A 144,179-nucleotide genomic window follows, 5' to 3' on the forward strand; every position below is an offset into this window, starting at 1 on the left:
TCAATAATGGATGCAGTGGTTGCACAGAAACCCATTCTCAATGAAGGGAGAGTCCTGCACATCATTGCAAAAAATAAGGCTAAAGTGGGTACAGCAAGGAGTGCTGAGTGGATGATCCAACTTGGACTCTTTTGGTGGTCCCCAGCATCATGGATGTCAGTATCCAACTGATTCAATTCACTCCATGTGATATCAAGAAGTGCTAGGGGCACTGGATTCTGCAAAGGCTATTGGCCCTGACAGCATTCCAGTAATAGTCTGAAGACTCATGTTCCTGAATTTGCCTCCACCCTGGCCAAGCCCTACCAGCACAGTTAACAACACTAGTATCTGCCTGACAATGTGAAAAATTGTCCAGGTACATTCTTCACATGAAATACAGGACAAGCTCAACCCAATCAATTACTGCTCCATCAATCTACACTTGATCATCAGTAAGGTGTTGGAAGATGTTATCTACAGTGCTACCAAGCAGCATTAATCTGTTCAGTGACACTTAGTTTAGGTTCTGCCAGGGCCACTCGGCTCCTGACCTCAATGCAGACTTGGTTCAAACATAGACAAAAGAGTTGATTTCCAGAGCTGAGGTGAGAGTGACAGTCATTGATATCAAGGCCATATCCAGGTGCCTGAGCAAAACTGGAATGAATGAAAATCATGTGAAAATTCTCTGCGAGTCAAAGTTATAACTGGCAGAAAGGAAATTATTGTGAATTTTCGAGGTCCAGTTTTGAAGGAGAGCCATTCTGGAGTTGAAATGTTAACTTTGTTTCTCTCTTCTGTGATGTTGAGTTTCTCCAGCATTCTCTGTTTGTTTCAGATTTCTAACATCTGCAATGGTTTGCTTTTATCCAAGGCATCACTGCAGAATTTCTTGGGGTGGCATCCTCAGCCCAAAAACCTTCAACAGCTTCATCAATGACCTTCCTTCCTTCAATTAGTCAGAAATAGAATGTTTGCTAATGACTGCGCAATGTTTGTACACCATTTGTGACTCACCAGATATGAAGGCATTTAATGTCTACATGGAGGAAGACCTGGATGATATCTATATTTCAGTGCCAAATAACATTTGAGCCATTGAGTTGCCATGTGATAACCCTATCCAATGAGAGAGGGGTCAATCATTGCCCTTTGACATCCAATGGCATTACCATTATTGCATTCTTCCACACACAACTTCCTGGTGTTTTCATTGACCAGAAACTGAAATGGGCTAACTATGTTTTGTAGCTACAGAGTGGGTCAGAAGATAAGAACCCCGCAGCATGTATCTCACCTCCGGACTCACCAAAGCTTGTTTACTATTTACAAGGTACAAGTCAGGGGTACAAAGGTATTCTCTCTAGATGTGTGCAACTCCAACAACACTGAAGAAGCTTGGCACTATCCAGGTCAAAACAGCCTAGTTGATTGGCACCTTATCAACAATCATGCACTCCCTCCAACACTGACAGTCAGTAGCAGCTGTGTGTACCATCTAAAAGAGGCACTTCTGAAATTCACCTTCTGAGCCACACTATTCCATGCCTTTGTATTAAGTTTTAATCTGAGCTTTGGCGCCTGTTGTGTAATTTGTGTTGACATTTCAATTTATGGTTGTGACCACTTTAAATCAATGTTTTTGGTTCATATTTAATACCACTTCAATCCATGAAAATTCGAGGTGTTGAATTGAATGATGGAATTCAAAAAGCAATAGTCTGTATCTTACACTATTGTGACAATATTTAAGTGGGTATTAAGATTTGGAATCTTGTGAGTTGTGAAAAGCATTATGTAACACCCTAGTATTTGCTTTTTTGATTTCAATATGTTTCCACTCTCCTTTTGCTTTCCAGAAAATACTGTTACCGAGCTGCATGTTCAGTTCAACAACATACGCAATTTCCCACCACCGTATCCAAAGGCTATTTATTTTTCTAATAGTCTTATCAGAAATCAAAACTAACAACCAGCAGTTTATATAGAACCTTGAATGAAGATATCTCAAGGCCTTTTACAAGCGCTATTATTAAAGAAACTTAGATGTTGAAACAAGAAACCAAAATTAGGAATCATTAAAGAAAGATCAAAGAGATTTTAAGAAATGCCTAAAAGGAAGAAATTGAAGGAGAAAAATGGAGATGATGAGAACTTCAGTGCTTATGGTTGAATCATTGGTAGCACATAGATGCCAACATAAAGTGAAAAAACAAAGTGATGCACAAGTCAATTACCCTTTAAGCAATTTCAAACGGCTACAGACAATAACATGTTTACTAATTCACTTCATTTGCTATTGAGATATTAATCTTAAACTCACTGAGCGTTATTTATTTGTTGCTGGATGTCCTCATGCTACTTGACATTGTGCAGAATGCTTCCCTATGAATCAAGAATTTGGTTGTGTGCATCCATCGGACCTTTTCCATAACTTGGCTCATCAGTCTTCCCTGCAGCAGAGCTAACTACTCATCTATCCTTTGCCCCTGCTTTGGCTCTTTGTTCCTGATGTCTATCTAATTCTAATGGAGGTTGAATGTTGGTAGTCTAGTTGAGGCTGAGAGTGTAAACTAGAGTGATGATATGTCTTCACTTCTTCCCTTTTCCTCATCTTCCCTCTTTAATTGAGCAGCTTCCAACTCTCAGATATCTGAGGTAGGAAATGTAAGCTTGTGAGGAGAAGGGGAGAAAGTAAGTACTGCCTGTATTATCATCTGCAGCTGTGAGATGAAGGAGAAGAAAGAGAGAGGAGCACTGATTTTGCAGAAACTCACATCAGAATTCTATCCAGCACCACAAATGACCATGACCTGAGCAATACCTCTTCCCATTATGGCCAGCATTGTTTACCTGATGAGAGATAAAACACGCACATGTACAAGCTTGGTTGTAGTGGTTTGTTTTCTTTTTTCCCTGTAATATGGCAACAGCTCCTGCAAGACAAAGAAAACTGTCTCAGTGAGTGAGACTAGAAAAGAAAATAAATGTGTAGAAAAGGTATTAATAGACAGATGCCAGTAAAATTAGAAATTTCACTTTAAGCATGGGAACCAGTTTGGAGAAAAAAGCAGAAGTGACAAAGAAGGTGTTCAATTTTACGAACGTCAATGTGAATCTGACTAATAGATTTGTTGAGCCATAGATAGGCACAATCTGTTACATGGAATTATGACATAGGTGCGTTAATGGAAACATGCCTGATATAATAACCTGGAGTGAATTTTTAAAACTACTGTATAGCATGTATTCGACAAGAATGAAGATGAAAAAAAACAGGATTCTGATGGCATTGCTTAAATTTTATGAGATATAGGTTTCAATGTTTACTGCCCATTCTTAATTAAGAGCAAACCACATTGCTTTGGGTCTGCAACCAGCATTCTTGCTTTAGATGCCTTACAGATTTCCAGGGCTGTGTAAACCACACTGGGGTGAACAGAGCGAGGAATTGGATTGGGATATACAGAAATGTGAAATTTACAGCTGTTAAATCCTAAAAAAAGGCAACGGTTTCCTTTCTCAAATGTAAAATCTTTGCTCAAAAGTATAGTTCTGAGAAATAATTTGGAGATATTTCCAATACTTTCAAGATATTTTGCTGCATTCTTTACTCCTTTCACAGGACATAGAAACGTCAATAGGCCTGAAACGTCAAGATTTCCTGCTCCTATGATGCTGCTTGGCCTGCTGTGTTCATCCAGCTCTACACCTTGTTATCGCAGTAACTCAGTGTTGTTGTGGTATGCAACCTCCTGGAAACAGATCTTTTCCCAAGTAGACCAGATATGCATGCATTGCCAGTAGCTATTAATGCCTTCAAAGTATAGAATTTCTTCACTTTTGGCTCTTTCTAAGTAATTGCTGTTGACATTTTTAGGACATCACAGTCTGCCATGTATATGTATGTCTCCCTGGTGTCCATGCATTGCCATGTTTTTCAATATTGCCATTATGTTTATTTTTTCATCCGATGACTCCAGTCAGAACATGTAGTTGTCATGACTTGCTGCTGGAAATCAAGCCTTGCGAAGGCTATTCCCAGAGCAGTGATAAAAGTTCCAGGTTAATAGTTATAAACAATCAGCATGCATCACTCAAATTAAAAGGCAATTCCAGATTACAAACTTCACACACACACACACACACACACACACACACACACACACACACACACACACACACACACACACACACACACACATAATCACACAATCATGGCAAATAGTGGGCAAAAGAAAACTGGGAAGGCAGTTATGTGGTTCCTAACAATGCGTTTGCTGAGATGATCCTTATGCTGGTCAGAATGTTGCTTTTCTGTCACTTTTCTCTGGGAGATTCCACTGGTTTGCAAGATATACACGGGGCCTGGTTCATTTATAAAACGTTTATGATTTATCAGTCACAGCTTACAACAGCTGCTGAAAGAAAGGTGAACTGATTTTCTTCAGGTTTAAAGTGGGTTTTTGCTGCAGATAGTTCCTGTGCTGGTGGAGATCAAAACACTTCTCTCTAACTTGTTCCTAGCTCCAGGCTCTTTGTTAGCAGAAAACCAATCTTAAGCTGTTGACAGTGAAAAGGCTTTTATCATTGATAACTGGTCACTAGTTCATAGACCAATTAACTTCTTGTTGCCTCCCAGCTGCATCTGTACACAGAACACCTCAGCTTCAGTTTGTGTACAACCCAAATTTCATTATGACTTGTTAAAATAGTTGTTTACATGATGCTTGCTGTAAGTTATGTGTTACTAACCTGTCAAAACAGTGGTATTAAAACAGTTCTTCCTTATGTCAGTCCACAATTTTAAAAAAGTGGAAAAACAAAAAAGAAACAAAGTCTTTTCAAAGTAAAGAGCATTAACTGGTTATCCAGAGGAATCCCTCTAAGTAGAACATAGATGATTGGGCAAGGAATTAAGTGCTTGTAATATGTAACTCTGTAAATAAATATCAAAATATGCATTCAGTAGAATAGGGTGGCATGGTGGATCATTGTTAACCCTGCTGCCTCACAGTGCCAGGGACCTGGGTTCGATTCCACCCTCGGCTGACTGTCTGTGTGGAGTTTGCACATTCTCCCTGTGTCTGTGTGGGTTTCCTCCAGGCGCTCCAGTTTCATCCCATATTCTAAACTTGTGCAGATTGGGTGGATTGGTCACGCTAAATTTCTAATAGTGTCCAGGTATGTGCAGGCCAGGTGAATTAGCCATGGGAAATGCAGGGTTACAGGGAAAGGATAGTTGGGTGGATTTGGTTGAGATGCTCTTCAGAGGATTGGTGTGGACTTGATGAGTCGAACAGCCTGCTTCCATACTGTGGGGATGCTATTTGCTCCAGTTTTATCTGCCACTTACTGACTTTCTGAAAATGACACCGACTAGATTGCCACAAGTTCAGGGAGACAAAGATTACAGTCACATGGAAACATATCACTCTCGTTTCATTGAAGAGAGTTTATCAATTGCAAGGCATTCCACTCCATTCATGCTCAGCTGGTACGAAATCACCAAATGACATTTGTGCATATTTCTTTAAGAAACACTGAAAATTGCATCAATGCTTTCATTCTGCACCAGTCAAGTATATCTCATATCTTTTACACCGGCATAACTGTCAGAGGTATGTATGTTGGCCTCATACAGGCTTGACTATGTTTGCCTGGAGCTGTGCAGCGCTATACCTTACTATTGCTGAACACATCACACTTTTCCAACACAATGCACTCCGATAATAAGTAATTTTTCCATTTTGCTAACACCCACTGCTCACCTTCCACTTTAGAAGTACCTTTCTTATTAAAGCTCATGTCTACTTGGCAGGTGGGAGGCAACAATAGGGATGGCTGGTCTCTGGGGACTTGAAATAAAACTAACGGTCGCGAACAGGTACAATAGAACAGACAGTGGTCAGTGTAACAATGCTTGATTGTCTGCAACTTTCTGGTGTTTGAGTTCTCTTCTCTCATAAGAATAAAAAGAACGAGTGAAAAATGGGTTGTGTGGAGAGGATTGAAGGATATTTGCAGAAGGTTGATATGAGGAGTGATTTGGGATGATAATAAGGTAAAGGTCAGTGTTACCTGTTTGGATGGGAATGTGAGAAGAAGACTTGAGAGAGCTGCAAGATGTATAGTTCTGAGGAGCACTGTGCTGGAAATGGGGATGCCAGCAAGGAGTTTTGTATTTAAATGTGGAATGCCACTCACCTTTCTTGTCCCTGACAAGATAAGTAGACTTCTTCTGCTACTTTCTCCAGGTTGTGAGTCCACAGTTCTGTTGCTTTTCCCTGGATGCCTGCTTGCTCACAGATACTGGCCTATTCCTCCAATCAACTGGGAATGTCACTTCTCTGTGAGCTCTTATTACCACAATGGAATTCATGGTCCGGTCCCCTTTGATAGAAATCCTTTGATAGCCAGGAGCTAGTTGTCTTCCTGCCAACCCCTTATGGCCAGTTGGCAAAACTGGAAATGGGATACTAACATTTGGGCTAATTCAAAAATTCAGGAGTAAATCAGTGCAGCGATCGTTCAGGCTTCCAAACCCATGATTGCAAACTGGTCTCCACATTAAAAGTCAGCCTGTTTCATGTTGATTAAAGCAGCCCTGATGAACTGTCATTGACCTGAAACATTAACTTTGTTTCTCACTTCACAGATGTTGCCTGATCTGCTGAGTATTTCTAGCCTTTTCTGAAGAAGGGTCCCGAACCGAAATGTCAGCTTTCCTGCTGCTCTGATGCCGCTTGGCCTGCTGTGTTCATCCAGCCTCACACCGTGTTATCGCAGATTCTCCAACATCGGCAGTTCCTACTATCTTTGTGAATTTAATTTATTTTATTTGCAGACTATTCTGTTGTACTGTTAAAACTAGATCCAGGAAAAGCTGCTGTGCTAAGTAAATAAATTAAGCAAGAATAATGATTTTTACTTAAACTAATTTAAACAAATTTAGGTAAATATATATTTCTATGTACACATTTTACATAGAAGGTAGTGAATGACTCCTTGGGCGAGATGTTGGGAGGCAAGCAGATTTTAAGATTTCTATCATAAGGTTTTTGCAGAGATGTTCTAGGAAGTAGTCAGTCAGATCTGATGGCTTTGCTAAAGGTGTTAAGAGACAGGGGGCAACAGTGAGTTGTGGATGAAGCCCATCATGGTGGAAGGTTTTAAATGGCCTAGTTTTCTTCCTATTTCCTGATTGCTGGAGAATTTTTCAATGCTGGAACTCCTTCTACAGAACCACAGAATTGTTATTGTGCAGAAGTAGTTCTATAATGTCTATACCTGCTTTCCAAATGAGCAATTCATTTCGTGCATCCTTTTGCCTTGTCCCATAACCCTGCATGTTGTTCCTTTTCAGGTAAAAGTCTAATTCCATTTGAACATTTCAATGACCCTGCCTCTACACATTAGCAGTCAGTGCTTTCTAGTCAGTAATCCTCATGTTGATTTTGCTTCTTTAGCCATTTCCCTTAAATCTGTGCGCTTACATGAGTGGGAACAGCTTCTCCATATCTACTCTGTCTAAACCTCTTATGATTCTGAATTCCTCAATCAAATTTGCTCTGAGCCTTCCTTTCTACAAGAGAAACAGTTCTAACCTCTCCATTCTACCTCCAAAACAATAATTCTAGGGATGAGGGGCATTTTCAGCTCTATCTTCAATGCCTTCCTAAACTGTGATACACAAAATTGGATTTAATACTCCAGCTGAGGTTCAACTAATGTTCCATTCAAGTTCAACATAATCTTCTTGCTATTAAACTCCATGTCTCATTTGTTAAAGGCTACGACACTTTATGTTTTATTAACTGTTCTCTCAACCTGTCCTGCTAACTTATGGCCAGTCAACAAACCTGGAAATGGGATACTAACATTAGATTCATTGAACCCGACAGTACACTACACTAATCCTTTGAAGGGCATCCTACACCCTATCCCTATCCATAACCCCTCATTTACCAGAGCTAACACATCTAGCCTGCATATCCCTGGAAGCTACAGGGCAATTTAGCATGCTAATTCACCTAACCTGCCCATCTTTAGACTGTGTGAGGAATCCCAGTAGGTGCAGGGAGATTGTGCAAACTCCTCAAAGACAGTCATCCAATGCTGGAATTGAATCTGGGTCTCTGGCATTGTGAGGCAGCAGCACTAACTACTGAGGTGCCATGTTACCCTCCTTGTGCACATATTCATTCAGCTCCCTTTGGCCCTGCAGCCCATTTAATATTATGACCTTTATTTTATACCATGACTTTTTTTCTACTTTCTTCCTCCCAAAGTGAATCATTTCACATTTCTCTACATTGAACGTCATCTAGTGTCTGTTCACCCATTCCACCACCCTTTTGAAATTCTACACTGTCTTCCTCACAGTTTATGTTTTGCATTATCCATAATTGCCCCCTGCTTACCAAGGCCTAGTCATTAATGTATATCAGGAATAGCAAGGTTTCCAACACTGACCCCTCGTGATATCCACAAGAAAGCTTCCTCCCACCTAAAAAAAACCCAATAAATCACTACTTTCTGTTATCTAGCACCCAATTCCATGTGCATGTTCTGATTGTCCTTTTTACACAATGAGCTATAACTTGACTCACATGTCTTTTGTATGGAACTAAATCAAAGGCCTTTTAGACACTCAATACAACCCATCAACTGCACTGCTCTCATCAACTTACTCTGTTACCTCTCCAAAGTTGAAATAAATTAATTAAATCTGTTTTCTGCTTAAGAAACCCATGCTGGCTTTTTCCAATTAACTTGTATTTGTCTATGACAATGCAAGCATTGACTTCAATATTTTTTCTAGAATTATCCCAAGTTTTAAGGACATTTAAACAGTCATTGGATAAACATATGGATGAAAATGGAATAGTATAGATTAGATGGGCTTCAGGTTGGTTTCACAGTTCGGCGCAACATCGAGGGCTGAAGGGAATGTACTGTGTTGTAATGTTCTATGTTCTTTGAGCTTAAATTGAATACATCCTTTTGTTGAACAAGCATGTAATATTTGCTATTCTCCAGTTCTCTGGCACTATCTTGAGTCTAAGGAAGACTGAAACTTTATGGCCAATACCTTCGCAATTTCTACGCTCAATTTCCTCATTATCCTTGAATGCATTTCATCTGGTCCTGGTATCTTATTGCCTTTAATGGCCAACAGCCTTTTCAATACTTCTACATTATTAAGCTTAAACATTTCTAGTGGCTGTACTATCTCCGTGCTCTCCATGATCTGAGTAGAATCTTTCTTCATGAGAAAGTGTGAATGTTCATTTAATACCTCAGCTATGATCTTTGTCTGTATGTACAATTTGCTCTTTTCATCCCTAATTGGTTCTACTCCTTCTTATACAACCAACTTACCATTTATACATTCATATTTTAGGACTTTTAAGTTAGCTGTTTATCTCTTTTGCATGCTCCCTCTCTTTTTCTCTTACTTACTTTGAACATTCTATATTCAGCTCAATTTTCAATTGTATTCTTGAGCTGACATCTGCCATAGGCCACGAGCACATTTTTGTTCTTTATCCTAATTCATAAGGCTTTTGTCATCTAGGGAGCTTAGGATTTGTTTGCCCTACCTTTCTTTTTGAGGGAAGTGCCTTGGCTGTGCCTGAAATACCTCTTTTTTTTAAGGCAGCATTGTTCAGCTACCATTTTTTTCGTCCACCTTTGACTCCAATGTATTCAATTCAAATCTGTTTGTACTCCATTGAAGTTTACTTTCTCCTAGTGAAATGTTCTTATTCTTTATTCTTCTTTGTCATTTTATATTGTCAGTCGAAATGTTATGATAGAACAATGACTTTCCCTTAAATGACAGTTAAGCTAAGATTCCCAAGAACCAGATGTACCTTTTTTCTAGTTGGTTTGCAATCATACAGATACACACTATTTGTGTAAATATACTCAATGGCTGAAGAAATCCTAACCTTTCCTCCTTTCTACTACTGCTACCTTGGTCTATATTTGGCTAACTAATGCCTCCTGTGCAGCTATCCTTTAATTATTAATTCCTTTCTGTATGATTTTTGTAAATTTGTTTGTCTACATTCACGTCCTTTAGGAAAAAGTCAACAGATTTGGTCTTTGGTTGCAGCAGAAGAATTTGATTGTGACTAAAGAAGATACAAGATGGAGAAGGGAGACTTGGGAGAGCCTTAGCCTTAACAATTGCTCAATAGTTTTGAGGTTGTTGCAGCTCAGATGGATAAATGCAGGAGCTTCAGGATGAGTAAACCATGAAGAGGTCAGGGCTGAATGGGCCCTGGCATGACCTAAACTTTTTGTCAATGTGCAGGTGGCAGGTTATTGCTGAGTCAATGCTGTTTGATAGCACATGTTGTTGATGGCACTTTACTGGTGAGCAGGAGTCAATTTGCATGGTGGTAATTGACTGAGTTCGATTCATACTTTTTTTTGTGTACAGATTGTACCTGGGCATTTTTTTTACATGGTCAGGTAGACTCTTGTTGTCCTGAAAAAGCTTACCTAGGGGTGTGGCAAGCTCTGAAGCACATTTCTTCATACCACTGCCAGAATGTTGTCTGGTGTCATAGCCAAAGTAGCATCCACCTGTTTCTTAATATCATGTAGATTAGATTGAATCGAATGAAGATTGGCATCTGTGTTGATCGGACCCTCTAGAAGAGGCCGAGATGAATGATCCACTTGGCATTTATAGAGTCATACAGCACGGAAACAGGCCCTTTGGTCCGTGCTGACCAATCTGAACTAGTCACATTTGCCAGCATTTGGCCCATATCCCTCTAAATTTTTCTTATTCTTATACCCATGCAGACACCTTTTAAATATTATAATTATACTCACCTCCACCAGTACCTGTGGAAGCTTGTTCCATACAAGCACCACCCTGTGTGAAAAAATATATACCTTCAGGTCCTTTTTAAATCTTTCCCCTCTCACCTTAAACCTATACCCTAGGAAAAAGACCTTGTCCATTCACGCTATCCATTCTGGTGGAAGATTGCTGCAAATGCTTCAGCCCTACTTTTAGCACTGATTTTCTGACATCCATCTACGAGGAGGATAGAAATATTTGTGGAAGATCCTCATCCATTGTTTAATTGTCCACCACCACTCATGACTGGATACAGCAGGACTGAAGAACTTAGACAGAGCTAAGCAATACTACAATCAACGGTTTAGACCCACAATCAATGGTTGAGACCTATTTGCCTCAAATGCTGTTTGGTACTCAAGTAGCACAGTTTCTAGCTTTATCACGTTGACACCTCATTTTTCAGTATGCCTGGTATGACATGCCCTTTTGCATTCTTCATGGAATCTGATTTGATCTCCTAACTTGAGTGATAGTGGGAACTGCAGATGCTGGAGAATCCAAAATAATAAAGTGTGAAGCTGGATGAACATAGCAGGCCCAGCAGCATCTCAGGAGCACAAAAGCTGAAGTTTCGGGCCTAGACCCTTCATCAGAGAGGGGAATGGGGTGAGGGTTCTGGAATAAATGGGGTCCGCCTCCCCCTCTCTCCCTATTTATTCCAGCTCCCTCTCCCCATCCCCCTCTCTGATGAAGGGTCTAGGCCCGAAACGTCAGCTTTTGTGCTCCTGAGATGCTGCTGGGCCTGCTGTGTTCATCCAGATTCACACTTTATGATCCCCTAGCTTGATGGCATTGTTGGAGTGGGAGAGGTGGGGTTGGACAGTATGTGGTAATCATTGGTGGTTTCCTTGTTTTGGTCTGTTTCACACATTGATGAGAATATTTGCATTTTGGGGATGAAAAGATCTCTTGCAACTGTTAAGCTTTAAGGCAATTCACTCAATGAAAAGACATAAACCAACCTGTATTTAATCCAAGATAACAAAGTGTGGAGCTGGATGAACACAGCAGGCCAAGCAGCATCTCAGGAGCACAAAAGCTGACGTTTCGGGCCTAGACCCTTCATCAGAGAGGGGGATGGGGAGAGGGAACTGGAATAAATAGGGAGAGAGGGGGAGGCGGACCGAAGATGGAGAGAAAAGAAGATAGGTGGAGAGGAGAGTATAGGTGAGGAGGTAGGGAGGGGATAGGTCAGTCCAGGGAAGATGGACAGGTCAAGGACGCGGGATGAGGTTAGTAGGTAGGAAATGGAGGTGCGGCTTGAGGTGGGAGGAAGGGATAGGTGAGAGGAAGAACAGGTTAGGGAGGCGGAGACAGGTTGGGCTGGTTTTGGGATGCAGTGGGGGGAGGGGAAGAACTGGGCTGGTTTTGGGATGCAGTGGGGGAAGGGGAGATTTTGAAGCTTGTGAAGTCCACATTGATACCATTGGGCTGCAGGGTTCCCAAGCGGAATATGAGTTGCTGTTCCTGCAACCTTCGGGTGGCATCATTGTGGCACTGCAGGAGGCCCATGATGGACATGTCGTCTGAGGAATGGGAGGGGGAGTTAAAATGGTTCGCAACTGGGATGTGCGGGTGAACATCTGCTTAATATGGAAAGCCATCTTGGGGCCTGGGCTGGGGGTGAGGGAGGAGGTGTTGGGGCAAGTGTAGCATTTCCTGCGGTTGCAGGGGAAGGTGCCGGGTGTTGTGGGGTTGGAGGGGAGTGTGGAGCGGACAAAGGAGTCACGGAGAGAGTGGTCTCTCCAGAAGGCAGACAAGGGTGGGGATGGAAAAATGTCTTGGGTGTGGGGTCGGATTGTAGATGGTGGAAGTATCGGAGGATGATGCGTTGTATCCGGAGGTTGGTGGGGTGGTATGTGAGAACGAGGGGGATCCTCTTGGGGCGGTTGTGGTGGGGGAGGGGTGTGAGGGATGTGTTGCAGGAAATGCGGGAGACACGGTCAAGGGCATTCTCGACCACTGTGGGGGGAAAGTTGAGGTCCTTGAAGAACAAGGGCATCTGGGATGTGCGTAAGTGGAATGCCTCATCCTGGGAGCAGATGAGGTGGAGGAATTGGGAATAGGGGATGGAATTTTTGCAGGAGGGTGGGTGGGAGAAGGTGTATTCTAGGTAGCTGTGGGAGTCGGTGGGCTTGAAGTGGATATCAGTTTCTAGCTGGTTACCTGAAATGGAGACTGAGAGGTCCAGGAAGGTGAGGGATGTGCTGGAGATGGCCCAGGTGAACTTGAGGTTGGGTGGAAGGTATTTAAACCAATTGGTTTTGACAGAACAGGAGAGACAGATTCTTCTCATGACTACAGAGCTGAATCTTCAGACTGCGCTTTCTTCCTGTGTCTCAAGAAGGAAAAGCCAGCAATAACAAGGTGAATTGAAAAGAACATCGGAACACCAAATACACGAAGGACAACAAAATATCTGTTACTACAGATGATTCAAGATGGCACTAATTACGCACATTAAAACTTTACTCCTTAAGTACAACATAACATTTTTAAAGAGATAACAAGGTGTAGAGCTGGATGAACACAGCAGGCCAAGCAACATCACAGGAGCAGGAAGGCTGATTTTTTGGGTTTTTCTGAAGAAGGGTCTAGGCCCGAAATGTCAGCTTTCCTGCTCCTCTGATGCTGCTTGGCCTGCTGTGTTTATCCAGCTCTACATCTTGTTATCTCAGATTCTCCAGCATCTGCAGTCTCTACGATCTCTGAAACATTTTTAAAGTCTGTATTCCTTTCATCTTTTTGTACTGGACAATTTCCCTTTGTTTCTTTTATCCCCGTCTGTATGCTTGATGTTACTTTTTTGTTATTTTACTTGGCTTTAGCAGATAATGAAATTGTTCTTCCTTTTACCCATGAAGACCATCCAATTGGCTGCTTATTGTTACAATCGAAATTTGTAAATGACATTTTAATTAGCTTGCTGTGTAGCCTCACACTACAAAAAAAGTGGAGAATCTTTCAAGGTTGGCATCATGTGGGAAAATCAGCTTGGATCACAAGAAAACAAATCTGTGGAATTTCTGTTAAATTTGTTTTTGAGTGGCTTGTGGTAGAGCCCACTGAAGCAGATTTGATGAGAGAGCTGAAGGTGATGGAACCCCTTGGGTCAGTGACCACAATATGACAGAATTGACTCTGCAGTTTGAGAGACAGAAGCTGGAATCAGGTGGAACAGTACTAGAATTGAGTAAAGCCAACCACAAAGACAGATGGAGGAGCTGGCCAGAGTTTATTGGAAGGGGACCCTAACAGGGAAGAGGGTGGAGCAGCAATAGCTGGAGTTTCCGGGGTGATTCAGGAGGCACAGCAGAATTCATCCCAAGGAAGAAGAAACATGCTAAGGTGAGGGCCAGGCAACTGTGACTGACATGAAAAGTTAGGGACAGCACTAAAACAGAAGTAAAAATATGTAATATTGTGAAGATTAATGGGAAGCCAGAAGTTTGGGAAGCCTTTAAAAACCGACAGAGGATAACTAAAGGAACAATAAGGGGAGAAAGATGAAGTATAGGAATAAGCTAGTTCATAATATAAAAGAAGGTTGAAAGTCTTTTTTAAGATATCTAAAATGTAAGAGACAGGCAATAATGGTCATTGGACCAGTGGAAAATGATGCTGGAGAAGTTGCAATGGAGAACAAAGAAATTTTAGAGGAACTGAATAGGTACTTTGCATCAGTTTTCACAGGCTAGAACTCAAGGGCATAGCTTAGAGTAAAAGGATGACTCCCTAGAACTGAGATGAGGAGGAATTTCTTCAACAAGAGAATGGTTAATCTGTGGAATTCATTGTTGCAGAGGTTGTGGAGGCCAAGTCATTGAGTGCATTTAAGACAGAGATAGATAAGTTATTGAATAGTAAGGGGATCAAGGGACAGTGGGAGATGACAGGATATTAGGGTTGAGAAACATATCCGTCACGATTGAATAGCAGAGCACACTCAATGGACCGAAATACCTACTTCTGCTGCTAGGTCTTATGATCTCTTCTTTCACATCTCTTCTTTCAGCAACATTCAAGCCTTATACTACCAAGTGACTGTTCATATAAGGTTGCATCATACTTGCATAGTGTGTCTAAATGGTGTAGAGGAACAATGGGATCTTTTTCACATATGTATGCATAATGGCACAGCTTACCAAGACTATAAAAAGCACTGGTCTCACTTCTAAAGATAAAGATTGAAAAGAGAAGTTATAATAGCCCGGCATCTAACTTTGGTGAGAACGTTCTTGGAGGATTGAAGATAATTCCGAACATAATGCTTTAGATAGAAAGAGAAGTCAAAGGAGTGAATGGATAGAGGTTTTTAAGATATAGGAAAAACTTGAACATGTCAACATAGAAAAGCTATTTCCACTTGTTGGAAATACTACAATGTGTGTCTATAAAAAATGTATCGTTGTTATTAATAAATTCATGGAGAGTGAGCAGAAAGTTCAAGTAGTAATGAAGTGGAACTTTGTATAACATGTAATTGTTGAGTACAAAAACATGAGTGTATTTTGGGGGAATCTAGATAAGCACATGATATTTTTAGGAATAGAAGGATACATAAAGATGGTTGGATGAAGGGGAATGGGAAGGCTCATGTGGAACATAATTATTAAATAGACTATTGGTCCATTTGGCCTGTTTATCTATTGTTGATCCCACAAATATGTTCTAAAATTTCCAGATAAAACACACCCAGAAAAAAAGACATTAATTTGTGCATCACAATTAGTTGTTTATCAGCTGATATTATGCATAAATACTGGCGAAAGCATAAAGAACACATGGACATAAAAACAAGAGTAAGCCACTTTATTTCTTGAGTTTTTTCTTCATCCAGTTAATTCATAACTGATCCGGATGTCAAGTCAAGTTACTGACTTGAGTTCCTTACTACACTTAATCATCAAATATCAATCATCATAATAAAGTAAAACAAAGAACTGTGGAAGCTGGAGATCTGAAACAAAATCAGAGATTGCTGGGGAAGCTCAGCAGATCTGGTCGTGTCTATGGGGAGAAAGCAGAACTAATGCTTCAAAAGCTGTAACCCTTTATTGGAACTGACAGCTGCTGGGAAAAGATGCCATTAGCCTGGATGAGAGAGGTGAGCAGATAGATGGAGACAGAGCCCAAAGAGAGAGAGCAGGAGAAACAGAGAGAATGAGAGCTTTGAAAGGCATACAAGGGGATTATTGATAGCAAACCAGGATAGAAGAGAATGTGAAAAAGTGAATAATGAAAGCTGAGACTGGGAAAGAATAAATAGACTGTGCTTGGTTAACCAGATTGGGACAGGGTAAAGAACATTGAAGGACGGAATCAGGCTCTAAAATTATTAAACTCAGTGTTGAGTTTTAGAGGCTGCAGGGTCCCCAAGTAAAAAATGAGATGTTATTCTTCAAGCTTACTCTGAGGCTCTTTGGAAAACAGCAACAAGCCTGAGGCAGAAATGTTGACTAGAGAATATGTTGGTAGATTGAAGTAACAGACAACAGGAAGCTCAGGGTCATTTTTGTGGATAGAACACAGATGTTACAGACAGTTACCCAGTCTGCATTTTGTACCCCCCCCCACCATTGTAGATGAGACCACACTGTGAACAGAGAATGCCCTTGACTAGGTTGAGTGAAGTGCAGATAAATTGCTGCTTTAGTTGGAAGGTATTTCTGGGACCTGAGATGGTGAAAAGGGAGGAAGTAAATGGGCAGGTGTTACACCTTCTGTAATTGCACGAGAAGGTGCTGTGGGGCTGAGGTAATGTGTTGGGAGTGGAGGAGGAGTGGGCCAAGGTGTCCTAATGGGAATGGCCTTGGGGGAAGGCTGATGAGATGGGGAAAGAGTATGTGTCTGATGGTGGCAACCTGCTGGAGATGACAGAAATGGCAGCCTGTGGTCTTTCGACTGTTGATGCTGGTGGAATGGTAGGTGAGGACTATGGGACCCTATCTTTGTCATGGGAGGGAAGGGAAGGGGTAAGAGCTGAAACTGTTGGAGTTGGGCCGGACCTGGCTGAGGGCCTTGCCAAATACGATGCTAGGGAATCCTTGGTTGAGGAAAGAGGTGGACATTTCCAAGGCTCACCCTGCAGAGGGGACATCATTAGAACAGATGCATCAAAGATGGAGAAACTGAGAGAATGGAATAGGATTTTCACAGGAAGTAGCATGTGATGATATCAGTGGCCACACTATACCCAGAAATGGAAACAAAAATGTCAAGCAAGGAAAAAGAGGAGTCAGAGATGGACCACGCGAAGGTGAGAGCAGGGTGGAAATTAGAAGAGAAATTGATAAATATTTCCAATTCCAAACAAGGGAAGGAGGCAGAACCGTTGATGAAATCGATGTACTAGAGAAAGAGTTGTGGTTCAGAGTAGGACTGGAACAAGGAATATTCCATGTACCCCACAAAGAGACAGGCATAACTGGGGCCTCTGAGGTACCCAGAGCCATACATATGACCTGAAGAAAACAAGAGGAGTTAAAGGAGAAGTTGTTCAGCGTGAGTACAAGCTCGGCCAAGCAGAGTAGGGTGGTGGCCAGGGACAGTTCAGGCCTATTTTCCAGGAAGAAGATTTGGTAAGGCAAACCAGGGCAGTTCTTATGCAGTTAATGGTAGGGCACTGGGGAGTGTGGTTGAATGAAGTGACCTAGGTATTCAGGTTCCTTGAAAGTGGAGTCACTTGTTGACGGGGTAGTGGAGAAGGCGTTCGGAATGCATGCCTTCCTTAAATTTACAGGACATTGGTGGGGCCACTTTTAGAATATTGTGTTCAAATCTGGACTCCCTGCTTTAGAAAGGATGTTGCTAAACTTGACAGGGTTCAGTAAAGATTTACAAGGATGTTGACTGGATTGGAGAGGTTGAGCTAAAGGGAGAAGCTGAATTGGAGGGGCTATTTGTTCTGGAGGGTCGGAGGCTGAGAGGCGACCTTATAGAGGTTTATAAAATCATGATGGGCATGGATAGGCATTAGTAGTCAAGGTCTTTTCCCTGGGGTAAGTGAGTGCAAAACTAGAGGGCATACATTTAAGCTCAGAAGGGGAAGACTTAAAAGGGACATGAGCGGCAATGTTTTCATGCAGAGGGTGATGCTTGTATGGAAAGAGCGGCCAGAAGAAATGATGGAAGATAGTACAATTACACCATTTAAAAAGGTGTCTGGTTGGGTATATGAATAGAAAGTGTTTAGAGGGGCATGGGCGAAATGCTGGCCAATGGCATTTGATCAGCTTAGGATACTTGGTTGGCGCAGATGAGTTGGACCAAATGGCCTGCTTCCATGCTGTACAAGTCTATGACTATATGAGTGTACACACTACAAGTGAGAGTCCCGAGACATCCTCATGAGAGATTGATGTGTAAAAGGATTGCACATTCATGGTGGAAGAAGAGGTTCTGGAGCCCACAAACTGAAATCTTTGAAGCTGTTGTAAAGTGTCAGAAGAATTGCAGATGCAGGTGGGAAGAAACTGGACAAGGGACAGAAAATCAAGCTGAGATGGGAAGAAATAAGTTCCATGGGGATGGAACAGGCAGTGGCAATGGGACTGTCTGGGCATCTGTTTACGGATTTGAGAAACAGTATTTGAATAATACTTGATGTGAAATGCGATTGATCTGTTTCATTCGTTGTTATCAGAAAACATGATCGTTCAAATAAGAAGCATAAAAGGACGAAGGAAGTTTGGGAGCAAAGGGATCAGTGGAAATTCACAAACTGGATTTTTTCAGATAAGTGGGTGCAAACTTGTTGAACCAAAGCCTGCTTTGGAGCTGAATTATTCTATGATTCTATGAGATACAACTTCATTGTGTGCACTTCGGCACCCATGTAAACATGTTGCTCATTTACACATATCTTTGGTGAGAAACTCAGTGGTGTGAAGTAATGTTTCACATCATGAGCTAAATATACATAATGCTTACTTACACAATCCTCGAGGCACAGATTTATTTGCAGAATGGAAACAGATTCATCAGTCCAACTTGTACAATTCCAAAATATTTTCACATTTACTTACTAAAATTACATTTTCTCACCAGGGAATATATTATTTCATTAAGCGTTTAGGATTGAACAAGCATAGAAGTGGGACATGATGTTACAAAGGATTTAAACACTAACTTATACATCTAGGATCTGAATTCAAAACTGCACTTTTTCCTGAGGTTTGGGCTGTCCATGAGGAGGATCCAGAGGCAGTCACCATCACCTGAAGAAATGGAAAAGCAAAGGCCCTGTCCTTCTGAAACAACATAAGAGAGAGAGGGGGTGGGAATAGCAGCTTCGTAAGAAGTAAGAGAGAGAAAACGTGGGGCAGCACCTTCATAAAAGAAAGGGAGGACCTATGTGAGAAGAGTAGTGGTGGTGGGAGATGAGAGTTGATGACAGACTGCCCCATCAACCTGTTCCTGCCTGTCAGAATGAAAGTGCAACATACCAGCAAACAGGAAGGTGATTGGTTGGTACTTCTCCTGTGTTTCTTTTGGTTGGTTTGGCAATGCTATGGCTTTAAGAGGTGTATTTTGCCCTTTTTTTGAAGAGAGGTTTTTAAGACAGAGGCGCAGAGCTGTCTATTTGAATCCAATAAAGTAAACAGCTTGTGAGATCTTGAGAATTTTTTTGAGTTGCAGCCTGAATGGGTGGGGTCAAGCTCCCACAGAACCAGGATTTTTAGTTTTACATTTTTAGTAGCAGTTGCTGGGGTCTTGACACTGGGTTTGGAAGCTACACTACATCTCTCCCTGTTACTCTCTCTCACGGACTTCTCTTGATGCCTTTTCCTGCTGCACTGGAGAATTGCCTGTGAGACAATCTATTTTAGTGAATTTGCGTTTGCCAAGGGAATGGTTATGGGCTGTTACTATATTGGAACAGTTACAGTTTAGTGGTTAAATAATCTATTCTTCTATTAAGTTTTCCAACACAGTTAAGTTATTCCAAGTTCTTCTGTCTTTTGTTAATTTTAACCACAGCATATGAATAAAGCTTGTTGTTCTTAACGTCAAGTAGTTTGACCAATTGAATTTGGAATGCAACACCGTACGCTTGCCTATAAAATAAAAAAAAGTTAAGGACTCAGCTATTTTCTTTATATATTTTGGGGGGGCTTGGTTGGGTCTATAACACTTGGTTAGTGGTTTGAATCAGCAGACATTATTGCAACTGAAGAGTACAGCTTAGAAATTCACTTTTCATGTATTTAACATCCGTATTAATTCATTCATTAGAAAACAGAAGGCTGGGCACGCAATGTATTGCAGCTATACTATGTGGGTGCTGGTGGATGCCACTGTGATCCACCATGACCACGTCTTCAGCAAATGTTCACTGTTCAAGAAAGTTTGGCTTAGAGCTTGTGGACTTGTATATTGTCAGTGGTTAGGGACAGAAGAGTGTGACTACATGAGAGGCAAGTATGGAGATCCAGAATTTAGCTATGGGTGAGTCTCAGCCAGGGTCCCTCTCCAATATATATGACATTTTTGCTGCAGTTTGGATGCGGGAGAATGAGTGATCTGACCACAGCACCATGGTCTAGAGTATCATAGATAGGAAAGATGAGGAAAGAGAAATGTAGTAGTAAGTGGGGAATGCATAGTTAGGGTATAGATATTTTTCTCTGCATCCAAAACAGAGAGTCCCAAAGGCTGTGTAGCATATCCAATTGCTGAAGTTATAGGTCATGTCTTCTGGGCTGGTGAGGAACTAGTGGTAGGAGGGGAAGGATTCCACTGGATGTTGTTCGTGTCAGTACCAATGATATAGTAGGACTGGGATTTATGAGGAATATTAGCAGCTCAAGCAATATCAAAACGCAGAACCACAAAGTCACAATCTCCAGATTAACACCTAAGACATGTACAAATTGTTGAAGGAGATGTATGATTAGAAAGGTAAATAAGCGACTCAAAGTTTGGTGTAAGATTCTGATTCAAGCGACACTTGCAGCAGTATTAAGAAAAGAGAGAGCTTTTCCATTGGGATGGGATTCATTTGAAGCTGCTGGCAGCATCTGCTATGAGAGAAATTGAGTTCATATTTTGAGCCAAGTACGACCCTTCTTCAGAACTGACATTTGCTTTAAAAACAGGTAAGCCTTCTTCCAGCTGTACAGGGTATTGGTGAGGCTGCAGCTGGAGTATTGCACGCTGATTTGGTCCACATGATCAGAAAAAATATATCGGCATTGGGAGCATTTTAAAAGAGATTCACCAGACTGATTCATGGGATGATGGGGTTGACTTATCAAGAATGGCTAAACAGGCTTAGACCTTAATTCATTAAAGCTTAGAAGAATGAGGAGTGATCTTATTGAAACATATAAGATTCTGAGAGGCCTTGACAGTAATGATGTTGAGAAGGTGTGGGAAGTCACAAACTAGGGAATATAGTTACAGAATAAGAGGACATTTATTTAAAACTGAGATGTGAAAGAATTCGTTCTCCCAGAGGGTAGTCAAAGTTTGGAACAAAAACAAAAGTTGCTGGAGAAGCTCAGCAGGTCTGGCAGCATCAGTGAAGGAGAAAACAGAGTTAACGTTTCAAGTCCAGTGACCCTTCCTCAGAACTGTCAAAGTTTGATGTTTTCTTTCCTAGAGAGTTGTAGAGACTAGATCAGGGAAAGTATTCAAAGGAGACCGATTTAGATGTTTGAAAGATTGGGGAGCTGAGGCCTATGAGGAGTTGGCACAAAAGAAGAGTTGTGGCCTGGGATTGGCCAGCCATGGTCTTGGTGAATGGTGAAGTGGGGTAGCTTGGGGGTCCAAATGGCTAACTACTCCTCCCATTTCTTATGTCAGTACGGTCACACTGACTGACATTTGTCAGTTCAGATTGAAAAGGAAACATATTCATAATTTGACAATAATTAGACTGAATAAAATAATTAGAAGCCTATACAATTCCAGATAAAGCGAATCTTATGAAACATCATGCTGTTTCAAAAATTGAGACAGTGTACAAATGGCCACATCCAGTTAAATTAGCCAAATAACAACTAATGACCAACAAGCTAGTATCAATAGGATTGAATTGAGATGAGGTTATGCCAATGTTGCACATGGAAGGTTGGAGAAGCATTTTTAATGAGTGTGCACTGCAGTCATAAGATGGCATTTGCTGCGGCTGATATGGAGTGCTCCTGGGAAAAGGACATTAGAGAATCACAGTCAGTGTGGGGGCCTGTGCTTGGTTTACACTCCTGCCGGAGTGGTCATCTTTTCTTTCTCTTGCCAGTTTTTTAAATCAACTTATTATTTGTTGTATTATTGTCCTGTTTATATTTTTCCTGATGGTTGAGTCTCTTTTGATCTAAATGATTTAAAGGGTTAATTTGCAACTGAGTGATTAGGCCATGCACAAGCAGATTAAACTCAAACCAAATTTACATTATTACTCACCAGACCAGAAGACATAGCCGTGGAAGTAAGGTCATTCCGCCCATCGAGTCCACTCTGCCATTTAAATCATGGCTGATGGGCAGTTCAACTCCACTTCCCTGCACTCTCCCCGTAGCCCTTGATTCCTTATGAGATCAAGAATTTATCAATCTCTGCCTTGAAGGCATTCAATATCCCGGCCTCCATTGCACTCTGTGGCAATGAATTCCACAGGCCCACCACTCTCCGGCTGAAGAAATGTCTCCTCATTTCAGTTTTAAATTTACCCCCTCTAATTCTAAGGCTGTGCCCACAGGTCCTAGTCTCCCCGCCTAATGAAAACAACTTCCCAGCATCCACCCTTTCTAAGCCATTCATTATCTTGTAAGTTTCTATTAGATCTCCCCTCAACCTTCTAAACTCTAACAAATACAATCCCAGGATCCTTAGCCATTCATCATACGTTAAACCTACCATTCCAGGGATCATCCGTGTGAATCTCCGCTGGACACGCTCCAGCGCCAGTATGTCCTTCCTGAGGTGTGGGGCCTAACATTGGACACAGTATTCTAAATGGGGCCTAACTAGAGCTTTATAAAGTCTCAGAAGCACATCACTGCTTTTATCTTCCAACCCTCTTGAGATAAACGACAACACTACATTCCCTTTCTTAATCACGGACTCTACCTGCAAGTTAACTTTTAAAGAATCCTAGACCAACACTCCCAGATCCCTTTGTACTTCTGCTTTATGAATTTTCTCACCGTTTAGAAAATAGTCCATGCCTGTATTCTTTTTTCCAAAGTGCAAAGCCTCGCATTTGCTCACTTTGAAGTACCCCTTTAGAACTGGCTGGTAAGAACTTTAATATTGAGACTTGTTGGACCTTTACTCAATATGACTCGGGGTACACAAACATGCGCTTCAGTGGTCATTGTTGGGATGAATATTTTTCCATTTGAAATTTCTACTGGCATCACCAATCATCGTTTGAATTGAGCACTGCATATGTTGCTCTTTAAAGTCAGATTCACTGAAAACATACATAAATTCTCTACTGAATAAACTTCATTTCCTTCAACACTTATTCGTAGTTGAGATTTTCAGTTAGAGCCAATTTAGAGGTAATTTTGTGCCATGTTTTCACACTCACTTCACAAAGGATTCTCAGGGCTAACAGCACAGGTAGACAATCATTATATTGACTTCCAAGCTGCTCCAGATATTTCACCTTCTATTGATCTGACAACAAAATTTTAAAAGTTTCTAATTTGTTCATAACGACAAAGTAAGAACTTGTTGGAATCATAATGGCCTGATATCATGTAGAAAAGTAGAAATAGGCCTGTACTGTACTGTGCTATAATGTTCTATGTTCTATAAGTTCAACTGCAAACATCCCATTATCCTCTCACTTCTAAGTATAACATCAGTTGTCTGGTCACTAAAGCAGTCATATATTGATTACTGACTGATAATGAATATAATATTAATAGAAAACAGTTCATTGGAACAAAAGGAGCATTGTCAGGATGGGAAACAATAACAAATGAAGAGCTGGGACTATAATTATTTTCAAGGAATATATATAGCTGGGTGAAGAAAGTGAATATACTGTCACCAAGTTTGTGGATGACATAAAAATAGGTTAGAAGGCAAGTGGTGAGGATAAAACAATGAGTCTGCAAAAGGATATAGACAAATTAAGTGAGTGGGCAAAAGCTTAGCAGATGGAATATAATGTGAAAAAATGTGAGGTTATGCACGGGATGGGCCAAATGGCCTACTTCTTCTCTTATATCTTATGGCCTTATTTCAACTTCATTATTGAAAGGCACAGAGTAAAGATAGAATTTTCAACAGCTTGGAACTGTAAGCAGCAAAGGAAGAATTCTCTGAATGGGATCAGGATGGCCTTCGTAAACCACTTTATTTCTTCCTCCCTTATCAAGCCAACTCCAACATAGAACTGTTTGCACATCCCTACCATGTTAATACATCCATTGTTCTCATTCTACCCACTTCCTTACATCCCTATCAATCCTTCCATGGTGGGAATTCACTCTCATTCTTGTTCAATTTCATCCCTCTCCCAGATAGCCATGTCATCAACTAACTGATTCCAATGGGTGAATATATACCATCATTCTGTTGCAAGAGGAGAGAACACAGCACATCAGGCAGGCTCTGTCCACAGATCGCACAGAAGACAATTACAGATGCAGGTACACAGCATGTCTGTGTCACTGAGATATCCTTTGTGTGAGTTTGGAGTTTATGGGATGCCTAAATTAGATGCTAATACAATTAAATATCAGTGATCCACATGTGATACAGTATTCAGTCACACCGACTTGATGTCAAAAGTGAGAGAAACAAGTTCTTCATCATAAAGTTGAGCTGTAGTTCGCTTACCCTGTTGGTAGTCACAAATGTTTTTTTCTCTCTTTTATGACCTTCATATGCTGCAAGCTACTATGAACCTTTAAATATTGATGCCAGCAGGAGCTGAAGCATTTTGAATGTGCATTAACACTCTCCCAGCTTGGAAATATATTGCTCCTCCTTCACTGTTGCTGGGTCAAAATCCTGTAGCTCCCTTCCAAATGGCATTGTGGGTCAACCTACAGCACTTGGACTGCAGCAGCTCCAGAAGACAGCTCATCATCTCCTTCTCAATGGTCACTAGGCTTGGGCAATAAATGTTGGGCCAGCCAGAAATGCCCGAGAATGCCAGAGAATGTAAACAACATAGGATTCATACAGAAAACATACCACCTCAGATAGTATCAGAGATAATGGGAACTGCAGATGCTGGAGATTCCAAGATAATAAAATGTGAGGCTGGATGAACACAGCAGGCCAAGCAGCATCTCAGGAGCACAAAAGCTGACGTTTCGGGCCTAGACCCTTCATCAGATAGTCCAACTTTAGTGGGGCCAGTAAGTCAGACAGCATAAGTTTTCACTCGAATCATTGTTAAATAATGAGCAAGGTGACAGACACATTGGCAACATTGGTGGGTTAGTATCATTTTGAAGTTCCTCTTAGCTGCGCATACAGAGAAACTCGAAACATAGACAATAAAAACAGGATTTAACATTCAGCCGATAGACCCTGCTCCGCATGTTGGCCCTGGAATAGAACCCATGGTGGTGGCGGTGTTGGTGGGTCTACTGAGTGCCTGATGGAGTGGCGATGTTGCCAGATGTACAACGGAGTCGCTAGGCTGGCTGACTACTTTGTGCTGGTGGCTTTAGCATGGTTGTAGAAGTTCATGGTTGAGTCTGGCTTGGGCATGGCAGTCTCAGTGTCAGAGTGGAGGAGCCTGGAGCCAGGCCCATGGTTCAGTTAGGATACGGTGGTCGTAGGAATCCTAGCAGAGGTAATTATTGTACAAGACTCAAAGCCCATTCCAAAAACCCAGAGCCTGAAATAAGAAGGAAAAGTAAAGATGAATTCTGTTGCTGTATTTTATGGCTTTATATTCTGTGTTTTGCTTTATTTTCTGTTTCAAGATGGTGTTGAAGAGTGGTGATAGTAAACAACAATTTTCACTGTATTTGTAATACACATGACAATATATAAATAAATCTAAATGTTTCTGTTCCCATACCCTTTGATCTTTTGAACCTGAAGAACTATATCTAACTCCTCCCAAGGGTGCCGTGTGGTTCAGTTGTTAGCACTACTGCCTCATAGCACCGGGGACCTGTGTTTGATTCCACCCTTGAGCAATTGTCTGTCAGGAGCTTGCACATTTTCCCTGTGTCTGCGTGAGTTTTCTTTCGGTGCTCCTGTTTCCTCCCACAGTCCAGAGACGTGCAGAATAGGTGGACTGGCCCTGTTAAATTGCCTCAATTTTTCAGGGATGTTCAGATTAGGTGGGTTAGACATGGGAAATGTTAGGTGTAGGGCTTTGATCTGGGTGGGATGCTCTTTGGAGAGGTGGTGTGGACTTGTTGGGCTGAGTGGTCTGTTTCCACATTGTAGGGATTCTGTGATCCTTCCTAAAATCATTCAATGTTTTGGGCTCAACTGTTTTCTGTTGGGAGATGCAGGACATTGCTGAACTGTGGTAGAAAAGTGCATGAGACAGATTTTCATTGCTCAAAGGCAATTTATTTGGAATGTGCATTAATTTATTTACACATTTATTTGGAAAATTGGTGCAGACACAATGGGATAAAAAAAAACTTTCTTCCATGTTGTAACATAGGGGAGGTGATGGTCTAGCGGTATTATTGCTAGACTGTTAATCCAGAGACCCAGATAATATTCTGGGGACCTGGATTTGATTCCCACCACAACAGACGGTGAGATTCAAATTCAATAAAACATCTGGAATTAAGAATCTAATGATGACCGTGAGTCCATTGCCGATTGTTGGAAAAACCCATCTGGTTCACTAATGCCTTTTCGGGAAGGAAACTGCCATCCTTACCCAGTCTGACCTACAAGGTGACTCCAGACCCACAGCAATATGGTTGGCTCTGAACTGCCCTCTGGATAGTTAGGGATGGGCAATAAATGCTGCCCTCATCCATTAATGAATAAATAAAGAACAGTTCTGGAATTCTATGCTGTAGAGCTGGATGAACACTGCAGGCCAAGCAGCATCAGAGGAGCAGGAAAGCTAACGTTTCAGGTCTGGACCCTTCTTCAGAAATGCTGGGGGTGAATGGGATTCTGAACTAAATAGTGAGAGAGGGGGAGGCAGGTGGAAGGTGGATAATGGAGCAGATAGGTGGTGAGGAGATGGACATGTCAAGGAGATGGGGACAGAGCCAGTAAAGGTGAGTGTAGGTGGGGTATTAGGGTGGTAGTGAAGTGGACGAACTGTTTGGGCTCCTCGTGGGAGCACGAGGTGGCGCTTTTACAGTCATCGATACAATGGAGGAATTAGTGAATACTGAAATGTCCAGTTTCTTTTTATTTCTGCATGATATACCAGCACTGGGTTCCGAACGTGATTGGTTGGGAAACTATAATCTGACGTGACTAATGTAATTTGCTGTCTGGAAAATTGTCGGGACCTCACCATTCCAAATCCTAACCTGGTGTTCTGAGCAGGTCGCAAACATACCTAAAAGAATCTCAGAGGATTCTTTTTACATATCCAAATCCAACAATATTATTGGGGCCTATATGTAATTGGACGACCTCGCTGAAAAGCTGTGATGGCTTTCTTCTGTGTTGATAAATATAGATCAGACTTTGGTGAAGACATCCCCGACTGCCAGATTTTCTAACACTTTCCCCTAACATCTTGGCCAGGCAGATGAGTGCTAATGGAACCTATGCTGAATTTAGCAATTGTGGAACAGTTCAGGACACATTTTTGGAGCAGGGATTGTTTCTCAATCTTACTTTGTTGACCCAGCTACCTAAAGTGCACTTGTAATCAAAATCAGGATAGTTTGAGAAATTATCAGTAAATTGCTGTGTATACAGGAACATTCAAAGAAATTTAGAACAGGACTTGTTCAATGGAATGCCAATTCAAAAGTTTCAAAGCCTGTTCATAGTGTTGCTCCCCTAATGGAAGTTGACAGTGAGGGAGTGCTTTATTGAAGTTAACTATTAGCTCTTGCAGCAAGGCAATTTACCTTACTGCCATAGTGACACAATATATTAAAGTCTCCGAATGAAACAACATCGCACAGAGCTTTGGCTGCAGAAAGAAGCGTACCTGTATGAATTCTATCCATTAATTTTAATGGATAGAGCGTTTTATACGGCATGCTGAACATCACACCTGAGTTCTTAGTGTTGACCATAATTTGTGTGGCATTGTATCAGTGGTAAACTTAGGGGTGTTGCTGATTGAAATTGTGTGGCACTCAGTTAATGGACAATCGAGGGCCATTGTGCCAACGCAATCATGCACCGGGATTGGTGATCTGGCATCTGACAGAATGGCACATTTCACTGATAGCAGGAGTTGCAGATGCTGGAGAGTCTGATATAACAAGGTGTACATCTGGATGAACACATCAGGCTGAGGGAATCCCCCTCATCCTCACATACCACCCCACCAACCTCCACATACAACACATCATCCTCTGACTCTTCCGCCATTTGCAATCCGACGCTACCACCAAAGACATTTTCCCCTCCCCACCCTTATCTGCTTTCTGGAGGGACCACTATCTCCGTGACTCCCTTGTCTGCTCCACACTCCTCTCCAGCCCCACCTCACCTGGCACTTTTTCCTGCAACCGTAAGAAGTGCTACACCTGCCCCCACACATCCCCACTCACCCCCATCCCAGGCCCCAAGAAGACTTTCCACATCAAGCAGATGTTCACCTGCACATCTGCTAATGTGGTATACTGCATCTGCTGTTCCCGTTGTGGCCTCTTCTCCATCAGAGAAATCAAGCGGAGGCTTGGGGACTGCTTTGCAGAACACCTACGCTCAGATTGCACTACACAACTGCACCACCCAGTCGCAAACCATTTCAACTCCTCCTCCCATTCCGCAGAAGACATGTCCATCCTGGGCCTCCTGCGGTGCCACAATGATGCTACCCAAAGGTTGCAGGAACAGCAACTCATATTACACTTGGGAACCCTGCAGCCCAATGGTATCAATATGGACTTCACACGCCTCAAAATCTCCCCTCCCCCAACTGCATCCCAAAACCAGCCCAGCTCATGCCCGCCTCCCTAACCTGTCCTTCCTTCCACCTATCCCCTCCTCCCAACTCAAGGCCCAACCCCATCTTCTATCTACTAGCCTCATCCCGCCCCCTTGACCTGTTCGTCCTCCCTTGACCGACCTATCTCCTCCCTATCTTCCCACCTATGCTCACCTTTACTGGCTCCATCCCCGCCTCTTTGACCTGTCTGCCTTATCTCCACCTATCTTCTCCTCTATCCATCTTCTATCCGCTTTCTCCTCTTTCCCTATTTATTTCAGAACCCACTTCCCCTCCCCCATTTCTGAAGAAGGGTCTAGGCCCGAAACGTCAGGCTTCCTGCTCTCCGATGCTGTTTGGCCTGCTGTGTTCATCCAGCTCTACACCTTGTTATGGTACATTTCACTGCCAGCTTTATAGGATTACAAAACTGTATTGATATTCAGTAACCAGAATCATGTAGCTCTTTCCTTCTATTTACATCATCTTGTGCCTAAATGATGTTGATTAGAAGGCATATTTCGGGTATTCCTTGGCCAAGATAATCCATCAAAATCTTTAACTTCTTTGCTGAGTTAGCAGAAAATGTCATTAGAATATCGAAGATTCAAAAATCATCACTCACCAATCAATATTCCAGCTGGGTTATGCTCTGGGAAAATTACACAGATGCAGATGTAGCTGCTTGTAACAATTGTTCAGACTGAAAGTCTAATTCACATATCCACTCAAAAGAAAAACAATCAACCCACACTGAATGGGTCCTTCGCAGATACCAGACATTCAACTTCGATCAATATTCATGCACAGAGCTCCAACATTCCACTTAATCAAAATACTTTTATCACTTCCTCTTAATTGTCAGGAAACCAACTGTCTCAAAAGGAAACAACAGTAACACAATGGCAAGTACAGGTTTTGGCACCAAGATAAGAGACCCATAATTAGTATATTTGCAGGCCCTGACCTCACCTGGGAGAGCTATCTCCCCAAGGGCTATCTGCACAGTTAACCTCCAGAAGAGTGATCCCAGAGAGCAATTTGCCTCGAGAGCTATCACCTCAGCTACCACTAGGAGAAGGATCCGAAAGAGCTGCCAGCCTCAGAACTTTCTGCACAGCTATCTCTGGAAGATCTCGACAGCAGTCCCAAAATCTACCGACACAGGCCTGTTCCATACCAGGGGAACCAACGGCAACTGGCTACAACCAGCAGACCTGACAACTGATGACCTCTGAAAACAACCGACTTGACTGACAAGGCCTCAGGCACACTGTGAGGCGAGAACCAGCTTGCAAAACCACTACAAAGTAAGGAAAGCCAAATACTCACCCGTTAAATCCAAAATGCGATCTACGGCATGAGTGGTCCCAACCTAGACTGAAAGCCTACACTGTCCGAACTCTTCATCAAAGCACCGGCTGTGGCAGGCAGGAACGGCCATCTGTATTTCAAAATTGCATTTACTCCCGCTGGTGAGCTTATGTTCTTGAGACCCCAAAGTATCCTAGTTCACAGGGAGGGGAAGGTGGGTGCTGACAGCAGGGAACCCCAAGTGTAGGAAGCCTGATTAAAGTTTCTGTGATTAAAACTACTGTTTAGCTTCTATCATTGTTTAACCTGTGTTTAATTTAATAGTGTTTTTAAGTGTTGCCCTGCATGTAATTGACAGTGTCAATTTCACTGTTTTGTATTTGCCTTATTTCTTGTAATATACTCACATTTTATATTTAATAAATGCAGAGATTCTTTTGCCCTGAAACGCCTTCTTCATTTCACATTTTCTAAATAAGACTAGTGTCAGAATCAGGGATCTGGGGGTAATTCAAACCACCTAAAAATCAGCAAATTACTGATCGCAAACCAGAACCCCTACAATGTGAAGGGTGCTTTGTGATTGTAGATTTCTGAGGAAGGGTCCCATTCTGAAGCAGGGTTCTGACCCGAAACGTCAACTTTACTGCTCCTTTGATGCTGCCTGGCCTGCTGTGTTCCTCCAGCTCCTCACTCTGTTATTTCTGACTCCAACGTTGATAGTTCTTACTATCTCTACTATCTCTATGTGATTGTCAGTTGATTTTGAGTTTGCTGACACTCAAGAGCTAGATTTTCCATTGCAATGCCAACTGAACTCAACCAAGTTGCTGGATCAGAAGGACGCAATGTTGAAGGGAACAAAGAATCAGGGACTACTTGCAAGCCAGCGCCCATCAGGAGAACTGAATTGTTGAGAGAAGGACCAAGCCAGTAAAGCTTTCTTTTCCTGCATCACTTAGTATAAGGACTGACTTTTATTGGCCGACAACTTTAAGCATCAAAAGCACAGGCTGGAACCTATTTACTGAGCACATGAGTCTTGACATTTACAAATATATGAATGCAAATGTTTGCTTGCTGTTTTTAATTTTCTTTTATGAGCCTATTTTTCTAGGCAACATGTTTAGAGGTATTACACATCTCTGAAGCAGGTGAGACATGTGCCTAGGGGTAGAGGCAATACTACAGCACAACAAGAGGAGCTTAATGCTCATACATGTTTCACTCAAGCTCAATGGGAAACAGCCCATGCCAATAAATAGATCCCCAGCTCTGACTGAGCACAGGAGAATGTCTCTGAAGCTGACCACCATTGACCCTATTTAACATGAATTAAACAGCTGCCACATAATTTCCACCCCACAACTATCTTTTAGATATGAAGAATAGTTCTGCAAAATCCTTTATTGCTTTAACACTTCACAGGATAATTATATTGGCAGTATTGATTCTATACTATGAATATTAGAATGGTCCATTTTCAATCCCTTGTTAATTTATGTTTTTTTTTGATCTTAACAATGCAAAGAATTGTTATTTTAATTAATTTGTTCAGAAATGTTACAGCTCAGTCTCCAGGATAGGTATGACTTGAGCCCACATCTTCTGACCTAAATGTAAGGATACAATCACCACATGAGCCTTCCTTTTAATGACACCTTTCACCAGTACAGCACTGCATTGGAGTGTTTGGCTTGGTAAAGTGGGACTCGAATTTACAACTTGCTAGTTCAGAGGCCAAAGTGCTATCAGATGAGTCGCGGCACATGCTTAAAAATAATAGCGCCCAACATGGCAACCAAGCCCAAGGCCCTGAGATTAAGTCGCATGATCTCCAATCTAGGCTCATCAGGCAACATGCCCATAGCAAGATAACTGTCACAATTCCCCAATATTTTTAATCAACCTGTTCAGTAATGTAAAAACATGCTTCTGGAGGAGGTGAGACTTGAACTCAGGTCTTTAATTGATTAACTTATTTATTGTCACATGTACTGAATACAGTGAAAAGCTTTGTTTATGAGTGGTACAGGCAGATCATAGAAAGCAAAGTACATACAGATCAAAAAGATGTGGAGGCATACAGGTTGCATTATTTGAGTCTAGAGCCCATTCAAACAGTCTGACAACAGCTGGAAAGATGCTGTTCCTGAACCTGCTCATGTGTGTGTTCAGGCTTCTGTATCTTCTTCTTGATGGAAGAGGCTGTATGAGATCATGACCAGGGTACGATGGGTCTTTGATGATGTTGGTCACCTATCTGTGATAGCAAGCCGCGTAAATAGAGCTCATGGATGGAAGGATATCTTCTGTGATGCCCTGGGCTGTGTACACTGCCACCTGTAGTTTGTTATGGTCCTGGATAGAGCAGTTGCCGTGTGAGGCTATTATACACCCGGACAGTATGCTTTCAATAGTCATCTATAGAAGTTGGTGAGGGACCTTATGGACCAATTTTCCTGAGCACCTGAAGAAGAAGAGGCGTGTTATGCCTTATTGACTGTCGCATTTATGTAGGAAATCCATGACGGGTCATCGCTTATGGTCACTCTGAGGAAACTGATGCTCTTCACCCTCTTAACCTCAATTCTGTTGTTGTAGATGGGGGCATGTTCTTCTCCCTTCTTTCTGAAGTTGATGATCAGTCTTTAGTTTTGCTGATGTTGAGAGTCAGATTGTGTTCATTGCACCATGTCACCAAGCTCTCTATCTCCCTTTTGTAGTTTGACATGTTTTTAGATATCTGTCCCACTATGGTGATGTCGTCAGTGAACTTATAGGTAGTGTTCATTAGGAATTTGGCAACAGTGTCATAGGTGTACAGGGTATACAGTAGGGGGTTCGAGGATGCATCTCTGGTGTTCCAGTGTTGAGTGTTATTATAGAGGAGGCAGTTACCTATCCTCACTGATTACAGGCTGTGGATCAGAAAGCTGAGGATCCAGTGCAGAAAGTGAAACTGAGACGAAGGACACACAGTTTTGTGATCAGCCTGGAGGAGTTAATGGTATCGAAGGGAGAGTTGTAGTCAATTTGTGATGTTTGCTGATATCTAATAAGCGGTGTGCTACAATTAACCTCTATGCCCTTCAGCAAATGGAGGAACGTGCTTGTGATAACAGTGAAAGATATAGGTTCAGTCCAACTCGTTGATTAGTTGATGACACTCACAGCCTTGGTTCAATTGTGAAAAATATCTAATTAGGATGGATAATAAAAAGCTTCTGGCATGCATAATCATGACCCACAGCATCTGTTCCCTCATTTGAGAAAGAAAGTAGGTATATTAGAGGGTCTCAAAGTCTTTTTGCAAGAATACCTAGCCAGGCTCCAAGGAAATTATTTCTATTGTTGAAGACATACAAGTCCATCCCGTCGATAAAACACGAGAAAATACTCTATAAGCAACCTGTACAAGAAAAAAAACTGCTGTGTGGTCTAAATTCCATTGTGTTCTTGTGAAATAGACAATCCATTTGGTACTGAACCAGCCTGTTTTTTTGATCTTCAATAGCAATTCCTGTGAGCTCACAGTTTGTAAGGGTACAGTCTTTGTGGCTCTCTGTCTTAACCAACAAGCATTTTAATTTGTGTCCTGCAGTGACTTCTCTTCATGCCAAGTCAATAACCTTCACAATAGCACTCTGCTTCTGCAATTATTTATAACTTCTCCACTGGTTCTTTGAGAGTGAATTTAATTCACAGCAGCTTGAGTGCACATTCATTTTTCTTTCGCAGTGACTCAATTTTCAAGTAACTAACAAGCTGTTGCTATTCGAGACACACTTAATTCAAACGGTGGTCCTTGTGAATAATGAATAACATCAGCATTATCCCTCTGAATAGTTATGAAAATCAAACTGTGTAAAAGCTAACCCCTGAAACAAGTTACCATTATTAAAAAAGCCATTTCCTTTATTCCTGATGCTATTATGTAATTTTTATGGCGTTAACATTTATTTGAGATGCCCTAATGCTAAATTTGATATGTTAATAGCATATTGTATTCTCATCTCACCAGTATCTGGTTTATTTCAGGAGCTGCATTCCCTCTTCATTGGATTCAAAGTTAGAAATCGTTAGACATGTTTTGAAGGCAACTCTTTTGAATAGTATTAAGTTGAAAAGGACCCGCTCATGAATGTTGGCAGTCAAGGCCCATCAAACATTACGTCGAATTTAACTACAGCCTGTCAGATCAGTACCTACTTATAGATCAAACACAATTGTGCTTGAACCATTGTATGCATCAACGGAAGTTGGCAGCTTCCTGGTATCTTCTGTACTTTATTATTTCATGTGGTAGCCTCGATAATGTGTGTTGACAGGTTATTTGTCCTCAAAGGTAACAAAGCTGAGCTTAATTCTGTCTTCTCCCAGAATCCTCACATCTATTATAATTGGCTTATATGCAGCAAAACTCCACTGCATCTTTCAATGAGCTTTAACATGCTTAACACATAGCTCTCGACATGTTGAATCTCAGCAATTAATACAATCAATTCTATGTCAAATTAATTATACATCACTGTCATGAAATTAAAAATGTTTCATTAATAATTATGAAGTAATAGCTTAAATGCAGCAAGGCTGAAAATCTTTAGCTCTTCCAACACATTCTAGCAGTAAGTCTGAGTGTAATGTAATAGATGTGTTGGAAATTAACCTAGGCAAATTCTTCCATATTTTTATAGAGCTTTGTTTGGGTCGAATCTTTCTACCTTTAGCTAAGTCCACCTAGTCAGAGAGCTTGTGGCCTGAGAGCGGATTCACAGGCTAGAATTTCCTTTTTCCTTATGTGGGATCTTCACTAGTGAGCCAGTGCATCTGGACTGGTTGGAGGATGTAGTATCTGTATGAGTAATGATGTAAGCTCCATAGGATTTTACAAAACTTCAAGACTTTTCCTACTCCCCTGACAACCTGTCCGGATTATTCAATGAAGAGACACTTTCCTGATTTTGTCTCGTCCAACAGACAAAGAAGCAGAGAGTCCCAAAGAATAAGTTTAAAATGAGATCAAAAGATTACAAATTTTCAGGGTCAGTGAAAATTTGGCCCAGTTTATGAGCTTGTAATATGACTTTGGCACCCGTATTATTTCTTTATGCTGTGACTATGTTTTTGTGTTTTCGGACTTTGAGGTATTCTAAATGTTTCCTGCAGAATCCAATTCGAAATAAATCATGAATGAATCTGTGACATTGCACCAAAGGATGATTCTGTACACTGCTTTTTACCTAACTTTATTGATGTTAAGAAATAAATCACAGAAAGGAAGAGAGATAACAAGGTGTGGAGCTGGATGAACTCAGCAGGCCAAGCCTCATCTTAGGGGCAGGAAAGCTGACATTTTGGGCCTAGACCCTTCGTCAGATTGTTCGCCGGCTTTCCTGCTCCTAAGATGCTGCTTGGCCTGCTGTGTTCCTCCAGCTCCACACCTTGTTATCTCAGATTCTCCAGCATCTGCAGTTCCTATTATCTCTCTCAATCATAGGAAGGAACATCTCTCCATCACAGTCGTGTGCTTGTTTTTAAATTAGGAAAATTGTGTGGTCTATTTTGTAACTATACAAAGTATTGACAATGATATGAAGAGGTCTAGGCCCGAAATGTCAGCTTTCATGCTCCTCTGATGCTGTTTGGCCTGCTGACTTCATCCAACTCTACACCTTGTTATCTTGACAATGATATGAAACCGGGTTTATAGGTAGACTCTAGGCATTCTGAGTCCTTGGAATGATTTGATACTAGAGTTTTTGAACCGTCTCTGCAGCCAACAGATTGTGTCTCCTTTAATTCCATTTGAGATGTTTTAAGTGCTCCTTCATTTATCGAATGAAGGCTATCAGTGTCCATGATGAAGTTGGATGTTGTTAATGTTTGGTTGTGGTGATGTTGGACTCTGACATTGCATTTTCTGAAGAGTGAGGAGAATAAGTTTCACTTTAAAATAAGACATGCCTTGTACCAAAACAGTCTTGTCAAGATATAGCAATGTGTGATGCTAAAGTGTCAGCAGTGAATGAATGAGAATATGACAAGAAAAAGAACTTAGGAGAGGCCTATCACCTCAATCTCAAATCAAGTCTCCTCGTATAATTGTAAGCAGATCCTGCTTTTCTATAACAGGGTCTGGAAGCTATCAGGTTCAGGCTTACAACATAAAAACCATTTAAAGACAGTTAGTGACCAATTCCAACAGGCTCAATCAATAACACTTGGTCTATTGTGTGTGGAGTGGGGAGGGGTTCCTTCAAACTTGAAATACTTCACTGTGAATGAGGCTAGCTGCCTTTCCACTCTAACTAGAAAAGTCTTGTCGATTAAACAACATGAAATTTATTTCTATTTATAGATTACAAGAATAGGACCTAGATTATTATAGGAATTCTTAGGAACCCATTAGCCCCAGGGCTTCTTCTTTATTCTGGCCAAGTCCCATGATTGAATCATGGTGACTAATCCTTACTCACTGGATCAAGTACTAACACTTCCAAACACTTTTGTTATATGGTTCCAATAGGTCCTTCATATACAACACTTCCCTCATAATAACAAGGTGTGGAGCTGGAGGAACACAGCAGGCCAACAGTATTAGAGGAGCAGGAAAGCTGACGTTTTGCGCCTGGACCCTTCTTCAGAAATGGGGGGGACTCTGAAATAAATAGAGAGAGGTGGGGAGGCAGATGGAAGGTGGATAAAGGAGCAGATAGGCTTAGAGGAGATGGACAGGTCAAGGAGACGGGGATGGAGCCAGTAAAGGAGCGTGTAGGTGGGGAGTCAGGATGGGGGTTGGTCAGTCAAGGGAAGACGGACAGGTCAAGGAGGCGGGGATGAGGCTAGTAGGTAGGAGGTGGGGATGGGGGTTGGTCAGTGAGGTGGAAGGAGTGGATAGGTGGGAGAAAAGATGGACAGGTCAAGGAGGGGGGGATGAGCTGGGCTGGTTTTGGGATGAAGTTGGGGGTGGGGAGATTTTAAAGCTTGTGAAGTCCACATTGAGACCATTGGGCTGCAGGGTTCCCAAGCAAAATATAAGATGCTGTTCCTGCAAACTTCAGGTGACATCATTATGGCACTGCAGGAGGCCCAGGATGGACATTTCGTCCAAGGAATGGGAGGGGGAGTTGAAATGGTTAGCGACTGGGAGGTGTAGATGTTTGTCACAAACCGAGTGTCGGTGTTCCACAAAGCGGTCTTCAAGGCCCCGCTTGGTTTCCCCGATGTAGAGGAGGCCACATCGGGAACAGCGGATACTGTATACCACATTAACAGTTGTACAGGTGAACATCAGTTTGATGTGGAAGGTTTTTTTGGAGCCTGGGATGGTGGCGAGGGGGGAGGTGTAGGGGCAGCTGTAGCACTTCCTGTGTTGCAGGGAAAAATGCCGGGTGTGGTAGGGCTAGTGGGAGTGTGGAGCGGACAAGGAAGTCATGGAGAGTGTGGTCCCTTTGGAAGGGAGTTAAGGGTGGGGAGGGAAAAATGTCCTTGGCAGCAGGGTCACATTACAGGTGGTGGAAGTGCTGGAGGATGATGTGTTGAAGCTGGCGAGGTGGTGGTGTTGTATGTGAGGATGAGGGGGATTCTGTCTTTGTTGTTATTGCGGGGAGTGGGCGTGAGGGGTGAGTTGTGGGAAACACGAGAGATGCGGTCAAGGGAGTTTTCAACCACTGTGGAGGGGAAATTGTGGTCTTCGAGAAATGAAGACATTTGGGATGTCCAGGAGTGGAATGCCTCATCCTGGGAGCTGGTGCTGCAGAGGCGAAGGAATTCGGAATAGAGAATGGCATTCTTGCAGGAAGGTGAGTGCTTTCCTGCTCCTCTGATGCTTCTTGGCCTGCTGAGTTCATCCAGCTCTACACCTTGTTATCTCAGATTCTCCAGCACCTGCAGTTCTTATTACCTTTGAGTGAGACCTCCCTCATAATGTTATTTTTATATGCCTGTTAATATATTTAGGCTAATCAATACCCCATCTCCCCGAAATCTTAAATTTTATAAATTCGGACTATTCAGGGGTTTCAATATTCTCCCCAGTTGTGTTCTCTTCAAACTTGGAAGAATGGCAGTTTGTTTTGTAGAATGTAGTTGATTTGGATTCTTTCCTGACAGCAAAGGTCTGAGGTTCTCCCAATGTCTCGATCCCAATAAATAATCTGTGGATCTCAGTTGAAATGGGATAAGGTTCTTGTGGCTCCTTCTAATTGATCCATCTCCTTGAATGATTGTACCATTCTATTTGATTCCTTGATCCACACTTGATGCCCCATTCGTTTGGCAATTTCCTCACACAATGGAGTTTAGTACAATGTGTGGCATTATGGACATCTCTGCATTATGAACTGCTTGGCGATCATAAAGGTGTAAATGTGAATCCAATTTGTTCAGAAGGTTAGGAAGATGAATCTTTAGCTTCATGCCCTTTGTAGTTATACAGCATTGGAGTGGGTGGACCTATATTTTAACAGTGCCATGTAGAAGGCAGAATTCTTCCTCAACAGTGACTTTTTATGGGCCAAACCAAACCCCCTTCAAGGAAATAACTAAGGCCCTTACTTTTATCTTTTTTAAAGACAAGTTTAAGGTGTTGTAATTCAATTGGTTCCGCAACTTGTCTTTAAGCAAAATACACCCTATTCTTACCCTATAGTTAAAATACAATCAAAAGAAAGAAGAATTGGTATAAATTTGACTCTTGAAAACTTAACAGAATAATAAATTATTTAATTACTAAACAGCAACTGTTCCACTGCAACAACATCTCATAAACATAACCTTGGCAAAGGCAAAGCCATTAAAACAGATTGTCTCACATTCCATTCTAGCAGCAGGGTGGGATCCTTAAGCTTTTAGCTTTGGCTGAGAGACACGTATAGCTGCTTACACAGCCAACTTCAAAACCCCAATAACTACTGAAAACTAAACAAAAACTCTGGTTCTGTGGGAGCTTGATGCTGCCCACTCATGCTGATTCTATTGTTCTCACATTAAAGTAAAGCCAAGGCCTCACAAACTGTTTATTTTTTTGGTTGGACTAGACAACTTGACACTAATAGCTCAAAACCTCTCTCCAAAACAACACTGGGCAAACTATACCTTTTAAAGCCATTGAATAATCACAGATACAATCATTGTGACACCATATTCAGCTTTCCGATGAGATTGTGGGTTTCACTGAGGTATGTGACACATTCAGATCCCAAGAAATGTCTGCAAAGCAGTTGAAACATTTATTTATGAATTGTGGCCCATTGGTCAAAATGACCACATCAGGGGCGCCTTGTGTTACAAAAATCTAATGTAAGACTTGTACATCTATTTCGGTGATCACAGCAATCACTTCCTGGCTCCCCAAAGCCTGTCAACCATGTAAAAGGCACAAGTCAGGTATGTGACAGAATATTGTCCACTTGTCTGAATGAGGGCAGCTTCAACAACACTCAAGAAGCTTGACACCATCCAGTATAAGCAGCTCACTGGCACTACATCCACAAGCATTCACTCCCTCTACCACCAAAGATCAGTAACAGCAGTAAGTGACATCTACAAAATACACCATTGAAATTTGTCAAATGTCATTCGACAGTGCCTTCCAAGTCCGTAATCACTTCCATCTGGAAGGACAATGGCAGCAGATACATTAGAATACCATGAACAGCAAATGCCCCTCCAAGAAACTCAGCACCCTGAAATTTATTGCTGTTTCTTCTGTGTCACTAGGCTAAAATCCTGGAATATCTTCCCAAAAAAGCATTGTGGATCAACCTACAGCACATGGCCTGCAGCAGTTTAAGTAGGCAGCTCACCACCACCTTTTCAAGGGTAACTAAGGACAGATAATAAATTCTGACCAGCCAGTGATGCCCACAATCCATGAGTGAATAAATGAAATATAGTTTTGAGGAAGGGTCACTGGACCTGAAATGTTAACTCTGTTTTTCCTTTACAGATGCTGACTGCTGAGATTTTCCAGCAACTTTGTTTATTTTGGAAAAGAAATATACAATTTCCTAACCTCAATCTATTGGGGGAAACATGGGGATGAGTAAAATGTCCTGTTGAAAATAAGTAAATCCATCCACACACTTTCACAAGATCTAAAGGGTAATTTGGTATTAAAGCTGGGATCTCCAGCCATTTATCAAAAACTAGTCTGAAATCAACAATAGTCAAATGATTTCTGTGTTTGAAATACATTGTCATGGCCACATTGCTGGCTATTAAATACAGCCATCCCTCAGCGCACAATCAACAGATGGTGAGAGAATCTTGATCTTTTGTTTGTTCTTTACTAGTTTGGCTAAGCTGAATGTGACTTGATAGCCACTGTGTCACCATGGACCAGGTGTGTGACTTGAGTTCCTGAATGAAATCGACATTGCAATTGGTTAGGCTTTCCACCTCCCTCTTGAGTGTGCATCATCATTCTGTCTGCATATGAACTGTTTTGTTCAGCAAATCCCTTGTGAAGCAAAGTTGAAGCCTTTGTATTTTTGGAGGCACTCTTCTAAGTTGCATCTCACGCAATAGATTATGTAAAGAAGGGTCTGAAGAAGGGTCTAGGCTCGAAGCGTCAGCTTTGCTGCTCCTCTGATGCTGCTTAACCTGCTCTGTTCATCCAGCTCTGTGCCTTGTTGTCTCAGATTATGCAAAGGCTTGTGATCTGTTTTAATGACAACTCTCAGAACGAGGTCGTAGTCTGATAATCTTTATAACTGAGACAGGTTCCTTCTCAATCACAGCACATCCTGTTTCTACTGCAGGCCATGCTCTTGACGCATAATAGATAGTCTTGAAACACCCACCTGGCTGCTCACAGAACAGGACAATTCATAAATCTGCAGCTGAAGTGCAACATCAGACTGTGATTAGACCATAGTAGACATCCCTTTAGTCTTCTGAAGGTTCCAACACCATAACTGTGATTTCTTGAGCAGTTAACTCAAGAGTTTTGTAATGGTTGGTCAGGTAGGCAAAAGATTTTACCAACTGATTAACCACACTCAACAATATTGAATATCCTAGACTGACTTTGGAGTTGGGAATTCTGTGCTGATTTTAGTTTACTCCGCCATTATACCTTCATATACCTTCACTTGACAATGCATCATAAGAAACACAAGAATTCTTTAGAAAATTTACAATTGTGCTGTACCATTGTCTGATCATATGCATCAACAGGAACCTTTTGAACAGTATATCACTCAGGTGTCAGATGGCTCTGTGAATAACTTTAAGATATTTGACTTTGTTCATTTGAAAATCTCTGATGCCAGTGCTATTCTTGATGATGATAATCTGTCCTGCAAGACAGGGTAGGGGAGGGGAGGGCCATCCTTTGATCTGCTGACCAGCAAAGAAGTCCTAGCTACCAGACCTAGTTCAGTTACATTAATACATAGGACATTGTTTTCTGCAGCAAAAGGAATTTGTAGGTACGTCGTATCCTTTTCAATGGAGAAAGGAGTCATGGATATGGCTAAACTCTGCTTTACTGCTATAGCCACACACTGCCAAATCAGAATTGACATATCTGGTCTGAGAACAAAACTGACCGTAAAAATGTTTTGCTAAATTATCTTCATTCCAAGCTAGCTCATTTGATCATTAAGTTTTTCTCAAATTGTATGACGTTGTATTCCTTCCTTCAAGTCTGTTTCTTGCATGTGAGCCCTGATGGGTGCAAGATGCAAAGCTTTGGCCTCTTGTTTCCTTTAAACAATGCTTAATTCAGAAAGATCAATTCAAGATAAAGGATCATATTAAAAAAAACATAAACCACATAAATGGAAAGATACTAAATTTAATGTGAGTTCAAACTTTAATACATGATGCCATTGTTAGAAATGTAGAAACCAATAGGCACACTTTCAACAAAGTGACTTTTCCATTTAACAATGTACAATTACACAAAAGCAATCTACTTCATGGATCAAAATAGTGAGACAGTGATTCAGTCTTGAACTGTCATTTAAACTGAAACAGACTGTTCTTGGCATCAGTGCACCTGCTGGCAATGATCTATTTCATTTTACAAGCTTGGCTACTGGATTGATAAGGAAGCTTAATACATGTGAAGCTGAATCCTTTTACAATGGAAGAACTTAGTGTTCTGCCAGTATTTCTGCTAAGTCTGTTGAAACACAAAACATAAAGCTTTGAATGACAGCATGCTTTCATTACAATTATTTATGTTGAAATATACCATTCACATCTGTTGATACAAACTGTTGGGAAAAGCATCTTACAAACAGTAAGAATCCATCAAAGAAATTGCTTTAGACTGACTGGGTGCGTAATTATGTTGCTTTGGACCTAATTTAGGGCACTACAAGAAATGTGAGACTGCTTCATCAGTCCACGTGCTCAGTTTGCGATGAAGTATTAGTTTGGTGGGGTCATTAGTGAAATAGCAGTGAATGGCAAATAATCACGCCATTCAACATGCATTTTAGAGTTTTCCATGTGTTGTGTGGCTTTAAGTTTGATGGAAGAAGCAAAGTGGTGAAACAAGTCAACCTAATTGCTGCTAAGTAAAGTTTTGCCAGGCTGGACGTATATGGGCAGCTGGAGTTTTGCTGAGGGATGGAATACCTTGCAGAGTGTTTCGGTTATTGTACCAAAATGGTGAACATTGTTGGTTCGGCTTGGGAGCCAACTCCTAAAGTTGAAGAAAATGCTGTTTTTGTTAAGATGGTGGTGTAGTAGATGATGCAGTGGCAATTCACGAAGATTGGAATGTATTGCTTCTGAGAATCCATGCAGGTAATTGCATTTGAAGAGAATTACTAACAAGAAAGAAATCCGCAAATCACTAAAATGGGACTTACCAAGAACAACTAAAACATGTATAAAAGCAAAATCAATATAAAATACAGCAGCTGCTGGAGTTCTGAAATAAAAACAGAGACTGCTGGGGAAACTCAGCAGGTCTGGCAGCATGTGTGGAGAAACTTTAGCATTCCCATTCTAAAATTATTCTTTTTCAAAGTCCTGGAATATCATTAACAATTTCTGTTTCTATATTTCAAAATATAATTCCGAAGTACTTTACACATAACAAATGCTTCCTTAGCATTTGTACGTGTTTCACAAAAGAAGTATTGATTTTAAAACATTTTTTAGCTTCCTTTCTACATGTTTTAAATAGCCAATTTGGCCTCTTGCCCTTTCTGCCTGTTTATCTTCCACTTCCACCAAATGGGCAACAGTGCATCATGGAAACAGCTCTCCACCAGCTTCTCAAGGGCAATTTGGGATGGGCAAAAATGCTGGCGCAGCCAGCGACTCTCGCATCCCATGAATGAATGCAATAAAATCACTAAGTAAGTTTTAGAATACAGTGTACAACTCTGATCACCCTACTATAGGGCAGATGTTGTTAAACTTGAGTCAGTGCAGCAAAGATTTACAAGGATGTTGCCTGGACGCGAGCGTTTGAGTTATGGAGACAGGCAGAATAGGCTGGGCTCTTTCCCTGGAGTGTAGGAGGCTGAGGGGTGACCTTATAGAGATTTATAAAATCATGAGGAACATGAATAGGGTGAATAGCCAAAGTTTTTATTTCTCAGGGTAAGGGAGTCGAAAACTAGAGGGCATTCATCTTGAGGGAAAGGATTTAAAAAGCACTTGAGACGCAACATTTTCACTCAGAAGGCTTTGTATGTATAGAATGATCTGCCGGAGAAAGTGGTGGAGGTGGGTAAAATTACAAAGTTTAAAAGGCATCTGATTATGTATATGAATAGTAAGGGTTTAGAGCGATGTAGGCCAAATGCTGGCAAATGGGCCTAGGTCAAATTGAACTGGGCAAGTTGTACTGAAGGGTCTTTGTGCTGTGCGGCATGACTGTATGAGTTTAAGAAACAAACACATGCTCAACAGCTATCAGACATTATCACTTGCTCAACATTAGGCCATACGATCATAGAAATAGGAACAGGAATAGGCCATTCGGCCTCTTGAGACCAATCTGCTATTCAATAAGATCGTGTCTGGTCCATTGTTCCTTACGTCAATTTTCCTGCCCTTTCCCCATAATGCTTGGTTCCCCTATTGATTGAAAATCTATCAATACTTTGACAGGCTTCAATACACAAGGATTCTGTCCAATGCCTTTCTGAGTCAGCAAGTTCCAAAGACTTACCACCCTTAGAGAGAAGGTATTCCTTCATATCTCAATATTAAATTGCTGCCCCTTTTTCTGAGACAATATCCTGTGGTCCTAAACTCTCCCATGAGGGGAAATTCCCTGTCAAGTTCCTTAAGAATCCTATAAGTTTCATTGAGATCATTTCTCATTCTTCTTATCTCCAGTGAATAGAATGCCAACCTGTTTAGCCTTTGCCCATGAGACAATCCCTCCATATCAGGGACCATACTAGTGAACCTACTCTGAATTGTCTCAGGGGACCAACAGTGCTTTCAGTACTCCAGATGTGGTCTCAGCAGTGCCTTGTACAATTGTAGTAAGACATCCCTATTTTTATCTTCCAAACCCCTTGAAATAAGACCGAACATTCCATTAGTTTTCCTGATTACCTGCTGCAGCTGTATGCCAGCTTTCTGTGCTCCATGCTCATGTACTTCCAAGTCCATTTGTGTTGCAGCTTTCTTCAAATGTTCACCATATAAATAACATTCTGTACTTTCGTTCTCCCTTCCTAAATAAACAGCTTCTCATTTTCTCACATTATACTTCATTTGTTAATTTTTTGCCTACTTACTTCACTTATCAATGTCTCTTTGAAAACTGTTGGTATCTCTCTCACAACTCACCTTTTCAACATTTCTTTTTGTCACCTGCAAATGTGGCTACAGTACATTCACTTCCTTCCTCCAAGAGATTAATGTACATTGACAACAGTGAGGTCTCAACACTGACCCTGATGGAACCACACTAGTCATAGGTCACCAACCAGAAAAAGAACTCACTGTTTCCTGCCCATGAGCCAATTCTCTGCCCATGCCAACATACCACCTCAAACAGATACCAATGCTTAGCTATTATAATAGGTTTCAAGCAAATAGCAGCTGCATAAAGAATAGGAGCAGCAACGATCTTTTCCTCATGTATTTGTTATTGTAAAAGAGAATCATAGAATCCCTACAGTGCAGATAGAAGCCATTTAACACATCAAAAGTGCACTGACCCTCTGAAGAGCATCCCAGCCAGACCCATATCCAGCTAGTCTATGCATGCATGCACACTTTGGGATAATTTAGCATGGCTAGTCCAACTAACCTCAACATCTTTGGACTGTGGGAGGAAATTGGAGCACCTGACAGATACCCACATAGGCACGGGGTAAACATGCAAACTCCATGCAGTCGCTGAAGGCTGGAATCAAACTTGGGTCCCTGGCACTGTGAGGCAGCAGGACTAACCACTGTGCCACTCTAAAGAGAGAAAGGATAGGCCTGAGTTCCAGCTGGAAGGAGGTAATAAAAGGAAAGGATTTTCTTTCAGGATATTATATTACTCTGCAGTAATGCCTCAAGAGATTTAGGATTTTGCACCTGGAGGTCACAGTCACTTGTGGAAGAAACTCCCTGCAACTTGGAGCAAGTGGGTCAGCATTGGGCACTGGATGTTAAAGACACGCTTCTCAATTTCTTCAGATACCTGTTGGAAGTATTTGCAGAATTGTGCCCAAACGTGCCTTTCACAACTGGTAAATGTCATATTTTCCAAGACTGGCACTTATATGAACTTCTTGACTGACAATGTTAGTCAAAATAAGTTTGACTTTGTGAGTTGGATCTTCTTTCTGAAAATCAAGAGTGTCATTAATTACACGTATGGAGAACCCATATTCCCAGATCACCCTGGAGTCTCATCACCTGAAAGAGTTACAACACCAACAATGTTTAGCTCATCTGTAATATGAAATGATCAACATGAATGCTTTTGCTCCTACAGATTTGCAGTAACGTTTTTACATGTCATTAGTTAAGTTTCTTTAAGATCTTCACCCCTCAAAGTTGATTTAAAGGACGTCTCCTCTCCGACAGGTATCAGCTCTGACCCAGTTATAACATCCTCCCTTCTGTGGCAATAGTTTGTATATTAAAGTCTCAAGCCAAGGCTTGAGTGGAGAAATCAAGGTTAACGCTCCAATGGGTTGCTGTGCCATCTCCCAGGGACATAATCAGAAGTCCTCACAACTGGATGGAAAATTTCTTGGTGTGTTATATTTTAGTACAGAAGCTAAACACCCCCAATCATCTGCTAGTATTTATGCCTCAATCAACATCACTAAAGCAGATTATGCTTATCCTCTTTGTTTAACTGGGAGCTAGCTGTGCACAGTTTAAGTGCTATGTGTTTTATATTGCAATGATGCATACATTTCTGGATGCCCTTCACAGCTTGTCAAGGAATTTGGAAAATACTGTGCTCCTGAAAAGTGTTATAAAGCTGCAAATCTTTACTTTTCCTAAATGCTTGGCCACTGAGATCTGTGAGGAGCTCAAGCCATGATGTGAAAGACACACAGTATTGACTCAGTAAGCAATTAGAATGCTGAAAATGAGTTATTAAGTGCATTTATGGATTCAGCCATAGTTCACAGAAACAGGCACTGCACCAACAGATAATCGAATTTCCGACCCACTTATCCACCCCAAACCAAAAAGCAGTCACAAAATCAATAATTCATCTCTTTCACAGACATCTCCTGCCCACCTTTCACTCTTGTCTTGCTACTCCTCAAAAAACAGAAGGCATCTTGCCAGATAGCAAGTAACGTGGGTAATACAGGAAAGTGGGACAAACAAATACTTCTTAATGTGTAGTCAAACTGAGAAATTATTAATGTAATATTGTGGGAAACATCATTGTGCATACTTTTGTGCAGTTACTTGCACTTGGTGCTACCACTTTGGTTTGAGCTGAGGTGGAGGCAGGCAGCTCAGATCCTATTCTATTGTTCAGCTGTACTTGCTTGACAACCTTCCTGTTTTTGAGTCTGCCAAGACCTGCACATTTTTCCCTGTGTGGAGGAAGGTTTTGCCACCAGGACAGAATGAAGTATGTTGGATTCTGAATATGGGTTAGGAGAAAGGGTGGTGGAGGTTCAAGGAGTCGGAATTTGAAGCATTTCGAGCCAATACTTCATACGTTCTCTTTTATCTTCCCTGTTTGTCATCTACTTTTTGATCCTTGTGAGTAAATAACTGCTCAGGACTTTGCTGCAGTATGGGAATATTGTTGGGATTGAAGGCAGATAAATCTCCAGGGACTGATAATCTACTTCCAAGAGTACTTAAGGAAGTAACTGGAGAAATAGTGGATGCATTGGTGGACATTTTCCAGGATTCTGTAGACTCTGGAACAGTCCCTGCAGATTTGGAAGGTGGCTAATGTCACTCCAATATTCAAAAAGGGAGGTAGAGAGAAAACAGGTGATTATAGACCGGTGAGCCTAACATCAGTAGTGCGAAAAATTCTTGAATCCATTGTCAAGGATTTTATAGCAGAGCATTTAGAAAGCAGTGGCAGGATTAGATAGAGTCAAAATGGATTTATGAAGGGGAAGTCATGCTTGAAAAATCTGTTGGGATTCTATGAAGATGTAGCTAGTAGAGTTGACAAAGGGGGAACCAGTCCATATAATATATTTGTATATTCAGAAGGTGTTTGACAAAATCCCACATAAAGTATTATGCAACATTAAAGCACATGGGATTGGGGGAAGTGTATTGAGATGGATAGGAAACTGGTTGGCAGAGTGGAAACAAAGTTTAGGGATTATTGGTACCTTTTCCAATTGGCAGGCGGTAACTAGTAGGGTGCCATAGGGATCAGTGCTGGGACCCCAGCTATTCACAATATATATTAATGACTTGGATGAGGGAACCAAATGTAACATCTCCAAGTTTTCAAATGATACAAAGTTTGTTGGGGGAGGGTAACTGTGAAGAGGATGCAGAGAGCCTTCAGCATGATCTGGACAGGTTGGGTGAGTGGGCAAATTAATGGCAGATGCAGTTTGGATAAATGTGAGATTATTCACTTTGGAAGGAAAACCAAGAAGACAGATTACTACCTGAATGGGAGAGGGGAGTGTGCAGCTGACCTGGGTGTCCTTGTGCACCAGTCGCTGAAAGTAAGCATGCAGATGCGACAGGTGGCAGAAAAGGCACATGGTACTTTGGCCTACATTGCAAGAGGTTTTGAGCACAGGAGCGGGGATTTGTTGTTGCAGTTATACAGGGCCTTGGTGAGACCATACCTGGAAAAATGTGTGTAGGGCGGTGGGACTATTTTAGTTTGGGATTATGTTCACCATGGACTGATTGGACCGAAGGGTCTGTTTCCATGCTGTATGACCTTATGACTCTATAACTGTTTGATTATGCGTTTGATTACGCCCTGCTTCTGGCCCTTATCCCTCCAAACCTTTCCTATTCATGTACTTATCCAAATGTCTTTTAAATGTTGAAATTGTACCCACATCCACCCCTTCCTCAGGAAATTTATTCCACATACGAACCACCCTCTGTATAAAAACTTTGCCCCTCATGTGTTGTTTGAAATTTCTCTCCTCTCACCTTAAAAATATGCCCCATAGTCTTAAAATTCCACATCCTACAGAAAAGACAACTAGCATTAACTCTATCTATGCCCCTCATTATTTTATAAGCTTTTATGAGGTCTCAACCTCCTACGCTCCAGTGAAAAACGGTCCCAGCCGATCCAGCATAACTTATAACTTATGGCCAAATATGGACATCGTTGTTAAGTTCTAAGACATTGTGCAGATATGTTAGAAGGGTACACAGAAATTCTGATAGCGTCTTACAAATTTTCCACTGCTGCTCCCAAAGGCTGCTGAGACTGAGCTCACTACTTGCCCTTGTTCCCTAGTGATCAAGACAACATGTGAGAATGTCCACAACCTGCTTTGTCAGTCCCATTGAAGTGTTTGTCTCTAATTCGGTGGAACCGTGTAGGGATCCTGTAATGATGCATCCCCAGAGTGAGTGATCACCCCTGAAGAACCTTCATTGTTCTCCTGCAGGACTCTTCAGGGGGTGTGAGAGGTGAAGAATGTAAGTTAGAACTCTCAAAAGAGAGTGCTAAGTCATCATTGTACACATCATCATATTCCAGTGTCTAATGATATCAAGTCAACCTGATTGAATACTGGGTGATGTGACAGTTGATGTTTAATTCTGTTACCAAAGGATACCAATGGTAGGACGGCTGAATGTCCACCTCTTGTAATATCTTCTACCAAGGAAGTAAAAAAACAAGCTGGCGAAATGGAATGTGCTGAGAGGATAGAAGGGCAATATTTGTCTATTGTCACTTTAAAGATCAAGTTGAGGCTGAGTGGTAGCAATGGATATTTAGTTCATGATGTGAGAAGGTGTCTACATGGAGGAGAAATGTACACTTACAAAGTCTGTTAGTAGAAGGAATGAAGCATAGCTTAGGCAGAGCAGAATCTCGGTGTTGCAGCATATCTGACATCAGGATGCATTCGAAAAGGAATTTTACTCATTTTTTTCTGACATCAGCAGTCACTAAACCCTCTCGAATAGTATACCCAGGAGTGTGGCACCTTACTTGGTTAGAGACAAAAGAAGTGCAGATGCTAGACTCCAAGGTAGACAAACAGGAGGCTAGAAGAACACATCAGGCCAAGCAGCATCTGGAGGAAAGGAGAAGGCAACATTTCCAGTATTACCCTTCTTCAGGCCTGGATGTGGGTGTAGGGGGAGATGCAGACAGAGGTGGAAGGGAGGGTGGAGGCGGAATTGTGGTGATAGGTGGACACTGGTGGTAGGGGCGACCTGGTTGGTTGATGGGACAGATGAATCCAGACACTTTAGAGGCTTTTAAGCAACTCTTGGATTCTTGGACATTGAGGATAGTAAAATTTAGGGTATGCAGGTTCTAATGATCTTAGAAGGATAATAGGTTGGTGCAATATTATGGGCTGTGCTGTACTGTTTTATGTTCTATGCTCCATGAATCCAGTTGGTGGTTTGGAGGGAGGGTCAGAAGGTGGAATGGAAGGGAGGAGGTGGGGCCCTTTTACCCACTAACCAGATTCATCCCTCCCATCGACTAACCAGGTCTTAGCTACCACCAATGTCCACCGATCACCATCAATCTGCCTCCACCCTCCCCCACTTTATCTGCAGATCCCCCTACCCCTATATCCAGGTCTGAAGAAGGGCTATACATTGAAACACAGATTGCTCTGTTCCTCCAGACGCTGCTTGTCTTTCTCTGTTCTTCTTGCCTCCTGTTTGTCTAGTGTGGCATCTTACCTTTGTTGCTGGCCCCTTTAACAAGTTCCAAGCATGTCTTCTTGTTCTTTGCAGCAGGCTTCTTCCTTATAGCAGGATCTCCCTGAGGTTACTTATAGCCGGTAACATGAGTTCTCAGGATGCACAGCAATAACTCATAAAGTGGAGACCATTTCTTCAGCTTTTGGCTTAGTTCAAACTCCTGTACAACTTCCCAAGTTTAATCTTGGAAGGATTTTTGAAACTGTTGAGAGAATGATACACATATTCATCATACTCGCTTAGATCAGAGAATATTGGAGAAAAATTAGATCATTCAGCTCATCGAGTCTGCTCCTCCATTTGATCATGGCTGATATATTTCTCAATCCCATTCTCCTGCCTTGTCCCCTTGACCCTTGATCCCCTTACTAATCAAGAATTTATCTGTAGCTGTCTTAAATATACTCAATAACTTGTCTCCCCACCCTCCTGCTGCAATGAGTTCTACAGATCCTCTGGATGAAGAAATTTCTCCTTATCTCAGTTCTAAAAGGTGGTGCCTTCACTCTGAGGCTGTGGCCAGTGGCCCAGTCTTTCCAATTATTGGAAATATCTTCTCCATATCCAAGCGACCCAGGCCTCTCACTATTCTGTAAGGTTGAAAAGAGGTCTCACTCTTATTCTTCTAAACTCTATTAAGTACAAACCCAGAATCCTCAACCACTCCTTGTATGACAAGCCCTTTATTCCCAGGATCATTCTTGTAAACTCCTTTTGGCCAGCACATCCATCTGCAGATACAGGGCCCAAAACTGCTCACAACATTCCAAATGCAGTCTGACCAGAGCCTTATACAGCCTCAGCACTACATCTCTACTTGAGTCCTCTCAGAATGAATGCTAACGTTACAATTCTAACTGAGCCTGCATGTTAAACTTAAGAGAATTCTAAAATAGGGCTCCTAAGTGTCTTTGTACTTGCATGAACTATTGAGGTGAAAATGCAGTGGCCATATTGAAAAGTTATGCACAATTGTGTGGCTGAACCTTCTGGGATTATAACCTCTCCTTTGTGACCTGGTTATAATAATCGTCTGGAGCAAATTTCAACTACTTGACAGAGCTGAAATGGGCATTGCAGAGAGACTGCCATTGGAAAATGTCCATCAGATATCCCTCTCTTTGAAGAGTGCCCAAACTGCTCCGCTTGTTTCTGGCCACTAAAGTTAAATTTATCTTTCTTGTAAATGAGGGCCACACATATGTATAGACTATGCTCATTGAACCCAGAAATCAAACATTGCAAAGTGTGATGCATGGATCTAAAGGATGCCCCAAACCTTATACTAGTAAACTTCTTAATGCAGTCTCACAAAATTTAGATGTTTATCCCCTGAATCTGTCTTATTAAAATAAATTTAGCACCATGGAGGCTCCTAAGTGGATGCCTACCCACTTTACTTAGTTACTGCCACTTAGTAAGGAGCAGTAGGTCAGACTGCAAGAACATTTTGACCACAAACAGGTGGCTTTTGCTAGAAGATAGAAAAGTGTGGGGTTATAATTCTAAGCAAAAAAATAAATGCTGAATTATATCTACACTATTCTACTAAAAGAGAACTGTGGTTCATCAGCAGTTTAAGTAACTATAACCCTCTGAAAGAGTTAAGCTAAAACATGTTTGGACAATTGAACTGTTCTTATATATGGTCGAAGTGTGCATCCAGAGGGGAGACTCACACATTTCCTGAAATCCGATACAGGATGTCATTGAATAATTTTAGTGGCTAAATTGAGATTTGGCTCACCTGTAGTACTATTTCCTTTCACCACCAAGACGTGTGCTTGCCAAAGTTCATGGCATTTCAAATTGAGCTCACAAGGTTACACACCAATGATTTCATTGTTTATTTCATGGTATGCTTAGGTTTCAAAACCTGCAGCTGTTAATTCTTTCTTACAGTTGCAGCAACAAGAGACAGAAAATAACCAGAAGACTTATCTGTGCAGGGTGCTGGGCAGTCAACAGTATTTGTAAAGTGAATTGTTATACATTACGAAGCACCAGAGTTGGTTGCTAAAGCATAGTCAACCTTGTTATGTCCTCACCTCAGGAAAGCTAGATCTGTCAGCAGTTTAAGCATATACAAGGGTTCCTTATTGTCTCTCACAGAAAGGATTGACAGTTCAGCCTAATGAAACTAAGATTTTCATTAAACTCAGGAACAGAAGTGAGGCAAATTGTTCAGACCATCCATGACCTAATGAAAAGGAAGAGGCCGTTTAAAAAATAATAATTAAACATGGCTCTCTTATGTAGTAAATAGAAGCAAGACATGCTGCAGAAATTCAGCCATTATGGTAGCATCTGTGGAGGGAAAAATGAATTTTGATTGTGATATGACTCTTCTTCAGAACCATGCTCATATCAGATTGCATTGTTCCTGCAGCATGCTCTGTTTTCTTTTAATTTTCCAGTATCCATAGTATTTTGCTTTTATCCAACATTTAGGGGCATTCCAGAATCATTTTCATTCTGCTGCCTGGGTGGGCCTGATTTTCATCTTTCCTGGTTTAGCAATCATCATCATCAGCACTTGTAGCCAATGAATCTAACTATATCCATTGTGCAGGTACATTTTGCATTTCAGGGAGCCTACTAGTGCCAGAATCTGCATAAATTAATCTTGTCTTAATTGCCTTCATTGCCTGCTGAGCCTGCAAACTAGCTTTCTATGATTCATGCACAAAGATACCCAGATCCCTCCGTATATAAGTACTTGGAAGTTTCTCTCCATTTAGAAAATAAGTTATATTTTATTGTTCTGACCAAAATAGATAACTTCACACTTATCCATGAGAAACTCTCTTTGCCAAAATTTGGCCCAATCACCAAAAAACCTACACATATGAATTAGGAATAGAAGTATGTCATTTGGCCTTTGAAAATTCTCCACATTCAGTAAGATCATGGTTGACTTGTTTGTCTCTCCAGTTTGACATATCCTCTACTGCTGACAACCCTTTCTTACCTTATTTTGCAAGAATCAATCTAACATTGTTCTAGAATTGTTCAATGCCCCTACCTCCACCGCATTCTGAGACAGAGTCCCAATGTTGCACAACCATTAACATAATCTACAAAAAATTGAAAATAAAAAAAGACAAAAGAGCTGCAAATGTTGGAAATCGGAAACAACAACAGAAATTGCTGGAAAATCTCAGTAGGTCTGGCAGCATCTCTGGTGAGAAATCAGAGTCAATGTTTCAGGTCCAGTGACCCTTCTTCAGAAGGGTGAGTGGGCCCAAAATGATTTCTCTCCACAGATGCTGTCAGATCTGTTGAGATTTTCCTTAATATAATCTCATCATTTCTATCCTCCAAATGTGATCCTTGATTTTTAAGAGGTGACAACTAGTTATGGTTAACCCACAAATTAAAATATTGTTTCCATTATTGATCTTGTCAATATTATTTTGGATTCTATATAGCTCAACCAATTTCCCTCTCAATCTTCTGAACACAGGTGAAAACAAATTCATTCATAGATAGTAGGAACTGCCGATACTGGAGAATCTGAGATAACAAGGTGTAGAGCTCGATGAACACAGCAGGTCCAGCAGCATCAGAGGAGCAGAAAAGCTGACGTTTTGAGTCTGGACTCATCTTTAGAAATGGAGGAGGGGAAGGGGACTCTGGAATAAATAAAGAAGGGAGGCAGATGGAAGATGGATAAAGGAACAGATAGGTGGAGAGAAGATGGACAAGTCAAGGATGCGGGGATGGAACCAGTAAAGGTGAGTGCAGATAGGGAGTTGGGATGGGGGTTGGTCAACGGAGGGAAGATGGACAAGCCAAGGAGGAGGGGATGAGTCTGGTTAGTAGGAGGTTGGTGGGGGTTGGTCAGTGAGGTGGGAGAAAAGACAGACAGGTCAAGGAGGTGGGGATGAGCTGGACTGGTTTGGGATGGTGTTGGAGGTGGGGAGATTTTGAAGCTTGTGAAGTCCACATTGAGACCATTGGGCTGCAGGGTTCCCAAGTGAAATATGAGATGTTGTTCCTGCAGCCTTCGGGTAGCATCGTTGTGGCACTGGAGGAGGCCCAAGATGATCATGTCGTCCAAGGAGTGGGAGGGGGAGTTGAAGTGGGTTGTGACTGTGGGGGAGGTGTCTTTGTTTGTCACAAACCGAGTGCCGGTGTTTCACAAAGCGGTCTCCAAGCATCTGCTTGGTTTCCCTGCAGCGGAGAACACATCAAGAACAGTGGATACAATAAACCACATTAGCAGATGTGCAGGTGAACATCTGTTTGATGTGGACAGTTTTCTTGGGGCCTGGGACAGGGGTGAGGAGGGAGGTGTAGCACCTCCTGAGGTTGCAGGGAAACGTGCCAGGTGTGGAGGGGCTGGAGGGGAGTGTGGAGCAGACAAGAGAGTCACAGAGAAAGCAGTCCCTCCAGAAGGCAGGTAAGGGTGGGGAGGGAAAAATGTCCTTGACAGTGGGGTCAGATTGCATGTGGCAGAAGTGCTGGAGGATGATGTGTTGGATCCGGAGGTTGGTGGGGTGATACGTGAGGACAAGGGGGATTCTGCCTTTGTTGTTATTGCGGGGAGGGGATGTGAGGGATGAGTTGCAGGAAATGCGAGAGATGTGGTTGAGGGCTTTTTCAACCACTGGGGAGGGGAAATTGTGGCCCTTGAAAAATGAGGACATCTGGGATGTTCAGGAGTCGAATGCCTCATCCTGGGAGCAGATGCGGCGGAGGCGAAGGTTTGGGAATAGAGGATGGCATTCTTGCAGGAAGGTGGGTGAGAGGAGATGTATTCTAGGTATCTGTAGGAGTCGGTAGGCTTGAAATAGATATCGGTTTCCACGTGGTTGCCAGAGATGGAAACAGAGAGGTCAAGGATGGAGAGAGAGATATCGGAGATGTTCCAGGTGAACTTAAGTTTGGGATGGAAGGTGTGAGTAAAGTGGATGAACTGTTCGAACTCCTCGTGGGAGTACGAGGTGGCGCTAATACAATCAATGTAACAGAGAATAGGTGGGGGATGGGGCCAGTGTAGCTGCGGAAGAGGGATTGTTCCATGTATCCTACAAAGGATACAAAAACACACTCATTCCGTCTAACCTTTCCTGATATGAAAACCTGTTCGTTCCAGGTATCAATCTAATAAGCTGCCTCTTAACTGTCTGTGGCACATTCCTTCTTTAAATGAGGAGACCAGAACTGCACACAGTATTTAAGATGTGGTGTCACCAATGCCCGTATAACTAAAACATAATGTCCTTACTTTTATATTCATTCCTCTTGTAATGATGGATTATTCCATAAACCTTCTTAATTTCTTATTACACCTGCACACCAGCTTTGTGTGACTCATCCACTGGAATACCTTAATCCTGCTGCACTTTCGAATTCTTCACTCATTCTCTGTTAAAGTAACACCTCTTCATTCCTCCCATCAAATTAAACAACTTGATAATTTCTGACATTATACTCCATCTGTCAGATGTTTCCTATTCACTTAACCTATTTACATTGTATTTTTGACTGTGGCCTAAAATGGCAAGAAAAAACAGTATTTTAAAACAATGGACGATGGCTAAATTATTTCATTTTTAAAAATAAATGATTTGATCCCATTGTAAGTTATGTTTACACTGCTGCTCTGCAAAGAATAGGAGAGGTGAGATGAGGCGACATGGCACTGGGCACTGTTCACCTGAAAACAGTTATCTGATTGGTTTGGGTAATTATGACAAACTGTGGATGCCACAGGTCATCAATCTGAAGCCAGCTTTCTGATCCCTCAGTCAGTTTGTATGTATGAAAGGTACAGTGGCAGAAGGTTTTCCAGATTGGGTTAGGCAGGATCAGTCCCTGTATCTCCATAGGCAAATAAATCGAGGCTGAAGGCAATTATTCTCCAACTGCGCCCATCCCCCACATTTGCTGCAGCTGTTTCCTCTAGCTAGTGACAGAAGAATTAATGTGTAAATCCCATATTTTTGCAAAAAAACTAAGCATCAGGAAGGAATGATTATAGAGAACAAAAGGCCTTGGGAAATAAAAGGAAAACCTCACCTCGGTCTATAAACTGGTGCTATTGAACTGTGACTGTCCTGTAGTTTTGCCTCCAGCAATAACACATTGTCTGTTTGATGTCTGTGAGTATCTGCAGGCGTTTTAAAATGGGTTAAAGTTTAATTAGTAGTTAGATGGTGTCAGTCCATCGTTACTTTCCTGCAGTTAGAATTTACTTACTTGTAATAAATAGTTGTTCTTGTTAGGTATAAAAATCTGGTCCATGTTTTCTAGCAGCCCAAATCCATTGGATAGTTAAATTGTGTAATTTATATAGTTTGTTTACATTTTTAACTTTTGTGAAGATCCCAGAATTAGTGGGGCTTGAGCATCAGCACACTTTCCCAAATGGATTGTAACAACATCTATCTGAAGAGAAGAAGGATCCAGGCCTGACGTCAGCTTTCCTGCTCCTCTGATGCTGCTTGGCCTGCTGTGTTCATTCAGCTCTACGCCTTGTTACCTCAACATCTATCTGAAGCTTCCTTATCTATCTACCTACTTTAGGTCTGCAAATTTAGCTACCATGCATTTGCACCCACTTGGCCATGTCATTGATACCAATTGTAAAAAGCTGAGGTCCGAGTGGTGAACCATACAGACCTCTACTCATCACATCCTGTTAGTCAGAAAAAGACTCATTTATATTTATTCCCTGGGCCGAACGTTTTCTTGTTTTGATCCATCTTGACTTTTTTCATGTAATTGTCTACTCTTCAGCTTCTGCAACCGGCCTCTATGATGCCTGATTTATGGAATCATGAAGCAGGATAGGTGAAAGCATCGCAACTACCATCACTTTATGACAGTCATGCCATTGGTGCCATGGTTAAACCTGGCTCTCCAGAACTGCAGGCACTGCATGACAAGAACCAGCTTTCACTGTATGGCCCTACACTGATCAATCGTAGAAAATGGTATAGAAAGGAAAGCTGGCAGACCTTTTCACCAACAGGGGCCTGGGTGTGCTGCTGGTTGGGGTGGTTAAGAGTCGAGCAGTTATCTCTGGGCTGCCAAAGGAGGTTACCCCATCAGATGCAGTGAACCTGCATGATGTTTGTCACTTAGGTCTGTGCAGATTTAAAAGAAATACCCAGAGGTGCTACAAAATGGTTAATAGCCTTCTGTAAGATTAAGTGCCATCATTTTCTCGCTGGTACCTCACACTTACAGGACATCTCTACTCACCCTAGCTCTCTCAAAGCACACATCTCTCAACAAGAATTTGGACTGCAACTCACACTATTGCATGCCTCATACACATTCAATGGCTCACACTTACTTCATCCTTCCAAATTATTTCCTCTCCTAACCTTCCGTGACTTTTGCTCACTCACCTGGGACACCTTAGCACCTGCTCTGCCCCTGTATCAACACTGACACTAACACTGCCTCTTGCCACTACCTGCATACTCCATCCCTCCCTCTGTGTCATTGCAAATAAAGTCTCCCACAGCTGGGCCAATAGGGCTAAGACCAGAAGTAAGATGGAAGAAATTTATTTCCTGTCTTGAATGAGGAGCGGTTCAAGTTGTTCAGGCATCAAAGTTTCATAGTAAGGATGCCCGTTGCCTGTTCCACTATGGCTGTAATGGGAGCATGAGTATTATCGTATCTCCCAAACTGCACCAGTCTGAGGGATTTGAAAAGTTATCACCAACCATGTTTGCTGCAGCTAACAATCTGAGGCCCAAGGACATTGAATGGAGGCTGGAACCTGTGAATTCTCCAATATGTACAGATCATGGCAGCACCCAGGATTTTGAGCTCAGATCTGTCAATCTGGTCGTAGATAAGCCGATCATTTTTGGAGGAGAAGCCTGTTCCGTTGTTAAACTCTGCAGCTTGTTCACAGGGTGATTCCAATGCAGTTTGGTTTCAGTCAATTGTGTTATGTATTTGGGGGAAGTCAGAAACATTGAAGAATCCCAGTGTTCCAGCTGCTTGACTCTCCTTGTCACAGAAGATGGATATAAACCGGTGTAACGTGGATAAAATTGCATTTCTAACTACATCTACAGATACAATTGCAGACAGAGGATTGAGAAATGCTGCACAGATCCTTGTTTGCCCCTGGAATGAACTGCTAGCGTAAAGATTCAGGGCAGCTGTTATCTTGAATGGCACCAGAATACTCTCTATGTGGACAGGTTCTCCAAGAACTCTATTAATGTCAGTGATGCCCATCTATTTGGGCTCTGGTCATTCTTGTCCACCTCATCTTCAACTGTTAGTTTTCCTTATGGAGGCTGTGTAAGAGCCATTGGAGGTTCCTGTCGTTGGAATTCATGATGATACTGTAATTTATCTCTTCTTTAACAATGTCATCTCATAGTCAGCAATGGCACAAGAAATCCTTTAAGTGCAGGTTCCATCTCAGGTGAGTGATCAGCTATTGGTACTCCTCACAGTAATCAATGGCATGGGGACTTTGTCTTTGCAAGAGACCAATGTCATGCCTTGCTAAGGAGCTCTGAACTCTGTAATCTTATGCAGACATATGTTTCAGAACCATAATGCTAATATTATACTGGGAGAGTTAACTGCAGACATTTCTGCACATAGAGCACTCCGTCCAAATGTCACAGTTCATTTCATTAAAGACTTACAGGTAGTTGTGAAATGTTGTAATTTCGAAGCATTTTGTTCCAGTATCAAGCATCAAAAATGATGCAGAATGGAAAAGTAAAATTTTTAAGTTTGCATCTGCATAGCTTTGTGAATCTGACAATACAAGGCGTCTTTATTGTACATCTCACAAGTAAATGAATCAACAAAAAAAAGCATGATTGCTTCAGACTGTTTGTCATGTTCACTGTTGTGAAAGCAATAATATTTCTATTAAATGGAATTGGATGCCAAATGGGTGGTATTACAGTGCTTGAATGATTAATATGCCTGTCCCTCCCAAGGGTCTACATATTAATCAGGGCACTCCTCCTCTGAAGAGGAAAACAGCAACTTAAACCTCCCACTCTGCATGCACTGGAGGACATTGTGTCTCTTTATTGAACAGTTGAGTTTAATTTAATGGTGATAAGGCTTCGACATTGTATCCTTTCGAAGGAGGCTCTGCTGACGTGACTGCTCATCCCTCCCAAGCTTCACATTCCCTATTGTTTTACTGTTCCTGTGCCCCCAGTGACTTCTCAGTTCCTTTTCAACATTATCATGCCCTCCAATCCAGTTAACACATCCTAGACTTGAGCTCTTGACTTTCCCCAGGAGTCCATGGACTGGTCTTTGATGTGACCCTAAATATTAAGACCCAAATCTCCAGGCCTGACCATGGGCCATGTCCCAGACTGATTTGGGAGGATAATCTCAACTGTGCAAGAGCTAGGTCCCAGACAATGTCCCCAGCAGCACCTCTGAGTTACACACTGTGATAATCTAACTGCCCCTCTCTCTGCACAACATAGCAAGCCACAGAGGCTGTGAGCTTCCAAATGTTGTCTGAAGAGACTATGTCCAAAAATGCAATCCCTGCCACAGAGGCTGGGAGTTTCATGGTAAGAGCAAAGTGCCTGAGCAGTCTGAAAGGGAGCTAGGAGCCATAAGATATATCCTGTTTAGAAGCATGAGCATCCCTACACACAAAGTGACACAGCAGAAATATGCAAGACATAAATGTCCATGAGCTCCAAATTGAATTCCTGAAGGTTTTTAAAAATTCATGTTCCTGGCCAGCATTTATTATCCATCCCTAATTTCCTAGAATTCAGTTAACAGTCAATCACTTTGTTATGGGTCTGGTGTAACATGTAGACCAGACCAGACAAAGATGGCACTTTCATTCCCTAAAGGGCAAATGAATTGAATAGACTTTCCCCCAACAATTGGCAATGATTTCACTGCCATTGGTAGACTCTTAATTCTAAGCTTTATTATTTTCTGAACTGAACTCAAATTCCACTGTTGGCCATGGCAGGATTCAAACCTAGGTTCCTGAGATTATTGCTTGGGTTTACAGGATTAGTGTTAGTACTACCGGGCCAGTGCTTCCCCAAAGTGGTGTGTGTTGGCCTGAAAGTAGCTATAAGGATGTGGTGGGGCTTGTGGGATACCAAATCCCACTTATGTGGACAAAGGGCAGAAGAAAACAATGTCCATAGACCCTGCAGGAAAATGTTGGGGTGGACAGAGTTGAATAAAGGCCTAGAGAAGGGAAGCTTACCCAGAGAAGAAAAGCTGGGGCACCCAGGTAGCTGATCTGACTTCTATGTCGGGAATTGGCACCATTTGGTTTCTCAGTAAATGATCGGAGTCATTGTGGCACAGTGGTAGTGTGTCTACCTCCAGGCCAGGAAGCCTGTGTTCAAGTCCACATGCTCCAGAGGTACATAATAACATCTCTGAACAGGTTGAATAGGATAAATAAGTTTAAGAAAACATTTTAAATAAGATTAGCTATTAATGAGATGCAAGTAGATAGGCATAAGGTAATCACCATTGATTAGCATGATTCAGAATTCACTGTTTAACCCTAAGGAGAAAAAGAACTTTTCTCCTCAATGTTAGGAACTTGTTCTCTTTCATTGTAGTTGCATTTTTCCAATTTTCTTGCAATTGGTCACATTGCCTAAAGCCTGAGAAAATGCAACCATCTGTTTTATGCCAGCCAGCCAATCATCAAGCCAATATGTTATTTCCCACTACTTGAGCTCCTCTTGCACAATGGCCTTCTATGTGATATCTAATCAAATGTCTCCTAGAAATGGAAGTATGTCCAAAAGTTTCCTTTATTCACCGGACACATTATTTCTTCAAAGAACTGTAATAGGTTGTTTATACATGGCTCTCCTTTCACAAAAGCATACTAATTCTTCCTGATTACCCTGTGTTTTTTGAAGAGCCCATCGATAACCTGCTGAATGATCATTTCCAACACGTTTCTCACAACAGGCAACAGGTTAATTGGCCCATGTTTCTGTTTTCTGCCTCCTCCCCTTCTTGAATAAAGGATTTATATTTGTCACTTTCTAGTCTGCTATTATCTTTCCAGAATCTGGAAAATTTTGTGAAATTACTATTAACACTGTTGCTACCTCATTAGCTACCTATTTTAGGACCCTCAAATGAAGGTTTTTAGGGACTTCTCAGCTCATGGTTGTTAACAGTTTGCTCAGTTTGCTCAGTACTGCTTCCCGAGTGATTGTGAATTGAATGAATTCCTCCTTCCTTCCCTCTCCTGAATTACAACTTTTACTCAATTTGCTTTTGTAAGCAAAGACAGAGAGCACAATATTTGTTTATCTCGTCTGTTATTGCTCATTGTCTACTATTAATTCCCCATTCTCAATTTCTAGAGGACCAACACTCACTTTACTTACTCTTTTCCATCTTTAGTACCTATAGAAGCTATTGTTATCCATTTTTAAATTTCTGGCCAGCTTCTCCTCATGCGCTAAGTTCTTTCTCCTCTTTAATCTAAGTCACTCCCTGCTGTTCTTTATATTTTGTTCAATCATCTGGCCCATCACTGATCTTTGTGTAATTATATGTTTTAGCGAGTTTTGAGAAGATTTGTAGCTCAGGTTGAGGTTCTGGATGTGAGTTTGCTCGCTGAGCTGGAAGGTTCGTTTTCAGACATTTCGTCACCATTCTAGGTAACATCATCAGTGAGCCTCCGGTGAAAACATTATATGTTTTTTTTCCTGAAATTTGATGCTTTCTTTAACATTTTTAGTTAACCACAGATGATGGGCCCTGGGCTAGGAATTTTTTTTTCATAGTAGGAATATATTCATTCTGAGTATTCTAAAAAATACCATTAAATGTTGCCATTGTGTCTTTATTGATCTAACTTGTAGAATCATGTCACAGTTAAGAATTAGTTAGCTCAGTTGGCTGGATGGCTCCTTAGTGATGCCAACCGTATGGGTTCACTTCCTGTGCTGTCTGAGGTTACAATATAGGATTCTCCTTCTCAGCCTGTCCCTTCAGCAGGTAATCTCTCTGTCTCTAATGAAGAAGCAGCACAATGATCTAGTAAGACTAGGATGACTTTTAACCTCATTAACTTTGTTATCTCAGCTTTTATAACCCACTTAATCGCCCTTATTTAAGTTTAAGACACTGTTTAGACCAAATATTTTTCCTTTGAAACCGGATGTGAAATTTAATTGTATTGCTGCACTGCTAGGAGTGCCTTTATTCTGAGGTCATTAATTAATATTGTCACATTACTCAATACCAAGTCTAATATAACCTGCTCCATGTTCCAGAATAAATTGCTCTAAGAAACTATCCTGAATGCATTTTATGAACTTCTCATCTGGGCTACAATTGCCAATTTGATTTTCCAGTCTATATTTAGATTAAAATTGTACGTGATTGTTGCCTTCCCTTCATCACAAGCACACAATTTTCCTTTCGTATCCATGTCCTTCATCTTCTTCGGAACCAACTCAAAACATTAACTCTGTTTATCATTCTACAGATGCTGCCAGGCTTGCTGAGTTTCTTCAGCATTTTCTATGTTTGTCCCAAAAGGTACTTGGTGTTTCCCAAAGACTAAAGTCTAACTTATCTCTCCAAAAGTGTACCCTTCTTGTTTTGAACAACACATTTGAATTTAGATCTAAAGTGCTTCACCCATATTTTGGACATCCCACTAGTACAAATCAGACCTGACTGAGGCAGCTGCAGTTTAATATATGCAATTTCTCTGACAGTGATGGGTGTGAAAATTGGAACTCACACCCTCTTATACCTGGAGTGAAATAAAACCCTCTGAATTCTTGCCTCCCTAACATGTTCAACAACAACTGTTTAAAAGTTCAGTCCAAATATTTTAAGGAGGATTCATGGTAAAAATGTCAGACTATTAATAGAGGATGGACATGAGGATTGCAACAATTACTGCAAAATATGGATAAAATGGATATTGAACTTAAGAACCGTAACTGACAAGGCAAGTGGTCACGGACAGTGAAAAGCTGAAACATTCTTACCATGTTAAGAGAACACATTTTTGTTGTGCCAGTAAGTAGATAGATTTTCAGGTCAGACTTTGGCATTGAAACTTTAAACTCATAAACCCCATCTGTATCAAATTCGGTCCCTCAACTGCTGGTTATGGAAAATAGAAGATAATAAAAGTGGTGCTGCAGGCAACACTATCATCAAACATCTTCAAATACAATGGAAACAATGTCACATTGAGGTAGAATCACCTAAAAGATTTCAAACATGCCTGAATTTTTAAATGGGTGAGATAACATTGACCTGGACAAGTCTCAAGTCATACAGAAAATCACAGATTCTCAATTCACAAAGCTAGTAATTGGAAAACAAGCTTTCTTCTCTCTGTGATCTAGTTTCAAATGTGGAGACGCAGGCCGTTAGTAATTCTCAATCATTTTACGAGACTTTCTCAGCCCATTATGTTACTCGTGCCAGTAAAATACAACCTTACATACCAAGACAGTTTAATTGTCTTCACATCAGCTAATACCTTTTATGTACCCAGAGTGGATGCTAGGAATTCAAAGCGAGAAACATTGGATGTGATCTTAAACTAATTCACTGGGAGCTAAGCTCATGGGATTTGGTGGAATGTCTGTTTTATACCCCACCTGATATTACTTTGCATTTACTTTGATTGAGAGTAAAATTGGATTCAATTGTAAAACCTGCATTGCTCCCAATCCTGAATTCTTCCTGGTGAGCAGGCCAGGCTAGAATTGCCTCCATAATGTCTGACAGGTTAGTCTCAAATAAGCATACTGCTGTAATTCTGGTAAATATCTGTTGGAACCAATGAGGAAATACCCAGATCCCAGTGGTATGTAAAAGCACAAAATGTTGGAAATACTTAGCATGTCTGGCAGCATCTATTAAGAGAGAAACAGAATTAATATATTATTATGCTGACTTTTTGCCAGAAAAGTCTGATATTAAAATGAGACCCATTTGATGAATGAGGTTAGGAGTCATAACAAGATGAGCTGAATGGTCTGAACATCGAAACAAATGCTGCAGATTTTGTAAAACAGTGTTTTGTCCAGTGGTACAAGAATCATCTTGAAGAGAAATCTGGGGGGTGACATCCCTGTCTTGCCCTCAACCTTGCCATCTTAAACAAATGAATTGACTTGTGGAGATACAGTACCTTGAGGCAGTAAATTGGTCTTCTACACTGAGGCAGCAGAACACAAAGGCAAGTTGACTGGTTGGTGGTGGAAGTAATGGGCCCTGAGTGTCAGACATTGCTGTGGTCAGCATTGGGGAAGGAACATCTGAGCAGGAGATGTCAGTTAAACAAGAAAAAAATTACAGTCTGCTTTTCTCAGCTTTACACTTTTTATATCTGACTGAATTTTAATCTGCAGGGACTTGTGTGCTAGTACTGTTCTCAGTGTGAATGATTTTCATGGCCTATCTCCAAATTGGTTCAAATGATGTGAACTATTGAGTGGAGTGTGCCACGCTGACTTGGAGAAGTGCAAATTAATTACTGCCACTTGACCAGAGATCAAATGGATTACGTTTCGGTTTCATCTCATGGTAAATTAATATTCTTTACTTTAAAATAATACCCTTCAAAATATAAAATTGTATTTTCCCCCTACATAATCTGACTGCATTCATAAAGATTTTTATTCAAATCTCATTAGAAACAAAACAGAAATGCATACTGCAGCTCTCAGAATAAAAATGAGCTGTAATTTTTACAGCAAAACCATAAATGTCAGATTTATGGATTGAAGTTGACAGGAAACATTGACCAGGGCTGTCTGTGTCTACATGTACAACAGAAGACAATTTGCAAGGTAAAGTATTTAACTATATCAGAGACACAGTGTAAAAGATCTCAAGAGACTTTTAACGACACAATGAAAATACTCCAATGCATTTTTTTTCAGCTATTAGCTTCCAGAGCTTTGCTCAGAATGATTTATTATTGCAATGTAAGAAGTTGGATGATAGGCTAGTCATGGAAATTAAATTGGTCTGTTGACTGCTTACTTGAAAATGTACTCTTCACACATTTGCATGAAATAGATAAATTCTAACACAATTTGAGCCCTATAAATCTTGCATTTATATCTTCAGTGCATTTTTTTAATGCTGTACTATAATAATTTTGAAAATGATACAGGTTTGATGCACAAATTACTTGTGATTCGAAAGTTCATGTTAACATCATTAAACAATTACCATTTAGTTCAGTTTAATTACCAAATCACTGCTCTAAAAAATTTGTCAGCAATATTAAAGTCTCACAAATATGAATTTATCGTGAAATAAAAGTTATTTGCATCATACTGTCAAATTCCAAAATAGACTCTAGCTACAGCAATAGCATTAATAATTTCTATAGACAAATTGATATAAAATTAGCCAATAAATCAGTTGCACAAGAAAATTTGGTGAAATTCACATCCTCAGTTGTATATCACTTCCAATTCTTTCCTGGGCTTAAAATCAGCCTGAATCTCAATTTTAAATTGAACTCAGTTCTTCGGGAGCCCTCATTCCTCAGCTACAGGTGTGACTAGTTTTGTAATGTTGGTGTACAAACTCCACAAAGGTCAACCTAGGCAACAAATGTGCGGCCTGAATCCCTAACGTTCTAAATAAAGTCAATGTAAATTCCACCAATTAGATGAACGTTGGGTGGAGTGAGGGAAAGAATTTGGATATAAATGTTATGGATAGATGGTCTGAGCAACTTCCTGCTCAATTTTAATCTAACCAGCTTTGCAGGAAACTGTGATTGGATTGGCTACCTACTTTACACTTCATCCAATTTTGTTTTACTTCCAAATCTTGCCAGTCGGGTTGAGCTGAAGTGAACACTTTCTACGGAATCGCCAGGTAGACACATGCAAGAGTTGTGTCTACAGTGGCACTTGTACTCACCATTTAATGAGGTGTGTGCCCCATCTATTGATATACCTTTCACTCATCCATAAAACTTCTATGAGTACAACAATGAATGGCATCATTCAGAACAATTTGTCATAAACATCATTATCACTACCCAAAGAGCTAGAGGCAGGGAATCAGCCAAACCTTTTCAGATTTTAAGTTGAGGAGCACCATTTGATCTCCTTCAAAAAAAAAAATGGGGCTTCCTGGCTTCCTTCCTTGCAAATATCACTCCCCCTACCCATACACTGTTTGATGAAAGTCTACCAGCTGAAACCATCCTTGTTGCATCTCACTTATTATTCCATAATCTATATGCTGCCCACCTCTATCTCAGTGCTTCTTATGGAAAAACCTTCCTGAGTAAGATCTACATGTAGACATGCTTTGACTCATAGGGAACACAGGAAGTCACTCGCAAGTTTCTTGGGGTAAATGCCATCTATTGAATGGTGCGCTTGAAACCACTATGATATAACTGGCCCTTGCAAAGCAGATTCAGGACAAACTATGACATGTGTGCAGCCAGTCTTCATTGTGGGATTATGGAGATACAGGGACAATGCTGCATGTTACTGAGGAATGTCTCCTCCATAGTCTAAGCAACAGGCTAATCATCTCAACTCAGCAAATGAGGAGGCTGAAACAAAAACAGAAAACACTGGAGAAATTCGGTAGGTCTGGCAGCATAAAACATCAGAGCAGAAGTAATGGGCTAGTCAGTTCATCAAGTTTGCTTTGCTTTTTGAATAGTTATATTGGACTTGAAATGCTACCCCAGATCCCCCCCTTTACAGAAGCCACCCAGACCTGTTGAGCCATGGCAGCACTCACCGGTGTTGTTTTAGATTTCCAATATACACTGTATTTAGCTTTTAAATGAGGCTGCTATTGCTTAGCTCCAAGGATTTACATTTGCTAAATAATCTAAAAACCATGTGCATGTTTCATTATTGCTGCAACAATGTGCACAGTATGTTTCTTTAATATTAAAACAAATTCTCGCGGCATTTTCAGAAGTGTAACCAGACTTAGAAAAAATCTTAGGAGTTACGGTTAAAGACTTTAACTTTAAGAAGAAAACCTGTAGATGGAAGCAACCTTAAGATGGAGAGGCAATGGTAATGGTGGTGGTTGTGGGCAGCATTTAGGGAGGAAAGCTGAGTTATGAGGTGTTGTATAGCTGGAGGATGTTACAGGAAATGAAAGCGACAAGACTATGAATACGATCCAACATGAGGATAAGCATTTTAAATGGACGGCATTGGGAACTGGGATCCAATGCAGTCCTGTCTTAACCCAAGTGAGGAGTAATTGTGACTGTAGAGTTATATGTAAAAAACTGGGTTTTAAATGAGTTGAAGTTGCCAGAACATGGTGAGTAAGAAGAAAGTTAGGGAGAGCATTGAAATTTTCAATTCTGGAGGTGACAAAGGCACAAGTTATAGTCTCAGAGGTGTAGGCTAAGGCAGGGCTAGAAGCCAACATTATTACAGAGGTAGAGGTGGATGGTCTTTTGGAAGAAGATGATGCAAATAGAAGCGTTGTTTGATGTTGAGTTATATACCAACATGGAGGACAAAAACAAAGTTGCTGCTGGAAAATCTCAGCAGGTTTGGCAGCATCTGTGAAGGGAAAAAAAACGTTTCGGATCCAGTGACCCTTCCTCAGAACTGATAGTAGCTGGGAAAACGTCAGTTTAAATACATTTAGGACAGGCCTGAAGATGATGCGTTTACTTTAGGCCTGAGCTGAGGTGTACAGCAGCAGGTAAGCAGAGCGCAGGAAGGAGATAACACCATCCATCTAAATTTGAAGTCTAATGTTCTGTTGGAGGATGGAGGTTGATTTATCAGCACGCATTGGATTAGCTTAATAGAAAAAAAACTATTATTGATTACAGAAAATGCTCTATTACTTCTCTATTCCTAACTCATATGTACTGTTAGTTCAGTTGGCTAGTAGTATGGAGCGATGCTGGCAGTGTGGGTTCAATCCCTGTGTTGGTTGAAGTTACTGTAAAGCTCATTGCTTCTCAACATCCTCCCTTGCCTGAGGCATTGTGATCCTCAGGTTAAGCCACCACTGGTCTGCTGTCTATAATGAGAAAGCAGCCTGATGGTGACTTTATCTTTTTTTATTGTTATACGATATGTTCAAGATTGTGGCAAGAACACTCAGTGAACACATTATTAGATATAATTGTAGCTTACTTCAGTTTTTTTGAAACACAAGCTACAACTGAAAAACAATAGGTACAAGTTCACTCTAGAGAGATAAAACCTGTTAAGTAGCAAAGAAAAATAGATGCTACCCGATTTAATTTAAATCACCGAGCAATAATTTTTACCTTCATTGCAGTATAATTGTTTTATGCTTGGAACAGGATAGAAAATATGGTTATAACAAGATGTAGAGCTGGATGAATGCAGCAGGCCAAGCAGCATCAGAGGAGTAGGAAGGCTGATGTTTTGGGCCTAGGCCCTTCTTCAGAAAGAAACTATCGCCTAGCAAATACGGTTGCTTCTTTTGCTTACTATGGAACAGACCATGTTCTCTGGTCTGGAAATTATGCAGTTACGTGAGCCTAGCTGAAGCTTGTAACCTAAGGGGATCAGTAGTGTAGTCTATGAATTACTGGCACACGCAGAACAGTAATGGCATTTAGCTACATATGGTGTTAAAAACACTGAAAGTTACTCCATCACATAACTCACTGTCAGGTTATAACAGTAGAGCATTCCAGATCAGTAAATAATTTTTTTATGATAAGTTGTTAGATGGAGGGAATTCTTAGGTATTTTGATATGATATAAATTATCTGTAAGGAGAATAATGAAAGGGAGCATGCTGTGAGAAACAGCTCTCAGTGCATTGAAGACAACGTTCACTGGCTAGACAAAGAGAATTGTTGGCAGAAATACCTCCAACTGAAGAAACCACAGGAAGCACAATTCTGTTGCAATAGGAGTGTTGACTACAGCCTAAGATGATGGTATTTGCATGAATGCTTTTACAGATACAAAGTTGGCTTGACAATAGGAAACAGAGGTGGAGGGTTGTTTTTCGGACTGGAAGCCTGTTACCAACATGTATTCCACAGGGACCAGCACTGGGTCCACTTTTATTTGCCATTTATGTAAATGATTTGAGTGAGAATGTAGGGAGGATAGTTAGTAAAATTGTGGATGACACTAAAATTGGCGGTGTATTGGACATTAACGAAGATTACCTGAAGTTACAAAGAGATCTCGCTCAATTTGGTTAATGGGCTAAGGAGTGGCAGATTGGGTTTAATTTGGGTAAATCTGAGGTATCATGTTTTGGTAAAACAAATAAGGGCAAGGCTTATACAATTAATGGGTAGTGTTGTAGAACAGAAAGACCCAGGTGTTCAGCTACATAATTCTTTGAAATTTGTGTCTCCTTTAGACAGGGTAGCCTGAAGAATGGTAATACCTGAAACTTTGAGTTCTTTTATCCTCCAGATGCCTACTGGCTTGCGGTGTTCTTCCAAGTTCCTGTTTGTCTACCTCGGATTCCAGCATCTGCAGTATTTTTTTGTCTATAATCTGGTTAAGAAGGCATTTAGAATGCTTGCCTTCAGTGCTCAGACCTTTGAGTATAGGAATTGGGACATCATGTTGAGGTTGTACAGGACATAAGTGAAGCCTCTTCTGGCGTACTGTCTGCAATTCTGGTTGCCCTCCAAAAGGAAGGATATTATTAACTTAGAGGGGGTTCAGAAGTGATTTACCAGGACGTTGCTGGGAATGGAGGGTTTGAGTTATAAAAATAGTTTGGATAGTCTGGAATAACAAGGTGTAGAGCTGGATGAACAAAGCAGGCCAAACAGCATCATAGGACCAGGAAGCCTGACGTTTTGGGCCAAGACCCTTCATCTGGAACTGTTTTCATTGGATTGTGTGAGGTTGGGGGTGGCCTTATAGATGTTTATAAAATCATGAGGGGCATAGATGAGGTGAATAGCATGGATGTTTTCCCTAGGGCTTGGAGATCAAAACTGGGGAACACATTTTTAAGGTTAGAGGAGAAAGTTTTAGAAAGGACATGAGGAGCAATTTTTTCACACAGAGGGTGGTTTGTATGCAGAATGAACTGCCATGAATGCAGGTACAGTTACAACATTTAAAGACATTTGGATAAGTACTTGAATAGGAAAGATTTGGAGGGATATGGGCCAGGAGCAGTCAGGGAGGCTAGTTTATTTTGGAACATGGTTGCTGAGGACGAGTTGGACTGATGAGTATGTTTCCATGCTCTATGACTCTATGACTCTGATTAGGGTAACATTTCTAGTTACACTCATCTGGCAGTGGCTTACCCTCTTGGGAGGGTGCATCATGAAGGCACATGGCTATACCTGTCAATTACATGCCATATCTAGCTCTTATTTTCAGCATTGCTGCTGAGTACTATGAGTAATGGTGATTGAAGAAATTTTAAGCGATGCAATTGAGAGGTTAATCTAAAATGCTGAAGTTCTGAGTTATACAACAAGAGCAGAGAGATTTAAAGCTGAATTTTCACTCGGAAATTGGGAGCTGGATTTATTCATGGAGCCAGAGTGCACTTTAAAAGCCCAACCATGCAAATGATCCAAGTTTCAGGATGTCAACATGTGTCCAGAGGCCACAACCACTTGTTGTTGCAGTACCCTAGGCTAAGGATGTGTATATAGTTTATTCTGTATTGTTTCTATTAGTTTTAATTGCAAATAAATCTATATGAGATTCTCAAGCAAATGATATACATAAACCTCATTTGTGCAACATATAAATAACACGACGAGCAATGACGCTCGTGGGAGCAGCAATTGGCCCAACATAGCACTCCAGAAAGGAGGCTTCCACCTCAGAATCAGGAAGAAGTACAGAAAATGCAGTGTAGAAGAGAGTAAAAGCTAGGCACAGTGGGAAGAGACACATTTCTAAGAGAAAGAATATCTGTGGAAGCAATTGACCGCTTCAGCACCAAAAGTAGAGATTCCTGGGGGCAAGAAGGAACTTTGCATTAATCACACAAGGTTGGGAAGGAAGGAAGGAAAAGGGGGCATGTATTTTTCAGAACAAGCATTGCTGCCATTGTGAGCGTGCACCATGAGGCACGGTTCTAGAGGCCAGAGCAAGGGCCAAATGATTAATTTACATTAGGCCGCAGTGTCGGATAACTCACACAGTTTAATTAAGGGGGCTCAAAGCAAACTTAAAATATTTGAAGAGGGACACTGACGGAAGAATGTAGTTATAAGAAAATTTAGATTTTTGGAATATCAGGGCATATAATTTAAAATACACTTCTAATGAGTGCAATTTATTATGAATACAGCCATAGAATTTACTTTTAAAAATTGTGCAAAATTGAGGTTTGGGCCATGAAGAGTAAAAAGTATCCATTTTGCTCATGAAGAAGTGGAAAGACTCCACCTTGGCTGCAAAAGGGAGTAAACACCTCCAGAATCTGGTAAAACATTGTTGTGATTGACAAAGGTAGCAAACCCCAGTAAATAGTATAGGGATACACTATTGCTACTTAACATAATTTAAAGCTTGAAAGAAAGGCAGCATTTTAGTGAACAAAATTTAAAGCTTTATTGGAAGTACATAGGTAGGTAGGAAATGGAGGTGCGGCTTGAGGTGGGAGGAGGGGATAGGTGAGAGTTGATGGTGAGGTTGGGATTAGAGCGGAGGGAGTGGAGGGCTGCACGTTCTGCAGGGGAGAGGTTGGAGTGGGTGAGAGAGTTGAGAGGTTGAGGCGGTTGATGTCTTGATGACAGTTGGAGATGAAGAGGTCGAGGGAGGGTAGGAGGCCTGGGGGTGTGTTCCAGGAGGAGGGCTTGTGTTGGAGGCGGTTGAAGGGGTCAGTGGAGGGAGTGTTGGGCTCATGGTTAGAGAAGTAAGCATGGAGGTGGCTCTCCTCCTCCCACTTCAAGCCGCACCTCCATTTCCTACCTACTAATCTCATCCCACCCCCTTGACCTGTCCGTCCTCCCCGGACTGACCTAGCCCCCCCCACCTCCCCACCTATACTCTCCTCTCCACCTATCTTCTCCTCTATCCATCTTCGGTCCGCCTCCCCCTCTCTCTCTATTTATTTCAGAATCCTCTCCCCATCCCCCTTTTCTGATGAAGGATCTGGGCCCGAAACGTCAGCTTTTGTGCACCTAAGATATTGCTTGGCCTGCTGTGTTCATCCAGCTCCACACTTTGTTATCACTAAAGTTATTGGCTTTGATGTTGAGTCCTAGAAGCTGCAGGGTTCCAAAGTGGAAATGAAATTTTGTCTTCTTTGCTCGAACACTGCAGTAAGTCTGTCACAGAGATGTTGGCCAGTAACATGGTGATGTGTTGAAGTGGCAGGCACCTCGAAGCTTGGGGTCTTTTTTTATGGACGGAGCATAGCTGTTCTTCAAAGTGGTCACCCAGTATGCCTTTCATTTTCCCAACGTAGATGAGGGACCACACTGCGAGGAGTGAATACAGTAGACTAGATTGAATGAAGTGCAGGTAAATTGCTGCTTCACTTTGAAGGTATGTCTGGGGCCTTGGATAGTGAGGAGGAATGGATGGACAGGGATTACACCTTCTCTGATTGTAGGCAAATGTGCTGTAGAAATGTGAGGAGATGTTGGGAGTGAAGGAGGAGTAGCATCATAAAACTCCGCAGTGTGGAAACAGGACCTTCAGCCCAACAAGTCCACACTGATCCCCAGAAAGCATTCCACCTGGGTCCATTCCTCTAAACCTGCATTTCCCATAGCTAATACACCTAACCTACACATCCCTGAACATTATGAGTAATCTAGCATGGCCAGTCCACCTAATTTGCTTATCTTTGGACAGTGGGATAAAAACCACACAGACACAGAGAGAATGTGCAAACTCCACACAGACAGTTGACCGAGGCTGGAATCGAACCCAGATCTCTGACGCTGTGAGCCAGCAGTGCTAACCACTGAGCCACCATGCCACCTCTGGAGTGGACGAGTATGCCCCTGAGGGAACGGTCCTTGCGGAACGCTGACTAAGGAGGGGAGGGGAATATGTGCCTGGTGGTGGCATTTGCTGGAAGTGGTGGGAACAGTGGCTTACAAACCTGTGAATGTGGAAACTGGTGGAGTGGTAAGTGAGCCCCAAGGGTCCCTATCATTGCAGTGGGAGGGAAAGGAACGGGTGAAGGTAGAAGTGTGGTGGATGGGTCAGACATGGATAAGGGCCCTGTCAACCACAATATCTCCATTGAGGAAAAAGGTGGACATTGCTGAGGACCCCTTACCCCTGTGGAATGTGGCAAAATCAGAACAGATGAGATGGAGAATCAGAGAAAGCGATGAAGTCATTTACAGGAAGCAGGGTGTAAGGATAGACAAGGTGCTTTCTGACAGCTTCTCAAAATGAAGGGACTCAGTGTCCCCCATTCACCTTGGCCATTGATGCTGTGTGCTCACAGCTACATAAGTAGATATTAGATGCAAGTGTATATTTGGCAGCCACCGAGTGTTCTGTTGTATCTGTGCAGCTGCCAACTTTTCTATGGAGGAAGGCAAAAGTTCGCATGTCAGAGCCACAACAGTAGGTAGAACTTGGACAGCCTCCTGCATCTTTCACTCTTACCTAGTCATGACCTCAGGCATCAGTGCCAAAATGCTACACTGTCTGTTTTACATCGGAACAGAGGAAACAGGAGCAGGAGGAGCCCATTCAGCCCTTTGAGCCTTCTCCACTATTCATTATGATCATGCTGATCGTTCAACTTAATAAACTATTCCTGCATTTGCGCTATATCTTTTAATTGCTTTAGCCCCCTAACTGCAATATCCAACTCCTTCTTGAAATCATACAACATTTTGGTTTTAACTGCTTTCTGTGGTAACGAATTCCATAGGCTACCTCTCTGAGGGAAGACAGTTTTCACCACCTCAGTCCGAAATCTCAGTTCAGTCCTTGGACTGTGACCCCTAGTGCTGGACTCACCTGTCATCGGGAACATCCTTCCCGCACCTACCTTGTTTAGTCCTGTTCGAATTTTGTCAGTTCCTATGAGATTCCCCTTGCACTTCTAAGCTCCAGTGAATACAATTCTAACTGATTCAACCTCTTTTACACATCAATCCTGCCATTCCAGGAAGTCTGGTAAATCTTCGCTGCACTGCCTATATAGCAACAACATCCTTCCTTGGATACGGAGACTGCAAGTCGAATAAAATCCAAGATCATTCATAAATCCATTCTGACACTGTCCAACCCTGTCACTGTTTTCCAAATGCTCAGCTATTGATTTCCCCAACATTTTCTCCACTACCAGTGTCAGGCTGACCGGTTTTCTTTCTACCTCACTTTGTAAATAAGGGAGTTACATTAGCTCCCCTTCAATCTCTAGTGAATATTCCAGAGTCTATAGTCTTGGTGGATGACCACCAAAGCATCCATTATTTCTAAAGCCACTTCCTTAAGTATTTCATTGGCAATTTTCCCACTTTATCCTGATGCACATACCTCCCATTTTCCCAAATGGGTGAATGTCAACAATTTGTTTGTTTGTCACAGATGTAATTAAATGGCACGGCAGGATTGCAGGGTTGAATCATTGACTAATGTTTCTGTTTTCCAACATCTGTTTGATCCTGATGTCCGCACATTAGGGTCTAAGGGATAAGAGCCAAAGAAGGCTACATGGCTCATCATACCTGCTCTGCCAATTAATAAAATTGTAACCAATCTTCTACTTTAACTCTACTTGCTCACCCATATCTCATGATTCCCTGAACTCCATATATCTGTTAATGTCTGCCTTAAGTATTTACAAGGACGGAAGATTTTGGTATAACAAATAAGTATAGGGCTTATACAATTAATGGTAGAGCCTTAGGTGGTGTTGTAGAACAGAGGGACCTAGGGCTGCAGTTACATTGTTCTTTGAAGTTTGCATCACACATAGACAGGGTTGCTGAAAAGGCATTTAGCATACTTATCTTCATTGCTTAGTCCTTTGAATATAGGAGTTGGGAAGTCATATTGAGGTTATATAGAACATTTCTGAGGCGTCTTCTGGAATACTGTGTTCAGTTCTGGTCACCCAGTTATAGGAACAATACTAATAAACTGGCGATAACACAGTGTGGAGATTGAGGAACACAGGAGGATAGGCAGCAGCAGACTGAAGAAGGGTCCCAACCCGAAATGACACCTCTCCTAATCCTCTGATGCTGTCTGGCCTGCTGTGTTCCTCCAGCTCCACATTGTGTCATTTCTGACATCAACATCTGCAGTTCTTGCGATTGCTATTACAAGCTGGAGACGACTCAGAATAGATTTACCAGGATGTTACCAGGTACAGAAGATTTGAGTTATAAAGAAAGGTTAGATAGGCTTCGAGATAGTAGGAACTGCTGATGTTGGAGAATCTGAGATAACAATGTGTAGAGATGGATGAACACAGCAGGCCAAGAAGCATCAGAGGAGCAGAAAAGCTGACATTTTGGGTCTGGACCCTTCTTCAGAAATTTCTGAAGAAGGGTCTAGGCCCGAAATGTCAACTTACCTGCTCCTCTGTTGCTGCTTGGCCTGCTGTGTTCATCCAGCTCTACACCTTGTTATCTTGGATAGGCTTGGACCTTTTTTTACTAGAATGTAGGAGGTTGAGAAGCGACCTTATAGAAGTTCACAAAATAATGAGGGGTCTGGATGGAAATAATGGGAGCTGTCTTTTCCTTAGGATGTGGGATTTCAAAACTACAGGGCACATTTTTAAAGTGGGAGGAGAGAAATTTGAAAAAGACATGAGGGGAAAATTTTTCACACTGATGATGGTTCACATTTGGAATGAACTTCTAGAAGAAGTGGTGGATGTGGGTACAATTACAATGTTTAAAAGACATTTGGATAGGTAAATGAACAGTAAAGGTTTGGAGGGAGATAGGCCAGGAGCATGCCGGTGGGACTATTTTAGTTTGGGATTATGTTCGCCACGGACTATTTGGACCGATCCTTTGATCCTATGACTCTATAATCCTTTTAGGTTGAAAGTTCCAAAGTTTCAAAACCCATTGTGCAAAGAAACATCTCCTTATTTCATTCATAAATGATGGCTACTTAACCTGAGATTTTGTCCATGTGATTTAAATCCCCGGGTCAGGGAAAACAATATCCACTGACTACTATAAGATAACAAAGTGTGAAGCTGGATGAACACAGCAGGCCAAACAGCATCTCAGGAGCACAAAAGCTGATGTTTCCGGCCTAGACCCTTCGTCAGAGAGCCCGAAACGTCAGCTTTTGTGCTCTTGAGATGCTGCTTGGCCTGCTGTGTTCATCCAGCTTCACACTTTGTTATCTTGGATTCTCCAGCATCTGCAGTTCCCATTATTTCTTTCCAGTGATACTATGTCCATATTCTTCAAACACATACATGTTTCAATTTGCTCACTCCACATTCTTGTTAATGCCAGATGGTATAGTATTAGTCATTCAACTTTCTCATCATGGGATCCTATGGAATCTTCATATCCCGGATCCAGGCCACATCCCTTCTCAAATATGGAGACTAAATCACTGCCCAGCATTGAAGTTCTGAACTTTCCTAAGTACTCTCAACTTACAATAAACATTCTTCCTTTTAGTACTCCAACTACTTGCAATAAAGTCCAATATACCATTTTCCTTCCTAATTGTTCATTGTATTACGTGCCAACTTCTTGTGTTCTTCGTAAGTTTCTTTGAGCATAGATGTTTTCATGCTGCATATTTTTACAAAAATATCTTGCATTTCTTTATTATCACTACCAATGTGGATAATGAAATTCCAACGGCCTATTGAAGACATTTTTAATTGAAAATGTTGTCACTTATAAAAACACATTCACTACATTTACTTTCCTGCATCTCCCCTCATAAAAACAAATATTTAGTATAAATACTTACCTACTGACAAACCACGTATTTGTATTTATATTCACAGCCCCACTTCAAAGACATTATAAGAAGAATCAGCCTGCGAACTGACAGCTCCCCTGCTGTGATGATGGGTTGGAAAACCGAACATGTAGCACCAATCCTATAATAATAAGTCTCTAACTTATGTCATTGAATGAATGAAATAACAAGCAATTCTCCAACTTGAGAACTTGAGTAAAAATTTAACAACATTTATTGGCCAGTAGATTTAAATGCTTGAAATATTGAAAGTTGCCTTGACAGTTTGACCATCCCCTCAACAAGCTGCTATTTCCAATTAGCTTGAAAGCATCAATTAGTGCATTCACTTTTCACACATATTTCTGTCTTCATTTAAAACCCCCAACAGGACACTTTACTTCTCCCAAAGGACATTTGCAAAAACCAGGTGATATCTTCCAAAAGGTGTATCTGGCCCCATCCAAAAAGGTAGCTAACTCTCAAAAAGGGTACCCTATCTCCCCAGAGATATCCAGCACTCATAAGTCTTCTCTCCAAGGGCGTAAAGACTGCAAGTTGTGTCTCAGACGCCTTACTTATTAAAATTGATGGCAGATATATTTTAATCTGAATAACTGCCTTTCAGGGAAAGTCAATGTAACAGCCATTGATCACTCTCCACCCCCAGTTAAAATGGTTAATGCCAATTTCCTGTGAAAGAGTTTCAGAATTGGGGCTTCAATGCCATTTTCGATCAGCCAGAGTCCCATTCCATCTTTATGAAAATTTCAGACAATTTGTCTTTATTTCTTGCAGCTTCCTCAGAGCTGTCTTCTGACATGGATTTGGATTGTCAGAAATCTTCCGTGTAATATTGTATGTCTCTTTAACTAAGTCATTCATATGTGTTATAAAAAGTCAACACCTCAGCACTGATCAATGTGACATACCACCAATTGCAATCTGTCAAATTAAAAATGCAGTGTTTATGCCTACTGTCTGCTGGCTGTTCATTAACCAATCCTCTATTAATGCTAATATTTTAACCCTGATGCCTTAACCTTTATTTTGTATTTTAACCTTTTGAGTGGCACCTATTGAATAAGGAACCATATGTACTGGTTCCCCTTTATCTATGCTACTCATATGTTCTCAAAATATTTAAGGAAACTTCACAAAAATGGTGTCACATTTATGAAATTATGTTAACTTGATCTGATTATGTTATAATTTTCTATAATATATTATTATGACTTCCTTAATGATGGATTCAATGACAGACATCAGCCAACAATGGCCTACGATCTGAGATAACAAGGTGTAGAGCTGGATGAACACTGCAGGCCAAGCAGCATCAGAGGAGCAGGAAAGCTGACATTTTGGGTCTAGATAATAAAATGTGAGGCTGGATGAAGACAGCAGGCCAAGCAGCATCTCAGGAGCACAAAAGCTGATGTTTCGGGCCTAGACCCTTCATCAGAGAGGGGGATGGGGTGAGGGTTCTGGAATAAATAGGGAGAGAGGGGGAGGCGGACCGAAGGTGGAGAGAAAAGAAGATAGGTGGAGAGAGTATAGGTGGGGAGGTAGGGAGGGGATAGGTCAGTCCAGGGAAGACGGACAGGTCAAGGAGGTGGGATGAGGTTAGTAGGTAGATGGGGATGCGGCTTGGGGTGGGAGGAAGGGATGGGTGAGAGGAAGAAAAGGTTAGGGAGGCAGAGACAGGTTGGACTGGTTTTGGGATGCAGTGGGTGGAGGGGAAGAGCTGGGCTGGTTGTGTGGTGCAGTGGGGGAAGGGGATGAACTGGGCTGGTTTAGGGATGCGGTGGGGGAAGGGGAGATTTTGAAACTGGTGAAGTCCACATTGATACCATTAGGCTGCAGGGTTCCCAAGCGGAATATGAGTTGCTGCTCCTGCAACCTTCGGGTGGCATCATTGTGGCACTGCAGGAGGCCCATGATGGACATGTCATCTAAAGAATGGGAGGGGGAGTGGAAATGGTTTGCGACTGGGAGGTGCAGTTGTTTGTTGCGAACTGAGCGGAGGTGTTCTGCAAAGCGGTCCCCAAGCCTCCGCTTGGTTTACCCAATGTAGAGGAAGCCACACCGGGTACAGTGGATGCAGTATACCGCTTTGCAGAACACCTCCGCTCAGTTCGCAACAAACAACTGCACCTCCCAGTCGCAAGCCATTTCCACTCCCCCTCCCATTCTTTAGATGACATGTCCACCATGGGCCTCATGCAGTGCCACAATGATGCCACCCGAAGGTTGCAGCAGCAGCAACTCATATTCCGCCTGGGAACCCTGCAGCCTAATGGTATCAATGTGGGCTTCACCAGTTTCAAAATCTCCCCTTCCCCCACCGCATCCCTAAACCAGCCCAGTTCATCCCCTTACCCCACTGCACCACACAACCAGCCCAGCTCTTCCCCTCCACCCACTGCATCCCAAAACCAGTCCAACCTGTCTCTGCCTCCCTAACCTTTTCTTCCTCTCACCCATCCCTTCCTCCCACCCCAAGCCGCACCCCCATCTACCTACTAACCTCATCCCACCTCCTTGACCTGTCCGTCTTCCCTGGACTGACCTATCCCCTCCCTACCTCCCCACCTATGCTCTCTCCACCTATCTTCTTTTCTCTCCATCTTCGGTCCGCCTCCCCCTCTCTCCCTATTTATTCCAGAACCCTCACCCCATCCCCCTCTCTGATGAAGGGTCTAGGCCCGAAACATCAGCTTTTGTGCTCCTGAGATGCTGCTTGGCCTGCTGTCTTCATCCAGCCTCACATTTTATTATCTTGGATTCTCCAGCATCTGCAGTTCCCATTATCTCTGATTTTGGGTCTAGACTCTTCTTCAGAAATGGGGGAGAGGAAGGGGTTTCTGAAATAAATAGGGAGAGAGGGGGAGGTGGATAGAAGATTAATAAAGGAGAAGGCAGTGGCGAGGAGACAGGCAGATTAAAGAGGTGGGAATGGAGCCAGTGAAGGTGAGCGTAGATGGGATAGGTCAGTCCAGGGAGGACGGACAGGTCAAGGGGGAGGGATAAGGCTTGTAGGTAGGTGATGGGGGTGGGGTGTGAGGTGGGAAGAGGGTATAGCTGGGAGGAAGGACAAGTTAGGGAGGCAGGGACGAGCTGGGCTGGTTTTGGGATGCGGTAGGGGAGGGGAGATTTTGAAGCTTGTGAAATCCACATCGATACCCTTGTGTTGCAGGGTTCCCAAGTGGAATATGAGGTGCTGTTCCTGTAACCATTGGGTGGCATCATTGTGGCACTGCAGGAAGCCCAGAATGGACATGTCGTCTGAGTAATGGGAGGGGGAGTTGAAGTGGTTCGCGACTGGGAGGTGCAGTCGTTTGTTGTGAACTGAGCGTAGGTGTTCTGCAGAGCGGTCCCCAAGACTCCGCTTGGTCTGCCCAATGTAGAGAAGTCCACAACGGGAACAGCGCATGCAGTATACCACATTAGCAGATGTGTAGGTGAACATCTGCTTGATGTGGAAAGTCTTCCTGGGGCCTGGGATGGGGGTGAGGGGGAGGTTTAGGGGCAGGTGGAGCACTTTCTTAGATTGCAAGGAAAAGTGACAGGTATGATGGGGCTGGAGGGGTTGTGGAGCGGACAAGGCAATCCCGGAGAGAGTGGTCCCTCTGGAAAGCAGATAAGGGTGGGGAGGGAAAATAGTCTTTGGTGGCGGGGTCAGATTGCAGATGGCGGAAGTGTCGGAGGATGATGCGTTGGATCCGGAGGTTGGTGGGGTGGTACATGAGGATGAGGGGGATTCTGTTTCGGTTGTTATTGTAGGGAGGGGGTGTGAGGGATGAATTGTGGGAAATGCAAGAGACACGTCGAGGGCGTTCTCGACAACTGAGGGGGGGAATTTGCGATCCTTGAAAAACGAGGACATCAAAAATGTTCGGGAGTGGAATGCCTCATCCTGGGAGCAGATGCGGCAGAGGCGAAGGAATTGGGAATAGGGATTGCATTTTTGCAGGAAGTTGGGTAGGAGGAGGAGTATTCTAGGTAGCTGTGGGAGTTGGTGGGGTTGAAATGGATATGGTCTCTATTTCTTCTTCTCCTTTCATGAAAGTAACTATTACTGTTGCTAATTTCTAACAGAGGACACCATTGTGGAATGCAAGGAATTTTGGGAAATCATAACCAGCGCAATGGATAATATTGCGATTCTAACTCAGGGAGGCTTCAAGAAATCCAGAGAAGAGTCTCCACTGAGGCTATGGTAGCAATGAGAGGCTGAACCAGTGCGTCCATGTACTGACAGCTTTAATTAATTTGCAGACTTAATGCTAAGGCCCTGGGGAGTGTTGCTGAACAAAGAGACCTTGGGTGCAGGTTCATAGTTCCTTGAAAGTTGAAGAAGTTGGTATCATAGAATCATAGAATCCCCACAGTGTGGGAACAAGCCCACCAACCCTTGGAGCACCCACCCAGTCCCATCCCCTTATAACCCACCTATGCTTGACTTTACTGGTCAATGCACTGAGTATAGGAATTGGAGAGGGGGGGAGGCCATATTGCGGCAGTACAGGACATTGGTTAAGCTACTTTTAGAATACTGCATTCAGCTCTGATCTCCCTGCTATAGGAAAGCTGTTGTGAAACTTGAAAGCTTTCAGAAAAGATTTACGTGGATGTTACCGGGGTTGGAGGATCTGAGCTACAGGGAGAGGCTGAGTAGGCTCGGGCCATTTTCCCTGGTTTGTTGGAGGCTGACCTTGTAGAATTTTATAAAATCGTCAGGGGAATGGATTGAGTGAATAGTCAAGGTCTTGTCCCCAGGGTAGAGGAGTCCAGTACTGGAGGGCATAGGTTTAAGATGACATGGGGAAAGATTTAAAAGGGACTTAAGGGGCAATGCTTTCATGCAGAAGGTGGAACATGTACAGAATGTGCTTCCGAGGGGATGGTGGAGGCTGGTACAATTACAACATTTAAAAGGCCTCCAGATGGGTACATGAATTGAAATGGTTTACAGGGATATGGACCAAATGCTGGGTCTGAAGAAGCGCCTCCACCCGAAATGTCAGCCTTCCTGCCCGTCGGATGCTGCTTGGCCTGCTGTGTTCATCCAGCTTATTAGCTCAGATTCTCCAGCATCTGCAGTTCATGCTATCTATGGAATCAGAGAAGTGCTTTTTAGCCTTTAAAAATGGGTGGGCTTGTTAGGTGGGCAGTGAAGGTTTTCAAAATTTTCACCTTACCCGAACCTCTCATCAGCTACTCTGTTAAGCCTCCTCAGAATCTCAAGCATTTCAATAATATGTTCAACGTCAGGTTAGACAGATTTGGTCTACAAGTGAGTTCAAAGATATGGGGTGTGGGCAGGAAAATGGAAGCCACAATCAGATCAGCTGTGATCTTATTCAGCGGCTGGGTAAGCTTAAATAATGAAATAGCCTTGAACCTGTGCTTATCTTTAAACATTCTTATGTAAAATAAAGCATAAAATCATAGTAAAATTACACTGTTGAATGACTTCCCTTGAAATTAAATAGCAATATACCTTGATGCAGCATAGGCTGATGCAGAAAATTATTAAGTGGGAAAACCAAACAGCTGATTTTGCATTCACAGACTCTGAAATTAGATCATTTTTCATATTAAGTCACACTGAATGATGATTTAATGAATCACAACAGATGAGGCGGCCTGAGATTTTCTCTGTTATAGAGGCCATTGGTAACAGCAAGAAAGATTTGGTATAAGTGAGTGTTTGAAAAAAGAAAAGGTCAATAACTCATGTATTTGTTTGTATTAATCCCAAATTCAGAAGATCTTCCTGATTACCTTTAGCTGTTCGTACCATTGAGAAAGCTGTTTCTTTTCTATGCTTCTTGAATTCATGCTACATGATGGAGAGAGTTGCGTTAACCAACTAAGGAATAAAATAATTTGCCGACAATTAACATCCTTAAATTAATTGCAGGTGCTCATTTGCTTTAATATTTGACTTATGTTATGCTGATCTAGATTATTTATTATAAGGTATTATTTCAACTTGTATTTTGAATTGTCCAACTGGTAGATGTTTTCAAGAATAAGGGGATGTTAGCATTCATTTGAGAACATAAGAACTAAGAGAAGTAGCAGGCAAATCAGACCCTAGAGCCTTCTCCACCATTTAACATGATTATGGTTGATCTCATCTTGGCCTCAATTTCATGGCCCCCATTCCCCATAAACCTTCAGCCAATTACAAATTAAAAATCCATCCCCTCATTAAATTTCTTCAATCTACCAGCAGCCATTGTACACTGGCTTGGTGAATTCCATAGATCCATATCACTGAGACAATTATAGGTACAGGACTGGTTTTTCCCTTTCCGTTACGTTAATAAATATATGACTGTGTTTCTAGTAATCCAATAACACCAGTTGCCAAAAATCACAGGCGTATGCCAGTTTTATTTGGGTGATGTTGGAAATTATTCAAGTCATATTTTCCACATTACATCACTGGAATGAAGAGGATGAGAAATTAAAACTTTTCCACTTGGATTCTTTACATTTATAACATATATGTAGATTGAAATTAAATAGAGTTATGCTACAAAGTGCACCATTTTATATTTTCTATTAATTGCTTGTCGTAGCAACCTTGATTATCACACTATATCAGTCCATGTGCTCAGGATTAACAGGTTGACAATTGGTATTGTCAAACAATGTATGATACATTGTATAATCATTTCTACATTGGACTTCAACTTAAAATGTTACTTTGGTTAGCAGGATTCTTGCTTCTGACACAGATGACTATAGTTTCCAAAACCCACTCCCGACTCTTGAACATATAATCTAACTATATAATGTTGGTGCACAAGTGAGGGAGTCTTACACTGGTAAAGAAAAGACCTTATCTGTTGAGGTGTTAAAATCATAATTCTAAGATTGACATTAAAGGTGCCATGTGGGAGTATAAAGTCCCTACGATTATTCAAAAAGGAACAATATAAATTATCGTTGGTGATTTTGGCCTATCCAAGGAGGCAGTTCACCATCACCTTCTCAAGGCAGCTAGGGGTGGGCAATAATTCTGGCCCAACCAACGACACCCATTGTCCCACAAATGAATGAAAAAGAACCTGATTATCCTTTATTCATTGCAATGTGTGGCACCTAGCTTCATGTAAATCGATACAGCAAATACACCATAAAATATAGTTTGGATATAAAAGACTTTGGGGCAAACTGTGATCATGAAAGGCGCTATATAAACGTAAGCATTCTTGCAGGATAGTAACGAACATAAACTCTGCCCTTTTGTGCTTTTCTACCAAAGGGTATGACTTCACAATTGCCACGTTATATCACCACACAACCAGCCCAGCTCTTCCCCCCCACCCACTGCATCCCAAAACCAGTCCAACCTGTCTCTGCCTCCCTAACCGGTTCTTCCTCCCACCCATCCCTTCCTCCCACCCCAAGCCGCACCCCCAGCTACCTACTAACCTCATCCCACCTCCTTGACCTGTCCGTCTTCCCTGGACTGACCTATCCCCTCCCTACCTCCCCACCTACACCCTCTCCACCTATCTTCTTTACTCTCCATCTTCGGTCCGCCTCCCCCTCTCTCCCTATTTATTCCAGTTCCCTCCCCCCATCCCCCTCTCTGATGAAGGGTCTAGGCCCGAAACGTCAGCTTTTGTGCTCCTGAGATGCTGCTTGGCCTGCTGTGTTCATCCAGCCTCACATTTTATTATCTTATATCGCATCTGCCGTGTTCTTGTGCATCTACACGAGCTGTTTGCTGCTTTCCAATCTGCGGGAACTTTTCAATAATCTATATATTTTGAAAGCTATTCAAAATGCATCTTTAATCTCTACTGGTATTTCCTTCAACTCATAGAATGAAGCCAGTAGGGTCCAGGGGTTTGTTTATTAAACATCTATCCAGAACTATAAAAGCTCCTTTCGTTATGAGAATAGGTAAAGATTACTTCGGACAAATGCAGACCTTTACAAATGGGAAGCAGAGAATTTAGGTTGAAGAATAGGGAAGTGGCAGCTAAATTGAAAGTCACTTTGTGGTTTGTTACTTAGTTTGTAGAAGAAGATCCAGAAAATCTCTGAGAAATAATTAGGATTGACTTGTAAATTTTAGGAACTAATGGATGTTAGTATTTATAAAGGGGTAGCGCTTGAAATATTAACTGGATATTGATGTCTTCATGTTATCAACAGGAAAAGACAGGGTAAATAAAGATAAACTATTTCCACTGATTGGGATTCTAGAACTAGGGTCCACAGCCTGAGAATTAGTGCCAGACCATTGAGATAAGATGCTTGGAGCTTTCTTCCACAAACAGAAATGGATGCAGGAGGAGTTGTTAATTTTAAACCCGAGATTGATATGGAAACCAAAAAGACTATAGATGCTGTAAACCAGAAACAAAAATAGAAATTGCTGGAAAAACTCAGCAGATCTGGCAACATCTGTGGGCAGAAATCAGAGTTAATGTTTCAGGTCGAGTGACCGTCTCCTCTGAACTCTGATTTCTTTCCACGGATGCTGCCAGGCCTACTGAGATTTTCCAGCAATTTCTATTTTTGTTTCTAAGGTATATTTTTGTTAAGCAAAGGAATGAAGATATATGGGCCAAAGGCAGGTGTATGGTGTTAGCCCACAGATCTGCCATGATCTCATTGAATGAGGTCAAGGGGCTGAATGGTCTACTCTTGTTCCTTTGTTCCTAGTTGAAAAAAGTCTACAAAGGCTCTAACGAAAATTCAATACTAACTGATGAAAGTTCGTTTTCTCGTGGTAACATAATATTAGAGATGTACTGTCAAGCAAACACAAGAAATACAGCACCTTTAAATCATGCTAAAAATGACCTTTCAGAACCTGCCATAGCTGTTATGCACAGCTAGTGAATGATTTACCCTGCATCGATCCACGATCTTTTTTCACATCAATAATCATGCCATTTTATACATAAGAGTAATTGATTCTACTACAGCTATTATTCTTTACTGTACATAAAAGATGTAATTTTTATTTTAACACCTTGTATTGCAGATTATTTCATTTAAATGCTGAGGGTGTCATTCAGTTCAATAGAATTTCCCAGTTTAATTTTCTTTTTCTCTTTCAAATGAATATCACTTGAATGAGTTTCACAAATACAACATTTAATGAATAGTAAATACTCTAATCCTTGAGTGAAATCCATACTGCATTGCACAACTACTGAATCCTGAATAAACTGTCAGTTGAAATGTGACATTTAGGACTGACTAAAGCGAAAGATTGTCTGGGAGCCTGAGTTTTAAGATTATGAAATTATATTGTTCAATTAAAAAGCTAATTTTATATGCAAATCTTTCTTTGTTCTAACAGGCATGCAACTGGATTAGTCTAGACCAGCTGCACTTGTGCAAACGAACATATGTACTCAGTATAAAATTTGATTACTAATTCTGCTTCAACAGATTGGAGAAGGGGACACTTCATTGACTGATTCTGGCAGTGCAAGCATATCAGGGGTTGACAGGAATCTTTCAAAATTTAGAAATGAAATTTGTTTGAAAAGGGGAAAATCTGTAGAAGTTGTAAATTGGCTTGCAACAATTTGTGGGTCGGTTATAGAATATATTTACTCAAAGTTGTTTTGTCTCACATTTATATAAACTTTGCATGAACTCAAATAGGCTCAATTCTAATATTCAGGTTGTGACAGCTCATTTTACTTCAGTTGTGCTTCAGTTATGACATAATCATGTATATAATATAATAGTACCTGGTGAAAGATTGACGTGCCTAAGAATGTTTAAATTTAGTTTATAAGTTGCTCAATATTGGTAAACAGCTCTTTGCCTGGCCTGTCTTTATTGCACTTTGACATGGATGGCTCTGCATTGTCTTGAGCAAACAGCCAGCAGAAAGACAGTGGGATAATAGCTGGCCTCTTTTCATGCTATAAAAGGTGATATTCCAATACTTGGAAGTAACAGTATAACAAAATGTTTTTACTTTATAGGTAGCCTGAGCCTCAAAACAAGTAGTAGTCGTTAGCAATATTGCATAGAAATAAAGGGATGGAATAACATTTAACTTTAATTCTTATAATTGTGCCTAAACACTGATGTTATTTAAAAAAAACCTTTTCTTCACAATGACAACTAGTCAAATACGTAAAACATTCTATTCAGGATTTGGAGACGACTGAGTTTAAGCAAAACCAACAATTTGCAATATAATTGGAATCAATATACTCTCAGAGCATCATATTTTATTACCTTATCTACAATATACTCGGGCTGGTACAGGTCTCAAACTAAACCTGAAGGGATTTATAACCCCTTAGGACATTGAAACCACATGTAGATGCTGGCTTGATTATGATGATTACATTGTCTTAATGTTTATTCTATGACTTACAAGGTAGATACTGACAATCTAAAGAATAGTCCAGATCTTATTGTTTTGGCTACTAAATGGAAAATAAATTCAAGAATAACGGTAAGTTTTCCACATTCTGAAATCTTACTATTTGTCTAGTCAACAAACCATAAAATGAATATAGCAGCAGTAGAATCCCTGGCCACCAAGATATTGTTTTCTTTTGTGATTAATCCAGTATTAAAGTGAACTACCTAGTCTAATAGTCATTAAATCATAGAATCGAGAATGAAACAGTATGGCAGATGCCCTTTGGCCTAATGGATCTGCACAAACAAAAAACTACTCTCATTCTATACCAATCTCACTTTCTAGCACTTAGCTCATCGCCTTGAATGTTATGCCATTTAAAGTATGAATCCACATGGTTTTTGAAGGTTGTGAGTTTTTCCCACTTCACACACCCTCCCAGGCAGTGCATTCCGTGTTCCCATCACCCTCTGGATGAAAAACACATTTCTCAAATATCTCTCGTATTTTGCCCCTTTAACTAAGAGAAGCCACTGCTTTCCTGTCCATGTACCTCGTAATCTTATTTGCTTCAAGCAGGTGATCGCTCAGCCTTCTCTCTTCCAAAGAAAACAACTGAGCTTATCCAGTCTCTCTTCCTAGCTAAGATACTCCATTCCAGGCAACATAAAAGCTCAGTGGCTGTCAAAATTAACTTGGCTACTTATTGATGATGGCACTGTGCTTAGTCAATACAAAGATGTATTTATATGTGCGACATGTTAGCGCATGATGACCTTATACTATCTTGTGTCCACGTGAGGACAGATGGACCGATATGAATAACTGTTGAACGAATGCTCAATCATTTAAAAAGCATATACTTTGCTTGGTACTTATTTTAATTTGTACTAAATTTCACTTAACTTCAAAATGTCTTGCACAGCAAATAAAATCTAACACTCTGGGTGGAATTTTCCCTGACTGGACAATATGGGAAAGTTGGGAAAGTATGGTGTGAGTGGGAAAATGAGCTTTGTGACCTTCAAAAAAAGTCCAATTTTGTGTGTAAGTTTTTGGGAGCTATAAAAAATCTCACAAGTGAGCAGTGAGTGGCCTATTTGCATGTATTAATATCTCATTATTACCTTTTCTTCCCCCATTTGAACACAACTATTATTCTCTCTTACGTTACAGAGAAACTGGAAGGCATTGAAGTCTAATGGGAATCTGGCAGCTCCAGCTCACAGCCTGCTTCTTTGAGCCTCCACCTTGGACAGCAGTCCCCAAACTCCTCTGGGCATGCTCCATAAATAGTGACTGCCTGCATCATTCATCCATATTGGCCAACCACCAGCTTTAGCTCATCATCATGGCACATCTCCTGCTCACATTCAGTACAATGATCCACTTCAATATTGTACTCTAGAACTCACTGATTCCTTATATTGCAATGCTGCTGATATGCCACCTAGTATAAAGGGATAGGCACCATCTCAAGCATCAGAATCAAGTGCATCTCAGGGATTTTAAATGTTCTGAGTACCAACTCATATTATACCTGCTTGGAAGCTCCCAGTATCTCTGCCTTGCCTATTTTTTTGAACTTGTTGCATCATTCTGAACCAACAAGCTCAGAGTACGCCTGTCTTATCTTGCCTTTTAGCACAAATATCAGCCAAGCGATTTTCCATGTTTGCAGCAATGGTCAGTCAAGGGAGTGGGCATGTTGCTCTACGGTATATGCTCTATGTCAATGCCACACCTACAACACATGAATGCAGCTTACACAGCAAACTCACCGAATATGATAAAACCAAATGCCATATTTGAAAGTCTAAGGGGAGTAGGGAAAGCAATTAAGTGGAAATACAGAGAAGATCCAAACCAATGGGAAGGGCAAAGTGAAAGGAAAGTGAAGGTTTTGTGTGGATGGGAGTCATCTAGACTGAGATGAATGTGTTGCACCTCATCATAATCGAGATATACAATGACTTATTTATCATCCTGCTCCCCCCCTCCTCCATTCTCATCGACATAATTTATGAATATCACAAACAATAAGTGGCCCAGCACTGATCTTTATGGCACACGAATGTACATTGGATTCCCACTCACAAAAAACAGCCTTCTACAGCCACTCTCTGTCTCCTATTAAGCTAATTTTAGATCCAACCTGCCAAGTTACTTTAGATCCCATGAACTTTTATCTTCTTTTTTATCAGATTCCCATGTGAGACTTTATCAAATGCCTTGCTGAAATCCATATAAACTAACGGACATAGGGAGGGACAAAGTATTTGAGGTGCTGGCCGTCTTATGGGTGGACAAATGTCCTGGTCCAGATGAATTGTGTACTAGGCTGCTGTGGGAGGCAAGGGACGAGATTGCAGAGACAATGGTTCAAATTTTCAATTCCTCTCTCACCACTGGGAGGTGCTAGAGGACCGGAGAACATGTAATGTGATTCTGATATTTAAGAAGGGTCATGGCCAGAGAACCATAGACCAGTGAGGTCAATGTTTGATCACAGATAGCCAGCTTTGTCAGAGGGAGGGATATTAAATTTTGTGAGAAGGTGGCCAGACTTGTAGCCGAGGGTCATGTTGCCCCTGACTGCCCAGAGCAGCTGTCAAGATGTCCACAGAGCCAGTGAAGTACAGATAGAGTTGGTGAACTCCTCCAAATTTCAATGTAGTTTGCTGAATGTCTACAACAAACCTATCTGCTACTCTTGTGCCAGTTTGAAGATTTTAATGAAATAATTAATGGCTACCAAATAGAGTCCTCTCCTGTCTGGGGCTGAGCAGTGGCCTGGTCTCTAGTGGTCCTCCTAGTGTCAAGTTTCTGGGACATTTCTTCATTGGCCAGTTATGGAGACATGCTGGTGACATGCTCTTCACTGCAATTTAAGTAACTTACCCACTGAGGTTTCAGTTTCTGAGTTGGTGGAGGACGCATGAGACAACCTTACCAATGCTTCCTCTGAGGCATCTGTAACTTTTTCCTTAGAGCTGGAGAAGGAGATGTTGGTGGGACGGGCTGTGCTTTCTTGAGGGTAGAGACTGTGTGGATGTCACCCATGTCCTGCAGCAGACAAGAGATGGAATAAGCAGTCAAATAGGATAGAAGGTTTGGCATCTGCTTTCAGAGTGGGAGGGAAGCACGACATTTGGCAATGAATTTTACTTAGGGAACAAAGTGTGGAGCTGGATGTACACAGCAAGCCAAGCAGCATCTCAGAAGCACAAAATCTGACGTTTCGGGCCTAGACTCTTCATCAGAGAGGGGGATGGGGAGAGGGAACTGGAATAAGTAGGAAGAGAGAGGGAGGCGGACCGAAGATGGAGAGAAAAGAAGATAGATAGAGAGGAGAGTATAGGTCGGGAAGTAGGGAGGGGATAGGTCAGTCCAGGGAAGACGGACCGGTCAAGGAGGCAGGATGAGGTTAGTAGGTAGGAAATGGAGGTGCGGCTTGGGGTGGGAGGAAGGGATGGGTGAGAGGAAGAACAGGTTAGGGAAGCGGAGACAGGCTGTGCTGGTTTTGGGATGCAGAAGGGGGAGGGGAGATTTTGAAGCTTGTGAAGTCCACATTGATACTATTGGGCTGCAGGGTTCCCAAGTGGAATATGAGTTGCTGTTCTTGCAACCTTCGGGTGGCATCATTGTGGCACTGCAGGAGGCCCATGATAGACATGTTGTCTGTGGAATGGGAGGGGAAGTTAAAATGGTTCGCAACTGAGAGGTGGAGTTGTTTGTTGCGAACCGAGCGGAGGTGTTCTGCAAAGCGGTCACCAGGCCTCCGCTTGGTTTCCCCAATGTAGAGGAAGCCACACTGGGTACAATGGATACAATATACCACATTGGCAGATGTGCAGGTGAACATCTGCTTGATATGGATAATCATCTTGGGGCCTGGGACAGGGGTGAGGGAGGAGGTGTGGGGGCAAGTGTAGCACTCCCTGCGGTTGCAGGGGAAGGTGCCGGGTGTGGTGGGGCTGGAGGGGTGTGTAGACCGGACAAGGGAGTTGCGGAGAGAGTGGTCTCTATGCAAGGCAGACATGGGTGGGGATGGAAAAATGTCTTGGGTGGTGGTGTCGGATTGTAGATGGCGGATGTGTCGGACGATGATGCGTTCTCACATACCACCCCACCAACCTCCAGAAAATTCCATCCCAACCTCAAGTTCACCCGGACCATCTCCAACACATCCCTCACCTTCCTGGACCTCTCAGTCTCCATCTCAGGTAACCAGCTAGAAACTGATGTCCATTTCAAGCCCACTGGCTCCCACAGCTACCTAGAGTACACCTCCTCCCACCCACCCTCCAGCAAAAGTTCCATCCCCTCCTCCCAATTCCTCTGCCTCTGCCGCATCTGCTCCCAGGATGAGGCATTCCACTCCCGCACATCCCAGATGTCCATGTTCTTCCAGGAACGCAACTTTCCCCCCGCAGTGGTCGCGAATGCACTTGACCGCGTCTCCCGCATTTCCCGCAGCACATCGCTCACACCCCGCCCACGTCACAACCGCCCCCAGAGGATCCCCCTCATTCTCACATACCACCCTACCAACCTCCAGATATAAAACCAGCCCAGCTCGACCCCACCCCCACTGCATCCCAAATCCAGCCCAGCCTGCCTCCGTTTCCCTAACCTGTTCTTCCTCTCACCCATCCCTTCCTCCCACCTCAAGCCGCACCATCATTTCCTACCTACCACCTCATCCCGCCTCCTTGACCTGCCATTCTTCCATGGGCTGACCTATCTCCTCCCTACCTCTCCACCTATATTCTCCTCTCCACCTATCTTCTTTTCTCTCCATCTTCGGTCTGCCTCCCCCTCTCTCCCTATTTATTCCAGTTCCCTTTCCCCATCCCCGTCTCTGATGAAGGGTCTAGGCCCGAAATGTCAGCTTTTGTGCTCCTGAGATGCTGCTTGGCCTGCTGTGTTCATCCAGCTCCGCACTTTGTTATCTTGGATTCTACAGCATCTGCAGTTCCCATTGTCAATGAATTTTACTTGGTTGCTGGAAATTGGAGTTCTTGGTTTCCACACTTCTGGCCTTGATTCTCTCCCGTGAGCTCAAGGACTCTCTCCTTGTGTGTGGTGAGGATATGATACACCACCAACTGTCTCAGAAGATGTGCAGAAAATTTTCCCTGCAGTGAGACAAAGAGAGGGATTGACTTATGCAGTGTTGGTACAGTGAAGGAAGGTGGATATCTTGATTAACTGAGTGAGAAGCATAGAGGGCAGGAAGTGTTAGTAGGCTGCGGGAATTGGGTGAATGAGTGACTTTGAGGAAAGATACTGCATTCAATGTTCAAAGTGCTAGATCATGAGTCTAGGTGGGAGGTGTTACATGAGCTGAGTTAGATCAAATGTGAGGAAGCAAAGAGAGGGTTGTGGGGCATATTGTCGTGGATTGCAGAAAGCCATTAACCTTCTTCCTGCCCTGCTGGGCATTCCTCTTGACCATGACCACTGAATTGGTCCAGTGGCAACTTTTGACTGAGCTGCCAGGGTCAGATGGTATAGTCTCCTCTAGCATGCCTGAGGGGAGATGGCTGTCATTCCTAACCCCATCTGTCAGGGCATCCAGTTCCCTGTCAACAAATCAGTGTGCCAAAGTGCCTTGATTAGCCATCTTTGGGCAACTCTTCCCACTGGAACTGTGAATGGAAGTTCTGGCTTGCAATATTTGGCCTGGCATTGGAAGCAGCAAACCCAGAAGGTCCCTATGTTAGAGATCATTTGTGCTACTGATGTAATGAGGTGAGCACTGTAAAACTGTATGTGATAACTTACTTAAGATCAAAGAGAGAAACCTTCCATGAAGCACTTGGAAATTGACACATAGCTGGTCTTTGGTAAAATTCAGCCCTCTCATTTCGGGAAATACATCTAATAGAAATGAGGCATGCGAGAGATATGCAATAGATGACTGATTTTATCTTGCATATTTTACCTGTCAATTTATTCTCATTCCAATGGGAAGTCACCATTCATACAGAAATGGCGGCATGGTGGCTCAGTGGTAAGCACTGCTCCCTCGCAGCACCAGGGACCCAGGTTTGATTCCATCCTCAGGTAAATGTCTGTGTGGAGTTTGCATGTTCTCCCCATGGGTTTCCTCTGGATGCTCTGGTTTCCTCCCACAGCCCAAAGATATGCAGGCTAGGTGGGTTGGCCATGCTCAATTGCCTGTATTGTTCAGGGATATGTAGATTAGGGGGACGGATCTGGATGGAGGGTCCTCTCAGGGTCAGTGTGGACTTGTTGGCTGAAGGGTCTGTTTCCACACTGTAAGGATTCTATGCTGTGCAGGCTGTGTTTCAACAATATGTTTGGTATCCCAACATATGCCATTTTTAATATTTAGTACATTCTATTTGAATGTTTCCCTTAAAGTTCCTTGAAGGAAGAGAAAGAAAGTCAAGTTTGCATTTATATAGTGTCATTGATGACCTTAGGGCATCCCCAAAGTGCTTTACAGGAAAATAAATACCTTGCAGTGGAGCAAAGTCATAGGATGGAGATAGCAGTTTGCACGCAGCATGCTCTCACAGATGGGAGCTGATGCCCTAAAAGTATCAACATTTTCAACGACGTTGTACAACAGCACAGAAATATATTTGTTAATTAGTGGGTGCCACTGAGAGCCCCAAGAAATATGGCAAGCCATGAAGAAATGAATGATTTGCCTTGGACCTCCCCTAGGAAGGAAATTTGTTCTTTAAAAGTACCGATCCCAAGGCAAGCAGTTGCAACATCTGTGTGTTTATCGTATTTGATACATCAGCCAATTGAATTTCTCAATTATTTAGTTGCCTAGTGATTGATCTATTTCAATTTTACACTGCACCAGAAAAGTGATTCTACTTCATTCAAAAATCTAATAATATACAATGCATAAATGTTTCCTTCAACTCAGGAGAGTAAATACAACTATGAATTGACCCTTAGACAAGGTTATGAAAGATAGTCAATTCGAATTATTAGCACATTAAGAAAACAGTCATAAAGCCATAGAATTATACAGCACAGAAACAGACAATTTGGTCAAACTGATCCACACTGACTAGACATTCCAAGCTGACCTAATCCAACTTTCCTGCATTTGGCCCCTATCCCTCTAAACATTTCCTATTCATATACCTATTTAGATGCCTTTTGAATGATTTAATAGTATCCACTTCCACCACTTCCTCTGGCAGCTCGTTCATTCATGCACCATACTCTGCACAAGGGAGTTACCACTAAGGTCCTTTTTAAATCCTTTCCCTCTCAATTTAAAACTATGCCCTGTACTTTTGGACACCCCACCCCTAGGAAAAAGATCTTGGCTGATCGCCGTATCTATGCCCTTCAGAATTTTATTAATTCCGTAAGGTTACCCTTCAGTGTCTGACACTCCAGGGAAAAAGCCTATTCAAACTCTCCCTATAGCTCAAATCCTCCAACCCTGGCAACATCTTTGTAAATCTTTTCTGCACACTCTCAAATTTAATGTCCTTCCTAGTGAAGGGTGGCCAGAATAGACTTTTCACTGTACCTCCCTGGAAAAATGTGACAATAAAAAGCTCATAACTCAGAATTGTACACAATATTCTAAGTGCAGAACAATAAAAAAAACAAGACCTTGTCACTTAAGGTTAGGTGAAATTAAACTTACCAATGAAATTAAAAAGAATATAACTTTATTTAATGTCAGTTGCAATCTGGTAAGTACATTTACATCAAAACTATATTACCTTAAATTGATCCCAAAATAACTAAATTATGAATCTTCATAGCAACATTTACATTAATGCCACCCTGAAGGAAGATCTAGCAGGAGAGAAATCAATTTAGGAACATACAAAATTCATGACTTAATTTATTTATAACATCTGATGAACCCAAGAAATGATCTGAACACATCTGGGAAGGTCTTGACACAGAGGAAGAATCCTTAAAGTCTGGCAGGATTATTTTGTCTGAATGTCTGTTTTTTTTTTGTTCCTTTTGCCAGAACAGATTAATTTGTTTATTTTACTTTTATCAAACCCTGAATCTTGTCCTGGAGAATATGGTTAATATTGTCTGTCCTTATTAAGTTTTCATTTTATCCAGACAGTTTTCGACTGTCCAACTGACGTTTTTCTTTCAAGATGATAAGTATCCAGTAGGAATTCTGAACCATTGGTTCTCTCTGAAATTCCTTGCACAATGATAACAAGATGATATCAGAAGAGTAGCAGGAATGTTCATTTTTCGTCTAAGTGACAAAAAGGCATTTTATGCAGATGTAGTAAAATAATTGATGTAAACTCATGAGGCTTTTGTGGTCTGGAGGAATAAAACTTGAAACAAATGATGAGGATGGATGATGTTTAATTCTGAATGTTTGTCTAACAATGAAAGGGTGTGTTTAATGAATTGATAACACTGTTAGAAATGACTATGTTTGGATTGATTGGCATAGACTCATGGCAAAAAATATGGACCATTTGCCTTGGCCTGTGTTTGCAGCTAAATCAATGCTCCTACATTTCTCATGTTCTGGTGTTGTATAGGTCTGACAGGGTTTGAAAGGGTTAATTCTGTGGCATGCCATAAGCATCACCCAATCTGGTGACATCATGTGCATTTTAGGGCAGAACAATTTAGGATCATGAAGGAGTAAGGCCCAACCTCCACATCCTTCTGATTGTCTTTGTAATAAGGTCTATCATGTCAATGTAATATTTAACTAGTTGGTAACTTGCAATAAAATACAACTTGTCTTGAGACCAATAAGTGGTTTCCCTTTATCGCGGTGGAACAGCGAGGCCCTGTTGATACCTACAAGGAAGGAAATGGTAGCAGTGGAGTTACCATCTGGTGAGGTGTTTTAGCTGCCACATGCAACATGGTGGATGTTGTAACATAGCCTTTTTATCTTCAGAATCAGCTTTAATTTATCAGGTCATGCAAGGCGTTCGCAGCAGGGAAGTGTTGGACCTTCAAGAAGAAAATTAACCACCTGGCAATCCTTAACAAGGAAGAAGTGAGAATTAGCAAAAGAATTTCAGCCTTGGTATGAGGTGTGCTGCAGCTGGAGAGTTTAGAACTGCCTGGAGAAGGAGAATTAGTTACTTCAAAGCAGATACAGATTGCATCACGAGACAATGACTTCTACGACCAGTGTGAAGCCAGTGTTCAGCTAAAGAGAGAATGGGCATCAGAGGCTCTGGTAGTAAAGTTAAAATCCCTGATGGGCAAATGTACTGTTCTTAAAAGGCACAGTATCACCATCAGAGATAATGGGAACTGCAGTTGCTGGAGAATCCAAGATAACAAAGTGTGGAGCTGGATGAACACAGCAGGCCAAGCAGCATCTCAGGAGCACAAAAGCTGACGTTTCGGGCCCAGACCCTTCATCAGAGACGGGGATGGGGAAGGGGTTCTGGAATAAATAGAGAGAGAGTGGGAGGCGGACTGAAGACAAATAGAGGAGAAGATAGGTGCAGAGGAGAGTATGGGTGGGGAGGTAGGGAGGGGGTAGGTCAGTCCAGGGAGGACCATTTCAACTCCCTCTCCCATTCCTTAGACTACAAGTCCATCCTGGGCCTCCTGCAGTGCCACAATGATGCCACCCGTACATTGCAGGAACAGCAACTCATATTCCACTTGGGAACCCTGCAGCCCAATGGTATCAATGTGGATTTCACCAGCTTCAAAATCTCCCCTCCCCCCACTGCATCCCAAAACCAGCCCAGCTCGTCCCCGCCTCCCTAACCTGTTCGTCCTCTCACCTATCCCCTCCTCCCACCCCAAGCCGCACCTCCATTTCTTACCTACTAACCTCATCCCGCCCCCTTGACCTGTCCGTCTTCCCCGAGCTGACCTATCCTCTCCCTACCTCCCCACCTATACTCTCCTCTCCACCTATCTTCTACTCTATCTATCTTCAGTCCGCCTCCCCCTCTCTCCCTATTTATTCCAGAACCCTCTCCCCATCCCCCTCTCTGATGAAGGATCTAGGCCCGAAACATCAGCTTTTGTGCTCCTGAGATGCTGCTGGGCCTGCTGTGTTCATCCAGCTCCACACTTTGTTATCTCGGATTCTCCAGCATCTGCAGTTCCCATTATCTCTATTTATTGCTCAGATTGAGTTTTGCCACCATAGTGGTCAGGCACCATGTGACACAACTATTGTAAGGGAACACACAATCCACAAAAACAATTTAAACTCAGGTCATAGCATCACAAAGCCAGAAGTAATGTGGTGAAAGGACAATTTAGAAACTTAATCAGTCTCATCTAATGGAAGAAAACATTTAAGAGACATTGTTAAGGCTGCAGAAAAGGTTGGACACCTTAATTAAACTGTGTTAAAAAGTGGGAGGCTTTTATTTAACTGCAGGGCAAATCATCCAGGGCAAAAACATGAAAGAAACAGGGATCATTACTACAACCACAAAAAGTTGGAATTGTTCAGATAAAAATGTTAAAGAAGCACGATTAATCTTTTATAGCTGTGAATAGTGTGTCATTTAGTCGAACTGCGATTGAAATGGGCAACATTGTTGAAGTGGCAGAGGGATTCATTTAGTAAAGTCTCCAGGAAATGGGAGGTTTTTATTAATGTCACCAGTAGCAAGAACCATCAACGAGCCACAAAAAAAAAGGTGGGATGATCATTTCGGCTGCTAAGGGCAGAAATCATTTAGATTAGCTGCAAAAAGTTAGAATCCTCTATTTTGTCTGCAAAATGTCAGAAAACCTCCAGTATAGCAGTACAGTGACTTGGCACTGCTACTTCTGCAAAATAAATGTATTTTATGCAAAGAAGATAAATAATCAAATTAGGAATTCATGGCATCAGAAATAATATTGCCAGAAATATTTAATTTCAAGAGCTGGGCCAGACAGAATACTGAACAAGAAATGGGCACCTTAGAAAAAAAGCTCTTAAGATAGAAAATAGCTTCCAAATTAGATACTAAATCTGAAGCTGATCAAGTTACTGTGGCTTCACATATATTTGGGAGTGGAGGTGATGATATTACAGCTTTCCAAGGTAGAAAAGAAGCAACAGATACCTTTGAAGAAACTCTTTGACAATGCCTTTATTCTTAGAATAGGTAAAATGCTTGAAAGAGCAAGATTTAATAAAAGGCTATAGTGTCCAAGGAAATCTATAGATTGTTTCATTAATGGTCTTGACAGATTAGTACAAAATGCTGGTTATGATGGATTATGGACTGAATTCATAAGGTCCATAGCTGTTGTAGGAATTTCTGATGAGCCTTCATCAGATTTGTAACTGCCTAAAGAAGACCTGACTCTAGCGAAAGCTATTCAGATGATAAGTTAAGCCAAATTTCTGAGGAAACATAGGTCATAGGACAACACAGTAGCTCAGCAGTTAGCACTTCTATCGCATAGTGCCAGGGACCTGGGTTCAATTCCAGCCTTAGGTGACTGTCTGTGTGGAGTTTGCATGTTCTCCCTGCGTCTGCAGGGTTTCTGTTTGGTGCTCTGGTTTCATTCCACAGAGAAAAGATGGGCAGGTTGATGGTAAATGTGAGGGTATAGGGATAGAGTCTGGGATGGGATGCTTTTTGGAGGGTTGGTGATGACTTGATAGGCTGAATGGCCTCTTTCCACACCCTAGGGTTTCTATGTTAAATCCCAAGAAGAGAAATTCAATCTTGACACATTATATCGTCAGAATCCATTCAATTCTTAAAGCACAAAACCATAAATGACACACGTGGGAAACCAATACACCAAGTAAGTTTTAAAGTGTTTGTCAACATGTCAATGCAGAGAAATCTCACAGGTATTGACAGTGTCCAGACATTAAATTGAATGCTTTACTCCCCACAGATGGTGCTGGACCTAATGAGTTTTTCTAGCACTTTCCATTTTTTCTTTTGGATTTACAGCATCTCTAGTACTTTGCTTTGATTAATTTAAACGCTTTACCTTTCACACAACAGACAGCTGTTAGAAAATGTATAGAAGTTGCACAGAGTTTCAGAAAGCAAGAAATCAACAGCTTCTAACACAAAGAGGTAGCACAGTCTACAATAAGATAAAAAACTTTATGTCAGTCTAGAGGAAATAGCAGATCCAAACCTTAAATTTTGGCATCCGTATATTTATATCAATAGTCATCTCATGAGCTTCAAGTTAGTTGCAGAATGGAGTGTCACTATACCATCAGATAGTCAAGCCCAGTTGAGCAAACGCTAGTTGTTGCTGAAAACAGTGCAACCTCTTGACCCATGAGGTATTGTGGTTAAAATTAGAAGTTTCCTTTAGGTAAGTATCTAACGTAAAGCATGTCAAATAATAATGAATCTATCCAAACTTAGCAACCAATACTTCTAACTCTTCAGTAGAAACACATATCTTGACCTCAATTTCCTTCAAATGGAGGGAAAGATAAAAATTGTTAAAGGTAAGAAGCAATTGATCAACAAAAATATTTCAAATCGTAGCACTGTAGATTGAGAATAAAGTTTTAGTTCAAATGGGTTACATATGATACCATGGGAGCCAACCCAAAGTGGGAAGATCGATATCCACTGATTCAGCACATGGTTAAGAAGGAAATCTCTGATCCTGAAATGCAAAAAAGAAATTAATTGTTTCAATTGGGCACCCATTTTACACAAAGGAAATCCATGAGATTACATGACTTGTCAATGATGTCATGAGGCAACTGTTTGATTTAGTAGGAAATAACCCTGCTTCAGATGAATTCTGTAAAATTAATCTACATTTAGAAGATACAATGGAGCATCAATAGGGTGTAGTGAAAGACATTCCAAATATAAATGGTCCTGTGGTAGAGCAAAACTTTACAGACCATACAAGCTCCAGAACAGAATCAAAATCAACAATCCTCAAGCTGCAAATGTATTAATCTTCCAAGTCTGAAGGGAAAGAAAAAGTGTTGGATAAATTGTGAAACCTCCACACTAGCTGAATTTGTGAAATCAGGGAAATGTGGTGAGATGAAGTAGTGCTAACTGCAATTATATGCATGAATCTATAAATGTTAATTATATGATAACAACCTAGAGGCGCATGTAGTTTCAGACACTGGCTCTTAAAGGTTAATCTTGGAGATTACATTAAGTGTAATTCAATCTGAAGATGTCATAATGACTTTGATGGAAAATGTAGAACAGCTTAGTATCTTGTCAATGAAGAAAATAAGTCATCTTATAGACTTTGTAACAATGCCAATCTTATTAATATAATTTGTATCTGATTTGTTTTAGACAAGACATTCCCCTACCAGGGAAGGCATCAAACTTGACCTCCTCTTGGGAAATAAAGCCAAGCAAATGACTGAGATGACAGAGCGGGATACAACTAAGTGTTATTCTACTCGTTTTAAAATAGTTATGAAATGGATAGGCCTGGTCCACAAGTTAAAATTCTAAATTGGGGCAGGGCCAATATTGATGGTATTAGACAGGAACTTTAAAAAATTGATTAGAGGAGGCTGTAGGTAAGGGGACGTCTGGCAAGTAAGAGACTTTCAAAAGCAAGATAATGAGAGTTGAGGGACAGCATTTTCCTGTTAGTGTGCAGGGAAAGGCTGGCAGGAGAAGAGAACACTGGATGATCAGTGATATTGAGACTTTGGTCAAAAAGAGGAAGCATATGTCAGGTATTGACAACTGAGATCATGTCAACCCCTTGAGGTGTACAGGAGGTGTAAGAGTACACTTAAAGGGGAAAACAGGAGGACAAAATGGGGACATGAGACAGCTTTGGCAAAGAAGGCAAATGAGAATTCTAAGAAATCTACAAGTGTATTAAGGGCAAAAGAGTCACCAGGGAGAGAATAGGTCTCCTTAAAGATCCAAGAGGCTGTCTATATGTGGCACCACAAGAGATAAACGAGATCCTAAATGGATATTTTAAGTCAGTATTTACTATGGAGAATGACATGGAAGCTATGAAACGCAAGGAAATAAATTGTGATATCTTGAAATGAGTCCATATTATAAAAGAGGAGGTGTTGGAGGTCTTAAAACGCATAAATGTAGATTAATCCCCAGAACATGATTATCACTTAAATATATTCCTTCAGGGCTGCAAAGTCAAAATCCTGGAAATTCCTCCCTTGTGCCATTATGGGCCTATCGACAACACAAGGACTGCAGCAATTCAGGAATATAGCTCATTACCACCTTCTCAAGGGCAATCAGGGAATGGCAGTAAGTGATGACTCAGTCAGCAATGCCCACATCCCATGAATGAAGGGTTGACGAGGATGGTAGTCAAGGAGCATGCAGGGGCTTTGTTCAGAAGCTGTTCCATGATAGCCAGGACAAACATCTGTTGAGCTACAGCCGCCAGGTACCTGCTTGAAGTTGCATGCCTGGAATTTGCACCATATTCTTGTTTCTACTTTCTTGTTCACATAGAGGTGAATTGGAAGTGGTGTATAAATATGGCAAGTTATGTTTTTAATGTTTTGAAATAAGGTAGTCACCAGATAAAGGTGAGATTCCAAGGCTTAAGGTGAAAAATTGGGAATATTTATCCTAGCATCAAGAACCTGTTTTTATTTTATTCCTATGATGTTTCCTACCTTTCCTGCTATTTCTCGCATAGCAACAGGGAGGAGAAAATTTTCCCAATGATTTTTAATTCTCTTTTAGTGTAGCCCTATGTCACATTTCAGTGGAAACATAGCTTGCTAGTTAAAAAATGAAAAAGGCAATTAAATGTTGTCTTGAGTGAAAGAAAAATTAATTTAATTTACTCATTATCTCCAGGAAAGATAACTATTGCAACATTAAACATAAAAACATGGACATAAAATTTACAAGAGCATCAAGCACAAAAAGCGAGTTTTTATGCTCTGCAGTTGCAAAATGTGTAGAAATTTTTGAGTTCTCGGTGAATGGATGTTCCTGCAACTTTTTGCTGAGTGTTGTTTCCCAAGAAGCTGCTAGAAACCAGGGAGAGGGTGTAACCAAGCTTTCTATTTCTTCTGTTACAAACCCATCATTCTTCTTCCTGAGAAGCTGTTCAAAATTGTTGCCTCAAAATACAGTTCATTTATCTATTCCCAAAACTGGTTTCACTGTTTTTATGTGTGATTGGTTTCAGACATTTTGATGATATGTCAGCATCAGTCCAAAGTGGATCTTGCTTAGATGGTTTGATAAAGGTTGGCTTAATCAACTTTTAAAGATGTGTTTGTTAAAAATTTAATTGACCTCAAAATCCTTTTTCCTAAGCCATAATATAGTTGGCATGGGGAGTTGGGCAGGAATAGGTAATCTGGTTTTCTTCAACGTGCTTAAAACAATATGAAAGATGGACAGTACTGTCACTGGAAATGCCCATAAGGGGCACCCATCGAGAAGATAGCACCTCCCCTCCCTTCCTACTTGCTCACAGTACAAAATGTAATCAGTTGGCCACTCTCCATAAAGCACTGAAAATATAAAATCAGAACCAAAAGAACTGCGGATGCTAGGAATCAGAAACAAAAACAGAAGTTGCTGGAAAAGCTCAGTATCTGTGGAAAGAAATCAGAGTTAACGTTTCAGGTCTAGTGACTCTTCCTCAGAACTGCTGGTAGCTCAGAAAATGTTGATTTTTTTGCAGGAGATAGGATGGGATGAGGGGTTAAGGAGCCAATGACAGGTGGAGCTAGAGCCCAAAGAGAGAGAAGAACAGTTGGACAAACAAAGAAGTTGATAATGGCCAGCCTGGAAGAATGAATAATGGCTAATGACGACAATTAGTGGCTAACAAAAGGTAGTGTGTAATGGTAGACTATGTGATGACAACGCCTAGTGTATGGGGGTTGGAGTAAGGACATGGGGGAACGTGCCTCAAGCACTAAAATTGTTGAACTCGATATTGTTTCCAGAATGCCGTAGAGTTCCTAAGCGGAAAATGGTAGAAGTGACCTGTGTGGGGTTGAGAGGCTACGAGTTTGGAGGGAGTGGGGAACAGATCATTAAATGAAAAACACTGAAAATACGTCATCCCAAACCCTCACATTAACTTCCTTTCGCTTTCTTGGGGCCCTTGATCTGATCGGGCCTGCAATCCCAGCAGTGCCATTGCAGAGTTCAGGTAGTACTGCCAACAGCAGGGCTATAGAGTCTGGCCAATCAGGGTGGGATAGAAATCCCAAATGGATCTCATTAAGCTTGCCCTACTTCTTGGTTGCAGGGTGGGCATCTAACTGGCCTATCTGCTGGCTGTGGACTTTATGAGGTGGTGAAACAGTGGGGTGATTTTGCTTCTGTCCTAAGTGGAGGTGGCATAGTGACTTAGCAGTTAGCACTACTGCCTCACAGTGCTGGGGGGGGGGGGGGGGGGTTGGGTTCGATTCCAGCCTCGGGTGACTGCATGTGTGGAGTTTGCACATTCTCCCTGTGGCTAAATGGGTTTCCTTTGGGTCCTCTGGCTTCCTCTTACAATACAAAGTTGTGCAGGTTAGCTGAATTAGCCATGGGGAATGCAGGGATGGGGTAGGCAGTGAGTCTGAGTGGGATGCTGTACCAAGGATCAATGTGGACTCAACTGGCTGAATGGACTGCTTCCAGATGGTAGAAATTCCATGAGACAGAGAATTGTGATTTACACAATCCCACACTAAAATCAATATATTTATTGAGAATTTTAAGTAAGAGTTTCAAGTAAATTGCAGAGTCATCTACCAGGGCAGTAATCTGAGATGATTGTAATTCATTTAGGAGTGCTCATCTTCCTGCTTGGTTCACAAGGACCCTTCCCTTTAATGTGCATCTTCTGTTCCTGGGGTTTACATTCAGAATGCTGTTTTGAAGGAACTTGTGCACACTTCTGCTTTGGGTGCGGATTGATAGTTGGCTGCATGATAGGCTATGGTTGCTCAATGCATTTCCTTAACCATTTAAGAACATTTTCCTGCTCCACTGCGATAGCCCGCATAGAACATCTATCAGTTTACTGTGCTAAGTGTTCAATATTAATGCTCTCATTGCCCGGATGTAAGTGTGTTGGAGGTGGTTCAGAGGAGGTTTACTAGATTGACATATGGAATGATTGGGTTATCTTGCAAAGAAAGATTTGATAGGCTGGGCTTCTTTTTTACCAAAGTTCAGAAAAGTGAGGTGTAATGTGAAGTGTATAACGTTCTGGCCTTGTTACAGTAGACATGGAAAACAAGTTTACCATTGTGGGTGAGAGATAATGGGAACTGCAGATGCTGGAGAATCCAAGATAATAAAGTGTGAAGCTGGATGAACACAGCAGGACAAGCAGCATCTCGGGAGCACAAAAGCTGACGTTTCGGGCCTGGACCCTTCATCAGAAAATTACCATTGTGGGTGAGTTTAGAACAAAGGGACTCTGTTTGAAAATTAGGATTGCTGTTTTCAGATAGAGATGTGTGACAGTGCTGCATCTTTAAGAGGGATATGTTTTGCGTGTTTCTCTTGCCGAGACATATCGCCACATTGGTGGTGTGCATACAGTTCTGGTCACTGCACTACCAGAATGATGTGGTTGGTTTGGAGTGGGTCCAGAAAAGGTTTACCAGGATGTTTCCTGGCATGGGGGATTTTTGCTATGAAGAAAGATTGGATAGACTAGGCTTGTTTTCACTGGAACACAGGAGGTTAGGGGGCAACCTGATAAAAGTTTATAAGATTGTGAATGGGATAGATAGACTGGAAAGTATGAGGCTTTTTCCCAGGGGTCAATTACTCGGGGACACAGGTTCAAGACGCAGGGGGAAAGGCTTAAAAGAGATACGCGAGGCAGGTTTTTCACACAAAGGGCGGTGAGTGCCTGGAACACACTGCCAGAGGAGGGGGTGGAAGCAGAAACCTCTTCCCCTCCCCCATTTCTGATGAAGGGTCCAGGCCCGAAACGTCAACTTTCCTGCTCCTATGATGCTGCTTGGCCTGCTGTGTTCATCCAGCTCCATGCCTTGTTATTCCGTTGATGATTAGTGATTACGTAATACATTGAATTGTTGAGCATTTCAAGAGCTAAAATTATGTCTTTTTTGGTATTTTAAATGTATTGTGAGAATAAAGTGTATTTTGATTGAGTCGTAGTGGTGGATCAATTGAATCACATCTGGAACAAATACCTTCCACTTGACTTCAAATAAATCTAAAGGAGAGGGTCCAGGCTACCTCCTTGATACATTTTTTTGGTGGGCCTGGCTTGCTCCACAACAGTTGAAGGGAATTTATTTTCTTTCAGAGATTTTGTGACTTTGGAACCCTCTGCCTCAGATAGTGAGGGAGGCAGTGTCGCTGAATATTTTTAAGATGGAAGTGGATAGATTCTTGTCAGGTGGAGAAATCAAAGATGATCAGTGATGGATGAGAATGTGGAATCCAGAACACAGACAGATCAGCCGTGTTCTTATTGAATGGTGGAGCAAGTTTGATGGGCTGAGCGGCCTCCTTCTGCTTCTAATTCACATGCTTGTACATTTAATTCAGGATTATCATCATAATCAGTCGCTCCCATCTAGTTTCTATGTAACAAAAACTTCTCAAACTCATGGCATGATTGTTCAGCTTTTCTCTTGTAATGATGCAGCCAGCTAAAGAGGCTTCATGACCGAATCATACTCTTGTTTGTTGTTGCACTGTACCTTATCCTCAGGTCTAGACTCAAAGCTGTACAGGCCCACTGTCTTCAAGCAGTTTGTCTTTTGATCTCCTGGGATCCTGGAGAGCTTCATTAGTTTTCCTCAACACCTTTTCAATCAAAATACCTGTAGCAGCTTTGAAAAATCATGGAGCTTGCTTTTTTCCACATGCACCATTCCAAAGTCAAAGTCTCTTTTGCAATGACTTCCAGAACCAGTCAACGTGCACCACTAGCTAGCCTAGCCTGAACTCATAATAGGCTCTTATAATTTTGCGTCCCCTGTTCAGACTTATAGTCACTTGGTAGCACGCTTAGTGCTACCTGCTCATGTCAATCATTTACGCAAACAGGGAGCATGAGGTTTCTGCACCTCATGCAATAGAAGCAACATTTGCAGATTAATTACATGTCATGCTCCAATGGCCAATTTTGGTTTCATCAAATTTTGAGGTCAATAAGATGAATGGGAAAAGATGACGGGGTCACTTAAGACAATAGTTGAGAGAATTAATATTTAAATTATGACATAACTCAACATTCACAACTGCATTGTGTAGCTATTGAACTGCAGGAGTATAAAGTGGGATGTACTAAATAGGCAGCCATTTTACAACTTTCCCGATTTTTATTTCCATTGGTATCAATTAGTCAAAAGAAATAAGCAGTGGGATGTAAAATAATCTGCTGATTTGCTGTCATCCATTTTATGAGCAATTGAATAAATGGAATTTAATGCATGAGCTAACAATATTTGTGTGAATTTCTTCCTGAAATATAACTGCCTTTAAATTACAATAATCTGTATTTAGATTGTGGGAGGCTGTCTCCTCGCATTTTCATTACTATTTCCAGATTGCTATTCCCAGCAAAGAGGGAAGTGCAATTTGTATTTTAAGAAGGGCCTTGAAAATAGAAATGTGTACTGTGTGTATAAGGCAGAATTGTAGCAAAGAAGAAACGACATAGTGTTTAAGAAAGAGATATTAGAAAAGCTGTTTTAAAATGTGATCAGGAGATTCTTGAATGAGGAAGGGGAGCAGAAGTACAATGGAAAGAGAGACAGTTCCACTTTGCAGGTTCCAGACTGATAAAGATGAAAAGAATGGATAACAAAAAGGCTAGAATTGGAGAAACACTTGAGAGCTGTAGATTTTTGAACACATCAATGAGAATTTTAAATTTGAGTTGTTAATGGCTTGGATTTTGTGTGCACAGAAGGGTGGAGGATGGGAGACTGACCAGCAGTGCACTGAAGTTGTTTTGTTTAATTAATACAAAGGATTGCAGATGTTGGAGATCTGAAACAAACAAAAATGGAAATTGTTGGAGAAACTCAGCAGGTCTGGCAGCATCCGTGGAGAAAAAAAAAATTACTTCTTCAGGTCCAGTGAAACTTCGTTAAGGCTAGAACTGTTTATTTCATTTTATGATGAAATCTGAGTTTGTTGAATGTTAGGCAAATAGCATCATAGAGTTATACAGCACTGAAACAAACCTTTTTGTCCAACTCATCTGTACCGACCAGATAACCTAAACTAATTAAGTCCCACTTGCCAGTGTTTTGCTCATAGCCCTCTGAACCTTTCCTATTCATGTACCAATCTGGATGCCTTTTAAATGTTGCGATTATACCCACTTCCACCACCTCCTCTGACAGCTTGTTCAATACTTGCACCACCCTCTTTGTGAAAAACTTACCCCTCCAGTCCATTTTAAATTTTTCCTCTCTCAACTTAAGCCTACGCCCTCTAGTTTCCCTACCCTGGGAAAAAGATCTTGGCCACACACCCTATCCATGCCGCTCATAATTTTATAAACCTCTATAGATCACCTCTCAGCCTCCAGTGCTGCAGGGAAATAAGCACAAGCTTATTTAACCTTTCCCAATAGCTCAAATCTTCCAACCCCAGCAACATTCTTATCCATCTTTTCCTAACCCTTTCAAGTTCAGCAGTATCTTTCCGATAGCAGGGAGACCCCCAGAATTGATTGCAGTATTCCAAAAGTGGCCTCATCAGTAGCCAACAGCTGGGTTCAAACTGAACCCCTTATCTTCAGATGATGATGCCAAGTGGCAGCAATAAATTAGGATCAAGGATTTATCATTAATTTAGTCCAAAAGTAATGTTATAAGATGCAAGAGATGTGCTGGCTATAACAGAGTCGATGTGGGGGAAAGTAAATCTACTGAGCTTGACAACTGAGGAGAAGCGTTCTGGTTGGGAAGGATGCAAAGGGTTCCATAGTCACAGGGAGTTCAGGAAAGCATTAAATTGAAAGAAAAAGCCTATAAGGAGGCCAAAGTCAGTCATATACCCAAGGGCTGGAATAAATTCAGGATCCAGCGAAGGAGGATTTAAAAGATAATAAAGAGAAAGGAAATAAACTACAAAGGCAGTTAGGAATATTAAACAAAACTGACAATAAGATCTTTTAAAATCATACATAAAGAGGAAGAAGGAGGCCCAAATGACAATAGGACTTTGAGATTGAATCTGGGGAGACTGCTTTGGGGAACAAATAAATGGCAGTGGGAGTTAAACACATATTTTGAATCAGTCTTTATGGCGGAAGATGTTTTGAACGTTCCATAGATATGAAACACCACAGGGGTGGAGTTAGGTACCAGCACCATCACTAGAGAAATAGTATTAGACACACTGATGGGGCTAAAGGAAAATACACTCCTCGGCCCTGAAGACTTGAAAGCTAGAATCCTAAAAGGAGTAGCTACAGTTTAATGGATGCAATGATTGTAATTTTCCAGAAAACCTTGGATTCTGGGGAGATACCAGGGGATTTAAAAAATGCCATAGCAACACCCCTATTTAGAAAGGAAGGAAGGCAAAAAAAAAGGGCAACTATAGGTCCATTAGCCGAGCACTTTATTGCTGGAAACATGCTGGAATAAATTATTAGGGGAGTATTAGCAGCACATTTGAAAAACCAAAATCTAATTAAGCTGAAGCAGAATTTGCTGGAGAAACTCATCAGGTCTGGTAGCATCTGTGTGGACTGAAACAGAGTTAATGTTTCGAGTCAGATGCAGTTCTGATGTTAGGTTTCTCCAGCAATTTTTTTTTGTCTCAGATATCCTACATCTGCAGTTCTTTGCTTTAATCTAACTGAAGCAGAATCAGCATGGCTTGATGAAAGGGAAATCACGTATGCTTAAATTATTAACAAAGTGTGGAGCTGGATGAACACAGCAGGCCAAGCAGCATCTTAGGAGCACAAAAGCTGACGTTTCGGGCCTAGTTGTTCAATTTGGAAAGGAAAGCAAAATAATAGAATACTATTGAAAAGAGAAAAACAGCAGAAAGAAACTGTATCACAAAGGGACTAGGTGGTACTTGTGCATGAAACGCACAAAGCTAGCACACAGGAAGACTAATGGAATATTGGCCCTTTTTTCAAGGGGGTTGGAGTATAACAGTGGGGAAGTCTTGCTCCAACTGTACAAGGTGCTGGTGAGACTGTATCGTAAGTCCTGTGATCACTTTATTTAAGGAAAGATATTACCTCATTGGAGGCTGCTCAGAGAATGTTCACCAGGATAATCCCCAGGGTGGAGGGATTGTTTTACGAGCAACACTTGAACAGGTTGGTAGTGTATTCATTGGAATTTAGAAGATGGAGATGATCTCATTGAAACATATAGGATTCTTAAGAGATAGTAGCAACTGCAGATGCTGGAGAATCTGATATAACAAGGTGTAGAGCTGGATGAACACAGCAGGCCAAGCTGTATCAGAGGAGCAGGAAGGCTGACGGTTCGGGCTCAGACCGTTCTTCAGAAATGGGAGAGGAGAAGGGGGTTCTGAAATAGATAGGGAGACATGGCGAGGCAGATAGAAGATGGATAGAGGAGAAGATAGGGGGAGAGGAGACAGACAGGTCAAAGCCATGGGGATGGAGCCAGTAAAGGTGAGTGTAGGAGGGGAGGTAGGGAGGAGATAAGTCAGCCCAGGGAGGATGTACAGGTCAAGGGACTGGAATGAAGTTAGTAGGTAGGAGATGGGTGTGGGGCTTGAGGTGGGAGGAGGGGATAGGTGGGAGGAAGGACAGATTAGGGAGGTGGGAACAAGCACGGCTGGTTTTGGGAAGCAGTGGGGGGAGGGGAGATTTTGAAGCTTGTGAAATCTACATTGATACCATTGGGCTGCAGGGTTCCCAAGCGGAATATGAGTTTCTGTTCCCGCAACTTTCAGGTGGCATTGTCATGGCACTGCAGGAGGCCCAGGATGGACATGTCATCTGAGGAATGGGAGGGGGAATTGAAATGGTTTGCGACTGGGAGGTACAGTTATTTATTGCAACCGAGTGTAAGTGTTCCGCAAAGCAGTCCCCAAGTCTCCGCTTGGGTTCCCCGATGTAGAGGAGGCCACAACGGGAACAGCGGATGCAGTATACCACATTAGCAGATGTGCAGGTGAACATCTGCTTGATGTGGAAGGTCTTCTTGGGGCCTGGGATGGGGGTGAGCGGGGAGGTGTGGGGGCAAGTGTAGCACTTCCTGCGGTTGCCGACAAAATTGCCGGGTGTGGTGGGGCTGGAGGGGAGTGTGGAGCGGGCAAGGGGGTCACAGAAAGAGCGATACCTCCAGAAAGCAGGTAAGGGTGGGGCAGTAAAAATGTCTTTGGTGGTGTAGTCAGATTGCAGTTGGCGGAAGTGTCAGAGGATGATGTGTTGGATCCGGAGTTTGGTGGGGGGGTACGTGAGGTTGAGGCGGATTCTGATTTGGTTCTTATTGCGGGGAGGGGATGAGAGGGATGAATTGGGGTAACTGCCATTGAGACATCATTTGCCTCAACCTCTCCACCCCTCTCACCCACTCCAACCTCTCCCCCATGGAATACGCAGCCCTCTGCTCCAATCCCAACCTCACCGTAAAACCCGCAGACAAGGGAGGCACAGCTGTAGTATGATGCACTGACCTCTACATCGCCGAGGCCAGATGCTAACTCTCCGACACCTCCTCCTACTGCTCCCTTGATCACGACCCCACCCTCGACCACCAAACCATCATCTCCCAAACCATTCACAACCTTATCACCTCAGGTGACATCCCACCCACTGCTTCCAACCTCATTGTTCCCCAACCCCGCACCACCTGCTTCTATCTCCTTCCCAAAATCCACAAACCTGACTACCCTGGTCGACCCATTGTCCCCACCTGCTCCAGCCCCACCAAAGTTACCTCCACCTATCTCAACTCCATTTTCTCCTCCTTGGTCCACGAACTCCATTTCTACATCCATGACACCTCCCACGCCCTCCACCTCCTCCAGAACTTCCAAATCCCCGGTCCCCAATACCTCATCTTTATCATGGACATCCAGTCCCTATACACCTGCATTCCCCATACAGATGGCCTAAAGGCCCTCTGCTTCTTCTTGTCCTGCAGGCCCGACCAGTCCCCCTCCACTGACACCCTCATCCGCTTAGCTGAACACGTCCTCACCCTCAACAACTTCTCTTACAATTCCTCCCACCTCTAACAGACAAAGGGGGTGGCCATGGGTACCCACATGCATCCAAGCTATGCCTGCCTCTTTGTAGGTTACGTGGAACAATTCCTCTTCCTCCGTTACATTGTTGACAGCATCGGCGCTGCATTGTGCTCCCATGAGGAGCTCAAATAGTTAATCCACTTCACCCACACCTTCCACCCCAACCATAAGTTCACCTGGACCATCTCTAATCCTCTCTCTCCTTCCTGGACCTCTCTGTTTCCATCTCTGGTAACCAACTGGAAACCAATATCCATTTCAAGCCCACCAACTCGCACAGCTACCTCGAATTAACCTCCTCTGACCCACCTTACTGCAAACATGCCATCCACTGTTCCCAATTACTTCACCTCTGCCGCATCTGCTCCCAGGATGAGACATTCTAAGCCCGTACATCTCAGATGTCCTAATTTTTCAAGGACCGCAAGATCCCCCCTGCAGTGGTCGAGAACTCCCTTGACCGTGTCTCCCACATTTCCCGCAACTCATGCCTCACACCCGCTCCCCGCAATAACACCCAAAACAGAATCGACCTCGTCCTCACGTACCACCCCATCAAACTCCGGATCCAATGCATCATCCTCTGACATTTCTGCCATCTGCAATCTGACCACATTACCAAAGACATTTTCCCTCCCCACCCTTATCGGCCTTCAGGAGGGACCTCTCTCTCTGTAACTCCCTTGTCTGCTCCACACTCCCCTCCAACCCCACCACACCTGGCACTTTTCCATTCAACCGCAGGAAGTGCTACACCTGCCCCTACACCTCCCCCATACACCTCCCCCCACACCCCCATCCCAGGCCCCAAGAAGACTTTCCACATCAAGCAGACGTTCATCTGCACATCTGCTAATATGGTATACTGCATCCGCTGTTCCCGTTGTGACCGCCTCTACATCGGGGAAACCAAGCGGAGGCTTGGGGACTGTTTTGCAGAATACCTACGCTCAGTTCAGACTAAACAACTGCGCCTTCCAGTCGTGAACCATTTCAATTCCCCCTCCCATTCCTCGGACGAGATGTCCATCTTGGGCCTCCTGCAGTGTCACAACGATGTTACCCGAAGGTTGCAGGAACAGCAACTCATATTCTGCTTGGGAACCCTGCAGCCCAATGTTGTTAATGTGGGCTTCATAAGCTTCAAAATCTCCCCTCAGCCTACTGCATCCCAAAGCCAGCCATGCTTGTCCCCGCCTCCCTAACCTGTTCTTCCTCTCACTTATCCTCTCCTCCCACCTCTAGCTGCGCACCCATTTCCTACCTCCTAACCTCATCCCACCCCCTTGACCTGTTCGTCCTCCCTGGGCTGATCTATCCCCTCCTTACCTCACCACCTACGCTCACCTTTACTGGCTCCATTCCCACCTCTTTGACCTATCTGCCTCCTCTCCACCTATCTTCTCCTCTATCTATCTTCTATCTGCCTGCCCCCTCTCCCTGTTTATTTCAGTATCCCCTTCCCCTCCCCCATTTCTGAAGGGTCTAGGCCTGAAACATCAGCTTTTCTGCTCCTCTGATGCTGCATGGCCTGCTATGTCCATCCAGCTCTACACCTTGTTTTCTCAGATTTTTAAGGGGCTTGACACAGTAAATGCTGAGAGATGTTTCTCTCCATGTGAGTGTCTAGGACCATGGGGTATAGTCTCAGAATTAAGGGATGCCATTTTAATACTGAGATGAGGAGGAATTTCTTCTCCCTGATGGTAATGAATCTTTGGAACTTCTTACCACCGAGAGAGGTGTGGCAAGAGTCTTTGTGTGTGTTTAAAGCTCAGATGGATAGATTTTTGGTCAGTTGGGGAATCAAGGGTTACAGGGAAAGTAGGCATGAGGAATATCATATCAATTGTGATCTTATTGAATGGCAAAGCAAGTTCAAGGGGCTGAACAGCCTCCTTTTGTTTCTATTTCTGATGGTCTTTGTGGTCCTAATGGCATGCCACTTATGACTTTGAATAGTTCATTTGATCCATTCTGGAACTGCTGCTGGGTTAAAGCATTCAGACTTAATTAACAAATATCAGGAGGTGCCAATATCCTAAATCCCACATTTAAATGGTGCCAGTTTAAAAACAATTCTTAATTTACTCATGGGATAATCACTGCGTTGAACTGTGAAGACATGAATTTATTAGAACTGCGTTAACATGTACGTCAAAAAGAGGTTAAAGCCCTGTGATTTTTTGTTCTGCTAACAAATGGCTTAACTATCCACCTTCAGATTGCTTCACACCTACTAAAGAAAGAATTCAGAAATAGTGAACAGCTCCAGTTTGGTGTGAAAGTTGTTTGCTGAACAAAAGGGATCACGTGAACTATCTTTAACCTTTCATTCCTCAAACAAACATTCAGCTTAATATGTTCCTTCTTAGATAAATGCCAATGGACGGTGCATCTCAAAACTGAAAAGTCTACAGAGATTTGACAACTTAGTGGCTGTATCAAGATGTGAAGAAACTGTGTATATGATGTTCAAAGGGAGAGGTTAGAAAATAAAACATTTAATCAGATTTCAGAAAGCAGCAAGAAACTAGAGGTTGATATGAATGTCATTAGACATGTAAGGACCTCATGGGTCTTCCTGACTTAACACATTACATTGATCCACGGAATGGGTCAAGTTCAGAGATTTAAGGATTTGAGGTAATTCAGCTCAGGGTGTCTCTGAAAAAAAGTTACTCAGATAGTTTCACTCCATTCTCTTCCTGATAGCCCTGCAAATCTTCTTCCTTTGTGCATAAAATGTGAGAGAATGCCACTGGGATGATGGGGGATCTGCCTTTTGCAGATGTGTTAATGTAAATAATATAAAAGAAGGGTCTAACTTCAGGTACAACTCAAAAGGGGTCAACTATGAAAAGGTGGGTGGGGGGCAGACAAAGAAGGACTGTGGCTGTTGCACTTAACTGCTCAGAGTATATGAAACAAGGTAAATGAGCTTGTCGTGTAGATTGAATTTGACAGGTATGATGTCATGAGTATCACAGAGACATGGCTGTATCAAGGGTGTCAGGGCTGAGGACAAAATATTCAAGAATACGTGTCATGTCAGGCAGATGGGCAGAGGAGCTGATTTTTCCTTGTTGATCAGAAACTAAATTAAATTAGCAGCAAGAAATGATAGAGGGTTGGAAGGAGTAGAATCTGTGTGGATAGAGTTGAGGAACTGCAAAGGTAAAAAATCCTGTTGGGAGTTGTGTACAGGCCTCCTAGCAATAGTTAGGATGTGAGCAAGAAATAAATGAAGAGCTAGAAAAGGCATGTAAGAAAAGCACTGTTACAATAATCATGGGAGACTTCAATATGCAGGTGGACTGAGAAATTCAGGTTGGTAACAGATCTCAAGAAAAAGAATTTGTGAAACGTCTACAAGACATTTTTTGATAGCGGCTTGTGGGAGACCCACTAGCGAACTGGCAATTCTGGATTTTGCGATGTGTAATGAAGCAGATTTGATTAGGGAGCTTAAGGCAAAGGAGTTCCTGGGAACAGTGACCATAATATGACAGAATTCACTCTGCAGTTTGAGAGGGAGAAGGTAGAATCAGGTATAATAATGTTACAATTGATTAAAAGTAACTACAAAGATATGAGGGAGTAGCTGGCCAGCGTTGATTGGAAGGGGAGCCTAGCAAAGAGGACACTGGAACAGCAATGGTTGGAGTTTCTTGGGGTAATTCAAGGGGCACAACAGAAATTCAAGTCAAGAAAGTAGAAACATGCTAAGAGGAGAATGAGGGGGCTGTGGCTGACATGGGAAACCAGGGACGGTGAAATAACTCTGAGAAGCCGATATCTCATCACCAAGTCACCCATTATTCACACATGAAGAGTCCATGGCTATAGTACTGGCTCATTCAGCAAAAGGTACCAGAGTGACTGAATTTTTGACGCTCACACTTTTTATCTCTCAGCCAGGGATCCCTGATTAGACCAGATTAACAGCCCAATCAGGGAACTCATATTCTATGATAGCAAAGTGTGGAGCTGGATGAACACAGCAGGCCAAGCAGCATGTTAGGAGCACAAAAGCTGATGTTTCAGGCCTAGACCCTTCATCAGAAAAGGGAGATGGGGAGAGGGTTCTGAAATAAATAGGGAGAGAGGGGGAGGCGGACCGAAGATGGATAGAGGAGAAGATAGGTGGAGAGGATTATTTGTGTTCATCCAGCTCTACACTTTGTTATCTCGGATTCTCCAGCATCTGCAGTTCCCATTATCTCTCATAGTCTATGATGTCCAGCTGGTAGATCTTGTTACAATCACTACAGACAATTTAAAAACAAAAGAAAAAGCATGCAGTATGGTGGAAACTATTGTGAAGCCAAAGGATTGAGAAATGTTTAAAAACCAGCAGAGGCTAACTGTGAAAGCAGTATTAGGAGGAGAATATGAAATATGAGGATAAGCTAGCTAGTAATATAAAGAAGATTGCCAGTGTTTTTTAGGTATATAAAAAGTAAGAGAGAGGTAAGAATGGATATTGGATGATGGGAAAATGAGGCTGGAGAAATAGTAAAGCTGAGCAAAGAAATGGAAGAGGAACTGAATAGGTACTTTCATCAACTTTCACAACTGAACACACCAGCAGCATACTAGAACTTCAAGAGAATTAGGGGCCAGAGGTGACTTTGGTGGTCATCACTAAGGGGAAGGTGCTGGGGGTGCTGAAAGGTCTGAAGGTGGATTAATCACCCAGACCATATAGACTACACCTCAGAGGTCCGAAGGTGGAGAGGGTCGACAGCATCAGGTTTCTAGGAGTGGCAATAACCAACAATCTGTCCCAGGCTTCCCACATGGATGTGACAGTCAAGAAGGCACAGCAACACCTCTTCTTCCTCAGGGAGCTTAGGAATTCGACATGTCCATGAGGACCCTCAACATCCTTTACAGATGTACCATAGAATGCATTCTATTTGGGTACATAACAGCCTGGTATGGCAGCTGTTCTGCCCAGGACCAGAAAAACTGCAGAAAGTTGTGTGTACAGCCCAGTCCATCACAGAAAGTGTGAGGCATGCACTTTGGTAAGAAGAATAGTGGCATAAACTATTTTCTAAATGAGGAAAGGTTTCATAAATGTGAAAGACGGAGGGACTTGGGAATCCTCATTCAGGATTGTCTTAAGGTTAACATATAGGTTCACTTGGCAGTAAGGAAGGAAAATGCAATTTTCGCATTCATTTTGAGAGGACTAGATTCCAAAAGCAGAGAAGTACTGTTGAGGATGTATATGGCTCTGGTCAGACTGCATTTGGAATATTATGAGTAGTTTTGGGTCCTGTATCAATGAAAGGGTGTGTTGCATTGGCGTGTGTCCATTGGAGGTTTACAGGAATGACCCCAGGGATGAAAGGCTTGTTGTATGAAATGCAGTTGAGGAGTCTGGGTTTGGACACTGTGGAGTTCAGAAGGATGAGGGGGTATCTAATTGAAACCTACAGAGGCCTGGATAGAGTGGACATGGAGATCATTTTTCCATTAGTAGGAGAGACCAGGACCTGAGGGAATAGTCACAGAGTGAAGGGATGCCCTTTAAAACTGAGATGAAGAACAATTTCTTCAGACAAAGGGTGGTAAGTCTGTGGAACTCATTGCTGCAGAGCATTGTGGAGACCAAGTGTTTGATTGTATTGAAGGCAGAGATAAAAGGTTCTTGATTTGTAAGGTGACCAAGGGTTACGGGGAGAAGGCAGGAGGATGGGGTTGAGAAACATATCAGCCACAAGACTATAAGACCATAAGACATAGGAGCATTATGCAGTAAATGACAGAGCGCTTTAGTCAGAGGGATCTGGGTGTATAGGCACACAGGTCACTGAAAGTGGCAACGGAGGCGGAGAAGGTCATCAACAAGGCATATGGCAAGCTTGCCTTCATCTGCCGGGGCTTTGAATTTAAAAATTGGGAGGTTGTGTTGCAGCTTTGTAGAACCTTATTTAGGCCGCATTTGGAAAATGTGTTCAATTCTGGTCACTTCACTACCACAGGGATGTGGTGGCTTTGGAGAGGGTACAGAAAAGATTTATCTGGATGTTGCCTGGTATAGAGGGCATTAGCTATGAAGAGAAGTTGGAGAAACCTGAGTTGTTCTCATTGGTACAAAGGAGCTTGAGGGGGGGAACCTGTTAGAGGTTTACAAGATTATGAAGGGCGTGGACAGAGAGGACAGTCAGAAGCTTTCTCCCAGTGTGGAAAAGTCAGTTACCAGGGGCCATGGGTTTAAGGTGCGAGGGGCAAGGTTTGAAGGTGATGTACGAGGCAGGTTTTTTATACAGAGGGTGTTGGGTGCCTGAAACTCGCTGTCGGGGGAGTAGTAGAAGCAGATACTATAGTGACTTTTAAAGGGCGTCTTGACAAACATATGAATAATATGGGAACAGAGGAATATAGTCACCAGAAACGTAGGGGGCTTTAATTGTGATGGGTAGCATGTTGATGCAGTCTTTGAGGGCCGAAGAGCCTGTTCCTGTACTGCAATTTTTTTTGTTCTTTGCTCTTTGTAGGAGCAGAAATTAGGCCATTCAGCCCATTGAGTCTGTTCCACCATTCAATCATGGCTGATAAGTTTCTCAACCCCATTCTCCTGCTTTCTCCTCATAACCCTTGATCCCCTTAACAATCAAGAACCTATAGATCTCAGTTTTAAATGTACTCAATGACCTGGCCTCAACAGCCTTCTGTGGCAGTGAATTCCATAGATTCAACCCTTTCTGGCTAAAGATGTTTCTCCTCATTTCTGTTCTAAAATGTCTTCCCTCTACTTAGGTCCAAATTTCTCCTACCAATGGAAACATCTTTCCAGCGTCCAATCTGTCCAGGCCATTCAGTATTGTGTAAGTTTCAATTAGATCCCCCCATCCTTCTAAACTCCATCAGGTTTAGATCCAGAGTGCTCAACCATTCCTCTTACGTTAAGCTTTCCATTCCTGGGACCATTCTTGTGAACCTCCTTTGAGACCGGTCCAGGGCCAGTACATCTTTCCTGAGGTATGGGGCCAAAAACTGCACACAATACTCCAAATATGGCTGACCAGAGTTTTATATAGCCTCAGAAGTACATCCCTACTTTTATATTCAAGTCCTCTCAAAATAAGTGCCAAAGTTGCATTTGCCCTCCTAACTACTGACTCAACTGGCAAGTTTACCTTGAGAGAATCCTGGACGAGTACTCCCAAGTCTCTTTGCACTTCAGATTTCTGAATTTTCTCCCCATTTAGAAAACAGTCCATGTTTTTATTCTTCTTACCAAAGTGCATGGTCTCACACTTTCTGACATTTTACTCCATTTGCCACTTCTCTGCCCATTCTCCTAACCTGTCCAAATCCTTCTGCAGCCTCCCCACCTCCTCAATCCTATCTATCCCTCCATTTATCTCTGTATCATCTGCAAACCTAGCCAGAATGCCCACAGATCCTTCATCTAGATCATTAATGTATACGGTGAAAAGTTGTGGTCCCAACACTGATGCCTGCAGAACACCACTTGTCACTGGCTGCCATCCTAAAAAAGGCCCTTTAGTCCCCACTCTCTGCTTTCTGCCAGAGAGCCAATCTTCTATCCATGCTTGCACCTTGCCTCTAACAACACTGACCTTTATCTTACTCAGCAGCCTCCTGTGTGGCTCCTTGTCAAGAGCCTTCTTGAAGTCCAGGTTACCTCCATTAGTTCTCTTTGGTCTACCCTACTTGTTACTTCCTCAAAGAATTCTAACAGATTTGTCAGGCATGACCTCCCATTGATGAAACCATACTGACTTTGCGCTATTTTACCACACACTTCCAAATATTCAGAAATCTCATCCTTTCCAATAGATTCCAAAATCTTACCCACAACTGAGGTTAGGCTAATCGGCCTGTAATTTGCAGTCTTTTGCCTTACTCGCTTTTCAAACAGGGTTGATACATTAGCGATTTTCCAGTCCTCTGGGACCCTCCCTGATTCTAGCGATTCCCGAAAGATCACCTCTAATACTTCCACTATTTCTTCGGCTATCTCCTTCAGAATTTCGGGGGGTAGTCCATCTGGTCCTGGTGATTTATCCACCTTCAGGCCATTCAGTTTTTCTAGCACCTTCTCCTTGATGATGGTCACCATACTCAGCTCTGCTCCCTGACTGTCTTGAATTTTTGGGATATTACTCATGTCCTACACTGAAAACTGGGACAAAGTAATTATTCTTCAGCCATTTCTTTGTTCTCCACTACTATCTCTCCAGTAATCCAATGTTCACTTTTGCCTCGCTTTTGCCTTCTATATATCTAAAGAAACTCTTACCATCTTCATTTATATTACTGGCTAGCTTACCCTCATATTTAATCTTTTCCCACCTTATTTGTTTTTTTGTTGCCCTGAGTTGGTCTTTGTAGTCTTCCCAATCCTATGGTTTCCCACTGCCCTTTGCCACATTATATGCTTTCTCTTTTGCTTTTATGCTATCCCTGACTTCCTTAGTCAGCCACGGTTGCCTCTTCTTCCCTGTACCATGCTTCTTTTTCCCAGGGATGAATTTTTGCTGTGTATGATCAAATGGTAGAGCAGACTCGATGGGCTGAATGGCCTAGCTCTCTCCAATGGGACAATGACCATCCCAGGAACAAATAATCCAGGACATGCACTAACCAGCCAAATATTGGCTGGTCCAGTAAATTCCAAGACAGTTGCCGATCTGGAAAATAATTTCTCACTCTCTACTGTCACAAACTACTCATGGGTCTGAACAGCTCTATGTACTCACAATGTTTCCCCAAGGAGAACAATCCAGGCCTCTTCAATGTATCCAAATAATTGACGTGTCTAATTTAGAAATTTCTCATGAATCCTGTATATCCTCCATAGTGTATTTACAGGCTTACTAAGATGCAGTCCCTAGAATTGAACACAATACTCCAAGTGACTTTGAACTTTGTTTCAGAAATGTTCACCATATCAAACTTGCTTTTGTACTTGATGCCTCTGTTGATTAAGGCAAGAATCCAATATGCCTTCTTAACAGATTCTCAAACTATCCTACTACCTTTAAGGATTTAAATTGATATCCTTATCCTCCCTGTATTACTTTTAGAGTTATACCCTTTATTTGATGTTGCCTCACCGTTTTGGTTTAAATTTCATCTGCTGTGAGTCTGTCCATTCCGTCGCCTGTATTGTAATCAATGATATCTTCTTCATAGGCCCCATTTGCGTGTCATCCGCTAACTGGAGGTAGACAATGGGGGCAGCTGTAGGCCTTTTGGCCCTGTGAGCCTGCTGTGCCATTCTTACAATCATGACTGATCATCCAACTCCGTAGCCATCCCCACTTTTCTCCCATATCCTTTGACCTCTGTTGCCCCGAGTGCTATGTCCAATTCCATCTTGAAATTATACATTGTTTTGGCCTTGATTTGTTTCTGTGTTGGTGAATTCCACAGCTCTCTGGGTGAAGAAAAGTTCTCCTCATTTCTGTCCTAAATGGCCTACCCCCTATTTTTCTCTGCGGCCCCTGGTTCTGGGTTCCCCAGTCACTGGGAACATGTTCCCTGAATCTACATTAGGCAGTCTTCTTGCCCACAATATTGGCAATGGTGAGTCAATCGGTGAGATATGGTCGGATCAGAAAAGTAAGATCCTCATGATTGAAAAACAGTCTGATGACGCTTCTAATATTTTAACTGCTAGAACAAGACCTTGCTGGTGAGTAGTGAGAAATTTGTATGCATGTACAAACATCTCATTATTATTCATTCTTTCCTCATTTATACACAGTTTGTTATTTGCCCATGTGGTGGAGAGGAGCTTCTTTGGGCTTCCATCTTTGACAGAAGTCTCGATATCCCTCAGGGCCTGCTCCATGAGTAGTGACCACCTGCATCCTTAATCTATGGAGGTTGGAATTGGCCAAGCACCGGTCTCAGCTCATCATCATGGCACATCTTTAAGTCACATGCAACACAATGGTCCACTGGAAGGTCACTTTGCACACAAGCACAGGCCCTCATCTCATGGATTATAGCAGCAGCCATCTCAGGGAACTTGGCTTGCTTTCTCAGCACTCACTCACTTTGCACCACTTGAATGTTCACAGCATCGCTGCCATGCCTTGCCTTCCTGTGCATTTCTGCCTCATTCAGAGCTTACAGACTCACAGTAGTGCTATCTTGGTTTAGTGCTGACACAAAGCCAGGTCAATGTGGTCTATCGCATCTGCTGCTTCTGTTGGGCCTCCTCTACATTGGTGAGACCAAGCGGAGGCTCATAGACCACTTTGTAGAGCACCTGCACTCCGTTTACGACAAATGACATCACCTCTGGTTGCAAATCATTTCACCTCCACCCCCCCCCCCACCAAATCCCTGGGTGACATGTCTATCCTGGCGCTCCTCTAGTGCCACAATGACACCACCCAAAAACTGAAGGAACAGCACCTCATTTTCCACCTCAGGAGCCTACAGCCAATGGCCTAGATGTGGATTGTACCAGTTTCAAAATCTCCCCACCCCCAGCCTCATCCTATGACCAACCCTCCCTCTCGTCCCCACCTCCTTGACCTGACACAACCTATCCATCTTCTCTCGTACCTATCTGCTCCTCCCACCTCACTGGCCAATCTGCACCACTGCCTACCTTCACTCACCTATTGCCACCCCACCTACCTTCCCCAGCCCCACCCCTCCTCTCTCTATTAACTTCTGAGCTCCCATCTCCCTCTCCTATTTCTGAAGAAAGTTCCTGACCCAAAACGTCAACTTTCCTGCTCCTCTGATGCTGCCTGGCCTGCTGTGTTCCTCCAGCTCCACACTGTGTTATCTCTGACTCCAGCATCAGCAGTTCTTGCTATTTCCAGGTCACTTGTCATGTTTTGCAGCAATAATCAGCCAAGGGATGGACTTTTTGCTGAACATGACCTGTTATATAAATCTCTCATCTGCACCAGTGCTAACAATTTACAGGGCAAACACACTGATGTGCTCAAACCAAATGCCAGGTTAGAACGTCTATGAGTTTGTCATCCTCAAGCAAATCAAGGGAGACTATCATTAGATAGGGTGTCCTGGCATAGTTAGTCAAGGGCATCATCCAATATCAATCTAGGGGCTTGGACACCATTATTGATCAGTCTAGCACCTCTTTTTACTGAAATTCAAGGGGGTTATCAGGAGTGAGTGCTGGTCTGAGTAAGTCAGCGGTGGAGAGTAGATACATCATGTTGCAGAGGGCATAATAATTGTGAAAGGGAGACACCTTAACATTTTGGGATTGGTGATGATAGAGCACGGGGCGGGGGGGTGGTCACAAAGTACTTCAGGGAGGGGTGTCATTAACAGTCACTACCACCCTGGCTTTGACAAGGAGTCAGTACATAACCTTGTTTTGTGCAAGTAAACTTTATGCATGGGGTTCAGCAATGAAGCTGGGAGATGAACATTTAAAACAAGTAGCTAGGTGGGAATGTAGGGAAGATCAAAGCTGATGGGTTTGACAGAGAGGGGAAGACAGAAGGGAATATTGGCGTATAACTAGATGGGGAGCCTGAGTCTATAATGCACTTAGTGAAGTATTGTCTGTGTTGCTTTCACTATCATCCAAATCACAAGTGCAGAATCAAGATGAAAATGACTGGCCTCACTCCCAAGGTGGGTGGAGTACTTCTTCTTTTTGACAGAGGGAGGGGTCTCAACTTGTGACTGATGTGAGGCCTTTCAAATGGCATTAGCACTAAACAGACACCACCCAGTAAAAGTTAAAGGTTATTATCACAGAATTCTAGATGTGGACCTCATACAACAGCTTCCTTGACTGTCCTGACCAGATAATTTAACATTAAAAATTAATGCTCCCAAGTGGTATGAAGTATAAGTAATGAGAGGCAAGTTAACATAGAACATAGAACATAGAACACTACAGCACAGTACAGGCCCTTCGGCCCTCGATGTTGTGCTGACCTGCCATACCGATCTGAAGCCCCCATCTAACCTACACTATTCCATGTACGTCCATATGCTTGTCCAATGACAACTTAAATGTACCTAAAGTTGGTGAATCTACTACCGTTGCAGGCAAAGCGTTCCATTCCCTTACTACTCTCTGAGTAAAGAAACTACCTCTGACATCTGTCCTATATCTTTCACCCCTCAATTTAAAGTTGTGCCCCCTTGTGCTCGCCGTCACCATCCTAGGAAAAAGGCTCTCCCTATCCACCCTATCTAACCCTCTGATTATTTTATATGTTTCAATTAAGTCACCTCTCAACCTTCTTCTCTCTAATGAAAACAGCCTCAAGTCCCTCAGCCTTTCCTCGTAAGACCTTCCCTCCATCCCAGGCAACATCCTAGTAAACTCCTCTGCACCCTTTCCAAAGCTTCCACATCCTTCTTATAATGCGGTGACCAGAACTGTACACAATACTCCAAGTGCGGCCGCACCAGAGTTTTGTACAGCTTCACCATAACCTCTTGGTTGCGGAACTCGATCCCTCTATTAATAAAAGCTAAAACACAGTATGCCTTCTTAACAGCCCTGTCAAGCTGGGTGGCAACTTTCAAGGATCTGTGTACATGGACACCGAGATCTCTCTGCTCATCTACACTGCTAAGAATCTTACCATTAGCCCAGTAATTTGCATTCCGGTTACTCCTACCAAAGTGCATCACCTCACACTTGTCTGCATTAAACTCCATTTGCAGCAACACTGGCTGTGAGCGGCTGCTTCTGGCTGCAGCACGAGAGCTGGTAAATATCTGGAATTTCAACATGGCATTGGTGGCATGGATCCCCAAGTGATTGAAATGCGATAGCTTTGCATTAAAAATAAATGTTCAAAAATGATTGTGAATGACTGAGAGGAAGGTAAAAGTGAGGAGCTGATATCCCCCCCTCACCTGATCAGAACACAACACAACACACACATACACACAACACCAACCTTGGGTGACTATGTTGAGTTTACACTTTGTCCTCGTGTCTAGATGGATTTCCTTTGGGTGCTCTGGTTTCCTCCCACAGTCCAAGGATGTGCAGAATAGGTGGATTGGCTGTGCTAAATTGCCCCGAGATGTAGGCTAGGTAGATTAGCCATAGGAAATACAGGCTTATAGGGACAGTGTAGGGTGATTTGATCTGGATGGGATGCTTTTCAGAGGGTTGGTGTGGACTTTATGGGCAAAATTGCCACAATGTAGGGATTCTATGATTCTACGAAAAGTGCAGTTCATCTCAATCTATCCTGTTTTCTTACAGCAGCACATTATGAACTGGAATAGTTAGATTCAAAAATCATATTAGCTATTGTTTTAGATTACCACACCTATGGACTTGTTAACCTCATGAAAAGATTTGTAATGCACATTTAGTGACAACATGATTTTTAAAAGAAGGAAGAAAAGATAGAATTTATTTTCTATAGCCCCATCATAGCCTCAGGATACCCAAAAGCACTTAAAAGCTTGTTGAAATGTATAAGCAAATCTAATCCATAAATATTTATATTTTAAACCAATTTCAATAGACTGTAAGCACTATTTCCAATTCTTCTTGTTGTTAGGTCTTAGGACCAGGAATAGTTCATTCAAACTCTTGAGCCTATTCCACCATTAAATGAGACCACGATTCATCTATGACCCTGTACCTGCCTTTGGCCCATTACCCTTAATACCTTTCCTTAACAAAAACATAGTTTATCTCATATTTACATTGAGCAATTGATTCAGCCTCAACTGCTGTTTGTGGAAGGGTGTTCCAAACCTCAACCAACTTTTGCGTGTCTTTCCTAATCAAGACATTTTTTTGTTAATCTCTGAGAGACAGAACGGTTTGTTGAAGGTGAACAGTTTGTCTCATGCTTTGCTGAGAAGCACATTAATAGAGATTGGCAGAAGATAAACACCAGCCCAAGGGCATCTTTAAAAGTGACAGTGTCCAATGAACATTAATGTCTGGTTGAGGCACAGTGATCAACAAATGGATTGAAAGTCTGTAGTAGATTAAAAAGTACACATGCCCAAATATTGTTAGGAGAAAGCAACATTGCTACATTTTCTTCTGCTATGAAGAGAAAAGTAAATAAAACCATTTTATCTATGGAACTAAGTAGAGTCACTATATTTTATGTGAAACAAATATTTACCTGGAAATCGTCATATCAATTTACTTAGTTTGAAATTATAACATAAATAACCTGTCTTAATAATACCATTCAAATAAGAATTGATATTGTGTTCATTTCATATCACTTTAACATTTTACCAACTCAGAAATAAACAAAAATGAGGAATGTAAAATTTTAAAACATGCTACCCATTCATTATCACCCACTTTACACACCTGTACAAAATGAAAATCATTCTCTCAAAATCACCCAGTTAGCTCTTCTCTGAAAATAAATGTCTTGCTTTTACCTAATGCTTATTATAATCTTGGACCTCCAGAAATTATTTATAGGCATTGAAGCACTTTTGAAATATGATCATTTTTACAATGTAGGATTTCCTACAGCCAATTATATTCTAAATAACAAAGTCCAAAAAACAGCAATATGAAAATGGCCATGTAATAAGTAGCTACACAATGGTGGATCTTCGAAGCACGCTTAGATTCTGGAAAAGTCTCAGAGGATTGGACAACTGCCAATGTGACAGGTTTATTTAAGAAGGGGAGGAGAAACAAAACAGGTAAAGATAGGTCAGTGAGCTTTAGTTAGTGGGAAAATCACAGAAACGCCGCAGTCTGAAAGCAGGCCACTTGGCTCTTTGAGTACAAACTGGACTTCCAAAGAACATCCTACCCAGACACAACCCCCTACCCTGATCCCTACAACTGCACATTCTCCACAGCCAACCCACCTAGCCTGCATATCCTTAGACACTATGTGCAATTTAGCATGGCCAAACCATCTAACCTGCAACAAAAACAAACCTGCTGGAGAAGCTCAGCAGAACTGTTCTGAGGAAGGGTCGCCGGATCCGAAATGTTACCTCTATTTTCTCCTTCACAGATACTGCCAGACCTGCTGAGCTTCTCCAGCAACTTTGTTTTGGTTCCTGATTTATAACATCCACAGTTCTTTCAGTTTCCACCTAACCTGCACATCTTTGGGCTGCGGGAGGAAACGCATGTAGACAGAGGGAGAATATGCAAACTCCACACAGACAGTTGTCCAACGTTGGAATCAAACCTGGGTCCTTATATCTATGAGGCAGTAGTGCTACAGACTGTGCCACCCACAGTATGCAAGTCCATTGCACATGATGTAATAGCAGAGCATTTGGAAGTGCATAATGTGATTAATTCAAATCAGCAAGGCTTGTTGAAGAGGAAAAATACGCCTAATAAATTTGTTAGAATTTTTGAGCAGGTAACAAGCAGGATAGGCAGAAAAGAAGCATTGGATGTAATATTTGGAGTTTCAGAAGGCATTTGATGAGGGCACCACATGTTAGGCTACTTAATAAAATAAAAGTTCATGGTTCTGAAGGTAGTATGTTCACATGGAGAGAACTGGCCAACTAAGAAAAGACAGCAAGGTGGGAAAAGGGGATCTTTTCAGGATGGCAACCTATAATGAGTGGAGCACCACAGACATCTGTGCTGAAATTAAAATTATTTAGAATATATAAATGTTTGGGTTATGGCTAATGTGGTGCAACTATTTAAGAATGGCGGTAAGGAAAAGCCACAGACTTATAGTGCGGTGAGCCTGACATTGGTGGTGAACAAGTTGTCAGAGGGGATTCTGAGGGACAGGGTTTACATGTACTTGGAAAGGCAAGGATTGATTAGGGTTAGTCAACATGGCTTTCTGTGTGGGAAATCGTGTCTCAATAATTTGATTGACTTTTTTGAAGAGGTAATAAAGTGGATTGACGAAGGCAGAGCAGTGCATGAGATCTATATGGACTTCAGTAAGGTTTTCAACAATGTTCTTCAAGGTAGATGGTTAGCAAGGTTAAAGCACACAGAATACAGTGAGAACTAATTATTTTGATACAGAACTGGCTCAAAGGTAGAAGACAGAGGGTAGTGGTAAAGTTTTCACACTGGAGACCTATGACCTGCAGTGTACCACAAGGGTTGGATCTGAGTCCACTACTTTTTGTCATTTATATAAAACATCTGGATGTGAACATAGGAGGTACAGTTAGTAAGTTTGCAGATGATACTAAAATTGGAAGTGTAGTGGACAGCAAAGAAGGTTACCTGAGAGTGTAAGGAGATCTTGATCAGAAAGGCTGATGGCCTGAAGATTGGTAGATGGAACTTAATTTAGATAAATGTGAGGTGCTGCATTTTGGAAAGACCAATTAGGTCAGGGCTTATACACTTAATGGTAAGGTCCTGGGGAGTGTGTTGCTGAACAAAGGGACCTTGGAGTGCAGGTTCATAGTTCCTTGAAAGTGGAGTCGCAGGTAGATAGGATAATGGAAAGGGCATTTGGTACGCTTGTCTTTACTGGTCAGTGCACTGAGTATAGGAGTTGGGATGTCATGTTGCAGCTGGACAGCACTTTTGAAATGTTGCTTGCTACAGGGAGAGGCTGAATAGGCTAGGGATATTTTCCCTGGAGCGATGAAGGCTGAGGAATGACTTTACAGAGGTTTATAAAATCATGATGGGCAGGTACAGGGTCATTTCCCTGGATGGGGGAGTCCAAAACTAGAGGGCATAGGCTTAAGTTGAGAGGGGAAAGATATAAAAGGGACATAAGAGGCAAGTTTTCATGTGGAGAGTGGTGCATGCATGGATAGTACTGACAGAGGAAGTGGTGGAGGCTGGTGCAATTATATAATTTAAAAGGCATCTGGATGGGCATATGAATAGGAAGAATTTAGAAGAATATAGATCAAATGCTAGCAAATGGGACTAGGCTCGTTTAGGATATCTGGTTGGCATGGATGTGTTAGAGGTCTGTTTCTGTGCTGTGTTTCTCTATCGGAAGCCTAAGACTGTATGACTTAGATGAGGAAAGTGAGTGTACTATTACGACATTTGTAGATGACACAAAAATAAGTGGGAATGCAAGTGGTGAGGATGACACAAATTGCATGTAGAGGGATATAAATAGGTTAAACGAGTGTGCAAAGACTTGGCAATTGGAATATAATGTGGGAAGTTGTGAGCTTTTTCACTTTGGCAGGAGGAATAGAAGAGCTGAATATTATTTTATTGGCAAAAGACCATGGAAAGGTATTGCACATTGGGATTTGGGAATCCTTATGCATAAATCATAACAACTTGTAGACATGTTTAGTGGGTAATAGGGAAGGCAAATGGAACATTGGTTTTGATTTATATAGGAACAGGAATAGGCCATTCAGCCCCCTCAAGCCTGTTCCATCATTCAATTAGATCATGGCTAATCAGTGGCCCTACTCCAAATGCCAGCCTGTGGGCCATCTCCCTTAATAATTTTGATTAACAAAAAAAGGTCACACCCAGATTGAAAATTAACTACATATCCAGCAAGTTTGTGGAAGAGAGCTGTAAACCTTGACCTCTCTTTGCATGTAGAAGTGCTTCCTAACATCTCTCCTGACCTCTCTGATGAAGGGTCTAGGCCCGAAACGTCAGCTTTTGTGCTCCTGAGATGCTGCTTGGCCTGCTGTGTTCATCCAGCTTCACACTTTGTTATCTCTCCTGACTGGTCCAGTTCTAATTCCCAGTATCTGCTTCCTAGTTCTAGAATCCACAACCAGCGGAAGCAGTTTATCTTTATTTTCCCTGTCTTTTCTTGTCAATATCTTAAGAACTTCGATCAGATCACCCCTTAACCCTCTAAATTCTGGATAAAACAGGCCTAATTTGTATCATTTGACCTCATAACTTGATCTCTGACATCCAGCTATCATTCTTGTAAACTTATGTTGGGGAGGCAATGGCTTAGTGGTATTATTGCTAGGCTGTTAATCCAGAGACCCAGAATATTGTCTGGGGACCCAGGTTCAAATCCCACCAAGGCAGATGACCATGGAATCCATTGACATTTGTCAGGAAAAACCCATCTCAGTCACCAATGCCCATTAGGGAGCAGAAACTGCCATCCTTACCTTGTTTGGCCTACATGTGACTCCAGACCCACAACAATGTGGTTGACTCTTAACTGCCCTCTGTTCAATTAGGGATGGGTATTCAATGCTGGACTAGCCAGTGATGCTCTCATCCTATAAATGATTAAAAAAACTTCCTTCAAGGCCAACGTATCTTTTCTAAGGTGTGGTGCCTAGATCTGCTCAAGTGGGGTTTAACTTGGGTTTTGCATAACTTCTGTATTCTTATACTCCAGTCCTCCAACATTCCATTAACTTTCCTGATTACTTTCTGCTCATGACAATTTAAATATCTATGCATCTGAATCCCAAGTCTCTTTGGTCATCCACTATATTTAATTTAAATCCATCCAGAAAGTACACTGATCTATCCTTTTTTGATCCAAAATGGATAGCCTCTCATTTTCTTACATTGAATCCCATCTGCCACAGTTTTGTCAATTTACTTACTCAATCAATATCCCTTTGTAATCTTATGTTATTATTGACACAATCTATGATGCATCTTAACTTTGTACCATCAGCAAATTTGGATCTATGAATCTCTTTGCCATTATCCAAATTGTTAATGAATAATTGAAGCCATGAAATGGATCACTGTGGGACACCACTGCTCCAGTTAAATATCTATCCATTATCCCTACTTTTTATCACCTGCCACTCAACCAGTTTCCCAGCCATGTCGATAATTTGCCCTCAATTCCATTGCCTTCTATCCTAGTTAACAGTCTCTTATGTAGGACTTTACCAAATGCCTCTGGAAGTTCATTCAATAGACGTTTCCCTGGGAATGGAGCTTCAAAATGGAGAAGGCTTACTAAAATTACACATGGTACCTTCTGGACAATTTTGTTTCAATTATCAAAAGAAAGAAAGGCTAACATTGGAGACAGTCCAGAAATATTTCATTATAGGGCAGCACGGTGGCTCAGTGGTTAGCACTGCAGCCTCACAGCTCCAGGGACCTGGGTTCGATTCCAGCCTTGGGCGACTGTTTGTGTGGAGTTTGCACATTCTCCCCATGTCTGTGTGGGTTTCCTCTGGATGGTCCAGTTTCCTCCCACAGTTCAAAGATGTGCAGGCTAGGTGGATTGGCCATACTAAATTGCCCATAGTGTTCAGAGGTGTGCGAATTATAGGTGAATGGGTCTGGGTGGGATGCTTCAAGGGGCGGAGTGGACTTGTTGGGCTGAATGGCCTGTTTCCAAACTGTAAGGAATCTAATCTAGTCTAATTATGTTGATTCTGTGTATGGTGGGACAGCCTTGTGTAGGTTGGGTCTGTATTTATTGGAGTTTAGAAGAATTAGATGTGACCCTATTGAACATTCAGAATTCTTAAGCAACTTGAATGGATAGACATGGAAAGGCTATCTCCCATGTGAAGAGTCCAAGGCCATGAATGGACTGGGAGATCCACTACCTACCGAAGTCCAGTTCTGAGGTGCCCTGGGCAACTTGGGATGGGCAATAAATGCTGCCTGGTCAGCGATGCCCTCATCCCATTAATGAATAAAGAAAAAAAAAGTTAGGCAACCCTGACCTATAAAGCAAATCCTGGTACAACCTTCCTAAGGCCATCATAGATGCCACGTGGCAATACAAACTAAGCTTGAGATCCAGACCAAGCATATGAACAACATTGTTTGTGGCAAAGTATACACAACATAATGAGCCACAAAATGAAGCTGAACAGAATCACAAGCAAGAGTACATTCCTATCTGATGAGCTCAATGCATTCTATGCTTACTTAGAACAGAAGGACAATGAAATGATCTCACCTATCCCATCAGCCTCGGACGTACCCATGGTTACTCCTATAGGTGTTAGATTGGCCTTCTTGAGAGTGAACCCATGGAAAGCAACTGGCCAGGATGGAGCCCCTGGCCATGCACTCAGATCCTGTGTAGGCCACCAGCGGGACTATTCATTGACATCCTTAACCTCTCTTTGCTACAATCTGAAGTCCCCACCTGCTTCAAGAAGGCCACCATCTTCCTTTTTTTTTCATTGCAGTGCTTGGAGAAGGTTATGCAGATTAGGAATGAGTTAACACTGGGATACTAGCACAGCACAATGTTGCTTCTGTGTTGGTTGCCCATTCGTGTCTCTCAATAAAGTCAAGATTGGTGCTCATCTTCCCTGGCCAGTTTCTCTACTTTCTACATAAACAGGACAAGGACTCTGATGCCCAGCATACCTGCCATGGTCTTGGACCTCCTGGTTCGGCTGTGGATCAGTTTCTCTTGAAATGAGCTAGATGGAGGGATTGAATATGATGTAAGTGGAAACAAGAGCAGCTAGAGGTTACTACATTGGCTGGAGAGATGGAAAGGTGTCTCCAGTGAGTGAGCAGGGAGCGCAGAGTTCAGGTGGGTTTAGTCATTGTAAAGGATGAGGTAGGTGAGAGCCCTTGTGTGGACATGATGCACATGACAATGAGAGTTGTAGTCCATCACCCTTGGTGAGTTATGTAGGCAGTTTTAGAATGAATAATGGCCCAGTGAGTGTGAGGTCGTAGAGAGAAGATGGTGTGTCTTGCCTTTGTAGAGGATCATTGACCTTATTCCTGCATTGCTGGGCATTCTCTTCATGCAGGGCACAACACTGACCCATGATATTATTTCACCAGGCTCCTGCATCTGTGGTGGGGCCACTCATTGCAGTTCACTGAAAATGGACTTATTCCCTCAGATTTCCCGCCCACTAGCACCTTGACATCTTTGCCCTAGAATCTTGCTTTTTTCGGTGCCCGTTTCTTCAAATTCAAAGGAGTGCACCACAAGATGAGGGGTCATTCTTGGCTTATAACATTAAATATAGTGTGCAATTGGGCCTTAAATATGGCACCTAAGGTGAGGAAAACAGAAGGTCCCAACACTGGGAAACACTTCGATCTCACCACAAGCTTCAGAGAGAAACTCTCCCAACCCTGTGCATTCAACATAATGAGGAGAAAAGCAAACAATCACACCCCAGGCCATGGCACAGTTGATGTCATGACATTTGCACACCACTTTACTTTGAATTTTGCACCAGGCTACTGACTGGTCGAAGGTTTCTATATTGCTACCTTGCAAGAGCACTGAAACTGGACTCTGTTATCTAATCAAGATCCTTCTATAAACAATAAGGATGTTTGTGATAATTGTGATAATGGGAACTGCAGGTGCTGGAGAATCCAAGATAACAAAGTGTGAAGCTGGATGAACACAGCACGCCCAGCAGCATCTCAGGAGCACAAAAGCTGACGTTTCGGGCCTAGACCCTTCATCAGAGAGGGGGATGGGGTGAGGGTTCTGGAATAAATAGGGAGAGAGGGGGAGGCGGACCGAAGATGGAGAGAAAAGAAGATAGGTGGAGAGGAGAGTATAGGTGGGGAGGTAGGGAGGGGATAGGTCAGTCCAGGGAAGACGGACAGGTCAAGGAGGCGGGATGAGGTTAGTAGGTAGAAAATGGAGGTGCAGCTTGGGGTGGGAGGAAGGGATGGGTGAGAGGAAGAACAGATTAGGGAGGCAGAGACAGGCTGGACTGGTTTTGGGATGCAGTGGGTGGAGGGGAAGAGCTGGGCTGGTGGTGTGGTGCAGTGGGGGGAGGGGACGAACTGGGCTGGTTTTGGGATGCGGTTGGGGAAGGGGAGATTTTGAAGCTGGTGAAGTCCACATTGATACCATTGGGCTGCAGGGTTCCCAAGCGGAATATGAGTTGCTGTTCCTGCAACCTTCGGGTGGCCTCATTGTGGCACTGCAGGAGGCCCATGATGGACATGTCATCTGAAGAATGGGAGGGGGAGTTGAAATGATTTGCGACTGGGTGGTGCAGTTGTTTATTGTGAACCGAGCAGAGGTGTTCTGCAAAGTGGTCCCCAAGCCTCCGCTTGGTTTCCCCAATATAGAGGAAGCCACACCAGGTACAATGGATACAGTATACCACATTGGCAGATGTGCAGGTGAAACTCTGCTTAATATGGAAAGTCATCTTGGGGCCTGGGATAGGGGTGAGGGAGGAGGTGTGAGGGCAAGTGTAGCATTTCCTGCGGTTGCAGGGGAAGGTGCCGGGTGTGGTGGGGTTGGAGGGCAGTGTGGAGCGAACAAGGAAGTCACGGAGAGATTGGTCTCCCCGGAAAGCAGACAAGGGTGGGGATGGAAAAATGTCTTGGGTGGTGGGGTCGGATTGTAGATGACGGAAGTGTCAGAGGATGATGCGTTGTATCCGGAGGTTGGTGGGGTGGTGTGTGAGAACGAGGGGGATCCTCTTTGGGCGGTTGTGGCGGGGGCGGGGTGTGAGGGATGTGTTGCGGGAAATGCGGGAGATGCGGTCAAGGGCGTTTTCAACCACTGTGGGGGGAAAGTTGCGGTCCTTGAAGAACTTGGACATCTGGGATATGCGGGAGTGGAATGCCTCATCGTGGGAGCAGATGCGGCGGAGGTGGAGGAATTGGGAATAGGGGGTGGAATTTTTGCAGGAGGGTGGGTGGGAGGAGGTGTATTCTAGGTAGCTGTGGGAGTCGGTGGGCTTGAAATGGACATCAGTTACAAGCTGGTTGCCTGAGATGGAGACTGAGAGGACCAGGAAGGTGAGGGATGTGCTGGAGATGGCCCAGGCGAACTGGAGGTTGAGGTGGAAGGTGTTGGTGAAGTGGATGAACTGTTTGAGCTCCTCTGGGGAGCAAGAGGCGGTGCTGACACAGTCATCAATGTAACGGAGGAAGAGGTGAGGTTTGGGGCCTGTGTAGGTGCGGAAGAGGGACTGTTCCACGTAACCTACAAAGAGGCAGGTATAGCTGGGGCCCATGCGGGTGCCCAGGGCCACCCCCTTTGTCTGTAGGAAGTGGGAGGAATCGAAAGAGAAGTTGTTGAGGGTGAGGACGAGCATTTCCTTGTTTTGTATTATCATCCTGGCAGTGCATCCTGACAACCTATTTGTTTTTATAACAACTTCCTGGAACTGTTCATAATCCTTCAGTGTCCACCCACTATAGTCCCCAGATTCTTTACTTACTCAAAACCTGGAGCACAATTCTGTGTGGTGCATGCCCTTGCTTTGAGTTCACAGGCAGTCATTCAACAGCCATTATGGCACTGGAAATTGACCATTAATAGGGGGAGAAAAAGTGGCCTTCATATACAATGGGGGATTTAGAGTCGATTCTGCAATATTCTCGGCTTATGCATAACTGAATAAGTTCTTTCAAGTAATTTCTTTTTCAAAGTCAAAGTGCTTTATTATTCAATTGTATGGAAGCCAATTTTTAGCCTTGTCTGTAACAAAATCCCTTTCTCGGTAACTGGAGAATTCAGTATTCAACAACACCTTCTTGCTCGATGTAACTTCAGCTAACCTGTGCATGTCATTTGCCACAATCATATTCAATGTATTTTTCTGACAAAATAATTCAAACTTTAGATCCTGTGTGCAAGCTCCCCTTTTACTGCTCAGTAAACAAAAGAATGTCAGTTTTACTGCTAATATATGTATCATATGCATTCAATCATATGATGATATTAGAAGAGCCGCTGGGAATGTAAAATTTAGGGTTGTAAAAGGTTATTCATTTTATATTTTAAATTTCTCCATAGCAACAATCAGCCCAGTTACATGATTACCTGGAGCGAAAAAGATACATCTAAATAACACTTTGCATGATTTCAGGACTTCCCAAAGTGCTTCACACTCAATAAAGTTTTTTGCAATTGCACTCACTTTTGAGCTGTGAGGAACACAGCTTGGATTTCCAAACTCGAGGCAGGTAGTGGTAGCTGGGAGAATTCCAAGCTCATCTTGCCCACGTCAGGAGTGAGTGGATCTAGAGGTGCATGCAATCTTCATTGTAAATGGGCAGGGGATGGGAGGAGGCCACATTCGGGTCAGTCAAAACAAGGAGGTAGCCATAACATCTGCCAGGAGTAGAGTGGTCTGCATAAAAGGTGCACCCTCAGTGCTGTGGGATTTCATGGCGGTTATGATAAAGATGTAAGGTCATCCACTTCTTCACACATGGACGCCAGCTTCATCCATATAGTCTCATGCAACAGTCCCCACAGGGTTCCTAGTGTCTCTATGCCAGGCTAAGCCCATCATGCCCATCACACCAAGCACATTCAGTGAAAATGTGAATTTTTCTGAATCTGGCAGGTAAAATAGAAAAACGATAGATTACTTAAATGGAGAAAGATGTTAGAACTCAGGAGAATAACGAATGGGGCATGTCTGGATACAAGAACCAATGAAAGTTAGTCTGAAGATGCAGCAAATGGTAAGGAAGACAAATGGAATGCTGTAGTTCATTATGAGGGGAATGTTCTTTGAAAGTGGGATATTTACTGCAAATATATAAGCCATTGCTGAGACCAAATCTGAAGCACTGCGTGCAGTTTTTGTCTCCTTGCCTCAGTAAAGATGTAACATCAGTAAAGCGTATAACCAAAAATGAGGAGATCTCCTTTTTTAGAAGGAAATGAGGGGAACTGCTTTTCTTTCAGACAGTTGTGAGTCTGTGAAATTCTCTTTATCAGACTGCAGTAGAATAAGGTTACCTAACAATTTTAGGTTGAACTAGATATATTCTGGACAAAAAGGAAATCAAAGGGCATAAAGAGCAAACAGAAAGGGAGAACTGGGGCCACAATCAGCCTTATCAAATAGCAGAGAAAGCTCAAAGGGCTGGATGGCTTAATATTGCAGCAAATTCATATATTTGTGCCTTTATATGTGGAAATTACCGCCGCTTTAACTGAACAGGCAGATCACAGTTGAGGCAGGCCTCCTACGCAGGCTGCCTGGGCTCATAAGAAGCCCACTCCTAGCTCCACCCCATCTTCTAACTCATCTCCCTGATGATTTGAACCTGGTCATCCACTACTCTCACTGAGTTGTCTAACCTTTGACTTAATTAGGCTCTTTGATGTATCCATAGCCCCAGCAGAGGCTGCTGTTCCCAAGAGGTGGTGCAGGACGACAGAGTTATCAGCCATCATGACTGGCCAGCAGTTCTCTAGGCTGGGAGTTCCTCATGAGAAATGGGTGGAAATCCCATCTTTTAGCAATAAGAGCTGTTACCAAATTTAAGTTGCAGCGAGGCAGCCATTAGGATAATGAGGGTAAAGGGGAGGGATTCTGGGACATAGCACTTTTAATGTCCAGACCACTGAGTCCTAACCTAACTGGAAGTTATTCCATTAATAGCCAGAAAGTATGAAACTGAAACATCACTGGAAAGGATACTTGCTTCCATTCATATCAATTTCTGCTTGCATTTGAGCTCCCCTACTTCCTTACCAAACACTGTCAGTTCCAGAACCGGGGCATTAACAGCACTGGCTGTGGCTAGCGTTACTGTGGTCTTGAACTTTTTAATGCGTCTTACAATGTCCAGTTGCTAACATCAATAACATCTTGTTTGTTGTGTGTAAGCAGTTACCATTCTATTTTCTAGCCACCAGCAATTCATTGTCTGTTCAATGGAAGCTGGTAACTTGGAGGACAGAGATTGAGGATCATGACAATTACTGGACTTCCTCAGGTGTTGGCATGTGTGAGGCTGGGGCTTGGTGGGGGTGGTGATGTAAACTTCACCAGCATGGCCCTGAATATCCCTTTCCAAAACTAAGCCCTCCACCACAATGGAGAGTGATGCCATTCCTTAGATATGCAACTCATTTGCAAACACAGATATTGAATTTTGTAGATTTGTGTCCAGCATACTGGTTGTTGATATGATGCTCACATCCCATGCCAAACTACCCAGACTGTGACTATTAAATTGGCTGCTTCTGGACCTGAATATTTGGCTCATTACTCCTGTAAATTTGGGCACATATGCCGGAAGTGATATTTGTGCCAGACAAGCTCAAGCAATGACCATTTCCAATGAACAGGTGCAGAACCACTTCCACTGGATATACAAAAGAATTGCCATCACTCAGTACCATGCAATCAATGTCCCAGATTCATCATTTACCAAACATCAACTGGATCTGCATCATAAATATTGTGGCGATTAGAACATGGCAAATTGAGTATTTTGTGACAAGGAGTTCATTTCTTGACTCCCCAATAGTCTCTTTACAATACACCAGGTACAAATCAGGCAGGTGTTGTTACTTGCCTGGTGTGGATACAGCTATAACATTGAGTATAGCAAATCAGTCTGTTTAATGAATATTTGCCAAATATCATACACTTCACCCTGGAGTACAGTGTTGACAGGATGAACTCAGCATCTGACCATGCCTTCTTTGCAAGTGCCTCCCAAAACTTGCAACTGAGGGGGAGGCAATGGCCGAGTGCCAGATGGTGGAATTTGAATTCAATAAAAATCTGGAATTAAGAATCTTATGATGGCCATGAATCCATTGTCAATTGTTGGAAAAATTCATCTGGTTCACTAACGTCTTTTAGAGAAGGGAACTGCTATCTTTACCTGGTCTGGCCTGCATGTGACTCCAGGCCCACAGCAATGTGGGTGACTCTGAACTACCCTCTGGGCAATTAGGGATGGGCAATAAATGCTGCCAAACCAGTGATGTCCTCATCCCGTGAATGAATAAAGAAAAAAAAGCTTGCACCATCTGAGCACTACGTAGATGGAGTGCTCCGCTTCAAGTTTCAAGTCATTCAGGATTGGACGTAACGTTACCAAAGCCAGAAGCACTACCTAACAGCTTTGGCAAGGACTACTTTTGTAGCACTTAGACTGTAAGATCAAAGGAAATAGGAAAAAGAGATGGCTGTTTAGCCTCTCATGTCTGCTCTATCATTCAATTCATGGCTGATCTGACATTCCTCACGTCCATTTTCCTACACTTTTTCTATAACTCTTGACCTCCTTCCTGATGAAGAATAAATCTATCTTAGCCTTAAATATATACAAGGACTCTGCTCCTGTTGCTCTCTGTGGCAAGGATTTCCAATGCCTCACAACACTCTGAGAAGAAATTCTTCTTCATCTCAGTCTTTATTCTGAGACTATGTCTTCTTGTCTTAAATCTTCCATGATGGGAAATATCCTCATAGCATTTACCCTGTCAAACACTTTAAGAATCCTGTTTGTTTCAGCCAGATCACTTCTTAATCGTCTGCACTCTGGTGAGTAGAGCCCTAACATGTGAAACCTTTGCTCATAGACCTAGCCCTCCTTACCAGGAATCATCCTAGTGAACCTTCACTCAATTGTCTCCAATGAAATTATACCTTTTCTTAAATAAGAGGACCAGAACTGTTGTGCAAATACCAAACCTATCACCAACTTCTCAGAGGGACTAGGAATTAGTAACTCAGTCATAACCTTTTTAATTCATTCATACCATGTGGCTTTTGCTGGGCATATCAGCATTTATTGCCCATCTCTCATTGCCCAGAAGGTAGTTTTAATTCAACAACATTGTTGTGGGCCTGGAGTCACATATAGGCCAGATCAGGGGAGGTGATGGCCTAGTAGTATTATCACTGGACTGTTAATCTGGAGACGCAGTTAACATTCTGGGGACTCTTGTTCAAATCCTGCCATGGCAGATGGTGGAATTTGAATTCAATAAATATAAGAAATTACAGAGTCTAATGATGACCGTGTGAGTCCATTGTCAAATGTTGGAAAAACCCATCTGGTTCACTCATGCCATTTAGGAAAGGAAACTGTCATCCTTGCCTGGTCTGGCCTACATGTGACTCCAGACCCACAGCAATGTGATTGAATCTTAACTGTCTTCTGAGCAATTAGGGATGGGCAATAAATGCTTCCTAGCCAGCAACACCCTCATCCTGTCAATGAATAAAGAAAGGTAACGATGGCAGTCTCCCTCCCTCAAGGACATTAGTGAATTAGTTTGGGGTCTCCTGACAATTTCATCGCTTGTTCATTGGAGTCTTAGTTCTAGATTTTTGTTATTGAATTCAAATTCCACCAAGTCACCAGAACGTAAACAAGATTTCTGGAATTATTGTCTAGTGATAACACCACTAGACCGTCATCTCCACTTTATATCAGCAATCTAAAAATGAATTAAGGAAATTAATTATATAAATTTAGTGGGTTATTACGGGGTTTTAATGTACAACTACCAAGTTCTGTTTTTATAAAGCTAAAGTTAAAATTATTATTATCAAGGAGTTATTACTGCCATAACTTCACTTACAGTTATGATATTCGAAAACTGATTTTCAAAAGATTTAAGCTCTCTATGACAAGTTAACACTAACAGATTTTAAAGATCAATAGAGGTGCTACAAAATTCTCATTTTCATTAGCTCAATTAGATAATGCACACCCTCAGTTCTCTGGTTTAATTATTCTGCCATCATTCACTTATACTAATTTGAAGTTACTCAGGTGTTAAATTGAATGACTTTTAACCATTAGCTTTATTACTGCACATGAATCTAATATGGTAGCTTGATATTGCAACGTTAATAATATTTTGCATGTCTAAACACATTATGTATTGACATTCAGTTAAAATACACTGGGCTTTTGGTGAAGTTAAAGAGAAGAATGATTTCAGAAAGTGTTTACATGATTCAATATTTGATCTTCTTCTGCTAAGTACATATAATCAAACTTCTTTTGTTGCAATATGGAATTTACAGAAGTTTGTGAAAGGAAAGTAGTCAGCTTGAGATATTGCTTAATATTAATGCCTCAGTTATCCAGTTTAGATGTCCCAGAATGTGATAATTGATAAATGCATTACTAAGCCAAAAATGTCTGTGCTGCTTTGGCTGCTTCCACTGGATGGATGGTGCCTGTGGCCAAAGAACTTCAGTACTGTGAATTGGCCTCTGGGTCTCACTGTATTGAATGTCCATACTTCAGCCTCAAGGACATCTGCAAGAGAGACGCAAAGTTGCTGGATTTCACACAGGCAGCTCGGAATTTGTCACCAAGAACTTTAACTTCTGGCAGCTAACTGTTCTAGAATAAAAGAAATTACACCTTTACTGTACTGGCAGAAGCAAATTATATGCATGATTGCAAAGATCATAGAATCCCTACGGTATGGAAGCAGCCCATTCAGCCCATCAAATCCACACTGGCCTTCCAAACAGCTTCCCACCCAGACACACTCCACTATCTTATCCCTGTAACCCTGCATTTCCCATGGCTAATCCACTTAGCCTGTATGTCTTTGGACCCTGGGAGAAAGCCATGCAGGCACGATGAAACAGCGTCAAACCCAGGTCCCTGGTGCTGTGACACAGCAGCGTTAACCACTGAGCCACTGTGCTACTCATGCCGCACAAAGATGTACTGCATAGAGAGCCTCAATATAAGCCGAACACATTTAGAATAAAACTTCAGTTCTTAGAAAAGGCCTACTAAGAAGTAATATAGCAACTGCAAGTAGCTAATAAAAAAGTTATCCATGGAAATGGGGCCTGCAAGCCCGAATTGGATCATATTCATACTCAACATACAGAAATTGATCAGCGTAGATGACTGCTAGAGACTGTGAGGCTAACCTATAAACAAGCCATGGAAACACAACTAAGTCTTCTTTCAACCAAAATTCAGTGTATCAGCCTATTGAGCATCTAGAGAAGCAGAATGCCTTGATGAAGCTTAAAGTTGAGTATCAGTCAAAGGTCGAACAATTTAGGGCTCAACAGAAATTGCCACAGTCAGACTACCCTAGTGAGATGCATGAACTAAAAGCCCAGCTGTTAGCAGCCAAATAAAACAATTGAGCCTAACAGGCTGTAAACAAAAAGCGTGCAGAGGATTTATGAAAAACCTGCATGCAGACTACAAGTGTTTGCATGTGATTTAAGTGACAGAGAGTTATACTGAGGGATGAGAAACCCTTTCTATTGCAGAAAGGTTCAGAACTTCAAGGTCACAATGAGTTTATCTGAACAAACTTTTCTGTTTTGATGACGTAGGCTTTCAAAAAATAAAGTCTGGTGAGTGAGAATAAGAATCTGCTCTCCGTTGTTAGTGTCAGAGATCTTCTACAGAATCAGACTGACCTTTGAAGTTAATTTACAGTTCAGAGTATTGTAAAGCAATTTTCCATAGATCCTGATCTGACAATTCATTCTATTGTTGATGATACTGTCCTACTTTCTCTTGGAGCCCTGAGATGTCATTGCCTGCATCTCAATAGTCACCTGTTGGCTCAAGTGTCAAACTACAGAAAGAGAAATTCCCACCTGCAAATTAATGGAGAAGTCTTTATTTCCTCACCTTCAGAGCTGTTTTCAGAACACCTTCCATCCGCATCTTTATCTGTTCGCCTGATCCCTGGTTTGGAGAGGAAAGTAGAAGGAAAGGAAAATGAGAATTTTGATTCAAAATCTAACTTTTCAAGAGACTTTGATCATTTGGCTCCTAAAGTGCTGTCCTTTGAATGGTTTCCCTTGATTGGTTGTCACTTCTGATTAATTCTGATTTATTGCTCAGTTCTAAATATCCCTGAGAATGTTGAGGCAAACTGTGTACCTGAATTGTTGCTGCTCATCCAGTGTAGCTATGTCCACAGTTCTGCTATGAAGGGAGTTCCACGATTTTAACCCAACAAGCAAAGTGAAGAAATAATGATATAGCTTCAAGTTAGGATACTAAGTGGCTTGGACGAGAAATTGCATGTTCTGGTGTTCCCACATGTCTGTTGCCCTTGTCATTTTAGTTGCTTGAGGTTGCAAGTTTGGAAGATAATGTCAAATGAACTTTTGTCATTCGCTGTCGTGTATCTTGTAGATCATGTACACTGCTGCCATCTGCGCAGCAATGGTGAGTGAGATGAATTTTTATGGTAGTAGATGTGGTGCTAATCAAAATGGCTGCTTTGTCCTAAATGATGTTAAGTTTCTTCATTGTTGGAGTTCCACTGATAAGTGGAGAATATTTGATCATATTGCTCATTTGTGTCTTGTAGCTATTGAACAAGTTGTGAAAAGTCAGGCAGTGAGTTATACGTTGCAGAATTCTTAGCCTCTGACCTGATCTTGCAGCCAGAGTGTTTATGTAGCTAATCGAGTTCAGTTTATGGCCTAAGGATGTTTGGATGTTGATTGTGGAAGATTCACTGATGCCATTTAATGTCAAGAACATTTGATTTTATTATTGTTACACGTATCTAAGTACAGCGAAATTTTGAGATAACAAAGTGTGGAGCTGGATGAACACAGCAGGCCAAGCAGCATCTTAGGAGCACAAAAGCTGAAGTTTTGGGCTGAGAGAAGTTTTGTTTTGTGTGCAGTGCTGCAGATCATAACATACAAAGACACAAAGATCATGTTGTGATTGAACAGAGTGAGGAATAACATTGTTAGTAATTTTTACAAACTTAGAATTGAGGTTTAAAAGTGCAGAGCGATTGTGGGAAATATGACAATAAGATGCGCTGTAGAGGGATCACAAAGAGTCATCCTGTGTTGGTGCCATCTTGAATCCTCCAGATGGTTAGATTCTCTCTTGTCAGAGATGGTCGTTATTTGGCACTTAAGTTATTCAAACATTACCTGAGTTCCACAAATGTTGTCCATGCTTTTGCTTGATCCAGTGCTTTCAGTCTTTTCTTGATAACATTTGAAGTATACTGACTTTGAAGATTGCCAATACCATGGTGGAGTGTCAGGAGAGGCACAAGTTTCATTTTGGTGGATCACTCTCGGCATGGTGGCCCTTACACTGTTGGATGAACCAATTTGTATTCCAAAGTTTTGATCTCCACTTGTAGTAAACTTTGACGGACAGCACATAAAAGAGTGAAAAGCATTGTGGACTTCAGGGCATTAAAAATAACATGTTCCTTATAAGGCAGCATACTTAATTTATTCAGGAGGGAGAATCTGAAAGTCACTTGATGTGTGGAATTGGTAATATGTATCACATCAATCCGTTGATGTGTCAATTGCAGAGTATCTGCTTGCTTCAGAATAAGAACTTCCTCCAGCGATTAGCTCATCACAAATGTTGCATCAAATGTTACAGCCTCACACGAAGCATACATCACCAAAGGTACAGACTACAGTTGTTAAATTTGATAAAGGAAAGATAACTATTTTTGGTATAGTTAGCTGGTACAGGGGGAGATTGGACACACTCTTTCAAGCATTGGCTGTTGAACTTGCAGCATCATAGATCAGTCAATTCATTCCAAGCACTTTGAACTGGAAGTTGATCTAGGTCATTGACACTAAGTAAGCTTGAATATGTTCGACAGCATTTGAAAAAAAAATACCAGCAGAGTTTGTTTCGTTGCCTGCCCAATCTTTATCCCTGAAATGAATTACTTGGTCACAAGTCTCTCTTATGATTACATTTTCTTATATCACAGCAAGGACTACACTTCAAAAACAC

Source organism: Stegostoma tigrinum, chromosome 1 (genome assembly GCF_030684315.1).
Source record: "Stegostoma tigrinum isolate sSteTig4 chromosome 1, sSteTig4.hap1, whole genome shotgun sequence".
Lineage (NCBI taxonomy): Eukaryota > Metazoa > Chordata > Chondrichthyes > Orectolobiformes > Stegostomatidae > Stegostoma > Stegostoma tigrinum.